This window comes from Sorex araneus, chromosome 4 (genome assembly GCF_027595985.1).
Source record: "Sorex araneus isolate mSorAra2 chromosome 4, mSorAra2.pri, whole genome shotgun sequence".
NCBI lineage: Eukaryota > Metazoa > Chordata > Mammalia > Eulipotyphla > Soricidae > Sorex > Sorex araneus.
This window is the reverse complement of record NC_073305.1, coordinates 72280297-72421104: the sequence shown is the minus strand read 5'-3', so window position 1 is coordinate 72421104 and position 140808 is coordinate 72280297. Positions and strand designations below refer to the sequence as shown.

Genomic DNA, 140808 nt, shown 5'->3' with positions numbered 1-140808 from the left:
TTCTGCTGCTGCTGGAGTCCGGTGGCAGAGCACCCTGGATTGCACTCGAGTGTGGGGTTGTACCAGGGATCAGCCCCTCAGCCTGCAGGAAGGCGCTCTGCCCTGGCCTCCCCCAGATCATTTCTTCATGCCAGGAGCCTTGTGTGCAGTTGTGAGTGGACGCAGAGTGGCCTTGCAGGAAGGGGCAGAGCAGACCTCAAGCCTCGTGGTGACCAGCTCAGCTCTGTGCCTGCCAGCCTAGGATGTGGACGGCCAAGATGCTGCTCAGAGCTCCCTCCCCACAATCAGGAAAGGTGCTGTGGGCACGTGCTGTGGAAGGATGGAGCATAGTGCCCTGGGGCTGGAGAGACTGTACCGAGGGAGGCGTTTGCCTTGCATGCAGCCAACGATGGGGGTCCCTAAACCCCATCAGCAGTGACCCCTGAGCACAGAGCCGGGAGCAAACCTGAGAATCTCTGAATGTGGTCCCCCAGCCCCTAAAGAACAAAGGGAAGTGGCTCAGAATCCTTCACAATGCAGCCAGCCATGCACTGAGACCATCCCAATGGCTGCTCCAAGTAGCCCAGAGCCAGGGGGTCCCCCTCTGAAGCAGACGCCCTCTGAAGCCTCCCACCCCTCTTTTCTGATTCTCTGATGAGTGTCTTGGTCCCTGTGGAACCTTCCTCTGCTGTGCATGGTGACCCCCCAGCCAGGCTTCACGGGCCCAGCCCCCCGGCCTGGCGCTCCTTTCCTCTCGCACTTGCCTTTCAGTTGGCTTTGTTTCTTTCTTTTTTAAAAATTTTTAATTAGAGAATCACCGTGATGTACAGTTACAAACTTATGAACTTTCATGTTTGCATTTCAGTCACACAGTGATCGTTTACATTCCTCCACCAGTGCCCATTCTCCTCCACCAATGTTCCCAGTATCCCTCCCACCACCACCCCCAACCCCCACCACCCCACCCTGACTCTGCAGGGCATTCCCTTTTATTCTCTCTCCTTTTGGGTGTTGTAGTTTGCAATAGAGGTATTGAGTGGCCTTCATGTTCGGTCTATGGTCTACTTTCAGCTCGCATCTTCCAACCCAAATGGGTCCTCCCGACATCCTCTACTTTGCTTTGTTTCTGAAATAAGCATGAGTTCCTGACTTTCTCAAAAGCCTGGGCTGTGAAGGCAAAGGATGCTTTCCTCAGTTTCTGTGTTGACTGTGCGCACCACAGAATTTCTGTGGTTCTGCAGCCATGATCCCAGGCTGGTCCCCCCAGGCACAGGCACACAAAAACAATTACATTTTTTTGAGGGGCACACCCAGTGGTGCTAGGGAGCTATCCCTGGGCTACTCCCAGATGTGCTCAGGAGACTGAGTGGTGCCGGTGACAGCCCGGGTCTCCCTCACGCAGAGTCTGCTCTTGGCCCTTTTTACTGTCTCCTGGCCCTTAGCAATGGCTACTTTAGGGGCTGGAGCCATAGTACAGGGGAGGGCATTTTCCTTGCACATGGTCGACTGGGTTTGATCCCCAGGACCCCATATGGTCCCTGACTGAGCACTGCCAGGAGTGATCCCTGAGCATCGCTAGACGTGACACCTCCTCCTCCTACCCCCCATCCCATATGGTTATTTTGGAGCGTGATGGTGCATTTACTCACACATGCACTCATTGGGGCGGGGAGGTGCAGGCAGCCTGATGTGTGTGTGGATGGGGAGGGGGTAAACCAAATGTAAAAACAAGTGCTCTTAAAAAAACCCCTAACAGGGCTGGAGTTCTTGGCTGTGGCTGGCAGCCCGGGTGGTGGAGCAGGGGCCGAGAGGGTGTGGCCACTGCCGCAGACAACAGAGCCTTGTGGCCTCCTTTCTGAGGCCAGAAACCCCACGTGGGTATCATAGGGTCATAACGGAAGGGCTGGGGCCGGGGACATAGCACAGTAGGGAGGGCACACATGGTCCCGAGGCTCTACCTGGAGTGACCTCTGAGCACCGAGCCAAGAGTAAGCCCAGAGCATGTTGTGTGTGATCCCAAACAACAACAACAATAACAACAGCAACAACAGCAGCAAGGAACTCTGCTTTGCCCATGACCTTAAACCCCCAACACTCCCAACTCTTCCTGTATGAGTTTCTAACCCCAATGCGCGAGTAAGATTCAGCGCTGGGGTGAAACATGAGTTTATCATCTCAGGCTGATCTGATTCCTCCCCCCCCGCCCCACCCCAACACATTCTTTAATTTTTTTCCTCCCGTCAATATTGTCTCAAGTAATTTGCCTTCAAGTGGCCTTACTTGGGTGCTGGTAAGAGAACCAGCAGGCCTGGAGCAGTAACACAGCAGGTAATGTGTTCGTCTTGCGTGCAGCCAACCCAGGTTTGACTCCTGAATTCCCATACGGTCCCCTGAGCCCCACCAGGAGTGAACCCTGAGTGCAGAGCCAAGAGTAAGTCTTGAGCATCGCTAGGAGTGGCCTAAAAATATAAAATATATATATAAAAATATAACAAGAGAGCGAATTGGCGAGCCAGCCTGGCACCTATGTGGCTTGGCCTTATTCCTGGTCCCCAGGGATGAGTGGCCACCTAAAACAACCCACTGGGACTGGGGTGTGTCGGGAGCTGAGCTGGCCAGTTGTCCTGCTGAGTGCCGGACACTTGGAGGGAGCTGTCCCTGAGAGCAGGAGCACCCTGGACCCTCAATTGCTGAGACCCTGTTTCACTTCAGGGCATCAGCGGCCCTCGCCTCAGAGACCAAAGCATGCACAGCCATCCTGCCTTCACTGTCGGGGACTCTGGGTTCATTTGAGGCATGATTGACAGGACCCTCCTGAACGTGACCTGTCTCCTCCTGAGAGGGTTTGCATTTGTAGGAACATCATTGCACACATCAGATGTGTTTCAGATTTGTTTTCGGTTCAGCCTGTCCTGGGTTTGGAACTTGGTTTCATTGTCTTTGGAATTTGGTTTTATTCTTTGTTTTAGATTTGCTTTTGCCCTGTATTCCGTTTCACGATGAGGAATTCATTTTTATTTTTATTTATTTATTTATTTTTTATTTTATTTTATTTATTTATTTTTTTTTGCTTTTTGGGTCACACCTGGCGATGCACAGGGGTTATTCCTGGCTCTGCACTCAGGAATTACCCCTGGCCGTGCTCAGGGGACCATATGGGATGCTGGGATTTGAACCCAGGTCGGCTGCGTGCAAGGCAAACGCCCTACCTGCTGTGCTATCTCTCCAGCCCCTATTTATTTTTTAAAACATGGTTTTTATTTTTTATTTTTTTTCTTTTTGGGTCACACCCGGCAATGCACAGGGGTTACTCCTGGCTCTTTCAGGAATTACTCCTGGCGGTGCTCAGGGGACCATATGGGATGCTGGGAATTGAACCCGGGTCGACCGCGTGCAAGGCAAACGCCTTACCCTCTGTGCTATTGCTCCAGCCCCAGGAATTCATTTTTAATACCTTCTGGAAGCCCCCTGGGCTCTGGCCTGGCAGGCTAGACCACCTTGAGTAAAAGCAAAATGGGCCCTTAGTGAAGAAAAAATAATTTTCTACTGTAACACAGCTTGGCCTGCTTATGTTAGGAATAAGGCGAGAGGGTCCCTAAGTGGGTCTCTAAATGACTGCACTATCCTACGGTGAGAATCATTTTGTCAAAGAGCTGGTAAATGGAAAGACATCCCATGTGTCCAGGCTCTTGTGTCATTGCACATAACAGGAATTCCTCTCAGGAGGGATCCTGCTTAACGGTGCAGAGAGGAGGAGAAAACATTAATCTCTCCGATAGCAAAATCTGGAAAGAAAGAAATGAAAAGGACAGAGATTTTCAGGAGAATTGGAATCACCCTCCTGTCCTTGGCCCTATGCCCTGGTCAACCATGGCGCCACCTCCGCACTGCATCTGCTGACCCTCCCTCTAGCACCCGCGTTCCCACCCATGGAGGCACGCTGACTCCTCAGCCCCAGAGAGTGGGCAAAGGTGAGGGGCAAAGGTGAGGGGCCACTATCCCATGCCAACTACAGTTTTAACGTTAGGAAATTCAGGTTTAAGAGATAAAAAGGAGTTTTAGGGGCCGGAGCGATAGCACAGCGGGTAGGGCGTTTGCCTTGCACGTGGCCGACCCGGGTTCGATCCCCGGCATCCCCAAGCACCGCCAGGAGTAATTCCTGAGTGCAAAGCCAGGAGTAACCCCTGAGCATCGCTGGGTGTGACCCAAAAAAAGAAAAAAAAGAGATCAAAAGGAGTTTTAAGTGCTCTATAAAATTGAAGTTAATACAACTCATCAAGAAGATCATACACCATGACCAAGTGGGATTCATCCCGGGGATGCAGGGATGGTTTAACATCTGGAAATCAATCAACATAATCCATCATATCAACAAAAGTAAAGATAAAAACCATATGATCATATCAATAGATGCAGAGAAAGCATTTGATAAGATTCAACATCCGTTCATGATGAAAACTCTCACCAAAATGGGTTTTGGAGGAACTGTCCTCAAGATAGTCGAAGCCATCTACCACAAGCCTACGGCAAGCATTATCCACAATGGAGAAAAACTAAGGGCCTTTCCTCTAAGATCAGGCACAAGACAAGGATGCCCACTCTCACCACTTCTCTTCAATATAGTACTGGAAATACTTGCGATAGCTGTTAGACAAGAAAAAGAGATTAAGGGCATCCAGATAGGGAAGGAAGAAATAAAACTCTCACTATTTGCAGATGATATGATACTATATCTAGAGAAGCCCAAAGCCTCTACTAAGAAACTCTTAGAAACAATAGACTTATACAGTAAAGTTGCAGGCTACAAAATCAATACCCAAAAATCCATGGCTTTCCTATATACAAACAATGAGGCAGAGGAAAGGGACATGAAAAAAGCAATCCCATTCACAATCATGCCCCAGAAAATCAAGTACCTCGGAATCAGCCTAACCAAGGATATAAAAGACCTCTACAAAGAAAACTATAAAACGCTACTCCATGAAATAAAAGAGGACATGAGAAAATGGAAACATATACCTTGCTCATGGATAGGGAGAATCAATATTGTCAAAATGGCAATACTCCCCAAAGCATTATACAGATTCAACGCAATCCCTATAAGGATACCCATGGCATTCTTCAAAGAAACGGATCAAGCAATCCTAAAATTCATATGGAACAACAAACGTCCAAGGATAGCTAAAACAATTCTTGGGAAAAAGACGATGGGAGGCATCACCCTCCCCAACCTCAAACTTTACTACAAAGCAGTAACAATTAAAACAGCATGGTACTGGAACAAAGGCAGATCCATAGACCAATGGAACAGGGTGGAATATCCCTATACACAACCCTAAATGTATGATCATCTAATCTTTGATAAGGGAGCAAGAGATGTGAAGTGGAGCAAGGAAAGTCTCTTTAACAAATGGTGCTGGCACAACTGGACAACCACATGCAAAAAAATGGGCTTAGACCTTGACCTGACACCATGCACAAAAGTCAGATCAAAATGGATTAAAGACCTCAACATTAGACCACAAACCATAAGGTACATTGAAGACAAGGTTGGCAAAACCCTCCACGATATTGAAGATAAAGGTATCTTCAAAGGTGACACAGAACTAAGCAATCTAGTAAAAACAGAGATCAACAAATGGGACTACATTAAACTAAAAAGCTTCTGCACCGCAAAAGATACAGTGACCAGAATACAAAGACCTATCCACAGAATGGGAAAGGATATTTACACAATACCCATCAGATAAGGGGTTGATATCAATGGTATATAAAGCACTGGTTGAACTCTACAAGAAGAAAACATCCAACCCCATCAAAAAATGGGGCGAAGAAATGAACAGAAATTTTACCAAGGAAGAAATACGAATGGCCAAAAGGCACATGAAAAAGTGCTCTACATCACTAATCATCAGAGAGATGCAGATCAAAACAACCACGAGATACCACCTCACACCACAGAGACTAGCACACATCCAAAAGAACAAAAGCAACCGCTGTTGGAGAGAATGTGGGGAGAAAGGGACCCTTCTACACTGCTGGTGGGAATGCCGACTGGTTCAGCCCTTCTGGAAAACAATATGGACGCTTCTCAGAAAATTAGATATTGAGCTCCCATTTGACCCAGCAATACCACTGCTGGGAATATATCCTAGAGAGGCAAAAAAGTATAATCGAAACAACATCTGCACATGTATGTTCATCGCAGCACTGTTTACAATAGCCAGAATCTGGAAAAAACCCGAATGCCCTAGAACGGATGACTGGTTGAGGAAACTTTGGTACATCTATACAATGGAATACTATGCAGCTGTCAGAAAAAAGGAGGTCATGAATTTTGTATTTAAGTGGATCGGCATGAAAAGTTTCATGCTGAGTGAAATGAGTCAGAAAGAGAGAGACAGACATAGAAAGATTGCACTCATCTATGGTATATAGAATAACAGAGTGGGAGACTAACACCCAAGAATTGTAGAAATAAGCACCAGGAGGTTGACTCCGTGGCTTGGAGGCTGGCCTAACATTCTGGGGAAAGGGCAACTCAGAGAAGGGATCACCAACTATAATGTAGTTGAAGGCCATGTGGGGGAAGGGAGTTGCGGGCTGAATGAGGGCTAGAGACTGAGCACAGTGGCCACTCAACACCTTTATTGCAAACCACAACAGCTAATTAGAGAGAGAGAACAGAAGGGAATGCCCTGCCACAGTGGCAGGGTGGGGTGGGAGGAGATGGGATTGGGGAGGGTGGGAGGGATGCTGGGTTTACTGGTGGTGGAGAATGGGCACTGGTGAAGGGATGGGTTTCCGAACTTTGTATGAGGGAAGCATAAGCACAAAAGTGTATAAATCTGTAACTGTACCCTCACGGTGATTCACTAATTAAAAATAAAAATTAAAAAATTTAAAAAAGAGAGAAAGAAAAAAAAATTTAAAAAATTTTATTAGTGAAAAAAAATGAAAACTCACAATATAAACGCACATTAAGAGAGAACCTACACAATAATTTCTATAAAATAAATAATTTCTATAAGATAAAACTAAAAAAAATTGAAGTTAATAGATAAAGAACCGTAACTGCATATTAGGAGAATAACATACATATTTATAGTGAGAAGGGATGTGTAAAGGAAAATACTTTCTTAGAAGAATTCTGTCTCAAAGTAAAATCAGTTATTTCTAAAATGGGAGAAAAAAAACATAGACTGTTGAGAAAACAATCAAAGGAATGTTTACCCTTTAAACTAAAGAAAACAATCTAAGATGCAGCCTCTTTCCTCTAAACTCTCTTATATTTTTAATATTTTTGGGGGGTTTGGGTCATACCCAGCGATGCTTAGGGGTTACTCCTGACCCTACATTTAGGGTGGTGCTCTGGGGACCACATGATATCAAACCCTGGTCAGCCACATGCAATGCAAGTCCCACTGTACTATTGCTGCAGCCTCTGAACTCCCTTTTGAAAGATTATTTGTAGGGGGCTGGATGGATAGTACAACGGGTAGGGCATTTGCCTTGCGTGCGGCTGACCCAGGTTTGATTCCCAGCATCCCATATGGTCCCCTGAGCACCGCCAGGAGTAATTCCTGAATGCAAAGCCAGGAGTAACCCTTGTGCATCGCCGGGTGACCCCCCCAAAAAAAAGAGATTATTTGTAATCTTTTAAAGTATATGTAAGATTTTGTTTAGAGGCTAAGGCCTAAAGGTAGAGTGCTTGCTTGGCTTGCATGCCGCAGACCCAGGGTTTGACCCCCCAGTATCCCACATGTTTCCCCATGCCTGAGCACAGAGGCAGAAATAAGCCCTGAGCACCTCCAGGTGGACCAATACCTACCAAAAAAAAAAAAGACTTCTTTAGGCTATCTAAGCTCTATATTCTGTCTGAAAATTGTAAACAAAAAATTTTTTTAATAAAAATGTTATTTTATTGAATCACCATGTGGAAAATTACAATGCTTTCAGGCTTAAGTCTCAGTTATACAATGCTGAAACAACCATCCCTTCACCAGTGAGTGCCCATATTCCACCACCAAAAAAAAAAAAAACAAACCCAGTACACCTCCCATCCCGCCCCCCTCTCCCCTCCCTCCCCGTAACTGATAAATTTCACTTTACTTTCTCTCAGGAGGGGAAAGGTATTTCTCTCTCGAGAGCGCCTCTTCCTTGCCGGGGCTGAAGGGCGTGGCGACCACCATAGTATGACGACCACAGATGAGAGTTACAAGCTTGCAATGATCCAATATCTGGAAGAAATCTCCCTGGACTTAGTTGCTAAAGTACAGAAATCCAAAACCGCGTGGCCTCATATCTCTTCACAACAGGTCTGACTCGAGTGGGGAACTCCTAACAATAATAGTGAGGTTTTTGTTGAAATATTGAATGTAACCAAAACAAAAAAAATTTTAACTTTAAAAATGAGTGAGATAGTATTGGAGAAATAATACAGGGGTTAAAGTACTTACCTTGCCTGCAGCTAGTTCCCGGTTAAATCCCAAGCACCACATATAGTTTCCCGAGCATTGAGAGGAGTCACTCCTGAGCAGAGGGACAGGAATATCCCTCAAACACTCCTGGGTGTGACCCAAGCCCCCTTCATCCACAACCAAATGTGACTGGAATAAATGAAAGAAGTCGTAGGTAAATAGAGGAGTTGACTGATTGAAAGGTCAGGAACTCATGCTTACCACTTAGGAGCTCCGGGTTCAATCCCTGACACTGGAAAAAGTGGCCCCCAAAGCAAACACAGGGCTGAAGGCATAGTCCAGGGGCTGAGGGACTTGTTTTGTGTGGAGCAGATTCTAGTTCCATCCTTGGCACTGAATATGGTCTCCAAGCCCCTACCAGGAGTGCCCAAAACAGACAGCTGTGAGTAGCCAAGAAACAACCAGCCAAGCAAAGAGCAAAGGTCTGAAAGCACATTTCTCCAAAAATGATAGGTAAATAAATGATCAGTAAGTGCATAAAGAAGTGTTCAGCACGTCGTTCATTAGAGCAATATAAATCAAAACCATAATACACCTACTACAATGGCTACAACAAGAACAGGAAGAAAATGCTGGTGCCGATCTGGTGACGCTGGAACCCTCGTCCACTTTGCCTTTCACAGTTGCTGGTTGGACTGTGAAATGGTTCGGCAATATAAGCTAGCTGGTCAGTCCAAAACTGAATCAGAATTATCAATTGGACCAGTTATGCTTTCCTACCTAGAGAATTGGAAGCAGTTGATCCATGCCCGCTTTGGCCACACAGAGTAATATTGGAACAATCCATAGAAGATTAGTGTGGCCCCATGCAAGCATGACATGAAAATTCCTGAAATGTTCCAATGATTAAAAAAAATAGAGGGGGCCAGAGATATAGCCGGCAGCAAGATGGGGCTTGCCTTGCAGGAGCCGACCTGTGGTCAGTTCTGCGCCCGCCTGCCTCTGGGGCACTTCCCCTTGGCCACTGTCCTAGTATCCCCCAACTTACAGCACCCGCCCCAGTGTCAAGCTGCTGCAGTCTCCTGCTTGGTTCTGTTGCCTTGGGTGTTTGTGATTCTCTTACTAAGGGTCTAAAATGCTCCTTTTGTGGGGGATGGGGTCACACCCAGTGATGCCCAGGGGTTACTCCTGGTTCTTCACTCAGAATCACTCCTGAAGGGCCTCAGGGACCACATGGGGTGCTGGGGACTGAACTCAGGTCAGCAAGTACCCTCTCTGCTGCGCTGTGGCTCTGGGCCTGAGATGTTCTGACACAGACTGACCCAGGCCGAGGGCTGTGGACTGCAGCAGCTGACCCCTCGAACTCTTGCTCCCTGGCTGGCACTTTGTTGAGCTGTTCAGACAACAGTATACAAGGACCAGATGCCTGACCTCGTCCTATGGGTCTCTCTGGTTCCTTTCCTGGCTTTGGGGGTGCAGGAAGACCTGCCCTGTTCTCTTCCCCAGGAAGGGAGACTGATGCTAATAGACTCTGGCCTCTTGACACCCCCACAGCCCTGCCCCAGACCCACCTGCCGGCTCCTTGGTGCCAAACCTCAGTGCAGCCAAGAATTCCCCGTGTAGCTGCTGCTGGAGGGAGGCGTCCTCCACGAGCTGCCTGGGACAGGTGAGGAAACTGAGTCAGGGTCTCATCTGGCCAAGTACCCGGGGGACCGTGGCTGGGGGCCCGTGACCCTCCCACTTCCCCACCCGGCTCTCTGCTCTTAATGGCAGGGAAGGTGCAAAGGCCTCTGGTGCTTCGCACTGCACCTCCCGGAGGCTGGCAGGTGGCCGGCAGAGCTGATCTGGGGAACAGCTTAAATCAGTGGGAAGCTGCAGGAGGGGCCCTAAGTATGCTGGGAGGACCGTCTGTCCCTCTCCTCCGCTCTAGGTGGTCTCTGTCCTCTCTATCAACCTGAGACCATCAGACTTGCTGTCCCTGACCTCTTGGGGTGCTTGTTCCTCCCTCCTCCCTCTCTAGCCCTCCACCCTCCCCTATACCCCTCTCTCCTGGGTATTTGAGGGTAGCTCCTGGCAGTGCAGGCATGGAACCCAGGCTTCTGCTGGCAAAGCATGTGCCATAGTGGGTTTGTTTTTTGCCTTGCACACAGAGGCCCGAATTTGATCCCCAATATCCCAAGGCCGCCATGAGTGAGCGCTGAACACAGAGCCAGGAGTAAGCCCGAATTCTGTTTTTATGAAACATCCAGAACTGTTGAATCTACAGGAATAGGAGGCAGCCTGGCGGTTGCCATGAATTAGGAGGAGGGGAAGTTGCAAGTGACAGTAAGTGAGTCAGGGGTTCCTGGGTGGGGGCATGGGTGTCATATGGTGCAGCTGAACTGCGTGCCACTGAAAATGTAGTAAATGCCACTGGATTGTTCACTTAAAACTGATCACAACAGTGCAGCTAGTATGTATTTTACCACAATCAAAGCTACCACATTAAATCAGATTGTGTGGATTAAAGCCCCCCTCTAGCGCGGGGGAGAGAACTCACGGAGACCCCAGATCCATTCCCGATACAGTGTGACATCCCTGAGCAACAATGGGGTGGCCTGGCGGCCCCAGCACTACTGGGCCCAAGAAACAGGCCTGAGAATCTCTGGGAACAGAGACACCACAAATAAAAACAAATAAAACCCTTTCCGGGCTCCCCAGATGTCTCAAAGTAACCCAGATTCCCGAGTGGGACCGTGGACTGCCACTGGCGGGCTGTTGTCACCCTCTCTTGTCCTCTGTGAACCCCCAGGCTTTGCACGGCCAGGCCCCTTCTTCGTCCTTGAGGCCACTCCCTCTCTCCTTGGCACGGGGGACCCTCAGCTGCCCCCGCCCCAGCACAGGCTCTCGTCCAATCTGGAAGTGAATGTGTTTATTTACAACCAAGAGGCCAATTCTCTTTCTCTGGAGAGAAGGCCAGGAAGGGGTTTACCTGCGTCTCTGCTGCTGGACACAGCGGGACTCTCTGCCCACCTGCAGTGCCCACTCCTTTCCTCTCGGGCAGTACCGCTGCCCCACTGCGTACGGGCACTCGGCCCCCAGCCTTACCTGACTGCCTTCCCGCCGACAGCAGTTTTCTGTTCTTATATATGAAAGACAAAAAGTCTTCTATTAGTATAATTGTGCCCCTATTGCAGTATCTGAAAAGTTGGGTGGAGAGATATTACAGGGGTAGAGCATACCTTGCATGCAGCAGACCCCAGCTTGTCCGGCATCCCATGGGTGCTCTAAGCATTGCCAGGAATGATCCCTAAGCAGAGTAAGGAGTAAGCCCTGAGTGCAGCCAGATGTGGCCCCAAAACAAGAAAAATAAAGGCAGTTCTTTAAATCAGCTCAGTGGTTACTCCTAGCTTTGCACTCAGGAATTACTCCTGGTGGTGCTTGGGGGATCATCAGGATGCCAGGGATTGAAGCTGGGTTGGCCACATGCAAGGCAAATACCCGATTCGCTGTACTATTGCTTCAGCCCCCTATTTCTCCATGAAGCATGCATACACACACATATACATGCACACATACACATACATATATACACACATAGATACATACACACAGACACACACATAGACACATACGTACACACATAGACACACAGAGACATACAGACATACACAAACACACACATTGTTGCTGTTGCTGTTGCTTGTTAGATTGAGGTCCAAGTAAGTCCGTGTTGTAAATGGTTGAGTCTGCACTGTCGGGGTCCAGCAGTTGATGCTGCAGGGTAGCCCAGCCTGAACCTTGGTGCTTGCCTTTCGTTGCTCCTCTGTCACTAGTACTTCCCAGAGGGGTGCTTAGGCCCAGTGCTTGCCTTGGAGCCAGGCTCTACTGATTTTTAAAAAAATTATTTATCTATTTTTAAGTGTGGGGCCACACCAGGTGTTGTCAGAGCTTTTTCGTGGGTCTGTGCTCAGGGGTCACGCGGGGGACCCTATGGGCTGTTGGGGGTTGAGCCCAGGTCAGCAGAGTGTGAGGTATGTGCCCTCCCCACTGTACTGTCACTCACCCTGGCTCTACTGATTTTTTTTAATTTAAATTTTATTGAATCACCATGTGGAGGGTTACAAAGTTCTCAGGATTATGTCAGTTATACAGTACTCAAACACCCTTCCCTTCACCCGTGCCCATATTCCATCACCAACCACCCCATTATACCTCCCGCCCCCCCAGTCCCCGCCCTTGTAAGTGATAAGTTTCACTTCGTTTATGCTTTACCTTGGTTACAGTCCATGTTTCAACACATAACTCACTATTGTTGCTAGGGTTTCCCCCCAAAAAAGAGAAGACAGTCCCACTGTCAAGGAAGCATTTGAGGGCTCTCCATTGCTGAGAATGTAGAGATATTAAGTCCCGCTGTTTGTTACATAACTTTTCTATTTTTTTCCCCCCTCGTCCCGAGCCACCGAGATCACGCCTGTTTAGTAATCACCACGCTGCCTGACAAAGGGAAAACAAACCAAAAGAGATGGTTATTTCTCGTCATCAGCCGGCGTGGGGCTCTGGCTTAGTTGATAGTCTGGTAGAATGTCTGCAAGCAGTTTCTGGAACCAAAAGTAATACGCTGGTATCGGCCCCGGCTCAGGATTCCACCAGCGTCCCGCTGTTCCAAGTACATAATAATTTATTCCCTTGTATCCCATTCCCACGCCACCAGGTCCGTGTCAGCTTAATGGACATCATACTATGGTTAACGCCACGCCACGTTTCTTCCCGAGAAAGAAGGATATTTCTTCTCAGCCGGCGTGGGGATATGGCTTAGTTCAGTCTATAGAGATGGCTACCACTTTGGTGGCCTTCAATATTTCAGCAAAAGACTTACTATTCTTGTTAGGATTTCCCACCAAAGTCCGACCCGTTAAAAGGGAACCATTTCATATTGGTGATGATTAAATGACAATAGGTTGCGCGGCCATGGCAGCGGCCTCGCGGCTTTGAATTTCTGTATAAAGGGAAAGTACAGCCAGAAATTACATGTCGCTACAAACTTTAACCCTATTATGGTCCCCCCAAAGTCCAACCCATTACAAAGGAACCATTTCATATTGCTGATGATTAGATGACATTAGGCTGCCGCTGCCGCGGCCGCGCGGTTTTGGGTTTCTATATAAAGTCCAGGGAAAATTCTGCCTAAAATTCTATCGCTACAATCTTTTACCCTTCAACAAAAAGCTTAGTACTATTGTTTGGAGTTTCCCCCCACGGTAAGCCCTGCCAAAAAGGAACATTTACACGTTGCTGACAATCAAGAGATATTAGGTCGCGCGGCTGCAATAGCAGCCGTGTGGTTTTGGATTTCTATATGAAGTCCAAGGAAAATTCTTTTGGTAATTGCATCACTCGCTGGCAGCGCCTGGGCCAGAAGCTCCGAGCACACAGTTTGGAGGCATTTTGGGGGCGCTGCTCGTGTCCAAAGTGGTTCAGTTGCCTCCGGGGTCGATCTCGCACGGGGCCGCAAAGGAGCGTCCCCACATGGCTCTGTGCTTAAATGTCAGCCGGCACAGGGCGGATCTGGAAGTCCCGCCCATCGGCTATCCCGGGCTTCCTGTAGAGTCTAAAAACTGGCTATAGCCTCACTGCGTTCAAAAAGAAAGAGTTGAGAGAGAAAAGAGCATACCCCGCCGGCAGCGCCTGGGCCAGAAGCTCCCAGCACACAGTTTGGAGGCATTTTGGGGGCGCCGCTCGTGTCCAAAGTGGTTCAGTTGCCTCCGGGGTCGATCTCGCGCGGGGCCGCAAAGGCTCTACTGATTTTTTAAAATGTTGTTTGAGGCACAGCCATTCTCAGTGCTGACAGTGATAGGCTCTGTGCATAAATAGTCCGTCCAGCACCATGCCCGCTCTCAGATAGTCTGTTGATTTTGAGACTTGGTGGCAGGGTTCTCCCATCAGGAGTGCTGGGTGCCCAGTTGGGCAGCCTCTGGTGCCCAACTGCCCACTTTGGGCCCTGGTGAGTCCTACCAAACAAACAGGATGATTGTTATAAATTGGAAGTGGAATAAGGGATGTCTGAGTAATTGCTTAAAAAAATTGAAAGATGTGCGTATTTTTGGTTTATTTGGGAGTCACACCTGGAGGTGCTCCTGGCTCTGTTCTCACTCAAGTGTTGACTGGAAGGTGGATCGCAGGGTGCTGGTGATTGAATCTGGGCTGCAACATGCAAAGCATTCACTTGACCCACTGAGCTGTCTCCCAGCCCCACAGGAGTTATTTTCACAGACAAGATGACTGGAGGTAGAGGGCTGCTTTGGCCTTTCAACAGTGGTGTCAGGGCTCAGGCATGACCTCCTCGGTTATTGCTTCTGTCAGTCCTGAATGGCTGCTGGGACACAGCTCTTTCATCTGTGTTACAGGCAAGAAGGAAGGAGCACGAAGGCCTGACTCCTCACTGAGTTGGCCCTGCATCTAGATGGTCTGTATTAGTCTCTGTCAGCCTTCCAGCTTCCTCCTCAGCCACAAAGGAGCCTGGGAAGTGAAGTTTTCAGCTGAGAGCCGGCAGGGGAAGAGGCCTTCCCCAGACTGGTGGTTTCCCTCGGGTGGTGTGTTTCACGACACTGTCCCTTCGACCCGCTGATGGGAGTCACCAATGCTCTGAGAGCCATCTAACTGAGGCCTGTTTGGCAAGGGATGCAGACTCAGAGAACCACATCACAGGCCAGGGTTCAAAACCAGGTGTCCTAGGCTGGAGCAATAGCACAGCGGGTAGGGTGTTTGCCTTGCACATGGCCGGCCCAGATTTGATTCCCAGCATCCCATATGGTCCCCTGAGCACCACCAGGTGTAATTCCTGAGTGCAGAGACAGGACTAACCCCTGAGCATCGCTGGGTGTGACCCAGGAAGCAAAACCAAACCAAAACAAAACAAAACCAGGTGTTCTGGGCTTGCGGCCATTATCCTTCTGGTGCTGGCCTGGGCGGACCCCTGTGCACCTCTGGGCGAAATCATGGGAGGCCAGTGGCCACAATCACTCAGAGTGCTGAGTGGCCCAGGGTTGACAGTACAGGTGCTGGGGCAGAGTTGGCCTGGGTCGGAGCTCTCACTCCACATTTGACATGATGGGGCTGCCAAGACATCATTCTCACAAGGTTCCACACCCTCTTCTACTAAATGGGCCTCATAAGCCTGACACTCAGGCATTGAGGACACTTTGGTGGGGGCTACACTTAGTGATGCTTGGGGGTTTCTCCTGGCTCTGCACTCAGGAATCACTCCTGATGGGCTTGGGAGATGGAACCCTGGTCAGGCTGCATGCAAGGCAAGTGCCCTCCCCACTGTACTATCACTCCACCCACGAGCGCTTATTTTGTTTTTTTTTTTTGTTTTTTTTTGCTTTTTGGGTCACACCCGGCGATGCACAGGGGTCACTCCTGGCTCATGCACTCAGGAATCACCCCTGGCGGTGCTCAGGGGACCATATGGGATGCTGGGATTCGAACCCGGGTTGGCCGCGTGCAAGGCAAACGCCCTACCCGCTGTGCTATCACTCCAGCCCCCTGTGCTATCACTCCAGCCCCGAGCGCTTATTTTGTGCAGGCCCTATTCTGAGTACTCGCCATGCGCCTCAGCCCAGTTTTCCCAGCAAGTCTGTGAGACAGGGACTGCTACCACAAGCTCATTTTGCAGATGGGGAAACAGAGGCATTTAAGTACAGTTCAAGAGTGACCAGGCTGCGGACGAAACCTGATCTGACCACATTCTGGACACTCTCACACATCTCTCCGAGAGCCGCAGTGTGACTACCTGCTTCCTGGACTGGCCTGTGGGGTGCTCTGTTCCCAGCACATGGCAGGCACTCACCACGTGTGGGCTGCAATAACCCTGATCCCATGGCCTAGCTCCTGCCTCGGTTTCCCACATTTGTCTAATGGCCTAGGAGCACATCCTCCTCCCTCTGGCTATTCTCAATCCCCTTTGCTTGGAATTCTGTGCTCTCGAATGCGCCTTGTGGTTTCTGTGGCCCCTGGGGAACTGGAGCCCTGGGAGAGGGTTGCTTCTCGATGGGGCAAGTGTGGTTTGTTTCGTGTACTGCAGAGCCAAGAGAGTGACTCAGTCTCTCTGGCCACCTCCTTCTGGAGTCCAGCTGCTCCAGGGCCATCTGGACGGGTGAAGCAGCCTCCAGGAAGCCCTGGAGGAAGTGTGGGGGGCCGCCTATCCTCTCCGGCCATTTCCCCTCAGAGCCTGAGGGGGACGCAGGGCACAGGACCAACCAGGCCTGGCTGCCTCGGTCAGGAGAAAGGGGTTTGCTGGCAGCAACTTCAGATGCCACCAGTCTAGCTCTCTTTTGCGGCCGCACCTGCAGTACGTGGGGGCTCCTCCTGGTATGTGGGAGCCAGGCAGTGTGGGGAGTCAGGGCTGAAAGGCTCTCCGGCCCCCTCAGTCATCCCTGGCCCTGACGACACATTTCTGCTTACCTGTTCCCTAACTAAATGCTCCTTTGCTGCACTGTTCTGAGCTAGTCCTGGCTATTTCTAAATCCCTAGCATCTCCCGCTGAGCCTGTGACCCAGATCTGGCCGTGAAGGCTGGCTGGGGGATCTCTGTGTTGGAGAGGGCCAGCCAAGGCCACTGACTTCTCACCTGGGGTTTGTCTTGAGCCAGAGCTGATGATCATATCTCTGTTAGCCCTCCTGTAATTATGAGGCCAGAGTTTGGAGGGAAAAGGCCAATTTCCTTAGGAATGATGCTCAGAGGCCCTGATGCCTAGAATCACCCATTTCTAGCTGTTGGTGGCATTTTGGGGGAGGAGGGTGTTGGACAGAGCCAGCAATGCTGGAGCTGCTTCCAGCCCTGGTGCTGATGGCACCATGCAATGTTGGAGATCAAACCCGGGGCTGCTGCATGCAGACAGGTTGCTTCGACCCTCGTCATCATCTCTCAACACCCCCTTTATATGTGGGTCCCAACATCAAGCCCAAGACCAAGTTACACTAAGTGAAAAGAATCTATTTACTTGAGCACCAGTGGTTGAATTTTGTTTGTTGTGGGTAAATATATTCTTTTTTTCCAGGGAGGTGGGTAGTGAGCTGGGGGGTTTGGGCTACCCGGCTTGCTCAGAGAAGCGTGCAGATTGGGGTATTGTACTGCAGGCTTCTGGCATGCAGAGTGAAGCTCCATCCCTTTGAGCCATCTCCCCAGCCAGTGAAGAGACTCTGACCTGACTCAGACATGACAGCATGGCTGAGCTGGGCAGGTCAGGGGCATCGCATGGTCAGAAACACTCATACACGGTTCCTGGGGACTCTGGGGCCTGCAGGTGGTGAGTCAGGCCCAGCCCTTTCCTAGAGGTGGCCATCCGCGAGCTCCAAATAAAATGATACAAACGGCAGCCTGGGTTCGATCCCCAACATCCCAATGGTCTCCTGAGCTCCACCACAAGTGATCTCTGAGCACAGCTCGAGGAGTAAGCCCTGAGCACTGCCAGGTGTGGCTCCAAAAAACAAACAAAATACAGATTGCTCCCCTAGGTATGGGTTGTTGCTCCACCCTCAGGACACAAGAGATCATTTCACCTTTATTTATTTATTTTTTGTATTACAAAATATTTTTATTATTTTTAATTTTTTATTAAAGCACCTTAGGGCTGGAGCGATAGCACAGCGGTAGGGCGTTCGCCTTTCATGCGGCTGACCTGGGTTTGATTCCTCTGCCCCTCTCGGAGTCACCTTTATTTTTTTTGCTTTTTTTTTTTTTTTTTGCTTTTTTTTGGGTCATGCCTGGTGATGCACAGGGGTTACTCCTGGCTCTGCACTCAGGAATTACCCCTGGCCGTGCTCATCCCATATGGGATGCTGGGATTTGAACCCGGGTCGGCCGCGTGCAAGGCAAACGCCCTATCCGCTGTGCTATCTCTCCAGCCCTCACCTTTATTTTTTAAATTCAATTTTTAATTTCATTTTTGTGTGTATGTGGGTGCTGGGGATTGAATTCAAACACATACAAGGCTTGCATTTCTGCTACATCTTTGGCTCCAAATCCCTTTAGTCTGAAGAACCCTATTAGGGACCGGGGAGAGCTGGAGAGGTGAGCGCCGAAGGCCTGGGTTTCGTCCCAGCATGCATGGGCCCCTAAGCAGGGCCAGGACCAATTTTTCAGCACCGCTGGGTGTGGCCCCAACCAAAACAAACAAATAAAAATTGAATAAAGAGCCAGCAAGATGACTCAAAGGATTGGACTGCTGGAGGCTGGGCTTGATCCCTGACACTGCCTGTCCCTAGGAGCTTTGAGCAGCCCCTGAGCACTGCTTGAGGACACCTAAGCCAAAACAAAGCAAAAGCCAAGGTCTCTGGAGCCTGAGAGATAGTCCAGCCACCCCAGTTAGGTCTCCAGCACTATATGTGGTCCCTAAGTACTGGCAGGATGACCCTCCAGCATAGAACAAGGAGTAGCCCTTGCGCCTGGCCAGGTATGACCCAGCCACTCCCACCACCAATAAAATAAAACAAGCTGCTATAACTAATAACCCCTGAGGTCTTCTGTAACAACACAGTGAAGATTTCTCCTTCTCGTCATACTTGAACTGCATTTACCCCTGTACACAGCAAGGTCCCAATTGAAGGTAGCACATGCAATTCTCACTTTTGTGTGTGTGTGGTGGGAGGGGGGACACCCCTAGCTGTGTTCAGGACTTTCTCCTGGCTCTGATCTCTCCTAGGAAGTGGGAAGACATGTACTGGGGAGTTGGGACTGGGAGCAGAGAGTAGCTTCACCAAGTAGCTCAAGGATCTGTGCTTCTTCCTTCCTGTAGGTCGTCTTCCTCTGGGCCTTCAGGATCACTCTTCAGCGTGAAAAGGAGGAAAGACAGGGAAGGGAGCATGTGGGAAAGCCATCGGGGGCCAGTCCTGGAAGCAGTGACAACTCTTCGTTTCATTGGCTGGAAATCAGTCACGTGGCCACATCTTACTGCAAGGGAGGTTGGGAGATGGAGTCTTCTCGGGTGCCAAGAGGTAACACGATGTCCACACATCATTTGGCCCTCAAGATGGTGGCAGCAGCTCCCTTCCTGTCTCGGCAGGTTTGGTCTGCTCCAATCCATCACTGCTCCTTCTCACAGTTTAAGGGCAGAAAATGCTCTCAGAAGCAGAAGCAATAGTGCAGCGATAGAGGCACAATAGGCAGCTTTCCTTGCCCGCTGCCTACCTGGTTCAATCCCAGAAACCATATGTACCTCTGAGCACCACCCCAGAGAACCAGGAGTGACCCCTGAGCACAGAACCAGGAATGAGCCCTGAGCACAGCTGATGTTACCCCCAAATACAAGAAAATGCTCTCAAAGCACCCGAATCTTCCTGTAATAAAAACCCGAGCATGGGGCCACATCAATAATAGTACAGTGGGTAGGCCTTGCATGAAGTCGACCTGGGTTCGACCCCTGGCATCGTTCTCTGAGCTTGCCAGGGATGATTCCTGAGTGCAGAGTTAGGAGTAACCCCCCAAACATCACTAGGTATGGCCCCCAAACCCAAAATAAGTAAGTGAACACTTAAGCAGGAGGTGGCTGGTGAGATGGCCAAGACAAAGACCCAGAGACATGAGACATCACAGTGTCAGCAGCAGGGGGGCTGATATGACCGGACGTGGGAAGCACTGGGACAGCCTCCTCCAGGAGTCCCCCTTCAGGCTGAGTTTGGCTCCCCCCCCCCACACACAGGCTCACTGTACTGCTACAATGACTTGTTTCCTGCTCAAGGCCCTGTCCTTTGTCCCATGATTTCCCAGTACCTTGAGCAGAGTAGGTGCCAGAAAGTTGAATAAATAAATGAGCCCATCAAGAAATTAATGAGCCAGGGGAGTGGTCAGTAGAGAGAGTCCATGCCCAGCTCTGGCAAGGCCCCCCAAGAAAGGCCTGGCGTGCCCTAGCAATACCCCTATAAAAAAATCAACAAGGCAAAGAACTGAGCCAACACCCAGCGGTGCTCCGGGGTTACTCTTGGCTCTGTACTCAGAAATTGGTCCTGGCCATGGAGCTGGAGCGATAGCACAGCAGGCAGGGCATTTGCCTTGCACATAGCCAACCCAGGCTCAATTTCGGGCATCCTATATTGTCCCCTGAGCACTGCCAGAGGTGATTCCTGAGTGCAGAACCAGGGCTAACCCCTGAGCGCCGGGTGGGTGTGGCCCTAAAATAAAAAAAATTTAAAAGAAAAGAAAAGAAATTACTTGGTTGAACCCAGGTCAGCCACAAACAAAGCAAACACCCTAGGGGCTGGAGCGATAGCACAGTGGATAGGGTGTTTACCTTCCACATGGCTGACCTGGGTTCCATTCCCAGCATCCCATATGGTCCACTGAGCATTGCCAGGGGTAATTCCTGAGTGCAGAGCCAGGAGTGACCCCTGTGCACCTCTGGGTGTGACTCAAAAAGAAAACAAAAACAAACAAAAAACAAAGCAAACGCCCTAACCACTGTACTATCTCTAGGGTCCCAAGAGTTCACCTTTTTCACCTTAGTAAGAAAGCCAGGGGCTTGAGTGAAAGCACAGCGGGTAGGGCATTTGCCTTGCACATGGCCAACCTGGGTTCGATTCCCAGCATCCCATATGGTCCCCTGAGCACCACAAGGGGTTATTCTTGAGTGCAGAGCCAGGAGTGACCCTTGTGCATGCATCCCGGGTGTGACCCAAAAAGAAAAAAAAAAAAAAAAAGAAAGCCAACCTGATCGGTGATTAGGCTTTGCTGTCACAGTAGCTTCTCCCTTATGACAGAACGTCCTCAGTAGAGCTCATTCTTTGAAGGATAGGAGCCATGTCCTTAACTGGCATATCTTGTGTACTAGCAAATGTTAACACTAGGGCCTTTCATCAGTCTCAGTCTGTTTTGTCCTAGAAATTTCTGCCAGGCATACATTTTCTGATGAGACAATCAATAGAGGATCAATTAACTATAGACCTTAGTGCATCTCTTTAAGTTGTTTCAGAGTCTAGTAAAGAGGGCAGGGCATACAGCATACAGCAGCCTTGCATACTGCTGACCTGGATTTGATCCCCGCTCCCCTTATGGTCAGACAAGTCCCACCAAGAGTGATATCTGAGCACAGTCTAGAGTATAATTTGAGCACAGCCAGGTGTGACCCCCAAAACAAAATCAAATGTTGCAGAGACTTAGAATGATTTACTTTTGGTGGTGGGGGGTGCACTATACCTGCCAATGCTCAGGAGTTATTGCTGGTTCTGCACTCAAGAATTACTCCTGGCGATGCTTGGCAGATTATTTGGAGTGCCAGGGATCGAACCTGGGTTGGCCACATGCAAAGCAAATGCCCTTCCCGGTGTATTATCAGATCACTACTAAAAGTAAATCACTCTAGGACCAGCTCTCTGGGGCACCCAAACCATGCTCTTTGCCCCTAGACTGATTTGCTTTTAGTAGTAATCATATTGCAGCTAGTTTTATGATTTTAATGAGAAATATAGCTTCATATCAAAACCTAAAATACTCCTTACAACAGATCTCTAATATCTGAGAAAATAAGGAAAGAAAAGGAGGGAGGTAGGTAGAGAGGGAGTAGGGGAGGCAGGCAGGCAGGCAGGCAGGCTCCTCAGGGAAGGACAGCATTGGGGTCTGGACAGCAGGAAGCCCTGTGAGGGCAGGAGACATGTCCTGACAGTGCAGGAGGGCGTGATGAGGTGGCGTAAGCAGAACTATGTCAGAAAAGGGTGAATTTGAGGGAAGAGAGAGGGAGGAGCTGGAGTGCAGAAGGTCAGACTCGGGAAGGGGGTTACCTAAAAGAGAGGAGCCAGCAGTGGAAGGAGCTTGAGTCTGAAAGAGATTTCCAGTGAGAAATGAAAAATTCAGAGTCTTTCTGCAGTTGCTGGAAGCAAAACCTTGTGATTTTCTTTCTAAGCCAGGGGAAGCTATTTTTGCATACAGGGAACCAGCTTTAATGGTTTGAAAGCAGACCTTTTATGGAAAAAAATGTCTTTTTTGATCACACCTGGGGTTGCTTGGGACTCCTGGCTCTGTTCTGATGGCTCTAGGGGGTGGGGAGGGCGGTGAGGGGAAGGGGAGCATATGTGGTACCAGGAATTAAACAGGGTCAGCTGCATGAAAGGTTAGCTCCTTAACCCCTGTACTATCTGTCTCTCTTTAAGAAATACTTTTATTTAGGAAATATTTTATTTAGGGGATGTATTCAGTGATAGACTGCTTTGATGTGTGAGGTCCTGGGTTTGATCCCTGCCTCAGTGTGGTCCTCTGAACACCCTGGGATGTTCCCTGAGCACCAAAGTAAGGTTAGCCCCTTAGCATAGCCAGATGTGGAATGTAGGAAGGAAGAGAAAGGGAAAGGGGAGAGGGGGTGGGGAGAGAGAGAGAGAGAGCCAGAGCGAGGGAGAGAGAGATAGAAAGAGAAGGAAAGAGACAGAAAAAAGGAAAGGAAGGAAGGAAGGAAGGAAGGAAGGAAGAAAGAAAGAAAGAAAGAAAGAAAGAAAGAAAGAAAGAAAGAAAGAAAGAAAGAAAGAAAGAAAGAAAGAAAGAAAGGAAGGAAGGAAGGAAGCCCTAAAAGGCACATAAACTATTAAGAATCAGTAAAGGAAGGCTGGAGAGATAGTACAGGGGTTAAGGCATTTACTCGCATGCAACTAGCCTGGTGTGATCCCTAGCACAGCATTAGGTCTCCTGAGCACTGCCAGGAGTAATTCTGGAGCACAGAGTCAGGAATAAGCCCTGGGCCTGCTAAATGTGGCCTCAACCTCTCTATTCTCCCCAAATAAGCAAAAGATTCATTACATTTTTCAGGGAGGTCATACTTGGTGATGCTTAGGGTTTACTCTTGGCTCTGGGTTCAGAGATCACTCCTTAGGAGTCTCAGGGGACATACAGGTTGCCAGGGATCGAGCTCAGGTCAGCGCTGTGCAAGGCCCAAGCACTCTATCACTCTAGCCCAGGATTCAGTGTTTTTTAATTTTACATGTAAGTTGAAGACTCCAATGAGGTAGGGAGGGTGTAGTAAACTAGTTATGCATCCTCTGAAATTTGACAGGATCTGTAGGCGAATCTTACATGTCTTACAATTTCAGAGTTGTAAAATACCAGGTATACGAGAAGATAGAAGGCCAGGACTATGTATGGGAGTCAGGTGCTTGCCTCACATGCAGCCACGTCCAGTTTGACCCCCAGCACAGACATGGTCCCCCAGCACCACCAGGAATGACCCTTGAGAACACAGCCAGGAATAAGCCCTAGCACTACTGGGTGTGGCTCCCAAAACAACAACAACAATAGGGGCCAGAGAGTCCAGTGGGGAGGGCATTTGCCTTGCATGCGCCAACCTGGGTTCAATAATCCTAGCACCCATTACAGTCCCTTGAGACTCGCCAGGAGCACAGCTGAAGTCCTGAGCACCACTGTGTATGGCCTAAAGACAGGATAGGGGGGCGAAATCTGAACAGTTATGGGAATATGGCTCAGTAATAGAATACTTGCCCTGCATGAGGCTCTGGGTTCAACTCTCCACCCCCAAATGAGAGAGAGGGAGACAGACAGACAGAGAGACAGACAGAGAGACATAGACTATGTCTATGTCATTAATCCACAGAGAGAGAGAGAGAGAGAGAGAGAGAGAGAGAGAGGCAGAGAGACAGGGAGACAGAGAGACAGAGAATCAGAGAGAGAAAGAGAGAGAACGCTGAACAGATTCTCATGCAGGTGCTTCTGCGCTGGGTGCTGAGGCTGAGACCTGGTGAGGGGTGCAGAGCTGCTGGGCCCTGACTCAGAGTCCCCTTTGGGTTATCCCTGGGCTCATCCTAAATTCAGTTTGCAGTCTGCTGCTGGGGTGCTGGCTCACTGTGGGGCTCTTATGCTTTCCACGTCAGGGGGTACCTGACTTCTCTCCCCCTTGGGTGTCAGCATTGACAAGGACATATCCTCCAAGTGGCAGGGGCTCTGGCCAGGGGCGGACAGACAGCCCACCCACCCTGGCAGGGTCTGTGAGGGGCTCCTGAACCTCAGGCAGCTCATTAATCCACAACCACACAGCAGCAGCGATGCCAGGATATCAGCGGGAAAAAGGGAGCAGACAGGATCCCCCCCACCTGCCCTCGGGTCAAAACTCCAGCTCCAGGACGGGCAGCTCCTACTGATGGGGCTCCTCGGGAGTTGGGGAGGGCTTCAGCCAAGCCCATCCGGGTGCAGGACACATCAGCGACATGACAGACAAGGAACGACCCTGCTCGCCGCAGTCCAGGGCAGCCAGGGACTTCCAAGGTGGGCCCTGTTAGCGCTGCTCGATCTTCAAGGATAAACCCGCTGCTGGGCATCACCGCATGGGGCCCGGGAGCTTTCGGAAGTGCTCAGGACTCGAGTGTCTGCCACTTACTTCAGAAAGTAGTGCATCAGAAGAACCACCTACAAGCAGATCAAGCAGATGCTGAGAATAATAATAGGTAAGTCTGGGTGAAGGGCATGTGACTTTTTGCCGTATAATTCTTGCAATATTTTTGTGGCTTGGAAAATTTTGGTTTGTTTTTTGCCTATACCTGGTGCTGCTCAGGGGTTTCTCCTGGCTTTGCACTGCGGAATCACTCCTGGTGCTGCTCAAGGACAAGAGGTTGGACCAGGGTCAGCTGCGTGCAAGGCAAGTGCCCTACCCACTGGACCATCTCTCCAGCCCTGGAAAAATGTTTAACAACCTCAGATTTCCCTCCTCTCTCCTCCTTGCCTTTGCTGTGGTGGTGGAAGTGACACAGTCACACATCTGGCTGTGTTGTGTTTCGAGTCGGGTTGCTCACACAGCTGGCCGCAGTGCTCATCAGGGCTTGCACTCAGGTGTGGCTCACCAGACATGGCCTCGACACTCCCCTGGAGTCGTTGTGGTGCTCCATGTATGCCCACCAGTGGCTGTGCTCACAGGCGTGTTGCTCACACATCCTTGTTGTGATGCTTTCTGGGCCCTGTCTCCTTCTTCTGATGCTCATGTACATGCCTGACTAAGACTGAACCAGAAAGTGCTCGCAGCACTGGGGTGGCAGACAGTAGAGCTGTTGGGAATGAACTTGGTGCACGTGGGAGACCGGGGATTTGAACTCATGACCATCCATTTCCTAGACAGGTTCTCTAGGTCACTTGACTCTTTCTCTGAGCTCTAGAGGTATATTAAAAAAAAAAAGGGTTGTTTTGTTTTGTTTTCTTTATTTCTTTATAGCAAGAGGGGTAGTACAGGGGTTAAGGAGTTTGCTGTACATATAACTGACCCTGGTTGGATTCCCGACACATGGTCCCCTGCAACTCCTATGGACAGAGCTGGGAGTAGCCTCCCAGAACAGACAGGTGTGGTCCTAACCCCATTTATTTATTTATTTATTTATTTATTTATTTATTTATGCTTTTTGCGTCACACCTGGCAATGCACAGGGATTACTCCTGGCTCTTCACTCAGGAATTACTCCTGGCAGCGCTCAGGGTAAGCATATGGGATGCTGGGAATCGAACCCAGGTCTAACGCTTGCAAGGCAAACGCCGTATCTGCTGTGCTATTGCTCCAGCCTCGCCCCCTCCCCTTATATTTTTGGTTCATGTGCCTCACCCAGTGATGCTAAGGGTTTACTATGGTTCTGTGCTTAGGGATCATTTCTGACGGGGATCAAGGGACTATATGAGGTGCTGGGAATTGAACCCGGCTTGGCTGCGTGCAAGAAATGCCTGCCCCTGGGGCTCTGCACTCAGGGATCCCTCCTGGCGGGGCTCAGGGGTCGATTCCAGGTCAGCAGGAGTCAAGGCAAGTGCCCTACCTGCCATATCTCTCCGGACCAGAAAGCGATACTCTGTTTTTTCATTTGCTTGTTTGGGGGCCAGACCCAATAATGCTACTCTTGCTTTTTTTTGGGGGGGGGTCACACCCAGCGATGCTCAGGGGTTACTCCTGGCTTTGCACTCAGGAATTACTCCTGGCGGTGCTTGGGGGACCATATGGGATACCGGGGATCGAACCCGGGTCGGCCACGTGCAAGGCAAACGCCCTACCCGCTGTGCTATCGCTCCGGCCCCCAATAATGCTACTCTTGGCTCTGCACTCAGGAATCACTCCTGGCAGGGCTTGGAGGACCGTAAGAGATGCGGGGGATTAGACCCAAGTCAGCTTCAAGCAAGGCAAGCACCCTACCCACTCTACCATCACCTTATTACAACGTGTGTGCAGGAAAGCCAATTGTGGAGGCGTCTGTAGCCCTGTGATGGTTGTTCTGGCTCAGTTCTCTCTGGCCCCTCCAGTGTGCTGACAGCAATAGCAGGTCCCACTGGGTCCTAAAGACCCACTTTTGCATCAAAGAAGCTTCTCTAAAACCAGACCTTCTCTGCACTTGTTGGAGTGTGGCAGTCACTCATGGTGCTGATGGCTGCCCTCTATTGGAATAAGGAAGCTTTGGTTACTTCTGGTTTGCTAAGAGATTTTATTTGTTTTCAATAACAAATTAATGTTTTTTGTTTTTTTTTTTTGCTTTTTGGGTCACACCCAGCGATGCTCAGGGGTTACTCCTGGCTTTGCACTCAGGAATTACTCCTGGCGGTGCTTGGGGGACCATATGGGATGCCGGGGATCGAACCCAGGTCGGCCGCATGCAAGGCAAACGCCCTACCCGCTGTGCTATCGCTCTGGCCCACAAATTAATGTTTTATATAGAATAATCTATGTTTGACAAGCTGTTTTATTTATGTACATACCTAGGTATTTTTGTTACAATACTTATTAATGCATATACTGAAGCAGTATCTATAATGGTTTTTGTTTTGTTTTGGTGCTACACCTGAGGGTGCTCAGGATTTACTCTGGCTCTGCACTTGGGGATCATTCCTGGTGGAGCTTGGGATCCCTTAGGGGCGAAGGGGGTCAAACCTGAGTCAGCCATGTGCGAGGCAAGCACACTATCTGCTATACTATCTCTTTCCCCCCAATGTAATATTTTCTTTACTTTTTTCTTTCTTCTTTTTGCTTTTTGGGTCACACTCAGCAATACTCAGGAGTTACTCCTGGTTCTGCACTCAGGAGTTACTTCTGGCAGTGCTTGGGGGACCATATGGGATGCTGGGGATTGAACCCGGGTCAGCCGCATGCAAGGCCCTACTCGCTGTGCTATCATTCTGGCCCCTGACTTACAATTTTGTGAAATTTCAGATTACTTCTATTCATTTGCATGTGCGTAGGCTTAACAACCTCCACAATAAATTTTTAAAAATCTCTCATAGATAAAAAAGAAACATAGAAAGGGGATAACAGTCAAAGTGTCAGCACTGGAGATTTTGTCTCCAGACCTGGGGGGACTCGGCTCTCTGGTGACGGGTGTGGTGTTGGAATGGTGTACACCTGGAAGGTGATCGACAATATCGTGAATTCCAGTACCTCAATAAAAATGGTGGGGCAAGAAATGTTCCATTTCTGCTCCGGTCCTGTTTGCAGCTGGTGCCGGCTGCTCTGAGGACCAGCGGTGCAGTGCCAGGCAAGTGGCCACTGCTCAGTGCTGCACCCCCCTCCTCTTCCCCACTCTCTCTGCTCTGTGCTCAGGGAGCACCCTGTGGGGGCGGGGTGGAGTGGGGGACCATGTAGGGTGCGAGGGATGTAATCTGGGTCAGCTGCGTGCAAGGCAAACGCCCTACCCGCTGTGCTATCGCTCCAGCCCCTTCTCTTCTACTCTTTGACCTGAAACATGGGACACCCTGTGACTCCCAGAGTCTGGCCATCTGCCCTCCCCAGGCCACTATTTCCTGTTTATAGCTGCTCCCTTGCTAGGCTCAGCCACTTTTCTGGTGCAGGGGGGACAGTGGACATGGCAGTACCTACAGGATTTTATCTCTGGGCTTTAGAACAAATGTAGTCTAATTTCCAAAGCTGAGGACTTTTTTTCTATTTTTTTTTTATCCTCTTGTTTTCTAGCTTAATCCCACAGTGTTGAGGAGAATAAATGATGTGCTTTTCGTCCTTTGAAATCTGCTGAGACTTGCTTTCTGCCCAGCTGCGGTGGGTGTGGGCGGGGCTCGTGTCACCTTGAGAGGCAGGCTAGCAGGGCTTCTGGCTGCCAGGGAGTCTGCCGGGATCAATGAGCTGCAGGGACTCGGCGTGTTGTTCTCATCCTGAGTGCCCAGTCTCTCCTGCTGCCTCTCTCCTTTGCCAAGATAAATATTTTAAGCCCTGAAGATGTTTTCATTGTTGCAAGCATCAAATATGCACCTCCATGCACACTTTCTCAGCCTCGGCCTCCCTTCCTGTTTACAAGGGGAAGCTGCCATCGAGAGCGAACTCTTAGCTTGTCTGAAAATATCTTTATGTGATCTCTGTTTCTGAAGGATAATTTTCTGCACTCACACTTCATTGTGGCCTTCATTCATTCTCTCTCTTATATTTGGGGGCTGGGGTGGAGAAGAGGCCCACACCTGATGATGCTCAGGGCTTATTTCTGGCTCTGTGCTCAAGATTGACCCCTAGTGATACTCAGAAAACCAGATCAGGCATTTGGGGATGTAACGGGGGCCCTTAATGAGCAAGGCAAGAGGCTTATCCCTTCCTGTTGCACTCTAGCCCCCATGCATTCTTTTGTTCATCAACTCTGATGTGTGCTTGGGGGATGTGCTTGGGTGGGGTAGAGAGGTACGGGAAATGTGTGATGTACACAGCAGGCAATGTCCTTGCTCTCCAGGAGAGAGAACGGGAACCACAGTTCCTGTGGCTGGCTATAGTGCAGCAAGGAACTGGCCCTACTGGGGCCTGAGCACCATGGTGATGAATCATGCCTTGCCTGTTTCCTTATAGACGCACCGAGGCTTATCAGAGAAGAGGGACCTTCCATGCAGTGGAAGCTTTCCCCAGGGTGGAAGGGTGGCTGTGATGGAGAGAAGCAGAGAAGAGAGCAGAACCTCGAAGTGCTTGTGTCACTGGCGTCTCGATACAGTGAGTAGGAAGGAGCACATCCGCCTCTGCTCCCCCATCTGGGCACTCACACTTTGGGAGATGCCTGGCGTGGGCCAGGGCCAGGTGAGTCGGCCACGAGCGTTTCCCACCAGCCACAGGAGGCAGAACCTGGAGTCCACGTGATGTACATGGTGTGGGAGCTGATCCGGCCACCCTCTTTCCTGGGGAGCCGTGGACACGGGCCGGAGTGAGGGGTTGCTGGTTGCAGGAAAGGAGTCATTCCTAACCCAGTACAGGCATTCTGGGTCTGCCACTGCCTTTCCCACAGAAGAGAATTTCAGGAGGAGGCAAACTACTGAAGCAAGACAGGCTTTATTGAACAAAACTTATGGCGATGAGAAAGGAGAGCCAGAGAGGAAACCTGTGTTCAGGGAGAACACAGGCTTGAAAGAGCAAGCATGTAAGCAAGCAGAGATACACAGAGACACGCAACTAAAGCTCGTGCTCAGAGGCCGGAGAGGACAGCAGGGTGGGCGCTCGCCAAGCCGGATTCCATCTCCAGACCCCAGTCTCTGCCAGGAGGGATCCCTGAGCACACAGTCAGGAATAAGCCCCCCGGGAGTACCACCTGGTGTGGCTAAAAAGAAAGGAAGAAAAAAAGAAAGAAGGAAAGAAATAAAGAGAAGAGAGAAAGAAAGAAAGAAAGAAAGAAAGAAAGAAAGAAAGAAAGAAAGAAAGAAAGAAAGAAAGAAAGAAAGAAAGAAAGAAAGAAAGAAAGAAAGAAAGAAAGAAGGAGGGGAGGGGAGGAAGGGGAGGGAGGGGAGGGGAGGGGAGGGGAGGGAAGGGGAGGGAAGAGGAGGGGAGGGAAGGGGAGGGAAGGGAAGGGAAGGGGAGGGAAGGGAAGAAGGCCCCAAGGACAGAACTGTGAGTAGTTCCTGAACACCAAAGGGAATGACTCAAAAGCCCTTTCACGTGTACCCCCAACCCAATAAAATACTGAGCTTTGGATCTGTAGCGCCGGTAAGATCTCAGACATCTAAGTTGTCCTGGTAAAGATTTTTCTTCCACAGAGAGTCAGAGAGGGTAAATCATTAGCCCCGGGGCACACAGCCAGGAAGTGGTGAAGCCACGATTGCAGGTCTCTGGGCTGTTTTGACTTACCATGCTGCTCTGATCCTTCTGGAATCTTACCTGTTACTGGTCACTGAGGCCCAGGGAAGTGACTTGCCCAAGGTCTCCTGGGAAGGGTTGCTGGAACTCTTCATCCTCTCCCTAATGGCTGCTTTGTGCCTGACTCCACCCAGTCACTATGGAGAGTTGTTCTGAGCAGACAGACACCCCTTGACCTTTGAACTGCACATTCAATGCTGCAGGAGACTGGCTCAGAGAATAGAACTAAGTGAACTCATCTTTGTTTGTGGGTCACACCTGGCAATGTTCAAGGGTTACTCCTGGGTCTGTGCTCAGGAATTACACCTACCGTGCTCAGGGGACCATATGGGATGGGGGGATTGAATCTGGGCAGGCATTGTGAGGCAAATGCCCTCCCCACTGTACTAACATTCTGGCCCCTGAACTCAATCTTTTTTTTTTTTTTATTAGTGAATCACCGTGAGGTACAGTTACAAACTCATGAACTTTCGTGTTTGCATTTCAGTCATACAATGATCGTTTACCCATCCCTCCACCAGTGCCCATTCTCCTCCACCAATGTTCCCAGTATCTCTCCTGCCACCCCCATCCCGCCTCAGCGGCAGGGCATTCCCTTTTGTTCTCTCTCCTTTTGGTGTTGTGGTTTGCAATAGAGGTATTGAGTAGCCATCATGTTCGGTCTATAGTCTACTTTCAGCCCATATCTTTCAACCTGAATGGGTCCTTCCAACATCCTTTACTTAGTACTCCCTATATACTTTCTATCTCAGCTGCCTTTTCCCCCAGCATGTGAGGCTTCCAAGCCGTGGAGCAGACTGCTTGGTCCTTATCTCTACTACTCTTGGGTGTTAGTCTCCTATTCTGTTACTTTATATTCCACAGATGAGCACAATCTTTCTATACCTGTCCCTCTCTTTCTGACTCATTTAACTTAACATGATACTTTCCATATTGGTCCACTTATATGCAAATTTCATGACTTAATTTTTTTCTAACGGCTGCATAATATTCCCATAATATTCCGTTGTGTAGTTGTGTAGATATACCAGTTTCTTTTTTTTTTTTTAAATTTATTTATTTTTAATTAGAGAATCACCGTGAGGGTACAGTTACAGATTTATACACTTTTGTGCTTATACTTCCCTCATACAAAGTTTGGAACCCATCCCTTCACCAGTGCCCATTCTCCACCACCCGTAAACCCAGTGTCCCTCCCACCCTCCCCAATCCCATCTCCCCCCCACCCCACCCTGCCACTGTGGCAAGGCATTCCCTTCTGTTTTCTCTCTCTAATTAGCTGTTGTGATATACCAGTTTCTTTAACCAGTCATCTGTTCTTGGGCATGCGGGTTTTTTTTTTCCCAGATTTTGGCTATTGTAAATAGTGCTGCAATGAACATACAAGTGCAGATGTCACTTCGACTATACTTTTTTGCCTCTCCGGGATATATTCCCAGGAGTGGTATTGCTAGGTCAAATGGGAGTTCAATTTCTAAATTTTTGAGAATCGCCCATACTGTATTCCAAAAGGGCTAAACCAGTCGGCATTCCCACCAGCAGTGAAGGACAGTCCCTTTCTCCTCACATCCTCGCCAACACCGGTTTTGTTCTTTTGGATGTGTGTCAGTCTCTGTGGTATGAGATGATATCTCATTGCTGTTTTGATCTGCATCTCCTTGTTGATTGGTGATGTAGAGCATTTTCTCATGCGCCTCTTGGTCATTTGGATTTCTTACTTGAGAAAGTTTCTGTTCACTTCATCACCCCATTTTCTGATGTGGTTGGATGTTTTCTTCACGTAGAGTTCAACCAGTGCCTTGTATATCCTTTATATCAACCCTTATCAGATGGGTTTTGGGTGAATATCCTTTCCCATTCTGTAGACTATCTTTGTATTCTGGTCACTGTATCTTTTGAGGTACAGAAGCTTCTCAGTTTAAGATAGTCCCATTTGTTTATCTCTGTTTCCACTTGCTTGGCCAGTGGCATGTCATCTTTGAAGATATCTTTAGCTTCAATGTCATGGAGGGTTTTGCCAACCTTGTCTTCAATGTACTTGATGGATTATGGTCTGATGTTAAGGTCTTTAATCCATTTTAATCTAACTTTGTACATGGTGTTAGGTAGAGATCTGAGCCCAGTTTTTTGCATGTAGCTGTCCAGTTTTGCCAGCATCATTTGTTGAAGAGGTTTCCTTGCTCCACTTCACATTTATTGCTCCCTTATCAAAGATTAGATGATCATATATTTAAGGGCGTGTGTCAGGATATTTAACCCTGTTTGGTCTGCGGCTATGCCTTTGTTCCAGTACCATGCTGTTTTAATTATTACTGCTTTGTAGTAGAATTTGAGGTTGGGGAAGGTGATGCCTCCTATCTTTTTTTCCCAAGAATTGCTTTAGCTACTGTGGGGGTTTATTTGAACTCAATCTTTAAACTGTGTTAGCCAGTAGTAAAGCCAGAGGACAGAGGATTGAGAGGTGGAGGGGATGTTCATCAATGCCTCCTGCACAGTAGGCATTGGTGCCAGAGGTGAAGGGGGCAAGGGAGGGGCTGTGAGGCCCCCAGGGGAACACAGTGCAGGCAGGGCACAGCCTGTGGCGGGGGAGGGGGAGGCAGAGGCGAGGCTGTGTCCAGGTGTCCCCACAGCAGCAGGCCAGCAAGGTGTTGGTGTCTGTGGAATGGACACTGGCTGGCTTACCGGTGAGCCTAGCAGTCCCCCCTCAGCAACAGGAGGCCACTCAGAAGCAGGTTCCCCTAAACCAGGGCAAAAGAGTATCTTCTCTGTGACCCCAGCTCCCCTGGCCTCTGCTGGAACCCGCAGAGCTAAGTGGGGTGATGGGTCTGAGCCGAGGAGGGGCCTCTGGGCATGATGACCCTCTCCTTAACCCCTGCAGACCCTACTCAGCCTTGCCTGCTAAAGAGCACAGGGGTTCTTCATGATCTCATGTCCCCCACCCTGACCTCTCCGGGGACATGGGCTCATCCAGAGCCCAGCACCAGATTCAGATCCAGGATGTGATTTTAGCAGCTGCATCTCAGGTGTAAAGAAAGGAGAGACAAACGTTTACTGAGAACCCCACTTGGTAGGTACTTTTGGTGGTTTTGGGTCACACCTGGTGGTGTTCAGGGGCTATTCCTGGCTCTGTGCTCAGGAGTCACTGCTGACAATGCTTGGGGGGCCATATGGGGTGGTAGACTTTGAACTGGGGTCGTCCATATTGCTTTTAAACAGGGTTGTCCTACCTGCTGTACTGTTACTCTGGCCCCATTATTTTACTTTATTTATTAGCGGAAAATAGATGGTTTAGGGCAAGGCTTAGGCTTTGCCCCATGCTACACTATAAGCAAATGTCAATTCTTGTTTTGGGGCCACACCTGGCATTGAGCTCAGGGATCACTCCTGATGGGGCTCAGGGAACCCTGTGGGGTGCTGGGGACAGAACCCAGGTCAACTCTGCATGCCAGGCCAGCCCCTTAATCCCACCCTGCTAGCTCTCTAACCCTAAGCAAAGGTTAATTCTTCTGGGGGGGGGGCGGGTATTGTGAGGAGTAAGGGAGGAGGAAGGCTGGAAGAGATAAAGGAAAAGCTTTTACTTGGCTTTGGGCCTCCTTAGAGAAGTGCAAACTCAGGGCAAGCAAGGTCAGCTGCAGCTTCTGCCCTGGAGCCCCTCTGTCAGGAGTGCCATCCCGGGGAGATAACCCTGTAGCCGGAGGGGGGGAGAAAGGAGCTGGGTTTGTTAAAGGGCGACTTGGGGAGGGACTTTGAACCAACACCCAGTCCTTGGCGAATGAGTGCTGAACCTCCTGTCCTTAGAGGCTGCTAAGCAGAATTAACTTTTCCCTTCGCTGGGAAATCCTAAATAAGGAATATCCCAGTGAGAGGTTGCAGGGTGACTTCCCTGCAAGCACTCAGACACAGACTGGTGCCTCCAGGAGGTCTGATCCTGAGCAGTAGCTGGGGCCCCTGCTGAGGTTGCAGTCAGGCTCTCTAGCTGGGTGCTCGCGTCTCTCAGGGGAGATGGGTAGCAAGTGGGGCAGAAGGTGTGGACAGCAGTGGATTCCTCTAGTTGCAACAGCTATGATGTACCCTCTGACCTTTACCTTGTTTCCAGATAAACCCAAGTACACAAAAACCTTATTTTCCTGGCTGGAAAAAAGAAAAGAAAAGAAAAGGGAAAGGAGAGGGGAGGAGAGGAGAGGGGAGGGGAGGAGAAGAGAGGAGAGGGGAAGGGAGGGGAGGGGAGGGGAGGAAAGACAGATGACCAAAGCAGTTCAGGAGAGCTGGGGCTTGGTAAAGAAAGGGGGAGGGAATGCTAGCCTCCACTTCCCCTGCCAGGTTCCCCAGGACTGACTGAGTCTGCCAGGCTCTGCCTAGACTCTCTGAACAGGGGAATCTCCTTTGAGGCTGGAGGCTAGTTCGCAGCCAGCACCTTCAGCGAGCACCTGGTTGTATACCTAGGCCTGCAGCGGCCAGCGGCCATTAGACAAGCAGTTTCTCTAGGTCAGGGCCTGTAAGAGTTTCATCAACACCAACACACCATTTCCTTTTCCTTTTGTTTGTTTTGTTTTGGAGCCACACCTGGCGATGCTCAGGGTTACTCCTGGCTCTGTACTCAGGATTACTTGGCCAGCGATCAGGGGACCATATGGGATGCTGGGGACCTAACCTGGGTCGGCCACATGCAAAGCAAATGCCCTCCGCACTGTCCTACTGCCAGGCCCTTTCCTTTTCCTCTGAGGAGACAGAGTTAGTGCATCTTCCCAAGCCCTGTCCTTTCTGCCTGCTCAGACCCTGCAACTGTCAACTCCAGGGCAGACACACAGTGGCAGTTCCAGCTTAGGAGGTGCTTAAAGATGCAGGGACAGAAGTGGGCAGCCAGGACGAGGAGGCAGTAGGCCTTGCAGTACCAGCTTCAATCTCAGAAGTTCTGTCTCTTCCCTTTGTGCATGTAACACCTGCCACAAAAGGGGCTCTCCCAGAGTAAGAGGGAAACTGTCCACCATAGAGGCAGGGGGAGGGGCAGGGCGAAGGGGGGAGGGACACTGAGCACACTGATGGCAGAAAATGTACAATGGCGGAGGGACTCAAACATGAAAGCTTTGTCATTGTAGCTCATGGTGGTTCAATAAAAAAAAAAAAAGAAAAGAAGAAAGAAAGAAAAAAGGGGGGCTCTCTTGGACCCAACTGTCTGAAATCCTGTGTAGTCTCCTAAACTCCTTACCTCCCACTCTCCCCACTCTGCAGAGCTCTGGCAGAAATTTCCTCCACCTGAAGTACTCCAGCCTAGGTCTGCTTGCCATTGCACTTGACCTTTCTCTTTATAGGCTGCTTGCCCCCTCCCTCCCCTGCCACCGGTTGTACGTACATGTCAGGCACCTTCTTTACAGTCTGTGTATTCTAACACAGCATCTTCTGTGATCTGACCTGGCCCTGGTTGTCATAGCTGTTTTTTTTTATTTTTTTTTAGGTGTCATAGTTTACAATAGTACGAAAGTCATTGTTTTTTTGTTTGGGGGCCACACCCAGCAATGCCCAGGGGTAACTCCTGGCTCTGCATTCAGGGATGACTTCTGGGGTGCTCAGGCTCCATATGGGTGTCCAGGATTGCCCTGGGTTGGCTGAGTGCAAGGCAATCGCGCTACCCTCTATCCAGCCACTGAAGTCATCGTTTATGGTGCGTGTGGGATTGCACCGTCCTCCACCAGGGCTTCCAGACCCCTCTACCATCATCCCTTCCCTAGTCTGTTGCCAATGGCTCCGTGAGGGAGATAGCTCTATTTTCTTGAGTCTTCCACTTCTCTGCTAGACCCTCCTTGGCCACAGCATTGGGAGATGCCTGCCTTGGATCAGGACTGGTCAAGTCCGCTCCGAGCACCTATCAGCACAGATGCTTGTGTACCCCCAACCCCGTGAAGCAGCTGCTCAAGTGAGCTTGTTCTGCAGATGCACGGGATGACCCCTGGCAGTTGATTTCCCGGGGGGGTAGTGGACTCGAGCTGGAAGAGGGAACTGCTCTCTGCAGGAAAGTCAGTCCTAACCCCAGCACAGCTGTTCTGAGCCCATCACCTTCCCGCACAGGAAAGAATTTTAGGGGGAGGCAAAATCGTGAAGCAAGAGATTTTCTCAAACAAAATTTACTTAGATGTGAGGAAGAGAGGAATCTGTTCAGGGAAGAACAGGGGCTGGGGGGGTGGGGGTGGGTAAGCCCAAAATGGCTTTGGGAAGAGCTTTTATACAATTTTTCCAATTTTTTTCCCTGGAGCTTTGCATATATGAAAGTTAATCTGGGTGTTGTCTTCTCAAAATCTCATCCTTTGCGCTGTTGATGTTTTCATAATCTCGTAGATTCTTCTGTGACTTCTCCTTTTCTGAATTGTCCGCCCTTCTCTGGATGGGAACTTCCTTGGATTTTTGCTTTAGGGTGGTGACTCTGTTTCTCCCCCGAAGAACATAGAATTTTCCTCCCTTTTTTGAGTCACCTTGAATTACAAAATTATTTATGATTTTCAGATTTACAATGTTCCAACACTAATCCCTTCACCAGAGTCCCCTTCCACCACCGTTCCCAGTTTCCTACCAGCACCACGCACACCCCACAAACCCTACCTTGGGAAGGGAGACAGCTTCTCCCCCCCCACTCCGATAAGCACTGTGGCTTACAATGCAGTTGCTGATAGGGTATCCTGCATATCACTTTCCCTTCTTTCAGCACTCCTACTCCTACGCTGTGACCATTTCCCTCCACCTGTCATGTCAAAGGGATGTGGTCTTCAGGCCTCTGGGCTGCTTCAGGACCCAGAAATCTCTTCTGAAGTTTTCTTGTTTCCCGAAAATCTCAGGGCCCTCCGGCCTCCCTGCCTGCAGCGCTCCCCTCTCTTAACCTCCCAGTGCTCCCTCAGTTCTATCGATTATGTCTCCACGTAGTTTGCTCTAGGGATTGCCTAATCCCTTGTGCTGTTTCCATAGCTCCCCTCCCCCCACAGAAGGGTGATCGTTATTGGATATTTATCTTTTACCGACACATCAGAATTGCATGACCCCTGCAATTCCATCCCCCTTGCAGCAAACTGCAAAATTTCATCTTTTCTCATAGCTCAATGGTATTTCATATACACACATATATGTTTACATATATATTATATTTCGACTTCTCATTTGTTGGGGTTGTTTGCAGATCTTTTCTCCCAATACTTTCCCTCACGGTACATATCACAATTCTTCGCTTTGTCACGTGCTCGCTGAAGAAGACTGAGACTGAAGAAGTGCTGCTCCTGGTCACTAATGGAATGAATGAACGCACAGTCCGAGGCTGTGTCGGGGCTGGAGCCGAGGTGAAGCTCCCGGAGGCGGTGGGCGGGAGAGGACAGGCGTGCACCGCCTCTGGGTCAAAGCAAATCTTTGAAGTGGGCGGGGAGGGGTGTCCCTCGCCGGGGCCAAAGTCTAAACCCGCGGGGGGCTGCACGCAGGACTACTTATAGCTACGACCCGCAGCCCCGGGCCTTTAGCCTGCCCGCCGCCAGCGCCTCCAGAAGCCAGGTCGGTGGAGGGCGCGGGGCGCGGGGCGCGGGGCGCGGGGCGCGGGGCGCGGGGCGCGGGGCGCGGGGCGCGGGGCGCGGGGCGCGGGGCGCGGGGCGCGGGGCGCGGGGCGCGGGGCGCGGGCAGGGTCCGGCCTTGCCCGGCGGCGGCGCGGGCGGGGCGGCGCGGGAACTACACTTCCCAGAGGCCCGGGACGCCGGCCGGAACGCGCCCGGGGGGCCTGCGCGCTCGGGCCAGAAGCGGCCGCGGGCCGAGGCTCCGGGCCGGGGGGCCATGAACGGCCCGTTGGCGAGGCCCGACTGCTGCGCAGGCCTCGGCAACATCGACTTCGGGCAGGTACGCGCCGCGCCGGGCCGCACCGAGCGCTCGGCCGCCGAGCCGCCGCTTCCGACTCCGGCCAGGCGGGGCCGCGCGTCACCAGGCAACGGGGCGGGGCGGGGCGCCCGGGCTCCGGGCTCCAGGGGCTCTCCCGCCTCCCGGGCCGGAGTGCCCGCCTGGGCAGGCTGACCACGGGTCTCCGAGGCTCTGGGTGCATGTGCGTGCTTGCATGTCGGGGTTTACGGGGCCTCTCCCGCCACCCACCCAGGCAAGGCAAGGGTTGGACCCAAAGCCAAGTACTGGTGGCGGCTTCCTTGTTTCGGTCACACTCTGCATTCAGGAATCACTCCTGGCTGTCCTTGGGGGACCGTATGCTGGGATCGAACTCGGGTGGGCCACGTGCAAGGCCAGCGCCCTACCCACTGTACTATCGCTCTTGCACCATGCCTTCTGCCTTAGGCTTGTCTGATTTTTTTTGATCTCATGCAAAGTATAAAATTTACTACTGAACTTCACCCCTAGTCTCCTAGTTAAGGGTTTTTTTTAATTCATTTATTTAGTTTTGGTACCACACCTAGCGGTGCTCAGGGCTCTGGGTTTGGAATCACTCCTGGTGGCACATGCTGGTGGGACCATATGGGATGCCTGGGATCGAATCCACGTCAGCCGTGGGCAAGGCAAAATAAATTCTCTACCCATTGTACTATGGCTCATCCCCTCTTTTTTTTTTCTTTTTTGGGTCACACCTGGCGATGCACAGAGGTTACTCCTGGCTTTGCACTCAGGAATTACTCCTGGCGGTGCTCAGGGGACCACATGGGATGCTGGGAATCGAACCTGGGTCGGCCGCGTGCAAGGCAAACGCCCTACCTGCTATGCTGTCACTCCAGCCCCTCGTTTTTGTTTTTAAATAGGGGTCACAGTAGTGTTCCAGGAGCCATGCCAAGTCGGGGCTGAATTTTTGGGCCTTGTACCCACCTGCTCTTGTACCACACCTGCACATTACCCCCACTCCCACCAGTTAGCTACTTTTTTTTTTTTTCTGTTTTGTTTTTCTGAGCCACAGCCAGCTGTATTCAGGGGTCATTCCTGGTAGTACTCAGGGGACCGACCATAGGTGGTGCTAGAGATTGAACCTGGGTTGCCATATGCATGGTAGAGGAAGTGCCGTACCTGCTGTAGTATCTCTCCACCTTGAAGTTAGCTGCTCTTTTTTCTTTTTTGTGCCAACCCAGCTATGCTCAGGGTTTACTCTTACCTCTGCTCAGGGTTCACTCCTGTCAGGGCTCAGGGGACCATGTGGGGTGCTGGTAATCAAACCTAAGTCAGCCGTGTTCAAGGCCAGTGTACTGTCGCTCCAGCCCTGCAAATTGACTGTTCATGGAGCACCTGAGATCTATTTCTGGCCAAGCACTCCTCAGTCTCACCCAGGGCTTCATTAGCAGATCTTAGCTGATGCCCTGGTTTTGGGGGAACAGTTAAGGGTGTGCTCTGACAGAGGGAGGGGATAGGCTTGGGATGACACTCACTGAAAGAGCTTACTTGGCCCAGAGAGAATCGGGTGGGGTGGAGGGGTTGATACTCAGAAGTAATTGGTTTTCTGAGAGAAGTTGAGGTTGAATGATAAACCCTGGTACTCTGGAGCCTGGAGAGGAAGAACAGGCCAGGGCATGAGGAGGGAGTATTTCTCCTAGGACACAGAAGGACTACAGAAGTGGAATGGGAAGTAGGAGAGAAGAGGGCTTATTTATTTTGTTTTATTTTATTTTATTATTTTATTTATTTTGTCATACCCGACAGTGCTCAGGGATCACTCCTGGCAGGGCTCAGGGGACTGAATGGTGTCAGGGATTGGATCCAGGCTAGATGTGAACAAGGCGAGTGCCCTTGACTTGCCAACGCAAATATTATAGCTTGGCCCATTGGCCCAACTTTCTGGTTTTTAAATTTCTATTATTTTGGTTTTTGGGCCACAGCCGGCAGGGCCAGGGTTACTCCTGGCTTTGCACCCAGGAATCACTCCTGGTGGGGCTGGAGGAACCACACGTGGTCCCAGGGATTGAACCTGAGTGGGCTGTGGGCAAGGCAAGTGCCCTACCCACTTTATTATCACTCAGCGCCCTCTCCCCTCCCAATCCTGTTTGTGTCATTGCACTTTTAACGGAAGTGTCATACACTAGAGATCCTCCTAAGGGGTACAATGCCTGCTTTGAACCAAATGAACTGCATTTAGGTCCAGGGAGCTTGTCCCTCAGTGTTGTGGAAGTGGTAATCCTTAGAATCTTACGCGGAATGGCCGGGCTACACCATGGCTGTCTTCCCTGCTTTCTGCTGCATCAGATCACAGATGCCAAGTGTGTGGCCTGACTCGGGAGGGCACTGCTCCTTAGGAGATTCTGTGTGGCTGCGTCACCACTCGAGGTGCAGAAGCCTCTAGCCAGGGGCAGATTTCAAGGGCACCAGAGGGTGAGGGTTCTATTCTCAGGCATCTGAAGCAAGTTCTGCTTTCTACAGAGCAGCGGCCATGGGATGTGTGGGACAAACAAGGGCTTCCCGCTTCTGCTTTTTTGGATCCAGAGCCTGATGGTGCTATATCGTTAGAGAGATGGGGGTCATGGTAACCCTACTTGACTCATCATTCACTTTTTTCATGACTGCAGTCTTGGCTTATTATTATTGTTTGGTTTTGGTTTGTGGGCCACTCCCAGTCAGGGTTTACTCCTGATTCTGCACTCAATCACTCTTGTGAGGCTCAGGTAACCGTATGTGGTGCTGGGCTTGGCTGTGCCCAAGGCAAGTGCCCAGCCCACTGTACTATAGCTCCAACCCCATGTCTTTTCTTACTTTGGTTGCTGTGTTCTTGAATATTGGTTTAGATTGTGGTGTTTTTGGTTTTGCTATTAGGATTATGCTGGTCTTTGTGTGTGTGTGTGATCCCTGGGATTGGACCCACAAGTGCTTTACTATGCAGCTACATCAATTCTTTTAGTACTGGTCTCCTAATGTGAATTTGGAAGCAGGTAGAATTTATCCAGTGAAGGAACTGGGGTGATAGTGTAGAGAGTTTAGGCATCCCATGATGCTGGTTTAAACCCTGGCTCCACATGGTCCCTGAGCACTGCTGGGATTTTTGTAAGGGTCTTCTTTAATAGGTAGTTTTCTATTGATTTCTAGTTTAGTTTTGTTACTGTTCAAGAACATTGTTTTTATGCTTTCTTGTTTCTGAGGGAGGAGCTCACTCCAGCTCAGGGGCCACACTTGAAAGTGCTTGGGACCACATGTGGTCCAGGGTGAACCGTCATAATGGCCAGCAGAGCTCAGGGTCACTCCTGGCATTGCTTCCATATTGGTGCCGGGCATGGGAGCAGGGTTGGCTGTGAGCAAGTACCTTAACCACTGTAATGTTTCTTAGTTACGTATCTTAAATTTACACTAATATTATGACACATCTTATGGCAAGTGGTGGATGTGGGATTGGAGTTATCCCGTGACTGATTTTATGCCTACCTGCTCTGTTAGTTACCAGGGGTTTGTTGAGGTGTCCAACTCTAATTGTGACCATGTCTGTTTCACCTTTTGGTGCTGATGGTGCTTTGCTTGATGCGTATATGAGCCTCTATTTTTCATGTGTGAAATGGCTCCCAGAGTTGATTATGTGGCCTCAGTCACATCTGTCAAACTTCACTCGGTGCCTGGCACTGGTCTAAATGCTTTTCCCTTGCATTATCTTGCCTTCCTCTATTCCCTGACCCTGGGAAGCAGGTGGCATTATCAAAAAGCAGATGACGTGGTCAAGCCCTGCCAGTCTGGGTGGGCCTGTTTCAGGACCACTCTCTGCCCTGCCTTATTAACGCCTTTTGCCATCACTGGGCAGCTGCTTCCAGCAAAACAGTAAGGGTTGACTGGCTGGTTGCTGTTGTCCTCAGCGCTGCGTGAATGACTGACTTATATGTATAAAATATATAGTGTGCAATGTTTTTATTGTACTATTTTTTTTTCTGCCACACCTGGCAGTGCTCAGGGCTTAACTCTTGGCTCTGCGCCAAGGAATTCCTCCTGGTGGTGCTCAGGGGACCATATGGGATGCTGTCGAACCAGATCGGCTGTGTGGAAGACAAGCGCCCTCCTCACTGCGTTCTCCATCCCTACAAGATAGTTTTTTCTTTTGCTTTCTGGGTCACACCCAGCGATGCTTGGGTTACTCCTGGCTCTACACTTAGGAATCACTCCTGGCAGTGCTGGGGAGGCAATATGGGATGCTGGAGATTGAACCCAGGTCGGCCGCGTGCAAGGCAAACACCCTACCCTCTATACTATCGCTCCGGCCCCACAAGATAGTTTTTATTGAAAGAAATCACTTAGATGTGAGAGGAGAATGTGTGTTTGAGAGAACAAGGTCTATTCCCGCAGGGAAAAGCACGAACTGTGTGACTTAGACAGCTGCTCTCAGACCAGCCCCTTGTAGGACTCCTTCGGGTAGAGTGTAGGAGCCCGAGGCTCCCAGGGGTGCAGAGATGATCGAGAGAGGGACCCACTGGGCATGGGGAGGGTCTTTCCCAGGAGGGGTTGCACATGGATGGACCTTGAGTGGGGCTCCCAGGCCTCAGCCTTGCGCATGGTCTTGAATACTCTTGGGGGATAAAGGATGGGTTTGCAAGTATCTTGCTTGTTTCTGAAAGGTCATGAAATAGGGGACTTGGCGCCCTGCTCCCCCACACTTTTTTTCCTTTCTTTGTGCTCAGGCCTTACTCTTAACTCTGAGCTCAGGGATCACTCCTGGCAGTGCTGGTGAGAGGGAGTATGTTCATACGGAGTGCTGGGAATCGAGCCTGGGTTGTCCCCATGGGGGGACCCTCTACCTACTGTGCTATCTTTCCGTGCTGGCCCTTTTTGCTGTAGAGTTTCGGTGCTTGAATGTTGTAATCGGAATTGTCTGCCTGTGATCTCCGTGGCCTTGGGTCCCAGCGGGCTGCGCGGCTGGGGTGTGTCGCCCAGCTGTCAGTGCTGCATGTCAGAGACCCCAGCGCTCCCCCACCACAATCTGGAACAAGAAACGGAAGCGATAGCACAGTGGCTGGAACACTTGCCTTGCTCTCGGTTGACCCAGGTTTGATCCTGGCACCCCAGGAGTAAGCCCTAAGCACTACCAGATGTCGCCTCCAAACCAGTCCTCTTCCCAACAATAACAACAAAATAAGTAAAATAGAAGGTAAAATGGAAAGATGGTTTCCAGACGCTGCTTGTGCTCAGGCCCAGCGGTTCTCAGAGCAGTGTCCGCCTGGCTTTGCTTGGTGCCCCCCAGAAAGCGAAAGCTGTGAGAATGTGGCTGGGACAGTGAGCCCTGAGCCCCGCCATACCTGCCTCCCTCCGGAACCCCAGGACCTCTTGCACAGCCCCTCCCCTTGGGGCTCACAGACCTTCCGAGTTGGGTACCCCCCTGCAGAGAAGCGAAACATCTCCCATCTCCTAGTGGGTGCGCTCCGAGGGAAGCTGCAGCATTGGAGTTTGAGCATATTGGGGCCCAGGGCTCTAGGGAGGTGCCATGAAGGTCCCTGAGTCCACAGGGAGTGCAGGGGGCCCCAGGACAAGGCTAGGCCGGTGATTCCAAAGGTGAGTTGTGGTGCTGGGGGTCGGCCCTGCCCTTTGCACTGAATCACCTTAGGGTCATCTGACTCTCTGGCCCTCCTGTTTGTTTGGATGTCACAACAGGACCCCGAGGCTATTGACCTGCAGCAGATGTTCCTGAGGGGCCACAGATCCCCCCCTGGGGAGGGTGGAGGGGAACTGCTGTGTGTTGTGTCCCCATCCCAGCCTGCTGGCCTGGCCTCTCTGCCCCCCCCATAGAGTCCCTCCTGCAGGGGGTCGTGGCTGCAGTTGTGGGGCATCACGGAGATACCGAGGTGCATGCGGGGCCTCCGGCTGCAGGACGCCAGGACTTGTGCCCGTCCAGGAGGGTAGGGGTACAGGTGGGCCCTAGGACCTCCTCCCCCGCCCCCTCTCCTTGACTCTCATTTGAGGTTTTCTTTGCTGCTGGGCCTGGGGTCTGAGGGAGGTTTGCCCTTGAGCTGCTTGTAGAACTTTTGATCCCAATCAGGACCTTCCGCCTGGAGCTGTGTGGGGCAGGGCCCTCGGAATGCCCTGGAGCCATTACTCACTCTTCCTGCCCTTCTCCAGGGAACACATCCCTGTACAAATCCCTGTAACTCACTCCAAGGTGACCCAGGTGACTGGATACTTCACCCACCAGGACAGATTGACCTAAGTGTATCATGACCTGGAACCTCTGACCTTCTTTCCAGTATGGACTTATTAATTCATTATTTTATAGTTTGGAGCTCAGGGTTTACTTGGGGATCACTCCTGTCCCGTGCTTGGGGGACTGTGTATGTGGTGCCTGGGAGCGAACCCAGGTCAGCTGTGTTCATGGCAAGTACCTTCACCCCTGACCTGCCTCTCTGACCTTGGTTTTATGGTTTTGTTTTTATTTTTTTGCTTTTTGGGTCACACCCAGGGATGCACAGGGGTTGCTCCTGGCTCTGCACTCAGGAATTACTCCTGGCGGTGCTCGGGGGATCATATGGGATGCCGGGGAATTGAACCTGGGTTGGCTGCGTGCAAGGCAAATGCCCTACCCACTGTGCTATTGCTCCAACCCCTCGTTTTGTGTTTTTTGGTGTGGACGCAGGACTCCCCGGCGTGCAAAGCACCAGCAGTCCTGAGGGCCTAGTTTGACCAGCTGAACTCTTAACTTTGAGACCCAGGAGGGACATTTGATGCCCCCAGTCTTGGTTAATCGTCCCATGGCGGTTTCCCCTTTCTGTGTTAGCCTCCTGCAGGGGGGAGAGAAGCATGCTCCTTCACTGTCCTGTCTCCTGGGGCGTGGCTGCCCTCCCAGCTACGCAGGGTGTGGGCCATTGCTGAGGCTCTGTCAGCCAGTGGTGGGCGTCTCATCCTGGAGAGTGGAGGGGCGTGCGGGTCTCAGTGCCTCGGGGTGTCCGCCCTCCAGCCCAGTCAGCCCCACCACACTCCTGGGGGGTCCTGGCACGGGTTCTCTCGAGTGGCTCCCTGTCCTCTCCCAGCCCTCCTGTAGGGAGGTGGAGGAATAGGGGTGACTTTCGCAGGATACCTTGCCAAGGCCCTTTCCCAGAGGTGCAATTTACACTCCATGAATGGGCGCAGACTTGAATGCACAGTTGGGAAAGGCAAGTGGCCAGCGCTCCCAGCTGGCTGGGCCTCAGCTGAGGGGAGTCACCCCTCACCCAGGGCCTCCCGGAGCCCCTCCTGGTCAGCACCTCCCTGTCCGCTCTGGGCGGTTGCCTCTGTTGGCCCTTCCTGAGTCCTGTTGGAGGTTCATTCTTCTGGACTTGGTGGCCCGAAGGTCTAGCTGCTGGGGGCAGGCCTCGCGTGCTGGACCCTGCTGGCTCGGCCCAGGTAGCCTGTGGCGGGGCACAGGGCTGAATGCCACCTGGATGGTGTAGGGCTCGTTTCCCCCTCCACAAGGCGTATACCCCTGCCACCACGGAAAGATGACAAGCGTGAGAGTCCTTAGAGCAGAGGTCCTCAAACTTAGTTGACTCTTTCAGAATCACTCTGGGGCCGCCTGAGGCCAGCACGGCCTCATCTCAGGCCAGCAGAAGGCCTCCGAGCAAAAGCTACAACAAAAAGTACCACTTAGCACCTCTTTTTTAAAACATCTATTTCGTTTGCTTTTTGGGTCACACCCAGCGAAGCTCAGAGGCTGCTGCTGGCAGTGCTTGGGGGACCATGTGGGAGGCTGGGCATCAACCTGGATTAGCGTGTGCAAGGCGAACGCCCTATCCTCTATACTAATCGCCCCGCCCCACCATTCAGCACCTCTTGGAAATCTGCGTTCTTTAAGGGAACAAACTGAAAGTACCTCAGTTGTGCCTGACACTACTCCTGCCTCTCCCCCCATGCTTGCAGCATCTGTGTGGGGGTCGTCTTCCCTTTTGGGAAGGGCTTCCTCAGAGGGTGCCCTGCCTGCTGTGGGAGTGCGGGGCGGGGCTTTGGGGCCCCCAGGCTATGTCCCCTTGCTCATTCATACAAGGATGATGCTGACATGTTCCCAGCGCTGGGGTGGGGTGGGGGGCCATCATCAGAGGGGACCTTTTCCTTACGCAGAGGACGGGAACCCCATCACCTGCAGGTCCTGACGGGTGGCATCCCTTCTCTGTGGTACCCCGCCTGCCGCCTGGTCTCGCTGCCCTGAAGGATGGACCAGGAACAGACTTGACAGTGCTCCTGGTACTGCAGACTGAGCAGGCCCTGATTGCAGAATCGGCAGATAGCCCCCTCAGAGCTGCCTGCTGTGAGATTAGCGAACGGTGAAAAGGACCTGCATATTGGGGTGACCCAGTCTCCTCGCTGAGTCAGAGAAGGTCAGGGCTGACCAGACCTTCTGTGGGTGGTTGAGGGGGCAGCGGGAAGGGGCGGGCACGGGCACAGGAAGGGGGTATTTGGTGTCGTTAGTGAATGGGGAGAGTGGAACCTGGTGGGTGATAGAATTTGGCGAGGAGCACCTGTGCCCCTCCCTACACACCCCTTCTACCCAGCTGCATGCCCAGGGCACCGGGCCTCTATTAGCTTCTACCCAGGGTCCTGCTGTACTCTTAGCATGGCTTAATTTTCACCCTAAGCTGGCCAGACTGTCCAGAAGCCACCACATCTTGACGCTGTTGCTGTTGACTGCCCATCTCTAGGACCCCTGCTCTGGTCACAGACAGTCTCCCGCCTCCAGCTGGGAGCGGGTTCGAGTTCCCGAGCACAGGCAGCTGAGCTGTGGGGCCCTCCGAGACATGCTGTTAGCCCCTGCCGTGACAGTGCCACTGTTTGCCCAGCACATAGAGAGAAGGGCCCCAGTCTGCAGGGACTCTGACCGCCTCACGGGAGAGACAGCTGACTGGCCTGAAGGGGTAGCCACAGTGGGCGGGTAGGAGAGAGGTGCCGTCGGCAAGCGCTGAGGAGAGGCTGTTTTCTCCAGCCGGGTCTGGGGGCTGGGTAGGAGTCTGGGGCTGCCCGCCGAGGGCATTCCAGACATGTCAGGCATTCTGGGGGCTGGAGAGATAGTGCAGCAGCTAAGGCATGTGTCTTGCGTGAGGCTGCTGCGGCTCTGACCCTGGCTCAGATCCCTGCACCACATGGTCCCCTGAGCACTGCTCGGTGGGGCCATCTAGAGGAGGCCTGTGGGAGGAAGGCGTGATGTTTGGTGTGGGGGATGATGGTGCGGGGCGGCGAGAGTGGCCTGCTAGGAAGGGGAGGCCTCAGCTTCTTGCCAAGGGGCAGAGTCCATCTGCTGGCACTGTGTCGGGGAGTGGTATGGGGTGTGCGGGTGTCTGTGTGCGGGCCCCGGAAGTGGCAGGAGGCAGCAGGGGTCTGAGTGGTCCATCCCGAAGGCTGTGGGGCCTCTTGAAGGAGTTTTGGAACTATAGGGCCACTAACTTGATGAGGCACAAGCTTTGGCTGTGGGTGGCGGAGATTCAGGGCAGGCAGAGGCAGGTAGTTTTCTGTGAGGGGCTTGTGTTGCCCATAAGGCAGGCAGGGTACTTAGGTGCAGGACCCCAGATCATCCATGGGGTTCTCTTCCTCCCCCTCCCTGAGCCTCACCTCTGTCACACTTCTGGTGACAGCACCTTGGAGTCAGAGTGATGTAGGTGGACCCCATGGGTGGCTTACATGAGTCAGGAGGAGAACGAGGGTCACTTTCTCCCCATCTGCCTCTGCCACCTGGGACCCAGGGTTACTGGGTTCTTGTCTCGCTCGCGGAAAAGAATTTCAGGAGTAGACAAGCAGTGAAGTAAAACAGTTTTTATTTGGAAAGTTTTTGAAGGCGTGGAAGGAGGAAAAGAAAGTGGGAGTGTGAAGGGTAAGAGAGAACGGGGGCTTCTCCAAGGGCGGAGAGAGCCCCCACACACATCCCAGCATTAGATAAGAAAACATGAAAGTCCACATCTCGAGAGCGGAGATGCAGGTGACACATGTGCGCAGCTACCGCATGTACTCGGCCACCCGGGCGTAGCAGCACACAGGCCCAGGCAGCAAATGTGCACTCTTCCTTTGTTCAAGGTGGCTTTTATAGCCTCCGCGGGTTGTCTTGATCTGGAAGTTCTGGAGTCTTCTCGGGGCTGAATCACTAAAGTTAGCACTGTAGCACTGTCGTCCCGTTGTTCATCGATTTTCTCGAGTGGGCATCAGTAATGTCTCCATTGTGAGACTTGTTATTGTTTTTGGCATCGAATACGCCACTGGTAGCTTGCCAGGCTCTGCAATTCGGGCGGAATACTCTCGGTAGCTTGTTGGGCTCTCTGAGAGGGACAAAGGAATCAACCCGGGTTGGCCCCGTGCAAGGCAAATGCCCTACCTGCTGTGCTATCATTTCAATCCATGAACCACTAAAGGAGAGGTCTGGAGGGTTTCCGAGGAGAGGAACTCCATGGGGAGGGTCCAATGTCCTCATTGTCTGCTGAAGGTCTTATCAGGTCTTTGTTTCTGTACCCACAGAGTGGATCAGTCTTAAAATTTTCCTTCCCAGAAGTTTTGTTGACCTCAGTTTCATTGCCGAGGGCCTTTCCCCGGCTACCCGCCCACATCAAGAGGAACCTACATGTCTCTGGGGATGGGGATGTGGCTCCGAGGTGGAACACTTGCCTTCCTGTGGCTCCTGAAGCACATGGTCCTCCAAGCATTGCCGGGAGCGGCCCCAGATCCCTAGCCCGGTGAGCAAGCAAACCAACAGCACTGCTTCTGATCAGCAGAAGAGGAGCTGCCAGCTGGTTCAGCCTCAGGTTCCAGAAGCTTGGGGCCTGCATTGGGGGTTCTCTCCTGGTCCTGGGACATGGGCCAGGCTCCTGACATGTGATCCTGGACTCTTTCCCAAGTCCCCCTTAGCAGAGCCCCTGGATGGCAGGCCGAGGTGCCTCCCGGCACGCAGTACTGTGAGGCTGGCCAGTACTCGTTTTCCATGCAAGGCTGGGTGACAGGAGAGGGGAGGATAAGTCAGGAACACTGTCTCTCCGAGACCCCTGAGTGGGAGGCATTTTACAGCTTACATTCTTCTTTGAATCTGACTTGAGAGACCCTCTGTCTCAGCCCTTTGGGCCTCTGAGATTCTTTTGGAAAAGTAATCAGCAGCAAGATTTGCCACTCTTTTCCTTTTGTTTTTGTTTTGGGGCCACACCCAGGAGTGCTCAGGGCTTGCTCCAGGCACTGTGCTCAGGAACCATTTCTGGCTAGGCACAGAGAATCTTGTGGGGGTGGCTGTGAGTGAACCTGGGTTGGCCTTTCATGCCTTTCCTCCCGCCGCCTCACTGTTGATCACCCCGTCAGCTACATCAGCTACATTTTGGTGTGTCCAACTGCTTTCTCCTCTTCTGGGACGCAGGGAGGCCAGCCTCAGCCACTGGTGCCCCTGGGGACATTTGGCACCATTGGGAGACACTTTTTTTGGGGGGGGAACATCCCACTGTGCTCGGGGCTCAGGGCATACTCCTGATTGTTGCAAATGGAGAGAGCAGCTGGGGTAGACCGAGTCAGGACTGGGCACTGGTGAACGCAGTGCAGACCACCCTGCCAGGAACCATCGCCCTGTTTGCATGGTGCCAAGGAGGTGAGCTTGCTTGATGGAGCAGGTCAAGAATGTTTAGCACTGGGGGAGGGGTGTTGGTGTGGCCTGGTGGTAGAGCATCCCCTTTGCATGTGTGAGGCCCTGGGTGCCACCCCCAGCCCTGCAAAAACCCAAAACCAAAACAAACAAATAGAATATTTAGTTCTGTCCAGGTGTGTCATTTTCTGCATGTATATCTGTATGCCTGTGTACACACTGGACACAGACTTGAATTTTACAGCTGACATGCCATTTGACATGCTTTTTGTTTTTTAGCCCCATTTGGTGATACTCAGGGGCTTCTCCTGGCTCTGTGCTCAGGGGACCATGTGGTGCTCTGGACAGAATGTAGGCATCCTGCAGACGAAGCTTGAGCACTCATCCTCGGAGCCTTCCCCCAGCCCCCAGTGGGCATGTTTCTCAGATACTAAGTGTTGACACATACAGATCCTAGTGTATCTAATGTCTAATGTAGCTCCCCTGGGAATGAATCAGTGTGTTTCTGTTCTTGGCTTGGCTTGCTAAGGTGGGGAGTGGGGGAGGTCTCTGAGGAAGGAGTGCTTCCCCGTCTCTGCGCCACCCACCCTGCCACCAGCATGCAGCCTGCCCGGGTCAGGTCTGGCGGAGTCCACATGGCACAGTCACTTATCTGCTCCCAGAGTCCTTGCTCTGCACGTGCCGAGAATGTCCCTGCGGCCTAATTTCCGGGAGCCATGAGCAGTGCTCTACGGGAAAGTCAGCCAGTCCTAACCTCAGCGAAGACACCTGGGTCTGTCACCTTCCCTTGCAGAAAAGAACTCCAGGAGGAGGCAAAGTAGTGAAGCAAGATAGGTTTTTTTTTTTATTTTAAAATTTATTTTATTAAATTTATTTTCATAAAGTTCATAATAGTTGATTATATTCAATATTTTGGCACCAATCCCACCACCATTACACCTTCCCACCACCATTATTTCAAAGTTTCCCACCACAGGCAGATGCTAAATAATTTATTCTGTATAAGCAAGATAGTTTTTGTTGACTGGAGCGATAGCACAGCGCGTAGGGCGTTTGCTTTGCATGGGGTCAACTCAGGTTCGATTCCTCTGCCCCTCTCGGAGAGCCTGGCAAGCTACTGAGAGTATCGCGCCCACACGGCAGAGCCTGGCAAGCTACCCGTGGTGTATTCGATATACCAAAAATGGTAACAAGTCTCACAATGGAGATGCTTACTGGTGCCCATTTGAGCAAATCGATGAGCAATGGGGATAACAGTGACAGTGACAGTTTTTGTTGAACGAAACTTATGTAGATGTGAAAGGAGAGAAAGGAGGAAGGAGAACACGCTTCTCCAGAGAGGAAGAATCAAGCAAAGAGGCAGAGACAAGCAAGTGAGACCCGTGTTTTGGGAGAACATGGCTTGAGCGCAATCCGAAATCTCTGGGGTGGTACTTTATACAGTTCTTTTTTTCTTTGTTTTTGGGCCACACCCTTCGGTGCTCAGGCCTTTCCCTGACTGCTTTCTGGCAGTGCACGGGGACCATATGGGATGCTGGGGATAGAACCTGGTTAGGCCATGTACAGGCAAGCACCTGGTCCACTGTACTATCGCCCCTGCCCCTTGATACAATTCTAAATAGTTTTTTAAGTTGTGTGCATCTGTTAAGTTAATCTGGGGGTTGTCACAGAAAAGTCTGCAGTGTTAATGGTCTTCTGGTAATCTCATGCTTGTACTGTTGATGGTCTCTTAATCTTATGGTTCTTCCGTACCTTCTTCTTTTCTGAGGGGTCCACCTTCTCTGGGCGGGTCTTGGATTTCTGATTCTGGCTACCCCCTCAGTTTCTTCTCTAATGAGCTTGGGACTTTACAAAGGCATGTGGACTTTATGCCTTTGGGCTACTTGAGGGCTAGGTAATCTCTTCTTAAGTTTTATTATTTCCCAAAAAGTGCATTACTAGCACCCATACCTCCCTGCCTGGAACACTGTCCTGCGTGGACGGACACCTGCGTTTCTTCTGCTGACCACTGTAAGCTGTGCGCCTCCAGCTGTGTGTGTCTGGGCAGGGGCCCGGGAGGGGGACCTCCGGCTTGTGGGAGCAGCCATGGTGGTGCCATCACATGGACGGTCTCCTGCATGGATCACTGACCTCTGACTTCACAAGGGTCGTGGCCCTTGGTGGGATTCTGGTTGGGGTCCCACTCCATCCAAGGTGCCGAGTCCGAAGTCCTTGCCGCCTCCCTGCACCCTGCTTCTGCCGTGGGCTGGCCACCTCCGCACAGGGGCCGCCACGGCTGAGTAGGTTTGGCTTTTATTTTGGGTTCAGAGACTGCTCGGCAGTAATCTTGGCTGGACGTTGGAGAGCCCAAGTCGTGTACCCAGAGGGTAACTTTGTGTCTGAGTTCTGGGGGTTTGTCCTCCAGGCCCCGAGGGGGCTGTGTGGACCTCCTGACGATGCTGGCTCTGTCCCTGCAGGCAGACCTCTGCATTATGAGCCGGTTGCTGGCCTACGTGGACCCCTTTGATCCCAGCTTTGTGGCTGCCGTCCTTGCCATCGCTTTCAATCCTCTCTACTGGAATGTGGTGAGTGCCCGGCGCCCTCGGGGGCTGCGCAGGCCGGTGGGCAGGTGGGGGCTACCTGCTGCTATCCCTTTTACTTGAGGAAGGTGATTGGCTCTGTCTGGGGGGTTTCCCACAGCTCTGCCATGCTCCACCATCAAAGCCTTGTGAGTCCCCATGCCCCAGATGTGCTGCTTAAACTTGATGGTGGTTCCCATATGGAACCATCCTTGTCCAGTGAGCTGGGGTCTGTGCGGCAGTGTGAGGAGATGACCAGCTCTGGGCGTGGGAGCCTGGGGGCTGGGGCTCTGGGGGCTGGGTGGGGAACGCTGCACTCCTGTCCCTGCGGCCTGCCTCTGGGATGCCCTTCCCTGCCAAGCTTGCTGGGGGCTGCTCTTGGGACCGCTGGACAGGGAGGGTGAGCACGAGGTGTCTGAGGTCGCCCCCTGGGTTCAGCCTGGGGGCCCGCACTGGTCATCCAGGCCAGCTTGTGCTCGGGTTTGCTGATGCGGAGCCGGGAACACGGGCCCAGGCTGGAGCTGTCTGGGATGGCGGCCACCCCATGGCAGCGACAGCCTGTTCCAGACTACGGTCTTGGTGCAGACTGTGTGCTCAAGTGGCCTGCAGCTCACTGCTTTCCTCCCTCTGGCGGTGGGTGGGAGAGGCAGGGCAGGGCCACCCGCCATGCCCTGAGGGGCCAGTGGGTGTGGGGTGGAGAGGGGCTGAGGAACAGATGCTCAGTGAGAAGACACCAGGTCCAGTAGGAGCTTGTTTGGCCCAGGATCATTCTTTGGCTGCCTGAGTCCCCTGTCCCAAGCCTTTGGCTGAGTCTTGCCAGCTGGAGCTGCATGACCTGGGGTGCCGGTGCCCAAGCTGCCCCCCTCACTCCCCTCTGCCTCCTCACCCCCTAGGCACTTATGGGTGCCTGAGCATCCTCGGCACCTCTTTACATGGAGATGTGGGTGTCAGGGGGCTGAGCAGTTGGAAATAGGCCCCCAAAGATGGCCGTGTCCTAGTGCTGGTGGGTGGGTTCTGGGTGCGGCTAATAAAGCTGCTGGTGGGCCTAAGCACAGACACAAGGGTCCTCAAAAGAGGGCTCAGGGGCCGGAGGAACAGGGAGGGCACAGTCACAGACATTGGGGGTCAGGCGCAGTGGCCTGTGACCCCCATACTCCCAGGCCTGGGGACTGGTTTTGGGTCTCCTCCATGGCTTTAAGCCAATCTGCTCACCTGTGCCACGGGGAACTGGCACCGTGTTAGAAAGGGAGCGAGGCCGTGGGGAGTGGATGGCGTTCTGCCCGCCGCAAGCTTCTCCCCCTGGGCCCGGGGCTCTGGGTTGGCTGGCCTGGCCTTGGCCCCCACTCCTGGGGACCTCTGCTCTCCCGGCTGGAGGAGTGGGCTGGCCAGACCCAGTGTATCCTGGGCACATTCCTGGCCAGCTGGGCCGGCCAGCTGCAGGCCATCCCGGGCACACCCACACACACCCACACACAAGCCCCTCAGCCTTCCAGGATCTGACAGTGGTTTGTGTCTTTGTTGAAGTGTGTGTGGTGCAGCCTGGAGGTTACGTGACGGTGACGAGGGAGATGCTTGCGTCTGTGCCCCGTCAGAAGGCTTTCTTCTTTTACCACAAGTTTCTGATTTGCCTCGTATTTGAAACTCATTCAGTGAAACAGTTTGTGGTCAGGAGCAGGAGAGGGTGAGCTCTTTGAAGACTTTTCAGAATGGGAAAAGTTGCACAAACATAGTATGGTTTGGTGGTCTTGCCAGAAGAGCAGCCGGGAGGGGGCGGGCTGGGGCGCGGCCCGGCTCTGGGGCACCATGGACGACCCAGACCCACCCGGGCAGGCATTTAATGAGCAGCAGTGCTGCACGAGTAACCCGCCGGCAGGGCTGGCTCTCTGCTCGCTCCACATTGACCACATTTCCTGCAGTTTCTGTTCCCAGTCGCGCCAAAGCCGTTACGAGCCCTTTGGAAGTGGGGCTCAAAGAGTTCCTCGTTTCCTCAGTTATTTATGAGGGCCAGCTGTGTGCCAGGCGCCTGGGGGTTTTGGTGCTGGTCTCTAAGGTGCTGACTTCCTAGGAAGTGGCAGTCGGTGCACAGGCTCAATCCCTGCAGTGAGGCAGGGTGGGGCTCTGCGGGCAGCAGAGCCAGGGTGACCTTGGACAAACCTGCCCCTGGCAGTCCGTGGAAAGGAAATCTGCAGAAGTGCAGAACTGACCAAAGTTCTGGGTCAGATTCTAGACGTGTTCCGAAGTCGGGCGGATCTAAAGGCAAGATCTAGCCTTCTGGGGGAATGTTGAAAAGGCAGGCTGGCCCTGAGTGGCCTTGGGGCATGTGGCCATCGGCAGAGAAGGGGCAGTGGGGGAGGGCTCATTGAGATGGGGACAGTGGTCGAGGCTGCGGGGAGGTCATCCAGGGCGGGCCGGGCCTTTGCCTACCCAGGCCTGCTGGCTGCTTGCCATGGTGTGGGCAGTCCCGGTAGAGATTGCGGTGCTTGGCCCAGTGCCGCCTTCAGACGTGTGGGCACATCCCACTAGCCCCTGACCCCTAACCTCCCTTCCCAGGGCCCTTGGCTCAGACTGTTTTCTGCCCTGCTGTCCTTGGGCCTCTGGGGAGAGGGTAGCTCTGGGGCATCCCCCACACCCCAGCTTTCACACTGGTTTTTCTGCCTGTCTGCTCCTCATGAACCCTTTTGCCTTGGCCCCTCCTCCCTTCACACTCAGGGTGCTCCTGGACCTCGCTGCGTGCCAGGGGTCCTGTCCTCGGAGATCACTCAGAGGTGGGGGTGGTGTTGTGAAAGAGTGGGGCCCTGCAGAGGGGCCAGTTGGGTTTTCCGCTTTATTCTCCATCCGTGTCTCCATCTCTGAGCTCTCTGGAGCATGCCTGTGTGTGCCACAGCTCCCCGGTAGTGTGGCCCCCTACCTAGTGTGGGGACACAAGACTGCCCTATGGATGTCCCTTCCCATCTCCAGGAAGGAGCCAGCCCAGTTCCTTGCTGGCACCTGCCCCCAGGCCCCTCGCCAGGCCCCTGCTTTGCTCTTGGCACCCTACTGGATGTGCACAGCTTCACACCCTGAGCACATGCCGGGAACTGACACCCACCTGTACCCCCTTAGTTGCTCAGAGGTGCCCCTTCTTTCTAGGGGAAAGAAGACCTCTATCTGTCACCCCTGGCATTTGCATACCCTGATTTTGTGTGAGGGAGAGGGAATGGCAGGAAAGGGAACTGCCCCCAGCCCAGCTATTCATGGCATCTTGGAAGAGATAAGATAGGCCCTAGCTTTGCGCAGTTCCCTGCCCAGGGCTGCCTCTCCCAGCCATGCTTGAGCTTGAGCCTGTGTCACAGTCTTAAGCTAACCTTGAGCTCTCTTGTTTACAAAAGAAAATTCCTGGGTAAATATTCCAGAGGACTGAGTTTGTGATCCTAGGCATCAAAACTGAACGAGACACATCAGCTTGTTCCGCACTCCCTGGCTCATCAGGATGATTGTGGGAGCTACTGGTGTCTTTGTGTTGGCACTGGGCCCCGGGGAGGGCCTGGGGGTGACGGGGGCATCCGTTGGTGGCGGGCAGAGCTGGTGAGAGGCTCTGGGCTTCAGCCTGCACTCACTCTCACTCGAGCCCCTACAGGCCTAAGGCCCGTCCTTCTAGGTCTATGCTGCCCATACATTCCCTGGACATCCCCTCAGGACGGCCTCCCCCGGTGTGCACCCCCCACGCCACCCCCAGCCTTGGACTCCCTTTTTCTCTTTGTGGGGGAGGGGGCACCTTGAGCTACACCTGGGGGTGCTCAGGGTGACTCCTGGCTCAGGCATCACTCCTGGCGGAGCTCGGGGGGGATCGAACCTGGGTGGACCATGTGCAAAGCAAGCGCCCTGCCTATCTCTGGTCTCTCACCTCCTGTTTTGTCAGGTGGGGGCTGCATCTGTTTCTGGACAGCCCCTTCCGTGTCAGACGGTGCTCCTGGCATGCACCCTGCCCTCATAGCCAGAAGCTTGAGCAGGGTCAGATCACCCTGGGCCCTGCAGAGGGTGTGCTCCAGAACAGGAATCCTGTTTGCCCATTGGCCTGTTTGTCTTTGGTTTCTGGGCCACACCTGTGGTGCCTTGGAGTTGCTCGCAGCTGTGCCTTTGGGGACAGGAGGTGCCAGCGTCTGAACCTGGGGTTCCTGCATGCAGAGCTTGTGCTCAGCTGTGGAGCTGTCCCTCCGGCCCCTGCCCTGGGTTCAGGTGATGGCTCTGCTTTCTCCTGCATGCCCCTCGTCCACAGGGAGATGTGGTCCCCCCGGGAGAATCTGGGAGAAAGGAGTGGGAGGAAGTGGGTTTGTTTGCTGTGTGTTGGGGGCTTCCACAGAGGAGTCTGCTGAGTGCTCCTGCCCCTGGGCTTGGGAGTGAGGTAGCGTGGCCAGACAGTAGGTGGCGCTGTGGGGCCGGCCAGGTGCTCCTCAGCCTCCTGGACAGGGAGGTGGCAGCAAGAGTTGGCAGGTGAGGATGATCTTCAGCCTGCCCTGTGCTGCTCCCCCTGCATCTGCCTGGACACCCTGTGCGTCCGCTCTGCAGCCTCAGGTTTTGCTCTTAGGTCTGCTGTGGGTCAGTGGTGCAGAGGCAAGAGGCCCAGCCCAGTGGCCAGGGGCTCAAGGTTCCTTCCTGGAGGATCTTTTCCTCTGTGTGGGGGAGGATGCCTCGCTGGGACCCATCAAGACCTGAGCCGCTTCGACTGACTCCACCCCCAGAACCCCTCTAGGGCTCTGGGTTGGCCTCGGGGGTGAGGTGCACTTGACCAGACTGGGTTTGCTCTCCGGCACCCCATATGTGCCCTGAGCCCACTGGGAGTGACCCCTGAGCACAGAGCCAGGAGTAAGCCCTGAGCGCAGCCAGGTGTGGCACACAAGACAAAGGTGCAAGGAACAGGGTGTGCACATGTGCGGTGCTCTGAAGGCTGGCCTGAATCCCCACTGCCTGCCGTGTGTGGCCACAGGCTGCATACGTGTGAAAGTGAACACACTCATGTGTACACGCATGTCTCACACAGGCTGGGGTCCTGGCCCCCAGAGCGTGGCCACACACCCACTGGGCCCCGAGCCCTGCTTCTGGGCAGGAAGCGGCCTTCCCAGGCACGCCTTGGCATTTGCAGGCATGCTGAACTCAGCATGCTGGTGTGGCCTGTGGCACAAAAGCTGGATTTTTTTTTTTTCCATTTTGAGTCAGACCCAGCAATTACTCCTGGTCAGGGATTACTCCTGGCTTTGCACTCAGGAATTACTCCTGGTGGTGCTCAGGGGATCATATGGGATGCTGGGAATAGAACCTGGGTCTGGCGTGTGCAAGGCAAATGCCCTACCCGCTGTACTATCACTCCAGCCCCAAAGACGGGTTTTTTTTTTTTTTGAGCAGAACCTACCGGGCATGTTGAAACCTTGACTCTTGCAACCACAGGCTCCTTGGCAGCCAGACACTTGTCCCTTCCGACAGATGTCATAAGATCTAGAAGCTTCTTTAAAAAAAATTTTTTTTTGATTGTGGGGAGGGACAGGGCACACCTGCCTTGGGGGTCACTCCCAGGTCAGTGTTGGGAGTTACTCCTGGTGGTGCTTGGGGACATAGTGTTGGGGATTGAACAGGGTCTCTGGCAGAGGCGTGAACTTCAGCCTTCCTAGCTCTCCTCCCAGCTGTCAGGACTGAATGTGGGGGCTGGGGAAAACTTGGCAACTATGAAAGGTTTCTGAAAGCCGGCGGCCAGAAATGAGCTCAGAACCATTCCTCTTATGAGTCTCAGCGGTCTCTGGCAGTGCTCAGTCATGCTGTGATCGGAGGGTGGCCAGTTGATGCTGAGAAGAGCATGGACACCTTAATATGCTGGCTGAGCTAAGCAGGGGCTCCCTTGGCTTCTGGGCTGGGGCAGTCAGCGCTTTCCCATGGGGATCTGCACTCCGAGGCCTCCCGGTGGTCCCAGAGGCAAGCTGTTCCACGGTGGATTTGTGTGTTTGTGTGTGTGGGGGGGGGGGGCGGTGATGAGGGGGGCAGGTTTGGGTCATACCCAGCTCAAAGTTGACTATTTCGCTCTGTGCTCCGGAATCACTCCTGGCAGGGGTCAGGGGATCGATCCTGGGCCAGCGGCATGCCAGGCGAGCGCCTTCCCAGCCCGCAGTCTTGTCTCTGGACGTTCCTTCTGAGCTAGGGGGCAGATGTGTTCTGTCAGTGGGGAGCAGCCCGTGCACAGCCCACAGCCCTGAATAGAAAGCCAGCCCTGGGCAGCGTGATGGCCCCACTGGGCAGTGGCCTGGCGGGGGACTGTCGCCCCCTCGACAGGACTAGCTTTAGACTCTCTTGTGTCCAGGAGCTGTGGCGAGAGTCTGTGGTTTGTCAAATTGGGTCAGCACGGTCTTCGCCAGGATGGCCTCTTGCCCAGCGGGGAGCCAGAGTGGGCGAGGGGGACAGAAGCCAGGCCTGTCCCCACAGGAGAGCCTGCCAGAAACCCGCCTCGCCCACCCTGTGGAGGCTCCAGACATCTCTCAACCACTCCTCCTCCTTCAGTTCTTCACGGCTCAGAAATGTGATTAGAATTTTCTTAGAAAGCTTGTGCAGTCCCAGATGTTTGCCTGCAACAGTTAATTTTATGTATTTATTTAATTTTTCTGTTTTGGGTCTGTATCTAGCAGTGTTCAGGGGTTACTTGTGGCTCTGCACTCAGAAATTACTCCTGACAGTGCTTAGGGGACTGCATGGGATGCCGGGGATTGAACCCCGATGGGCCAGGGGCTGAGCCTGGGAGGCAAACGCCCTCCCCACGGTGCTATCGTTCCAGCCCGGCAGTATATTTTGGCTGTGGCCTGGGGAAGAGCCCCCTCCGCACACTTGGCGTTGATGTTGGCGGGGCTAGCGGCCCCCAGGCCTCAGCATCCTTCTCACACCCAGGCTGGTCAGGCGGGTGCAGCGTTGCCTCACCTTGTACTTGGGTATTCTCTAAGGTCAGTTTTTCCTTCCTATTGGAGCTCTCTTTTTTCTTCCTTTGGTAGTGGAGAGGAGGGGAGCATTGAGCCACACCCGGCAGTGCTCAGGGCCGACTCCTGGCTCTGTGCTCAGGGATCTCTCCTGGTCGTGCTCAGGGGACCAGATGGGGTGCTGGGGATTGAACCTGGGTCTGCGGGTGTTATATCTCTTCCCCACTGTAGTATTTCTTTGGTCCCATTTGTCTAATTTTAGTGCTGATTTCTGACATGTCCCTCCGCTGCCCGGACCCCAGTTGCCACATCGAGTCTGCCTTTGTCTCCCTTTGCTCATGGCCTGGCACTCGGCTTTTGGGGAGGGAATGAGTGTGAAGGGTCTGGGAAACTGTGAGGAGCGCTGGCGGGAGTCTGGCACGGCCACACGAGCACTTACATCACTGCAAACAGCCGGGGTCTTTCCCCTGCCCGCTGTCCAGCTGAGTCCCACAGCTTCATGCTCAGAAAATTTCCATGGCCCAGGGACACAGCTTTGAGAGTCTGGTCGCTGGTGACCCCTCGCTGTCTCCAGGAACTGGGAATCAGCTGGGGAGAGACCCAGGCGCTGATGCGTGTTGTGAACGTCCTTGAATGCTGTGGCAGTGCCATGTGGAGGGGTGAGTGGGCCGCCCAGTGCTGCTGCTCCCTCTGCATGGGCCTCCCCGTTCCTGCCTCTCTGCTCTGTTTTATTTGGGGGTCAAGCCTGATGGTGCTTAAGTCTTACTCCTGCTACTGCTTAGGGGACCATGTGCAGTGCAGACATCGAACTCGGGTCTGCTGCATGCGAGGCAAGTGCCCTGCCTGCTGTACTCTCCTCCAGCCCCTGACCCCCCACCTCCTCGTGCTCCTGCTTTGCTTTCTTGGCACACCGAGACTCAGAAGTTTGAGGTGGGAGTGGCCCCTCACCCACCTGACCAGCATGGTGCAACCAGGAGCGTTCGTTCGTGCTGAGGGTTCTGGAGGCCCCGGGGACCTCTGTTGGTATTTCTGGGGAGGTTCTGTCTTGCGTTGCCCCTGGATGTGAGATAACAATTGCAGTCTCTTTTTCAGAGAGGCAGCTCTGGTGCGGGCTTGGGGTGGGCTCCCAGGGTGGGGTCAGGGTGCCAGTGTTGCTGGTGGGGCTTCTGAGGTGCATGCTGAAAAGGGGACTAACACTGATGTGCCTCAGAAGTGCTGAGCAGAAAAGGAAGGCGCGCCGTGGCTCCGGTTGGAAAGGGGGATGCCGAGGGCCCCAGGCCTTGGAGCCCGGGATGCAGTCCCCAGAATCCCGCCTGGGCTCTCTGGCTGCTCTGTGCCAGCCCTGAGGCCACACCCTGTGAGCGGGTCCCGTCAGGGGTCTGCTGGGCACACATGCCTTGTTCCTCCCCATGCAGCATCTGGACTGGCCTGGTTGTTGGGCTGTTGCATGGCACGTGCCTTAGGCTGTGCTCCAGGGGTCCGAGGGCTGGGGCTGGCCTCAAGGTGGTTCTCTCCTCCAGGTTTTCCTGGAGCTCAGATAAGGGCTGTGTGGAACTGAATGATAGGCTGGGGATCACAGCACGGCTTCTTTCTCTGCCCTCTCTGCTCCTACCCTGAGTTGGTGTTGCCACCAGGGAAGGATGGGCCTGAAGAATGGGGTCTGTGACCCAGAGAGTTCAGCCCGTGAGGCGGGGACAGGCTTCATGGGATGCTGGGATTCGTCGCAGTGAAAATACACTTGATCCTGGTTCCTGACCCTGGTTCCAAAACCCTTGGCGGTTCTGAGTGGTGAGAGCTAGGACCAGCCTTTTGTTATGTTAATGAATGACTTTGGGAAAACTGGCTGGCACCAGAGGCTGGGGGTGTGGTTGCCAGGGAAACCAATCACATGACCGGGGACTGGCACCTTGTGCCTTGCCCTCTGGTCTCTGGGTTGAGAGGGGCTGGCGGTGGAATTGGCTGTCAGTAGCCAGTGAACTCCTCAGTCTCTGTGAGAACGGGGCTTCCAGCTGGAGAGACGGCCGGGCTCAGGCACTCGCTCCTGTGCAGCTGACCTGAGCTCTACCCCTGGCACCGTACCTGGTCCCTAGCCCCGCTTCTGAGGCGTGAATGCACCTGTGAAGCTCTGGGAGTGGACCGTGTCAGAGCTTGGAAGTTCGGGCTCCTGGCCCCCACCCGGTGCTCTGGAGCTTTGTCCTCTCACACTCCTGTGATCTGGAGAGCACAGTCCTCTGCATCCCGGGAGCTGCGCCAGCAGCTCAGTGAGCCCCAGGAGACGGTGTCAGAGTGGGGGTGTTGGGAGGGCATGCAGGGCGGCGACCCTGGCCACTTTCGGGCCCCGCACTCGCCTTCCTTGCTGCGTAGGGGAAGCCAGGCACTGGCCTGGTCAGGCCGGGCTGACTCTTAGCCAGGACCTGCTGGCCTGAGGCAGCTCCCCGTCTGCACACTCTCCTGAGGGGGCCCTGGGCCTGGGGGCCACCCGGCGGCTCCTGGGAGTCCTCAGAGGCTCGTGCCTGCTGTGGGAGGGCAGCCTGTAGGCCCTCCTGGGCAGGTGTGGAATTGCTCCCTCTGGGGCTGTCCTGTAGCCTTGGGGAGCCCTCCGTGGGGGGACCTGGCGCCCACACCCTGGGCAGCGAGGTGACCCCTCAGTGAGCTTGTAGCTCCTGCCCACAGTGCTCTTGCGGCTGGACGACACCCAGACGCTCTTCCAAGGGTTCAGGTGCACCCTGGGCCTTCTGAGCAGCCGAGGCCCTGCCCTGCCGACACGTCCGGTGTGTGTGGCCTTGAGGCCCCAGGTGAGGGGCCGGCGGGCTGTGGTCCATGTGCCCGTGTTGGCTCTGTCTCCCTCTGGTTGAGGGTGGGGGCCCGGGGCTGGGAGTGCGTGCAGTGGGGACACAGGGCTGCTGCCCACTGCCCGTGGCTGGCCCGTGTTTTCCATGCCCCTGGCCAGCAGGGTCAGCAGGCCCTGGTTGAGAGCACCCTAGCAGCTGAGCCCCAGGGAGCTTGCTTGGACCCTGGGCTCAGACTGGACCTGGCACCTGGGGCTCCTGCTGCTGACTGCCGCCTGGGCCTGTCTGATGCAAGCACAGCCCTGGGGGCCGCACAGGTTGGCCCAGAGTGGGGGACCCAGCGGACCCCAGGGAGGTTCATCTTCCCGGCCCTCCTCCCTGGCCTGCGGTGCAGGCTGAGCCCATAACTGACTTTACTTGGCCACAGCCTGGCTTCCTAGCTGCCGTGGCCCCTGCCTGTGTCACTGTGACGCCTTTTGTGGACTTCCTGTGGGCAGGGCCACACTCGAGTGGCCAGAGCAGCTGCCACATGGCAGGACCCCCTCGGGGAGGTGCTGCAGCGTCCCTGAGCCCGGCGCACTGTGTCCTCCGATCCCTGTGTCCCCTGCCCTGTGCCCTCCCAGCCCTCTCACCAGGCGGGGGAAGGGGCATGGGCTTCTGCATACCGGTCTGCCCTGCCACCACTCTCTCCCTGTTCTGGGCCTCAGTTTTACCACCTGTTAAATAGACCTCGCCATGGCTGTGAGGCAAGAGCAATGGTCAGTCGGCATATGCCTTCCCCCACCCCGCCCCTGCAGCTCTCTGCACTAGCGGCCGTAGGCCTGTGTCCACCACAGATTTAATGGCACTGGGTGGGCTCAGGCAGGCCAGAAGGTTCCTCAGCAGCTTTGTCACCAAACTTAGTGACAGCCCCTGCTGCCCTGATTGCGAGAGCATGTCTCTGAAAGTGAGTGACACCAGCCTCCAGGCACTTCCCAGCACCTGTGCTGCTAAGGGATTTCCCTTCCTCCCCCTTTGTTTCTTTGGGCCACACCCAGCAATGTGGGGTTCATCTGTGCTGCTTAGGGTTCACTCCTGGTGGGCTCGGGGACCACACGGGATGCCGGGGATCCAACCCTGGCTGGCCCGTACTCTGGCTTGCTGCACTATGGCTCTGGCCTGTTTCCGCTTTGATGTGTCTGTGAGCAGGTGCAATGAGGCACTGTGGGCTCCTGAGGTGGTGGGAGCCCTGGGGGCTCCGGGGAGTGTTGGATGCTGCTGTGTGGCCAGGGACTGGACTGACCCACCTGCATATTTGTCCTGTGGACCTGGAGTGCCCCGGGCTGTAGCTGTGCAGCAGAGTTGGGGTGGGGGGCAGAGCCTGGCCTGACACACGAGCACATGGCTCCGGGCTGAGGCCGTGGGGCTGGCAGCCCAGATCTACGTGTCGGGGCAGCCACTGCACCTGGTGGAAGAGGAGGCCGCTGGGGGCCCTGTGCTTTGGGGGCAGGCAGGCCAGGAGAGGGGGCAGCACAAGGGCGGGGGGCACACCCAGCCTGGTCCTCTACACTGCCAGGGACAGTTGCAGCTTTTTGTCAGGGGACAGCTGGGTCATGGTCCCCGCCATTGACCTCTGCCCTGGCCTTTGTTCTGTTGGGTGTTGAGTGGGCCCTGGCCCGTGGGCAGGGAGCGGTGAGGCTGGGCCTCACCCCTGCACATTCCTGTGTCCACCTTCCCCAGGCGGGGTCATGTTGCCTGTCACCGGGTTCATGCGCTCACTGTGTGGTCTGGGGGAGCCGCCCGCAGCCCCATCCCTCACCCAGCCAGGTCAGGCCAGTCCTGGCAGTGACTGGCTCAGAGGCCCTAAGATTGTAGTGGGTGGAGCTCCAACACCTCTTACCTGCCAGCCCCGGGTCAGGTGTGGGTCAGCTCCCAGGACCAGGAGGTTCCAGCCCATTTGCCCTGCAGACAGTGGAGGAGGTGGACCACACTGCAGCCTTAGCTGCCTCTGTCCTTCCGCTGAGCCTCAGTTTCCTCTTCTGTGAAATAGGTCAGCCTCCCCACACCCCCTCCCCTGGGCAAACCTGGAGGGGCGGGGCTGGTTTGGAGCTCTGGACCCTGATCCACAGCCTCTTCCCAGCCACCATCCCAGGACCACCTCCAAGCACAGCCCCCAGAGAAAAGCGTGGGTCTTCTGCAGGCCTGCCCTCTGTGTCCCCCTGTATCCCCTTGTGCCCCCTGTGTCCCCCTGTGTCCCCCTGAGGCCCCCTGAAGCCCCCTGAGGCTCTCTCCTGGCCTCCCCACCTGCTGACTGTTCCTGGAAGAGCCTCAGACAGAACAGCCTACTGGGGGGGGGGAGGTTGGGGGGAGAGGGCGAAGAGGAGGAGAGGAAGTGGTGGGAACACAGCTGGACCTACCCAGAAACCAGGGGATGGGCACAGGGGTTCCCTGGCGGCATGTCTGAGCTTTGCTTCCAGGGAAGGTGGATCGGAGCCCCAGGTTCTGAGGGTGGGGAGGGGACCTCACGGTTTATTTTGTGGTGGGGAGGGGGTGCCTATACCTCAGGGTTTTCTCCTGGCTCTGCACTGTGGGATCATTCCTGGCAGTGCTTGGGGGACCGTATGGGATGCCGGGGAGTGAGCCTAGGGGGTCCTATCTAAGGCAGGGCCGTCTGGACTCTCCAGCCATCCTCACAGCCTTGCCTAGATGAGCCCACCTGGACAAAACCCCAAACTTCTTTCTCTGAACACTGGGTTGAGATTGGGGTGGGTGAGTGGGGAGCGGGGAACCCCAGCCCCTCAGCTGAGTGACCTTCATGGCGATGTCCCCAGGCCATAGAGGTGCAGGTGATTGTCCAGCCCATGGAAGTCCAGAGCAGCGTGTTCAGAAGACGCTGTTCCCGAATGAGGATTTGTCACCTCCCCCGGTCAGCCCAGGAGCCGGGAGAGCCAGGTGTGAGAGTATGTGGCCTAATTTTAGACCTTGGGTCTCCATGTCAAAACACTGGCAGGATAATTGGACAAAACAGAAAATAACAGTGACAGCTGGGTGGTGGCCACTTGGTTATCACACAGCAAGCACATTTTCCAGTGCTCGCGCCACTGAGACTGCACCCCAGGACCCTGGCTTGCTGTTTGCCACTGAGCTTCATCACATAGGGTCGGCCACAACCACGATGGGGAATCGACGGTAACAGTTAGAGAACCATTTCCCCAGCTTCTTCTGGGAGTTTTCCAGTTTTCAGTGAAACTCTCAGTACCCTCCCTCACTTGTTTTTCCATCACAAATATGCATTCTCTCTAGGACACACACACTGTCTCCAGTGGCAGAAATGGGGCTTTGGAGCCCTGTGGTGAGGGTGGGGCTGCTGCCGCCCCCTCCCCAGCCGCTGTCCATGGAGACTTCCAGACACTGCCCTTTAAAGGACTCGGCTGGTCCAGGGGCTATGACCCTCCTCAGCTTCCTCACCTTGCTGCCCAGTGTGCCTGCCCACCCACAGGACCTGCCACACTGTGGGCCCTGTTGACCTGTACGTCGACCTGTGTCCACACTCTCCCCTTGACTGAAACTGAAGAGCTTCGTGGCCTTCACTGGGGTTGGCCATAAAGATCTGAGGCCAGGTACCTTCCCTGCTTAGCCACCTGCCCCCTTTTTTTTTGCCACATCCAGCAGTACTCAGGGGTTATTTCTGACTCTTTACTTAGGAATCACTCCCAGCAGTGCGTGGAGGACCATATAGGGTGCTGGGGATTGAACCTGGGTTGGCCGTGTGCCAGGCAAATGCTTTACCTGCTGTGCTGTCTGTCCAGCCCCACCACCTGCCTTTAGCCCCAGTAACTCGCTAGTTTGTTGTTTTTCTCTCTGAGGCAACCATGTTTAGAATCAGTGGTAGAGGCACATATTGGAGATACTGGGGTTCAGGGCCAGAGCGCTGCAATGAAGTAAGCAGCAGAAAAGCTATTAATATACAGCTTTTGGTTTTTCTAATGCATCTAAAAGTCACATTTATGGGGGTGTGCACAGAGAGCTCAGTGCACTGAGAGGAAGTATGGCCGGGTTTGATCTTGGGGGCACTTCCTGGTCCCCTGGCAGCGCCAGCAGCAACTAGCAATTTCTGAGTACCATAATGTGTGTCTGAAAACAAACAAAGGAATTAAAAGATTTCTCTCTAGCACTCACTGCAGCCCCTGAACTGCCTTTATTTTGGCCTTCATCATTGCAGGAGGTGCTGACCTGGGAACGGTGATGGGAGCTAATTCATCCTTGGTTTGCTCCGTCACAGCCTAACGATTAGTTGCCATCATTGTTCCAGGACAGCACCTTCTGCTTAAATGAGGCCTAGGGGCAGCGCTCAGGATTTTGGAGCTCACTTGCTGCCTCCACCTGAGATCTCAGTTATTTTGTCTTTACTTTTTATTGAATCACAGTGAGATAGTACTTACAAAGTTGTTCATGATTGGGTTTCAGTTACATAATACTCTAACATCTGTCCCTTCAGTATACATTTCCCACCAGTTCTTTTCTTTCTTTCTCTTTCTTTCTTCCTTTCTTTCTTTCTTTCTTTCTTTCTTTCTTTCTTTCTTTCTTTCTTTCTTTCTTTCTTTCTTTCTTTCTTTCTTTCTTTCTTTCTTTCTTTCTTTCTCTTCCCTCCCTCCCTCCCTCCCTCCCTCCCTTCCTTCCTTCCTTCCTTCCTTCCTTCCTTCCTTCCTTCCTTCCTTCCTTCCTTCCTTCCTTCCTTCCTTCCTTCCTTCCTTTTCCTGCGGAATGCACACCCGGGGGGGTGGGGGCGGGCCTCAGTCCTTCTGACTCTGTGCTCAGGGGTCATTCCTGGCAGTGCTCCGGGGACCATATGTGAGGCCAGGGATCAAGCCCAGGTAGCAGCATGTAACGCAAATGCCAGACTCTGGCCCTGGGATCGCCGTTCTTGTAGGCTGCTGCAGAGTCCGTCGGATGCCCTGTAACGTGTCCACCCAAAGCCGCTTGGCTCATGTCCCTCTCACGTCCATAGACGGTGCTGAAGAAGCACCCGCCCGTGTGTGCTTGCTCTCATGGGCGTGCGGGGTCTGCCTGGCCCTGGAGCACCCACCCGTGTGTGCTTGCTCTCATGGGTGTGCGGGGCCTGCCTGGCCCTGGAGCCAGGTGTTCACGTGGAGTGGGTAGAAGGGATCATGTCCTATGTGTGTGTGCCCAGGGTCCCTGAGTGCCACCGTCTGGCCTCTGCTCTGTGTCTGCACAGCCAGAGGGCTCCTTCCCAGTGATTTCGTGGTGCCAGGGCCATGCCCGAGACCTGATGCTTGGGCGGCAAGTGCTTTAGTGCAGAGCCGCGTGCCCAGCCCAGGCAGGAGCCCCTGTTTCATGTCAGTTTGATGGCCGGAGAGACAGGACAGAGCGGTAAGGCACTTGCCTCGCCAGTAGTCACCCCCTGGCACTGCTGCCTAACCGCCTGAGCCTGCCTGGCATGACCCAAAAACCAAAGAAAAATTGGAAAAAGCACTTTCAAGCCAGCCTGATTGGCGGCACCTGGTTGCCCCCAGGAGACCGCCCCACTGCGGGCAGAGACTGTGCTGTTCTTGTCCCTCCTTGCGGTGACAGCCACCAGCAACCCCTCCCTGGGGCGTCATGGGGAGTGTTCCGGCAGGGAATGATTAGCACAGAACATGGTATTTCGAACCCAGGCTGTTCTGAGTGCTGCTCGGCCAGTGCTGTCCCCTGGGCGGTCAGAGCGTTCAGGGACAGTCGCACACCCCTGTGAAGGGGATCGGGTTTCTCCCGGTGCTGCCCATGCCTCTTCCTCCAGGGCTGCTGCGTGCAGACCCGTGTGCGGGGCCCTGTGCCCAGGTCAGCCTCCTGGACCGTGGTCCTGAGCCCCTCTCCCAGCATCGGGGGGTTGGTGCTGGTGTGTGGCTGTTGTCAGTGTTCCCAGAGTGGGAGATGCTGTCTCTCCCATCTCTGGGGGGACCATCCAGGGAACTGTAGGAGCCTCTGGGGGCTCTTCCTGGGTAGATTTCCAGAGGGCACTGAGTGCTTTTCCCCCTTGTGGGGGTGGGATGACACAGCGACAGTGCTTTGAGTGACTGCCAGCTCAGGACTGATTGAGCCTCTCTGGGCTGTTTTTTTTCCCCTCTGAAAAGGTGGCCGCAGCCTGGTAAGTTTGGGTGTGTCTCGGTGAGACGCACGATGAGCGCTTCAGCTCTCTGGGGTTCAGTGCCCCCGTTCTCCTCCCATCCCGTCTCCCCTTCCCCACAGAGCTCAGTCATGGAGTGTGGCTTTGGTTCTCCTTGTCCCTGTTCAGAGCCGTCAGTTGTGGGACACCTTATCTTGCCAAACACCAAGTCTCAGCTCCCCATATGGTCCCAGGACACCCAGAGCCAGGAGAAAGCACTGCCAGTATGCCTCCCTGCCCTGCTGCCCAAGGGAAAAAACCCCAAAACCAAATGAAAAAACAAAGTTCTTTCCAAACCTGGACCCTGGGATTGCAGGGGTGCGGGTGGGGGCCCAGGTGCATTTGCTGCCTGGGAGACCTTCAGGTAGACCAACTGGGCATGGATACCTGGGAGCCTGAGCAGGACAGGCCCTGGGCACTGTCCCATGCCCCTTCTCTTGCCCGCAGGATCCTGTCTGTGTTCTGGGTAGCCCCTGCCTTTTGTTTGTTTGGGGAACACACCTGGTTGTGCTCAGGGGAACATGTGGTGTAGTGGGGATCGAACCTGGACCTCCCACATGCAAAGCCTGTGCCCTTGGAGCCATCTCCCCTGCCTTTGACGCCAGGACTGGCATGGAGATCACTTCACAGAGCGGACGCTTGCCTACCCCCTGCCCTGGTTATTCTCTCCCAGCACCCATTCCTTGCTGATTACGGTCTGGCAAGTCTGCTCCCGGGAGGCCCTGGACAGGCCTGTGCAGAGGCTGCTGGTAAATATTTCTCTCTGCCTCAGCAGGTGTGAAATAGCATCGTGGGGCTCCTTGGCTCTGAGTGGTTTCCTGTTGCATTCATTATCCCGAGCCTGCCTGCATTAACAGCTGCTAATTGGGAACATTAGGTGCCTGAGGAGGAGGAGGAGCTGGCTTTGCTGGGAGCTGGGGAGGGGTCTGGCCCCAGCCCGTGTCCCAGCTCCAACTCCCAGCCAGGCCACTTCTTGTCCCTTCTTTCAGCAGAGAAGGGTGAAAGCCTGTGTCCAGTGTGCAGAGGTCTGGGCCCGCATGTGGCAAATGAAATAATCCCAGCTGTGTGGCTGGCAGCTGTGAGGATAATGAGGAGGCTTCCTTGGCACAGGGCCTCGCCAATTATGGGAAGCTAACTGGGATTTTTGAGACCTGTCCCCAGACTGGGAGTTCAGTCAGGCCACCAAGGGGTCAACTCACAGGCCAGATCAGCCCCTACCTCCTGGTATGGAAGCCCCTCCGTTGTTTGTTTTCTGTGTCCAGAGCAGATTCAGCAAATGATGGAAACACTCTCAGTTGCTCCAGTCTGTATTCCTGCTCCTCCTGGCCTGGCCATGTTGTGAAGGTCGCCTCTGTTTGAAGCTGGCACCTGCAGTTATCTTGGGGAGAGCCTGGCTGCCCCCAGGACTTGGCCCAGTTGGGCGCTAGGACCAGAGGGAGAGAGGGGCTGCCCAGCCGCGGGGCGCTGCCCATGTTCTTGCCCATGTCCGGACCGTGACCTTCCTGATGCTCTCATGTCCTTCTGTCCTTTACCAGTGATCTCTGGGCAGGCCACCTGTGATGCCATGGGCACGAGCCCTATCCAACGCGGGACCCCTGGGGCCTGAGCTGAGGAAGGAGGTGGGGTGTGCTTCCTATTCCTGGCCTGTGAATGAGCCAGGCTCCATGTTGGGGTGCTCCGGGGCCCACACGTTCTGGAGTAGGGAAGGAGACATAAGAGCAGAGAGGTCTGGGTGGGAATGCAAAGAGAATTTTGTTTCTTTTTGGCCCATCCCAAGCATCCAGGGAAGTGGGGAGCAGGAGTCCCCCACACTCCCACACCTGGGATCCAGAGCATGCTGCTATGCCTGCTGGAGTCACAGACACCCTGGCCTGCTCCCTTTCACCCGTCACCGAAGCATCTGTTGACCTGAGGAGACTTCATCATCACTGGAGGGAACGTTCTGAGCCCACGTCTCTGGCAGATAGTAGGGCTTGTACTGGGCGGGAAGGCCTGGGAGAGTCATTGGCTGTCCCCCCTGGAAAGGCATCTGTGTCTGTTGGGGGAAGGGGTACAAATCAGGGCCCAAACACACAGGAGACGTGGCCACAGGTGTATGCTGAGGAGTCGCTGCCCTGGGGTTCCTAGGCAGTGCTGGCCTCAAGTGTGATGCCCAGGTGGCCGGGGAATGTGCTGGGGACCCCAGGGTGCATGGTCTGGCAGGCCTGGAGTGAGTCTGGGGTGCCTCAGAATGTTCTAGCAAGGACAGCAGGTGCTTGGAGGCTATGCTGTGACTCTCAGGCTCCGTTACGTCCCCGGGGTCCCTGGTCACTGTGCTCAACAGGCCCGGGTGCTCAGGCTTTTAGGGGTATGACTGCCAGGGGATGGGCACACATGGGCTGGAGAGCCAGCTGTGCCCTCCCTGTAGGAAGCTGGTGCCCTTTGGGGATGGGAAATGCTCCGTGGGTTGAAGAGGCCTGGAGGGTCATCACAGGGGTGACCACCTTCTCCCCTTTTTCCATCTTCCCAAAGTGCATTTGTTTTCTTGGGGACTGGCACTGCTTTGGGATTACTCTTGGGTGGTACTCACCGGGTCATATATAGTGCTGGGGATTGAACTGGGTCAACTGCAGGTACTATATAATGCAAGGCAAGCACCTGAACCATTCTTCTTCTTTTTTTTCTTCCTCCGCTTTTTGGGTCACACCTGGCGATGCACAGAGGTTACTTCTGGCTTTGTACTCAGGAATTACTCCTGGTGGTGCTCAGGGAACCATATGGGATGCTGGAATTGAACCCAGGTCGTCTGCGTACAAGGCAAACGCCCTACCCGCTGTGCTATCGCTTCAGCCTCCTGAACCATTATTCTTAAAATTATTTTACTGGGAAAAAAGTTTCTTTGCTTTTTGGGGGGCCACACCCAGAAATGTTCAGGGATTACACCTGGCTCTGCACTCAGGAATTATCCTGATGGTGCTTAGATGACCATAGGGGGTGCTGGGGATTGAACCTCATTGGCAGCATGTAAGGCAAGTGCCTTTCCACTATACTATTGCTCTAGCCCTTTACTGAGTTTTTTTCCCCCACTATTTTAATTGAGGTACCAGGATTTACAATACTGTTAATTCTGCTTTAAATGCATATTCATTCCAATACTACATCCCTTATCTAAGAGCCTGGTGCCAAGGGCCCTCCCAGACACTCCCTCTCTAATTTAAGATTTTGTTCTATAGACAAAATCTCTAATTCTGATGACTTTGGCCATTTGTTTCTATGTTTATATCCCACATATGAGAGAGACCTTTTTAAAAAATATATAATTGTGGAGGAGGTGACACCTACACACAGATGAATAAAACTAGACTGAAATCCCACAAAATTGTAAATCAATGCTAATTCTTTTCAAAATCTATCTTTTCTCTTTAGGACTGTAAAGTTAAAAAATTTTGTTTTTGTTTTTGGGTCACACCCGGCGATGCACAGGGGTTACTCCTGGCTCATGCACTCAGGAATTACTCCTGGCAGTGCTTGGGGGACCATATGGGATGCTGGGATTCAAACCCGGGTTGGCTGCGTGCAAGGCAAATGCCCTACCCACTGTGCTATCGCTCCAGCCCCTAAAGTTAAAAAATTTGGAGTTGAGAGATAGTTCACTGTTAAGGACCTTGCCTTGCACGCAGCTGACCTGGGCTTGATCCCCAGCATCCCATATGGTCCCCCTGAGTACCACTGGGAGTGAGTGCAGAGCCAGGAATAAATTCTAAGCATCTTGGGGCCGGGGAGACAGTACAGCAGGTAGGGCGTTTATTTGCCTTGCATGCGGCCAACCTGGGTTCCATCCCCAGCATCCCATATGGTCCCCTGAGCAATGCCAGGAGTAAATCCTGAGTGTAGAGAGAGGAGTAACCCCTGAGCATCACCCATTGTGATCCAAAAAAGCCAATAAAAACAAAAAGTTCTAAGGCTCTCTTGTGGACCAAATACAAACAAAATAAATACATATAAAAATATGCTAATAATTTAAAAAAATGCGGGCCACACCTTGCACAAGGTTTATCTTGACTTTGTGCTCAGGAGTAAGCTCAGCCGTCAGACGGCCGGGGTGGGTGGCGCCCACTGTCCCAGAGTTGCCCAGGCCTGAGAGCTCCTCTCAGGGAGAAGCTCAGTGGAAAGCTGCAACTGCTCAGTGCTGTAGGCCTGGAGGGGGCGGGGCCCAGGGCCCACCCATCCTGCGTTCCCAGAGGCCACTGCGCGAGGAAAGTGGAGGAGGGGGCTGGAGTGGCGCTGTGCCTGCAGAGCCTCGCGGCTGGCGGTGCTGAGGACAGTGTTCCGCCCACGCAGGCCGATGCCGAGCGGGTGTGGGCCGAGCGGGGCAAGGGGTCTGTTAGAAAGCTGGGGCTCCCCCAGCGTGCCTGGCCATCCGGACATGGCTAAAACTCAGGCTGTGATTCAGTGCCTCTAGGCGAGGGCCTGAACGTCTGTCTCTGCATCAGCGACCCCCTCGCCCCCCAAAACCATGTCCCTGCAGCTGGACAGGGACTCCTGGGTTTGGGAACTGGTTTAGAGGCTGGAGGCAGCTGGGAGCAGAGCTGTGTCCCCAGGTCCCTGCCCAGTGTTGGAGTGCCTGGGAAGCCAGCACCTGGGCTTTCAAGGGGGGGCTCCGGTCACCCCAAGAGGTGAGCCCACAGCTTGCCGCAGTCCCCTCGGAGGGTCGGGGTGCAGGGGCATTGGCTTAGCCAGCCTGAGAGATGGAGGTTGTGGTGGCCTAAAGGTTCAGTGAAAGACAATCCCTCCGGCACAGAGCTGTGTGTCCTTGCTGGGCACAGCGTGCTCTTGAAGGACAGTGGTCGCCCAGGAGACAGGCTGGCCCGGCCCCGGCACGGAGAGTTCAGTGGCGTCAGCCTGGTGGGTCACTGGAGGTGGGGCCAGGGTGGGGTGCAGAGAGGTGAGTCGGGTCACTCCCAGTCCCCTGAACTGATTCTGACTGTCCCCAGCCTGGTCCTGGTGGCTGTGTCATGCCAGTCCACAGACTGCCCCCTTTTCTGGATTAACTGTGTGGAGTGCAATTAGGCAAACCACTTTCCCCAGCACCCCTCAGCACCCCGCAAAGAACAACAAGATTAACGGTGGCCTTCCGGCTCAGGTGCTGGGATTCTAATATTCACTAATGGCCTTTCTGGCCCCAGAAGACCTTCCTGGGCAGGGGAGGGCCACACTGCTGGCCTTGGAGCCAGGGTTGACGGCCCAGGCAGACAGCCACAGTCCGAGGTATCCTCCCTGCTCTGAACCTCGTGTCCTTCACCTGGAAACATAACCCCCCGCCCCGGCTCTGTCCCTTGCCGCAACCCGCATCTGATTTCCCACAGTCAATCCCCTTCCCTTCCTGCTTTCTGCCGTGGTTACCCTGATGGTCCCGGTACACCCAGGCCTGATGCTTGGTTGCGCCATGCTCTGCAGTGCTGTCCCCATGACTCGCTGGGGGTCCCATATTTTACTTTTGATGCTTGCACACATCTGACATATCCACCTCTAGCCATGCTGGGGCATCTCAGGCAGAGAGCTGCCATAAGTTCTTTGGGCATGTTGGGCATGTTGGGCATGAGTGGGCATGAGTGGGCATGCTGGGCTCTGACTGACTTGGGCTCGTGTGCAACGCAGGCACTTTTGTCACTGAGGTGCCCCCAGGCTCACATGGGGCTGTTTGTTTTTGAACCCAGTGAGTGACTGACTCTGGCAGCCTGCTGATTTGGAACAGCAGCCCTGCGAACCCATGCCCCCACATCCCCACGGCTGCTGAGACAGCCTAGCAGTGGAGGGGCCTTCTGGAGATGGGTGACAGGCCCTGGTCGGTGCTGAGTGCTGGGAGTAGGAGGAGGCCTGGTACCCTTCCCCCGGAAGACCGTTCTTGTGCTGTAGTGCTAGCAGGCACTGTTTCCGCCTTTAGTGTTGCTTGCTGGCTTTTTGGTGCCACATGCAGATGGTGGGTGTGGCCCTTGGACCAGGCGGCGGGGGCGGGGGGGGAGGTTGCAGAGTGCAGGATTCCAAAAGGAGGGTGTAGGAAACAGGTTAGAGGTGTCAGAGCTAGGCTGCCTCCAGAGGGATGGAAAGGTCCTGTGTGGAGGGGCTAGAGATAGCACAGTGGGTAGGGCGCTTGCCCCGCATGCGGCCGACCTGGGTTCGATTCCCGGCACGCCTATGGTCCCCCAAGCACTGCCAGGAGTGACTCCTGAGTGTAGAGCCAGGAATAATACCTGAGTATCATCATGTATGGCGCAAAAACCAGGAAAAAAAGGTCGAGTGTGGATTTGTGACTCCACTGGCCCAATTCACAGAAATACTTTAAAAGGGGAGCATTTCTGTTCTATGTATTTTATCTTTATGACTTTAAATCTGATCTGAAAAATAATTTGCAAAATCTCCCCTCTGAAATAATCTAATCCTTTGGCAGGGGGTGTGACTCAACATTAGACCTGTGCCTGGTCTGATCCCTGTGAGCCGGGGGCCCCTCACAGCACTGTGAAAGCAGCCACACTCATGAAAAAGAAAAGGCATCGCCTGCCCTCACAATGGGCACCGCTGCACCCGGCTCAGGCTTGCCAACATCCTCCCAGAGGCGGCTGATGTCCACGGCAGGGCTGGCTGGCCTGGCACTGCCTCGGTGACTGCAGAGCTGCGTCCTGGGCCTGACCTCATCTCAGGTCCCTGCTCACTGCTCTGGGAACCGCAGTCCCAGCACTTCTGCCTCCTGCCACAGAAAGCCCCGTTTTGGTCTCAAAATCTTTTGTTAATTTAGCTTTTGTTTTTCTTTTTTGGTTTTGAGACCACACCCAGGGGTGCTTCTGGCTCTGCACTCACAGCTCACTCCTGACGAGGCTTGAAGGACCATGTGGGGTGCGGGGGCTGATCTCGAGTTGGACACGTGCAAGGCAAGCACCTTCCCTGTGGCATTCACTCTCCAGCCCTCAGAGAATCTTTTATACTAAATTTGAAATCTGGATCAGGAGGAGGAGAGCCCAGGGACTCTGGGGGTGTGCAGTGACCCTCTTATTAGAAGTCACAGAATCCCTTGTGAGTGTGGACCGGGTGCAGAGAGCACTGGCCTTGTCCTGTTGAGCCCCACATCTGTGCGAGCAGGTCACAGCCCCCTTTCAGTAGGCTCCATGGCCTCTGCTTGGACCAGCGCAGCAGCTTGGGGCCCAGGTGGACACCTGCAGAGTCAGAGCATGTGGCCTTGTCCCTGAAGGCTGGTGGCATGGGGGCTCCTGACAGAGGTGCTGACCCTCTGCTTCCTTGGTCCCCGAGGCCAGGGTTTAGTGCTGCTGGGAGTGACTTCCTGCCAGTGGGGGCTCTAGGCCTTTTGCTGCCCAGTTCTGAGCAGGTAGAACCTGGTGGCTGAGCGGGCCCTTCCCGAACACTTGGGAGGGGCCTTGCTGGTTTCTGCCAGCCCCTAGCCCCCAGGAGGGTCGCACCCATATGCTCCAGGGCCAGAGGAGGGAGCTTCAGGGGAGGTTACCTGTGAAAGACCAATGGTTAGGTGACACCAGCGCCCCTTGTAGGGATGTCTGGGTGAAGAGAGGTCGAAAGGTGCTGCAGGACCCAAGAGAGGACTCCGAGGTTAAGGCTTGCCTGCACACTGCCCTCTCAGCTCTGATCCCTGAGCTCCACTCGTGTGGCCCCAAACCAAAATGAAAAAATGGTGAAGAAGTGGCAGGAACCTCCATGACAGGGGCCAGGGTGTCGCTGGTTGATGTGTCCGTGTGGGACAGACCCAGACCCCGGTCCATCCTGCACATGAGCTCCTTGTCCTCCTCCTGTGCGTTCCTGGTGAGTCCCACTGTGACATGGGCACTCAGCCGTGTCCCTGGGGTGGGGGGATCCCATGAGGGGAGAGATTTCCCTGCACAGAGTCCCAGGAACCACTGCCAGCACTGTCTTATGTCCACAGAAACCAGGGAGGGAGTGACTGGGATGGGAAGCAGGCCCCAGGGTCAGTCCGTCCATTTCACTCTTGTGAATCAGCTTTTCCTGTTGGACCCAGGAAGTCATAGCTCAAGGTCATAAAGATTTTGTCATGTGCCCTCCTCTGCTAAGGGTTTTATAGCTCTAGGTTTTATGTTTTGATTTATAATTTACTGTTCATTTTTGCATAAAATATACAGATTGAAGTTCGCATTTCTTGTATATGATAGTCAGTGACATTTGTTGAGAAACTGTCATCTCTATGAAATTACCTTTGTGCTTTGTTACGAATCAGTGACAGTCTCTGGGTTAATTTCTGGCCTGTTCTGTTCCAAGGACTCTCGCTTTATAATACAGCTGGAATCTGTTAACTTGACTTTGATCTTCCTTTGCAGAGGTTTTTTTTTTTTTGCTTTTTTTTTGGGGGGGGGTCACACCCGGTGATGCACAGGGGTCACTCCTGGCTTTGCACTCAGGAATTACCCCTGGCGGTGCTCAGGGGACCATATGGGATGCTGGGAATCAAACCCGAGTTGGCTGCGTGCAAGGCAAACACCCTACCAGCTGTGCTATCGCTCCAGCCCCCTTCTTTGCAGAGTTGTTTTGTTTTGTTTGGGGGCCATAGTTAGCTGTATCAGGGCTTACTCCTGGCTCTGTGCTCAGGGATCACTTCTGGCAGTGCCCAAGGGACCATGTGGCGTGCTGGGGATCAAACCCAGGTTGGCCTTATGCGAACAAGTGTCTTAACCTCTATACTATTGCTCTGTCCTCTTAACCAATTTAAGTCCTTTGCATTTTCATAGGAACTATAGAATCAGGCTGTCCATTTTCAACAAAAAGCCAGTTGGGGTTTTGATGGCATTGTCTTGGCTAGTGGACCCACAGGGGAGAGCTGGTATCGTAAAGCATGGGGTCCCCAGGCATCACATAGCTCTGAATCTTGGGGCTCTTGAAATCTCTGCTTGGTTTCACAGTTGTCAGCGCACACTTCTTGTGTGTATTCCAATAGGCTCTCTGAATTCACGGTTGTGTTGTCTCATTAAATGAGGGTGCTTCACTTCCTCTTAGGAGTGAGTCCTGAGCATGGCTGGGTGTGGCCCAGAAACAAAAGCAATATGGCCTTCTCATATTCCGTCCATTTTCGTTTCTGAGAGCAGATTATATGTTGGTAATGGTAATTGGTAATTGGTAATGCTCCTTCATTAAGTCCTTAGTGTTTTCTTCGTGTGATGTTTTTTTCAAATTTAGGTATTTGACTTATTTTTATTTTTTTATTGAATCACCGTGAGAAACAGTTATAAAACTCTCATGTTTGAGTTTCAGTCATATAATGACCGAACACCCATCCCCCCACCAGTACACATTTTCTACCATTAGTGTCCCCAGTACCTCCCCCTCCCCCCAATCCAAGCCCTCCCCCTACCTCTATGGCAGTCAATTTCCCCCATACTCTCTCTACTTTTGGGCATCATGGTTTGCTCGAATTTTCCCACCACCATTCAAGCCTGCCTGCCAGGGCCAGGTGCTAGATAGTTTATTTTCTAGTGCTTATTATGAGTATCATGAGAGGTCACTTGTGGAATTCTAAAATTGTAAATGGTGGGGTCCAGAGATATCTCTGTGGGGAGAGAATCCATTTTGAGATTCAATTGGGAGTCTCTGGATCAAGGCCGTTGGTGCACTGAGAAGGCGCCTGGAGGCAGATCGTGAGCGTGACAGCCAGGACCCCAAGTGGGTGGGGAGATGGGGAGGGATGCCTGCCACCGCTGCTGCCATGAGGCCTGGAGTCTTAGTCCTGGAACCCGCATACCTGGGTTTTGCTGACCTTTTTAGGCCACATCCAGTGGTGCTCGAGGCTTACCCCTGGTGGGGCCTTGAGACTATGTGGTACCAGAGATTGAACATGGGTCAGCTGCGTGTGGGGCAAGAGCCCTACCCACTGTACTATCTCTCTGGCCCCTATGATGATGTTTTGTTTTTGTTTCTGTGCCCCATCAGTCCCAAGAACCCTCACGGTGCTCAGGGGCTACTCCTGGCTCCGTGCTCAGGGATCATTCCTGGTAGGCCCAGGGAACCATATGAGGTACTGGAATCAGACCTGGGTTGGCTGTGTGTGAAACAAGTGTCCTACTCACTTTATTATCTCTCCAGCCCCAGCATGATTTTTTTTTTTATTTTGCTTTTTGGGTCACACCTGGCAATGCACAGGAATTACTGTACTCCTGGCTCTGCACTCAGGAATTCCTCCTGGCGGTGCTCAGGGGACCATATGGGATGCTGGGAATCGAATCCGGGTTGGCCGTGTGCAAGGCAAACGCTCTACCCGCTGTGCTATCGCTCCAGCCCCATGATTTTTTTAAAACTGCACATTAAGTAGTTTGATGGCTTAAGATGTGGGTCAGCAGTTGTGCACTTAGCTTGCATGAGTGAGACCCTGGGTTTGACCCCATGCAACATCTGCCCTAATACAGAATTCTTATTCTTAAAAAGGTTGTTAATTTTTTCTTGAGTGAACTTTGGTAATTTTGTCTCAGAGAATAAATGTATTTTCTACTACATCAAATGGCAAAATGTTATTCATAATATTCTCACTTCAGACTATGGTAATATATCTTTACTATCTTTTTCATGATTTCTTCTTTCCTTTCTTTTTTTCTTTTCCTTTTTTTTTTTTAATCTTTTGTTTTTGGCCACACTTGAAGATACTCAGGTCATACCCCTGGCTCTGCACTCAGAATCACTCCTGGTGGTGCTCGGAGGACTATATGGGGTGCCAGGATCCTAACTGAGTAGGTTATGTGCAAGGCAAGTATCCTACCTACGGTTCGTCTGGCCCCACATTATTTCATTTTTTAATTGTTATTGAGCCATCAATACACCAAAAGTATTAAAGTCCGTCCTTCCTTCTTTCCTCCCTCCCACCCTCCTTCCCTCTCCCAGGATGATTCAGGACTTACTTTTGGCTCTGTGCTCAGGAGTCACTCCTGGCTTGGGTGACCAGAGGGCTGCTGGGGATCGGTCAAGCGTCAGTCCTGTGCTAGCAAGCCCCTTGCCGCTGTCTCTCTAGCCCATGTTTCTTCCATTCTTGATGAGGGGAATTTGTGCCTTTCCCCCACCTCTTGACCTGCCTCCACGATAATTTTATCAATAGAATTTTCACTAGTCTTCTGCTTTCTATTCATTTGATATTGTGCCAGTCATTTTTCTCCTTACATGAATTTCGTTTTCCTCTTAGTTTCTTCTGGTGTGGTGGGAGCAAGCCTGGCAGGGGATGCTTTCAGTTCAGTGCTCAGGAGTCACCTCCTGCTGTCCTAGGGGACCATGTGGCATCGAGGGATGGAACCCGTGGCTCCTGCGTGTGTGGTGTGTGCCGCAGTCTTTGAGCCATCTCCCTGGTTCTTCATCATGATTCTCTTGGTGAGGTTGAGGCCTTTCTCCTCTTTCTAGTCCAGCTGTCCAGTGTAAGTTTCTCCTATGTACAGCTTTAGAGCAGTGTCTCAGATTTTGATATATTGTATTTTCATTTGATTAAAAATCCTGAGCTAGAGTATAGAATAGCAATTACGGTGCTTGCCTCACACACGGCTGATCCTGTTTCGAAACCTGGTATCTCCTGAACAGCACCAGGAATGTTCCTTAGGCAAGGAGCCAGGAGTAAGCCCTGAGCACTGCTGGGTGTGGGTGGCCCCCAACACACACACACACACACACACACACACACACATAGATCCGAGGGGCTAGAGACATAGTACAGTGGGTAAGCTGCTTGCCTTACATGCAGCCAGCCTGGGTCAATTCCTGGCACCAAGTATAGTCCCCTGAACCGTGCCCTGGGCACAGCTGATGCAACCCAAAAGAACAGAAGCAAAACCCCAGAAATATTTTTCTAAAAAACCCTTTAATTTCTCTTACCTTATGAATTGGCATTTTGGAAATGTGTTAGATTCTCAATATTGGAGTTTATCTTCAGAACTCTCTTTGTGATTAAATTCCAGTCAATTCCTTTGTTTAGAGAACACTCTGGATAAGTTGGATTCTTTCCAATTTTTGGTGATTTCCAGAATGTATTTCATCCTCATAAATCTATGTACACTAGAAATGATGTATTTTCTCTCATCCTTGGGTAAAGTATTTTATAAATGGCAATGTGCTAAGTTGGTTTATAGTATTCGGGTCTCTAGTTTTCCTCAGTGATTAGAGGGGAGTATTGAAAATATATGACAATACGCAAAGGTTTGTATTTTCTTAAGTTGTGTCAACTTTTACTTTTCTGTATTATATCGTTCTAATTGGATGCATGGAAGTTTAGGATATGTCCTCGTGGTTATTATGAAAAAAATTCTTATTTACCCCCATAATAATATTTGCTCTGAAATCTATTGGTTTGCTATTATTATCACCACCAGTGTTCTGTTTGATCAGTGTTAATAAGATGTCTCTTGTGCCATCTAGCATTTAACCTATTTGTATTTTAAGTGAATTCTATCAATATCTATACAGGAAAAGAGACATAGTTGTCATGTATTTTTTCCTTTCTTACAACCTGTCTTTTAATTGGGAGATTTAGGCCATTAGTATTGGTTGTGATTATTGATACAGTTGGGTTTAGATCGGTGTCATTTGTTCCTCTGTGTCTAGTGACTGTCTGGAAAGCCATTATATATTTGCTTGATATTTGGTTGTTTCAATCCATCCACCTTGACTGGAACTCTAAAGGGCAGTCATGGAGGGCAGGTACTGTTTTGTATTCAGTCCATCCATACTCAACTCCTGATTGTTGCAAGAGCATCATTTTATAGTTGATGTGTTTGACTCCAGATCCCAGTAAGGTCTGTGCATTGTTCTTGCAACTTGATCCTCTCTTTCTTTCTCCATGCTGTTGACAGTCATCCGTCCAATAGAATTTTCTGGGGTTTGGTGGGGGGTGTGTGTGTGTGTGTGTGTGTGTGTGTGTGTGTGTGTGTGTGTGTGTGTGTGTGTGTGTGTGTGTGTGTACTGGGTGAGGAATTGGGTAATGCCCAGCAGTGTTGAGGAATCAGTCCTGTCTCTGCTCAGGGATCACTCCTGATGGTACTCAGGGAACTGTATATGGCTTCAGGAATTGAACCAGGGTTAGTTGCATGGAAGGCAGCTATCTTAGTCTCTGTTATCTCTCTGACCCACTAAAGCTTTTCTTTTTTGAGGGGAGATTGTGTGTGTGTGTGTGTGTGTGTGTGTGTGTGTGTGTGTGTGTGTGTGTGCGCGCGCAAGTGCTCAGGGCTCACTCTTGTCTCTTTGCTCAGGGATTACTCTTGAAGGTGAAGGTGCTTGGGGGACTGTATGTAGTGCCAGGGATTGAACCCTGGTCATCCATGTGTAAGGCAGGTTCCTTAGCTCCTGTACTGTCTCTCCAGCCCTCTGTGATGTTCTTGAATACGTTCCTGTTTCCCTAAATTTCCAGTAAATTCAGATAGAAAAAGCCACCCGTAATGGGCTGAAAGAAATTAAATTGCCAGTGCGTGATTGCTTCACGGCAACAGCAGGGCCCTGCCGTGCTTCTCTGTCCTCTCCTCCTGGCAGCAGGTCAGGAAGCTCTTCTCCAGCTGTCCTGGGATTGGCCAGTGGATTTGGGGAGGTCAGAGTGACAATTGTTGTCCAGTGTTCCCTGCTGGATTCCTCATTTCATTAAAAGTTGCAAAATGGTGGTTTCTATTCTGTCACTGCTCCTCTGTTATTCTTGTGTAAAGAACGTTTCCTCATCCGTGCTTTGGGATAGCTCATTTAGCCAATGGCAGGATGAATGCTTAATTTTTCTACTTTTAGAAACAGATCTTCAGAACAATATGTTCATGTCCCAGGGAGCTCAAAAGAAATTGATTTGAATTTGCATGTGCCTGGTAATATAGGTGACACACTGAATACAATGTAAAAATAGCATACAATGGAGTATTTGTATGCCATTTGACATAATATGAAGTTTTTGACACATTTCAGTTGCTTCTGTTGGTCTGATTGCCCCTCTGGAGCCAGCTGGGCACCCTTGAAGTTTTCACTGTCCTCTGATATTATTCCCACAGATATTTCCGTAGCTTCCATTACCAATCTTGGCCACCCTGGGTTTCCTATTTTAGACCTGGAATTGGTCTTCTACCCAAGGACCTTGGTGACTTTTGAGTTTATGTGCAGAAGTGCCCACTCTGGGAGTGGCCTTCCCGGTGCAGCCAGGAAAAAGGAAATTTTAAAATGTTGGGGCCAGAGCAATAGTACAGTGAGTAGGGCACTTGTTTTTCACGCTGTTGATGTGGGTTCTATCCTTGGCACCCCATGTGGTCCCCTGAACACTGCCAGGAGTGATCCCTGAGCACAGGTGTGGCCCCTACTTCCCCCCACGTGTTCTCCTTTTGTTCCTGTGCTGCAGTGGCCGGGCGCCACCCTAGGTTGTGTGCTTTGCAGAGGCTGCATGCACTTGAGGCTGATGTTGACACCCCTCTTGTGGCTCCCTGGAGCCCACACTCTCTGTGGAGCTGCAGGAATAGAACTTGTGGTGCTAGGGATGGAATGTCTCCTCCACTGAGCTGTCATTTGCTCCAGAAAAATGAATTTTAAAAGAAAGCTCATAAACAAAGAAATGATACTTCCACTCCAAGTGTTTCTGCTTCATTAAAAATGTTTAATTTTAGGGCCAGTGAGCTGGCCTTGCACATGGCCAGCCCAGAACCCCACCTGGTCCCTGAGCCCTTCCCATTCCTTTTTTAAAAAAATTTTTATTGAATCACTGTGAGATAGTTACAAACTTTCATGTTTGGGTTACAGTCACACAGTGATCAAACACTCATCCCTCCACCAGTGTACATTCCCCAGGACTCATTCCTGAGCACAGAGCCATGAGTAAGCCCCAAACGCAGCCGAGCATGGCTAAAATAAAACAAAATAAGAACATACCAAAATTAATTTTTGTATTTCTTTTCTCTTGTGGGAGCTTGACTCCTAAATGCTCGAGTATAATCCATTTTTCTATATGTTCAAAATAACAACATCTTATTATTTGTATTGTTACTAACTGCAGGTTTACTGTACAGTTTAGAATTTCTTCCTTCTTAGAAGCCTAACCTAAGGATTCTTAGGCTGTGCTAGTGCTCGAGGAAGATGAGTCTGAATGCTTTCAGAATCACTCAGACTTCTTCCCTCTCAGAGAGCTTGGCCTTTGGTTTCTGCAGGCCACTGCCCACTGTGTGAAACCAGGGCATGTTTTGGTTTCTTTGGACCATCCTGACTGTGCTCAGGGCTTCCTGCTGCTCTGTTTTCAGGGGTCACTCCCGGCGGTTTGGACAACTATATGGGGTGCTGGGGGCTCAAACCTAGGTTGGCCGCATTCAAGGCAAGAAGGGCCCTGTCCACTGTGCTATCGCTCTGTCCTAAACCAGGATATTTTAAGATGTCTGGATGCTGTTCCCGCCTCATCCCGGGGCTAGCTGGAGTCAGGTCCATGACTTCTTTCTGAAAACACGAGCAAACGTTGAAGTCCATTTTTGCACAATAGTTTGGGGGCTCCTTCCTGCCCTGTCTTCCATCTTCTCCTTGTTTCTCCCTGAAAGTTGCACTGAGGTGCCTCCAGGAGTCACTTTCCTCTTCCTTTCCCCCAAGAAGAGGGAAGAGGCCTGCAGGGGGCAGGTGGGCTGGGGAAGGGTGGGAGTGTCCTTCCTGTTACTGGTGCCTGGTGGTTGCAGTGAGAGTGTGTCCGGGAACCGACTAGACCCTCTGCTGGGACTTGCTCCCTGAGGCGCTCTCTCCTGTCCTCCTGCTGGGGACACTGGGAGCTTGTGCTCCTGAGCTCCCCTCCCCACCCTGTGGCCTTTGTAGTTGGGGGATAAAGCAGAGTGAAGGGACAGGGATGCTGAGTGTGGGTGGACACCCTTCATCCTTGGCACTGTCCTGGGAGGGACCTTGCAGGGGTCAGTCTGAGGCATTGTACCATTGGCCTGTGACCTGACTGTCTAGGGCAGTTCAATCTAGGTGAGGATTTACCGTGAGGGGAGGGTTGTTGATAGACTGTCGGAGGTAGGTGTTCTGAGGGTAGCCGTGACTGCATGATGCCAGGGCTGCTGGTAGCGGGACTGTTGGAAGCCTCTGAATGACCCCCCGCCAGTTGGCAGTGTGAGGTGTGCTGGGCCAGGCTGTGGAGACTCAAGGGCCACATAGAGGAGCAGAGGGGCTGTGTGGAAGGATGGGAGTGAGGAGTGAGTGGGCCTGCATCAGACACTCCACACACCGACCAGGTGCCCTGGGAACTTTCATCTAAGCAGGGAGAACCTGCATCAGAGCAGGGAGAACCCCCCAGGGCCCGGGAACTGCATCAGAGCAGGGAGAATCCCCAGGGCCCAGGAACCTGCGTCAGAGGAAGGAGACCCCTCAGGTTGGCAGTAGTGGACAGATGGTCCAAGGGATGAGTGCCCAGTCATGTTGGGTGGGTTTTCTTCTGTCCAGTTCTGCAGCCCGGTTGTTGGCAGGACTCCTTCAAGAGACTCGACCTCCCCTAGTTGTGGACAGAGTTGGTGTCGGCAGGGTCTCAGGGGTGCATATTCCAGGTTCCAGGGGAAGGTTCCAGGGCAGCTGTCGGGTGGGAAGGGGCCAGGCAGGAGCACTTGGATGTGTGCACGTCTGCGAGCTCGTGTGCGAGTGCAGGCATGTGTGTGTGCATGTGAGTGTGCATGCATGTGCACGTGTTCGAGTGTCTGGCAGGACAGTGAGTGGAGGACAGTGGGCCTGGTTCCCACTGTGAGCGGGGCCCATGTGCTCTCCCTGGAGGCTGCTTCACAGCACGCTTTCCTCATCTGCCCCGTGGCAGCCTGCCTGCCAGCAGCCCAGCCTTCGTGCTGCTCAGCTCCCACCCTCTTGTCTACAGCCAATAAAAACAAACACCGCCACACGGCGGGGAGTCTGCTGAGCTCACACAGCCTCTGTGGGTCTGCTTCGGGCAGCTCACCGAGTCCTCACAGCTCTGAGACTGTGTAGATCTCCCCCTATGTTGGGGTCACATGGATCAACACTGGAAGTTGACATGGGGCATTTATATAGATGAACTTCATCTTACAGATCAGGAAACGGAGGCTGAATAAGGGTCTATATTCACTAAAGCAACAGTGTCGGCCTTTTATTGAGCGTTTGTTTAGCTGCCCCTAGGCTGAGCTCATCGTGTGCTCTTTGTGAAAATCTCACAGTGACTCTGACACTGTCATTTCATGGGGAGTAAACTGCTCAGGGCCAAATGATTCCCCCCTAGTCATATGCTGTACTTGTGCTGGTGGTCCCAGCAGACCGGGGGTGAGTAGTGGGGGTGTGTTGGTTGTGATTCTGGTGGCTTCTGTCCTGGGACTTGCCTTGAGGACCAGGGCTTGAATTGTCTTTGTGGGTGATGAGACATCTGGGGGACACATGTGCTGGGTGTACGTGCTTGAGCACTGAAGTGACGTCACTGCTGCCTGCCGAGGCTACCGAGCAGCTGTGCCCTGCGGCCAGCAACCTGCACAGCTCTCAGTGGGCACAGGGTGGCGGGGGGGCGGGGCGCTCCCTCAGGATCTGTCAGCTCACACACTCTGACCAGAGTGGCCCCCGTATCTGAAGGTCGTCCTGCAGGGTCGCAGTCCCACCATCAGACTGGCTGCCTGGGCAAGTTCCCGACCATGTGCCAACTCCCAGTATTCAATTGTTGGATTCTCTCCTCCCAGCGCCCCGCCCCCATCTTAGTTTTGCAATATAGGGATTCACATGTGCGAGACATGTGCTCTACCACTAAGCTATATGTTCTGGCTCTGGAGTAAGTATTTTTAAATGCTGGGGCCAGAGCTCAGTGGACGGAACACATGCTTAGTATGGGGAAGGCCTGGGTTCAATCCTTGGCATGAGATGGTCCCCCGGAGCACAGAACCAGGGTATCCCCTGCGTACTTGGATGTGACCCACAAATAAAGTATATTAAATAAAAACTAAAATAAATCAAAGGAAAATTAAATGATATGGACTTAATAAAAACAAATCAATCTTGGGCTACCAACTTTGACCTCTGAACCCAAGGATGAGTCCCCGGGGATGGATGTCAAGAACAGAACTCTGGAGACGTGTGTGTGTGTGTGTGTGCGTGCGCGTGTGCATGTTTCCTGTTCTTAAGGCTGTGTTCCCCACACGGGCCTTCATCATCAGAAGAGGTGTAAGTGTCAGTCTAGTATTGCCCAGCTCCATGGAAGGAGCATGCAGGAGTTAAATTATTTCGTTTATTTCCCTCTGGTGTTACTTGTTGGGCCAGAGAGAAAGCTCAGTGGACTAGAGTACTTTTGTCACATTCAGGAGGCCCAGGTCTGAGCCCTGACACCACCTGGTCCCCGAGCACTGCTGGGAATGCTCCCCGAGCTCTGAGCGGGGGGTGGGAGGGGGGGCAGAGTGTCACCAGGTGTGTCTGCTTCAAAAAAAAAAAAAGAGTTCCTGTTATTTGTTGTTGATCTGAAATTGAGCTTTACTTGAGGGGTCTGTTAAGTCCACATCATTTAATCCAGCAGCCCAGGGAGAGGCTGTTTGGGCCTGGGGCCGGGGTGGGTCCATTTTGGGGTTCTAGAAATTCTGACTCCGTGACTTGGGCCCTCCCTCTTTGTGTGCACAGTCCACGGGGAAAGGGTGTGAGTTGTCCCACGCCCATACCCTGGTGCTATGCTCACTGTCCACTAACTGCATCTAGCCCTTTGTCGGGTAGGTGTGTAGCTGGGCCCCCAAGCTTGGAAGGGGGGCTGCTGGGCGGGGGGAGACGGATCTCCCGTCTGACAAGGTCCCTCGCCTGGGACCTCGCAGCTGTGGGTGGCCAGCACAGTGTGGACGGCCCGGTGACTGCAGAAAGGAGGGCCAGCGTTCCTCTCCCGCCCAGAGCCTGCTTCCAGGTGCCTTGGTCAGCAGGTCCCTGGAAACACATCCACCCCCACCCCCTGTCTGGAGGTGCAGCTGGGGGGCCCTCAGGGAGAGCCACTCCCTGTTCCACACTGCAGGCTCCTTCCCAGTGTCCAGAGGCCTGATGTTCCCCTGTCTTTTTTTTTTTCGGGGTGGAGGGCACATACTGGGGGGTGCTCAGGGGTTACTCTGGTCTCTGAGCTCAGGAGTCACTCCTGCAGGCTCAGGGGCCCAGGTGTGGTGCCAGGCCTTGGTGTCGGCCGCAATGACGGGTGCGCTAGTGGCTGTATAGCTCTGCCACTCTCTCCTGCCCTTTTTGAGTCCCTGGTTTTTTCTGCTGGAGAAGGGGGCTGTGCGCCTGTCAGGCAGGGCTGTGCCAGCAGGAGGGAGCGGCTGTGAATGCAATAGACATTCCTCAGGGGCACGGACGCAGGCCGGCGTGTGATGGGAGGGTTTGCGCATCTCAGTTCAGCACCCACAGCGAGGCGCCTCTGAGCCAGTGTCCCTGGGGTGGTGGGTCCCGGCAGAGCGGCCCCTGGCGTGGGCCTGTCCCACTGCTCGGCCAGCAGCCGGAGCAGGGTTTCCCCAGCACATCCTCAGTGGCTCACGTCCCCGTCATGGTCTCCCTTGTCCCGCCTGGCACTGCTGCTCTGCTCCCTCGTGCCTCTCGGAAGGGGCGCCTGCCGTGGGCACTGACACGCGGGTCACTGCGTCCACACCTCTGTCCAGCATGTGGATGTTTCTAGCTCCCATCTTGGGGTCCAGGCCTCGGCCTGTTCTCCCTACCCTGTGGCTTCCAGGCCTGGGGTCAAACAGGGCACACCTGGGTCTGGTTCCTGACTTCTGGTCTTGCGAGCCCCTGCCCAGTGCTGGCCCCTCAGTAGAGGTATGCGATGTCTCTCTGTAATGTCCAACAGGCTGCAGTGTCCTTGGCGACCATTACCCCGTCAAAAGAAAACAAACCACACTTGGATGGCTTCCAAACCCAGGCACCAGGAAGAAAGTGTGCCCGAGGCAGCTGGTTTAGAAGTAGGGAAGGGCTGGAAAGTCCTCCCGGGAGAGAAGAGACGCGAGTCAGAGCCGGCTCAGCCTGCCCTCCTGCCTGTGCCTTCAGAGGTCCAGGCTCCCCGCGCAGATCACCTGGGGGTATGCTGCACCCGCACCCTGGGGTGGCTATGAGGGCTGAGTGAACTTTCGGAGCCCATGGCATGTGGCTCTGTGGTGGTTTGGGATTTCACTGTCTCCTGGGTCCGTGTGGCAGTCCGGACCCCGGTCCTCCCTCGGCTGTGTTGGACTCCTGGCTGGACCCCTAGGAACACCCATACCCACTCTGGTCTGTGCTGGTGGACAGTGGTCTGGAAAGTGTCTCTAGGTTTTTCTTTTCTTGGCTTTTTGGGTCACACCTGATGATTGATACTCAGGAATTACTCCTGGAGGTGCTCGGGGGCCATATGGGATGCCGGGGACCAAACCCTGGTTGGCCGTGTCCAAGGCAAATGCCCTCCCCACTGTACCATTGCTCTGGGCCCTGGAAGGGGTCTCTTGTTACCTTCTACAACTGCTTTGAGGTGACTGTTTCCGGGCAGTTTCTGAGGAAAGCCTTGTATGCTGACTCTTATACTGACACGCCCCTGCCCCGCCCCTGGGGCTGAAGACCCCTCCTCCCCCCTCCTCCCCCTCCTCCCCCCTCCTCCCCTCTTCTCCCTCCCCCCTCCTCTCCCCTCCTCCTGCCTTCCCCTCTTCCCCCCCCCCCCCCCCCCGACTCAGCACAAGGGGCTGGCCAGGGCCCCTACCCCTGCAGGAAGGCGGGTTGGCTGGGTAGAACCTGCAGATCATAGTGAGGTGGCTCGTCAACCTCAGAAGCTTTTTGGTGCCTCTCAGGTTATGGAGCAGAAAGACAGTGCACAGGGTGGGGAACATATCTGTAAGTCAAATTAGTATCCAGCATATATAAAGAACTCATATGGTGCACCAACAAAAAGTTAAATGCCCCCCAAATGTGCAAGGCCTTAGAGATGTCTGTCCTAAGAAGATTGCATAATCTCTGAAAATTATGAAAACATCCCTGCTATCAATACGTTTTAAATACAAAACTGACTACCACATTGTTACTTATGTGTAACGAGAAGTCCGTTTTCAAAATAGATAAAATTCAGCCCTTAGGTACCATGATATGTATGACATGATATGTGATGTGTGTGACATGATATGTATGACATGATACATGATATGTATGACAATTAAAAAATTTTTTTAAGTCATTTGGGATTCTTTGCAAAACCTTGGGCTGGGGCTGGGGGCCCACAAAAGAACCAGGGTTGTCTGTGGCACCCTGAAGCCAAAGCTGGGATGTGTCTGGGAGACAGTATTCGGACAGAGGTGCCCATCTTCAGCCCACTGCCCACTCTACAGATCACTGGGAGCCCTCGGGAAAGCTGCCTTTCATCAAACAAACAGAAAGTGCCTCCCAATTACACGGTGAGGTGAGGCTGCTCATGCCCAAATTTAATTCCCATCACTGCATGATCCCTTGAGCCCCTGAGCACTGTGTTGGTAGAAGTTCCAAACACCATGGACTTGGCTGAAAAAGAAACAAAGACACAAAAAACCCACAGAACATGGGGCCTGGGGACAGTACAGTGGGGAAAGTGTTTTTCTTGTACATGACTAACCCGGGTTTGACCCCCCGGAACCCCCATATGGTCTTCTGAGCCCACATGGGGTGATTCCTGAGCATAGAGCCAGGAGTAACCTCTGAGCATAACTGAGTGCAGCCCCAAACAACAAAACTGAAACAAAATCAAGCAGGGAGGGAGGCTGGTCCCAGGGCAGGGCCCCTTCCTAGCATGTACAAATCCCTGGCTCCAGTCCCCAGCACTGGACTCGCCCCCCTCCCCCTCCATCTAGCATCACCTGCTGTAGCCCCACTGACCCCATGCACCGTAAGGAGTGAGGAACAGTGATGTGAAGTGGGCCTGCCTCCTCCCTGGGCCTCTGGGTGGGCCTTGGAGCCTGTGGGATATGTTGTGTCACCCCCCACTTCGTGTTTTCTTTCTGAGCTGGGACCAGGCTTCCCAAGGGGTCACAGAGGCTGTTTGCATAGTGCTGGGCAAAGGGCGTGTTTTCCTTCGGAGAGAACCAGACAGTGGTTCCAGACAGGGCTGTGACTGAGGGCAAGGCCAGCAGCAAGCTACTTGGCTTTTTCCTGTGAACTTCAGCCTGTCCCTGTTGTCCTCACCGCTGAGGAGACCTAGGGTCCTGCAGGAAGCCACAGGCAGGTGGTGGCCTGGGGTCAGATAGATCCAGGGTTGCTGAACCCGCTGCCCACGGATTGATTGTTAGGCAGGGCAGAACATGTGGCAAACTATGCTTTGCTGCAGCCGTCAGACAGATCGTGGCCTCACCAGCACCCAGACCTTAAAAGGTACCTTAAAAGGTAGCACCCGGAACCCAGCATGCCAGGCCGAAACAGCCCTTCTAGGGTGCTGTGGGCTTGTGGATTTGCCTCGAGACATCTGCCCGGGTGTGTGCGCCAGACGCCCTGACCCACTCGACCGCTGGGTCCAACCCCTGCAGCCCCTCCCACTCAGTTCCTGGCCACAAGCGGGGGCTGCAGGGGGCATTTGGAACAGGTGTTTCACTGTGCCCGGCTATTAGGAGCTGATGGTTGATTCTAGATGGAACTAATTTGAAAAATACACCAAGATGCTGTGGCTAAGATAAGCTTCATAGTTGTTGCCCGCTGTGGCCCTCTCAGGGCACCTTTCCTGTGGGCACAGAGTGTTCCCCGCCTGCCTCCCTTTGCGGCTGTGGGTGTTTGGAGCCTGAGGCGCAGACCAGGCTGGAAGGAGAAGGTGCTCACTTCCCTTCCCGGAAGTGCATTTGGGGCTCTGGTTGGAACCGTGCTGTTTGACAGGAGTAAAGCTGGGCTGACCCAGCAACCCCGCTCCCCCCAGTCTCCTTCCTCGAAATTGGGGGTCCAAGAGGGAATCCTCCCCGCCCTCCCCCTTCACCCCTAGATCCTCCTCCACAAACCCATGATGTTTCCTTCTCTCCTCCCTGTGCTTTAGGTTGCAAGATGGGAACAGAGAACGCGCAAGCTGAGCAGAGCCTTTGGGTCTGCCCACCTGGCCTGCTACGCCCTGGGCAGCACCATTCTGCTGCTGAACGTGCTGCGCTCGCACTGGTAGGTGTGCTCGGTGGGCCTGCTGAGCGCAGCCCTGTGGGTGGGGCGCGCCACGGCGAGTGCGGCCTCCGCTTCCCTCTTGGGGCCTTCCCCTCCGGCAGAAGAGGCGGCAGCGGTTGGCTGGGGATGGGGTCTGCAGCCCACCGCAACCTCGGGGCTTAAAGTTGCTCCAGGAGGCTGCTGTCTTTCCCGTGGTATCTTGGGGGGACCCCTCGGACTCTAGTGGGGTGGGGTCAGGGTGGCCAGGAGAGAGGAGAGGGACCGAGTGTGGCCACTCCAGCCTGCCCTGGACCTCGTTCAGCCTCATGGGTTCTGGAGCCCTTCAGGGCAGCAGGCTGGGTCCAGGCCGAATGTGGCCCTTTGGGTGCTTCGAGGAGCAGGAACCACCACGTGGACTCCTGGTTGGGGCAGTGGGGAGGGCCTTTGCCTTGTATGCAGCTGACCCCGATTGGATTCCCACACCCCACGTGGCTCCCTGAGCACCGCCAAGAGTGAGCCCTGAGTGCATGGCCAGGAGTAAGTCCTGAGCATCGCTGGGTGTGGCCCCCAGACAGACAACCAGAAACAAACAAGAAGCCCCAGTGCTCCCCCACTGCCTCCCCTTCCCCCCCAGCCACCATTGCTGGGGACTGAGTGGCCCGGCCCATCATTCATGTCCCTGGCCTTGTCCAGGCTCTGCATTGTCTTGGCGTGGGCCCCGGGCCTCTGTCGAGAGGCCTGGCCAGCCTCCCCTCCCTGCAGCCAGGCCCTTTGCTCTCCATCCTGCTGGCTCCTGTGGGGCAGTGCCCTGCTGAGGCTGGCCTGCACTGGCCTTGAGGTTCCCCCCCATCACAGGGCCTTTGGGCTGCCCCCACTGCGTGGTGGGAGGCAACCTGCTTCTCCACCAGCCCTCTGGGGCCTCCCTGGTCCAGCATGCTCCCAGGGCCGGGATGGGCTGGCACGTCACAATCAGCTGCTCACTGGGACAGGAGTCCCCAGGAAGTGGAGAGGGTGGGTTCACCTCCCACTGAGCCAGGGCCGGGCACAACCCAAGCACTGCCTTGGGCCTAGTGCCACTGCCCACTTGTCCCGGGAAGGTCCCTCACAGCCAAGTGGTAGCCGGCTGTAGCAGCCGCTCTGGGCTCTGATGGGGGCAGGTGTGTGAGCCATGGGGCCCTGAGCGGCAGATCCCTGTCTGGTCCCGCTGTTTCTGCCCCGGGCGCCTGGCCCACGCTGCGTTGCGGTCCATCCCCCGTCCCTGTCCCCGTCCCCGTCCACCCCCCCCTACATAGACCTTCCTGCTCGCTTGCCTGCTGGTCTTGAGTGGGGCCTGGCTCCTTCCCACCTCCTCCCTCCCCCTCTGCACCCCTCATTGCTCTGCCCCCTGAGACTGCATTAAGGTTTCTCAGCTATCCCTCCTCACAGGAGTGGCCACCCCACCCCTCTGCTGGCCTCTTCCCGTCCTTCTCCAGGCTTGCCTCATGCCCCCCAGCAGCCCCCACTGTAGCCTCTACTCTGAGACCTTGCAGTGAGGGGCCAGCCTAGCACTCAGAATCCACTGGCCCAGAAAAGCGGGGAGGGGCATAAGGGCTTCAGAGCTGGGAGTGAAAGAAGGAGTCAAACTGGCATTTGTGTCTTCCTGTGCCAGCCTTGCATCGTCTCCCAGACCCACTTCCAAGGAGGAGTCTTTGGCTGGGGGTGCCCAATGCAGGGGAAGTGACAGTGCATGGCCCTGGGGACCGGAACCCTTCTCCCTCCCAAAGCAGGGCGAGGGCAGACTTTCTGGACCTTTGTGTCTGTTCACAGTTATGAAACCCCTCGCTGGTGTTGGTCTCTGGGCACGGTTTGGGCGTCTGTGCAAACTAGCCGTCCTCCCTGTGTGGCACTGTTGCCTCGTGGTTGTAAACAGCTGTCTGGGGTCTGGACCAGCTCCTGCTTGAGTTCCCTGTTTCCTCCCCGGGGAGTCTGCCCACAGCTCTGCAGACACTGGGCCCCTTCACAGTGAGGGACTGAGGGAGTGAGGGAATGAGTGAATGAGTGATCAAGGGAGAGAATGACGTAGGTGGGAAGCAAATGAATGAGTAAGGGGATGGGTGAATGAGTAAGAGAATGGATGAATGAGAATGAATGAGGGAGGGAGGGAATGAGTGAGGGAACAAATTGATGGAGGGGAGTGTATGAGGGAGGAGAGAATGAGTGAGAAAAGGAGTAAATGAGTAGGCTGGTGGATAAGAGAAAATGAGTGAGTGAGGGGGCGAATGAATGAATGAGGGAGACAGTGAGGGAGGGAATCAGTAAGAGAATGGGTGAATAAAGGAATAATGAATGGGGGGGGGGGAGTGAATGAATGAATGAGTGAGGGGAATGAGGAATGAGTGGATGAATGGGCCTTACCTCCACGGCCCCTTTTTCTTGACCACTGCAGAAATTTTTTTTTCTTTTTTGGGATCACACCTAGCGATGCATAGAGGTTACTCCTGACTCATACACTTAGAGGTGCTTGGGGGACCATATGGGATGCTGGGAATCAAACCCGGGTCGGCCGTGTGCAAGGCAAATGCCCTACCCGCTGTGCTATTGCTCCAGCCCCTGCAGGAACTTTTTTTTTTTTGCTTTTTGGGTCACTCCTGGCACTGCACAGAGGTCATTCCTGGCTCTGAACTCAGGAATTACTCCTGACTGTGCTCAGGGGACCATATGGGATGCTGGAAATCGAACCCAGGTCGGCTGTGTGCAAGGCAAACGCCCTACCCGCTGTGCTATCGCTCCAGCTCCATGAACTTTTTATGTTTGTTTTTGGGTCACACCTGGCCATGCTGAGGGCTTGCTTCTGGCTCTGCTCAGGGATCACTTTTGGCGCTGCTTGAGGGGGTACTACGCTGTGTACAAGGCAAGTGCCCTATCTGCTATATTACTTCTCTGCCCAAGAAATCAGATTTTTACAGGATGGAAAATTTGGTGCTTTCCAGGAGGGGAGTCCGAGAAGGGGTCTGGCTCCCATTTGTAAAAGAATTTTTTTTGTTTCTTTTTCAGTCACACCTGGCGATGCACATGGGTTACTCCTGGCTTTGCACTCAGAAATTACTCCTGGCGGTGCTCAGGGGACCATATGGAATGCTGGGAATCTAACCTGGGCCAGCCACGTGTAAGGCAAATGCCCTACCCGCTGTGCTATCGCTCTAGCCCCTATAAAAGAATTTTTGTTTTTTGTTTTTTTATTTCATTGGGCTTTGGGTCACACCTGGCGATGCTCAGGGGTTACTCCTGGCTCTGCACTCAGGAATTACTCCTGGTGGTGCTGGAGGAAAATGTGGGATGCTGGGGTAGAACCCAGGTTGGCTTTGTGCAAGGTAGACATCCTCCCCACTGTACTATTTGCTCTGGCCCCCCAAAAGAGTAAGTTCTTGAGGGTAGGATATAGCGTGGTGATCACAGGGGACAGGCTGTGTTCTTGAAACATTAAGGGTGTCTGGGAGAGTGATCGTATTCATTCTCATTACACACACAAGTGGCAAAAACTAAAAGGCACTTGGAACAAATTTCAGAAAAGAAATTTACTTCTTTAGTTGTGTTTGTTGGCAGTGCTCGGGGCCCGTATGGGGCGGCCACATGCAAGGCCAGCACTGTACCTGCTGCAGCCACGCTGGACCTGGCTTGGCTTCTGAGACTGACACTCCATCATGAAGATGCCATCCTTTGGTGATCCATGCTTCCCTCCACAGACTTTGCAGTTCTTGCCTTTTGGCTATTACAAATAATACTGCTATCATCGTAGCTGCACATTTGAGCACCTACTTTTAAAAGAAATCTTTAAAAAAATATGTTGTACTAGAAGTAACAGGGTTATCATAGTTCAAATGTTTGCAGTGTAAAAGTTCCTGCACGGCCCCTCACCCCCTCCCCAAACTGCCAGACTTCCCCCACATAGCTTGGCAGACGCAGTTCTGCGGTTCAAGTCCAAGGGTTTGTTTTCCTTGGATGCTGCCCATTTCCTACAGACCACACAGAGAGAAATTGTCGGTGTTTGCCCTTCTCCCTCACACTCACCTAGTGTACCCCCTCTCATAGAACTCCATCTACACAGGCAGGAAAGGCGGGATTCTTTCCTTCCCTCTGTCTCTCTCTCCCCCACTGTCTCTCCCTCTGTCTCTCCCCCTCTCTCATCCCTCTCTTTCTCCCCCCCTCCCTCTCCCTGTCTACCCTGTCTCTCTCCCTCTCCCCCCTCCCCTGTTCTCATCCCTCTCTCTCCCTCTTCCTGCTCCTCTGCCCCCTCCTCCCCTCCCCTGTACCTGGCCATGCTCAGAGCCTGGCTCTGTGTGCCAGAGTGCCCCCGGGTAGTGCTCCGGACCCCATATGTGGTGCCATATTCACGCCAAGATGAGTGGTTTTTTGGTGGGATGTGGCCACTGCGGTCACATGCAAGGCAAGTGCTTTAACCCCCTGTCCCACTGTGCCATCTCCCCAACCCCTATTATATTAAAACTTCAGGTTTTTTTGGTTTGTCCTTGGCCTCACTTGGCTGTGCTCAGGGTTTGCCCCTGGCAGGCTTGGGCCCGTGTGTGGGAGCGAACTAGGGTGGGCCAAGTGCAAGCAAGCACCTTGCCTCACGGTGCGGTCTCTTCGGCCTGATGGGGCAGCTCTCGCCCTGCGCCCCGGGCCTGGGCTTATCTGTGTGGGGGCAGCTGCCCCTCCTCTGTGGACAGGCTCCCTGTGCTCTCGGCCAGGTAGGGTCAGTGGCTGTGGGCGGGGCCAGCCGTGTGAGGGTGGGGCTGTGCTGGGAGCACAGGTCTCAGTGGTGGGGGACTGGGGGTACCTGTGACTGGATTTGGCCGAGCTCCGACGCCAGGTGCCAGCGGGAGGCGAGGGCTGCGGAGCTGGTGTGCGGGCACCATGTGCTTCTGGCCCGGAGGTCTGTGGGGGTTCTGCCACGCTCACTTTTTTTTTTTTAATTTAATTAATTTTTTTTTTTTTTGTATCACTGTGGGATAGAGCATTACAAAGCTGCTTGTGATTGGGTTCAGTCAGACAGTGTTTCAACACCCATCCGTTCGCCAGTGACATTTCCCAGCACGTGTCCCCAGTTTCCCTCCCACCCCTCTAAATCCTCCCCACACCAGCCTGCCTCTATGGCGGGCACCTCTCCCTCTCGCTCTCTCTGTTTCTGTGTCTGTCTGTCTGTCTGTCTGTCTGTCTGTCTCTCTCTCTCTCTCTCTCTCTCTCTCTCTCTCTCTCTCTCTCATCTTAGGCCTTATGGTTTGTAGGACAGATGTTGAAAGGTTACCATGTATCTCCTTTTACCTGCTTTCAGCACTCAGTTCTTGTCCAGAGTGAGGGTGAGTCAGAAGGAGTGAGACAGATATAGAAGGACTGCATTCATTTGTGGGATTTAAAAAAAGGTATGAGACTGTCATCCAAGGCCATGGAAAATGGGCCCGGAGGACTGGTCAGTGGTTGGGAATTACTGCATGTGGAGGGGGGGGTGGTTTAGAGGAGCGTCCAGTATGACAAGAGTAATTGGACGTGACCGCGCTGGACAGGCTCACTTCTCACCAGTGGCCCCGGCTCCGCCTTGATGGCTGTCTGGGTGCCTGGCCCGTGCAGAAGCTCAAGGGGCACACAGGTCGCATGCTGGTGGGTAGAAGCACGGGTGCCTCCCCTGCCCTCCCTCTGTCCCCCGCCCCCTCACCTCTGAGCCAAGAGCCAAGAGTGCCCCCCAGGCTGCTCCTTCCCAGGGGCGATTCCTCCTCATGCCACAGACTTAGCGCCCTGTCCCTGAGTGAGTGTGTGACCCCATGGTGGCTGGGACGGGCCAGTGTTGTGGCAGCCCCTTGGGTTTCAGAACATTCTCACCCCCAACAAAAAGTGCGAGGTAGTTGCCTCAGCCCCACAGCCGCTTCCACCCTCCCTGGAGACTGAGTCTGTTTCTGTCTGCCAGGGCGGGCTCTGGTGTCTGCAGCTCAGTGGTGATGTGGCGGGGAGCGAGGGCTGAGCCGTGGGCCCCGGGCGGGAGGCGCAGGTATAGCTGACCCTCCGGCCCACAGCCCCCACGGCCGACCCAGCTGTGGTGCAGTGGTCTGGGCCCTGGGTGTACGTATGCCTCCGACCATCAGCTCTGGTGGCAGTGGGGGCCCCAGACCGTCACCTAGTGATGGGCTGCCAGGCCAGCATACTTATGTGGACACCCGCCGCCACCCTTTACCTCTGCTTCCCCACGTGGCTGCCCTCAGCGTCAGCAGGGTCTGTGGAGGGAATAGGGCGCCGGGGCTGGTGGCAGCACCCAGCTGCAGCATGAGGGGGGACCCCTTCACCTGTGAGGCCCTGCGTCCTCACCGAGACCGCACACGTGTGGCTCCTGTGACTCTGCCAGTCATTGCCCCCACCCTGTACCCAACTGGAACTGCCCCTGGTGGGGGTGAGGACTGGCCTGGGGTGTGAAGGGGTGGCCCTGCCAGCTCACCCTGGTCACTGTGAACAGAATCCCGGTCTCACCCACACAGTGGCCGGCTGGGGTTTTGCTGTGATGGAGGAGTCAGACACGGCACCCCCGCGGTGTTCCTTGGAGCAGGAAGAGCAGCAGTGGGGGGGAGCGGAGCCCATGCCCCTGTGTGCCCCAGGATGGCCTAGCAATGCTGAGGCTGGGTCAGCTGCACCTGGAGTCGAGCTGGCCTGGGGGGCGCCACCTCTCCCCCAGGCTCTGGGATGTCAGGGGAGGAGAGTGTGTTGACGAGAAGTCACATTGGTGACCGAAAGCCCAATCTTCCATTTCAAAAATAGCAGCTGACATAAATGAATGAGTCTTCGCCTCAGCCCTGGCAGACGCTTTCCAGAGGAAATTGCCTCCTCATCTGGCTGCCTCCCCCAGCCTGTCGCTTCTTCCCCCGGAATGGACTGTGCTTTCCTGGTCTAATGGAGGTGCTGGGGCCACACAGTCCCCTCTGGGCCATTCCTGGAACCTGAAGAAAGCAGGTGCCGGCATGTTCCTCCCCTGTCCAGGGTCCACAGCCAGGGAGGGACGCAGCCACGGAGGCAGGGGTGAGGCAGCCCCCGCCCAGGGCCAGCTGTGCCCCACCAGAACTGCTAGGCTGGCCCTCCACTCCCTGTGCCTGCACTTCTGTCCCTCAAGGATGCTGATGAGCCCCCGGCATGCAGAGACCCTGTCCTCTGCCCCCCAGAGCCTGAAGCCAGGACCCAAAGTAGACCCCCGCCCCTGGCTCTCCAGAGCCCCACGTCTGACTCACACCGATGTTCTGGTCTCCTGGTGGTGAACACCCCCACCCACATGCAGCCCCCTGTTCTCACCTCTTCCCCACTGTGCTTCTGTCCTGGCTCAGGTGGGCCCTGCCACTCCCCTTTATGGACTATTCTGTCTCCCCTGATGCCTTCTGGCAGGTCTCACCTTAAGCCCTCTGGACGCCCCACCCCACCCCCCGCCGCCTCACTGCCTGGACCTCGGCCCTCGTCTTCCCTGGAGACACTTCTCGGTCCTTCCTGTGGTTCACAGCTCCCCAAGCCAGCATGTCCCTGTAGTGGACAGCTCCCAGCTGTGCTCACTGCCCAGGTTGCCTAGTCACAGCCAATGCAGCAGCTCTGGGGGCGACCAGGAGGGTCACTTACCATCCAGAGGTGGACACGAGGCCCAGGGCACCTGGGTCTGTGGGAGCCCCATGCTGCTCTAAGCCCCCTGCTCTTTCCTTGGGAGGGTTGTCGGGGACCCTCAGAGAAGCTGAGGCTTATAGAGCTTCTGGGTTGGGGGTGGGGCGCCCGGCAGGCCTCGTCACTCCAGCTGTGGGGCCCAAGGGTCAGTCTAGCCGAGCCCCCGCGCACGTAGAGGCCTGATACTGCGCTGTGGTTCTGGGTGCCCATCCCTCGCCCAGAAGCAGGGCTTCCGGGCCCGCAGGGCGACGCCCTGGCTGGGTGTCTGGTGAGAGCAGGAAGCCCCAGCCTTGCTGCCTGGCCCCAGGGAGGGGGGGTGCACTGAGGACGCTGCTGAGTGAAGCCCTCCCACCAGGCTGGTGTGCAGGAGGAGCTTTGGGAGAGGAGAGTCCCAGGAGGGGGTCACCCAGCAGGTGTCAGCAGCCCAGCACCCCGGGGTGAGGGGGAACAGGATGGATTTGCAAGGAAGGATGGCAAATAGGTACCTCCAGTTGCCGATGGGCAGGCCTGCAGGTGGAGGAAGAACTGTGGAGGTAGGGAGCTGCCTGCTGGGGTGCCAGGAAGAGTAGGCAGCCACCCCTGGGGCCAGAGAGCAGCTGTCAGGGGCTGATGTTCCATCATGGCTCTCTGGGCTACCTGCCCCCGGGCCCCCACACATCCCACCTGTCAGCAGGAAACAGGTGTTACCCCAGGCTTTGCCCCCTCCCCTGCACGGCCCTCAGCATACCCCCGGGCAGCCCCCTGGTATTAGTGCCCCTTATGCTCAACCCAGTGCCTTTGTCCAGGCCCTCAGTGGGTCGGCTGCAGAGGAAGGGTGGGGAGGGGGCTCTGGGCAGCCCTGGGAAATGCTCGCCCTGGCGGTGGGGGGGGGGAGCATGGAGCATGTGCCAGGCTTTGGGGTACTGAGCCACTGGTGGCAGGGGTGTGGAGGCCACAGTGTGAGGCCTGTGTATCTGCCGAGTCCCCTGTTTTCTTTGTAGTCCTGGTGGCACACAGTGTGCAGATGCTCAGCCTTGGAGCTGGATCCTGCCTCACAAGCAGTTTCTTTTTGATTGTTTCTCAAGTTTTTTTTTGGGGGGGAGGGGTGTAGGGCGGGGTGGGGGAGGGCTTACTCCTGGCTCTGTGCTCAGAGGTCACTCCTCACAGTGCTCAGGGGACCATGTATGGTGCAAGGGATGGAACTGGGGCTGCTGTGTGCAGGGCAAGTGTCCTTCACGCTGTACTGTTGCTCCATTCCTCACACAAGTTTTAAGTGCTCTTTGTGGAAGTCATTTTTTTCCCCAGTTTTTTAAAAAAAAATTTATTTTCATAATATTGTTTACAATAATTGATTACATTCAGTATTTCAACACCAATCCCACCACAATTACACCTCCCCACCATTATTATTACTTTGAATTGCTTGTTATGAATAGTATGAGATGTATATAAGGGTCTATCTCACAGTGATACAACTGTCACTGTCACTGTCACTGTCATCCTGTTGATTTGCTCGAGCGGGCACCAGTTAGATCTCCATTGTGAGATTTGTTGTTACTGTTTTTGGCATATTGAATACACCACGGTTAGCTTGCCAGGCTTTGCCTTGTGGGCGGGATACTCTCGGTAGCTTGCTGGGCTCTCCGAGAGGGGCGGAGGAACCGAACCCAGGTTGGCTGCATGCAAGGCAAATGCTCTACCCGCTGTACTGTTGCTCCAGCCCAGTGATACAACAAAAAAGTAAAAAACAAACCAAAATAAAACAAAAACAGTATGCTTTTGAGGTCACACGCTCCTGGAATTCTAAAATTTTAAATAATTGGGGTCCGGAGACATCTTTGCAGCAAAGTGCTCCGAGATTCATTTGTGAAGTCTCTGGATCATGGCCGTTAATGGCACCCGGAGACAGTCCAGGGTGACCACTGGGACCCCAGTGGGGCTGGGAGCCCCTTCTTGGCTCCTTGAGGCCTGGCGTTTTCCATCACTGGTCCCACGTCCCGGAATGAGCCTGTGAAGATGGGCTGTGAGGGTGGCGGAGATGGGGCTCTGGAGGTTTGTGGCCAGCGGGGTTCATTTGGAGCAGGTGGAGGGACAATGCCTGGTCTGTTTTGAGGCGCCTGGTGTAATCAGGGAAGGCCACTTCTAAATCTTCACTTATATGTCAGACTGTCTGGGAAATTGAGAATAGCCACTGACCCTGGCCACCCTTCTTCGATCCCTTTTCTCGGGGTCAGGCGACAGGATGTGCTCCCCAGTGCTCCTCCCCTACATCACCTCCTGGGCTGGCTCTGTTGAGGGCGTCACCCTGCCCAGTGACATGTCCATCTGTCTGTCTGCCCACAGCTTTACCCAGGTCATGCTGAGCCAGCCCCGGCTGGAGAGCCTGGACGGCCCCGTCACCTACCTGCTGGGCCTTGTGCTCCTGGGAGTGGGCAGCGTGTTTGTGCTGTCCAGCTTCTGGGCCCTGGGCTTCACCGGGACCTTCCTAGGTAAGACCCTGGGGCTGCACCCCTACTGGGCTGTCGTGGCAGGTGGGACCCTCCAGCCCTTCACTCCTTCACAACACAGGATAGGTTGGGGCGAGGTGGGGTGTGAGACACTCCTCAGCATTTCCCCATCTCCCACCTGTGGTTCTAGAACTTTCCAGCTGGGAGCCTGAGCTGGCCTGGCTGGGCGTCCTCATGCCATGGATCCTGTCTAGCAGCTCAGAAGCCTCAGAAGGAAGCTGGGGGCTGAGAGGGGCACAGGGACCAGGTGGCCTCGGACAGGAGAGAAAGAGCAGCCATTGCCTGCAGAGGAAGCCCCGCCCTCTCTCCTTGTGTACCCGGAGACAACCCAGGGGTCATGCCCACAGCAGAGGGGTGGGGGCTCCTGGGGACCTAGGAAGAGACGCATCAGGAGCCCCTGGGGAGTGGGCAGTGGGTGTGAAGGGTTGGGCCCCATGCAGGAAGGGGGCTGGGGAGGGGTGGGCCTGGGGCAGGGGTGCACAACCCGCTACGTGGTGGGTGGGGTGCAGCGCAGGGGCAGGAGGGTCTGTTCCTGTGATGGGGTGGCACCCAAGAACCCAACCACCATGGTCCTCCCCTGAGCCAAGAAAGGCCAAGGCCATCCCACGCTGCCCATTTCTGGATTGCGAGGCATGGAGCTGCTTCCCTACCGTGACCCAGCCCCTAGGCTTCTGGGCCGGTGCCCGCCTCCTGGGAGCCGGCCTTACTGGCGAGCCTCCCTCCCACAGCTCTGGGCGGGGCCCTCTCCCTGCACACCTGTGGGCTCCTTAGAGAGTGCTCACTGCGGTCTGAGGAAAACACGGGCTGGAGTCCTCCAAGGCGGGGGCAGCGTGCAGAGGGGAGGGAGGAGCAGCAGGTGGTGGCTCGTCGAGCACTGACCTCGCAAGCCTCGAGTTTGATCCCTGGCACTATGAAAAAATTAAAAAGCAGGCGTGCGTGGGGTGTGTGCCCACCCCTGGAAGCCCAGGGTGTCCCTGTTAGCACACGGTGGAACTGCCCTACCCTGCAGGCCTCCGAGGGGACAGCCCCAGTGGAGGTAGTGTGGCCCAGTGGCCCCCATCCGCTCCCCATCCCTGCCAACTACAGGTGATTACTTCGGGATCCTCAAGGATGCACGAGTGACCTCATTCCCGTTCAACGTCCTGGACAACCCCATGTACTGGGGCAGCACTGCCAACTACCTGGGCTGGGCCCTCATGTGAGTAGCCTGTGCCCGGAGTCCCCCCACCGCCCCTGCTGCTGGTGGGTGACCCGCCAGCCCCGCGTCGAAAGGACGCTCCCCCTTGGGCATTTCCTCTGGAAAAGGACTCCAGGTAGGTATTCTGGAACGAGCAGGATTTCCTCTGGGTCTGAGAGTGAGGCTGCGGGGTGCAGGGTCGGTGAGGTGCGGGGTCAGGGGTTGCCTGCCCAGTTGCCCGTGGTGGGAGCGTGGGCATGGTTCCCTCCACTGGAGGCTACAGAATGTGGGGTTCACGTCACTAAATTCTTGAGTTTTGGGGTCCATTTTTAAAAAACGGCCCTGGCTTTTGTCTTGGCCTGTGGAAAATGCTGGCCTGGCACACAGAGGGCCGGGCCTGGGCGGTGCTTTGCAGCCTGGGGCCCTTAGGGAGGGGCCCTGCCCCAGCAGCAGGCTGGGACAGGTGGGCTCTGGCTGCTCTTTGCCACCCTGGATGGGGCAGAGCAGCTGTGTGGGCGCCAGGGGTCACCACAGCCCTCCAGAGCCTGCCCCTTGGGTCCTGCGGAGCTTTTCCTGTGGAAGTCCAAAGACTTCAGAGCCACATGCTTAGGATCTGACACATGCTCCAAAGACCAGGAAGGTTCTAGAAGCTAAGGTGGGCTGTCAGCTCACTGCCATCTCCAGCCTCTCCCGAGAGCCAGCGGGAAGCCCCGTCCCCAGCGCACGTCCACAAGGCTGAACTGCCCTCCAGCCTGGCTCCTGGGACAGATGCATGCCCCCAGGCTGTCCATTGCACAGAGCTGCCCCCAGCCCCCAGCTCCCCAGCATGCTGTCCCCGAGGGCCCCCTCCAGGAGCACCCCGCCCAGCAGCATCTGGCTGCCCCGACCCGGGGTTGTCAGGCAGGGCGTCCGAGTGATGCGCTCTGGGCTTTCCCGAGCTGTAAGCTCCCTGCCTGGTGCTCACATCCAGGCCCTGGCACCTCCTGCAGCACTCAGCCTGGTGCTTCTGGGCCCTGTTTCTGCATTTGGAATGGGTGTTCACAGAGCTATGAGAGGTCACGCAGAGCTATGAGGGGTTACTTGGGGTTATGAGAGGTCACGCAGTGCTGTGAGGTGTCGCGTAGGTGGCTGTCAGAGCTCCTTCCTGGAGCCGATGCTGGGGCCTAGTTGTCCTGGCTTCCCAGGTAAGGGTCATTGGCTTAGGGGGGTACACTGTGACCCAGAGGCTGGCCTGGTTCCCCCGTGCAGGGCTCTTGCCTGCTGAGGCGCTGGCTTGTGGCGGGGCCTCTTCCTGAGGAGCTGTCTGGCCCTGATGTGCTCATCAGCCTGGCAGCTCAGAGGCTAGAGGGGCGTCACCTTTTTCTGGAGCTCCCCCACATAATCGGGGGTGGCAGCGGAGGGTCCGTGTGCCCTGATCCCCTTTGCCCAGTGGTCTCATGTGCCAGTCCCCTCTCCTTTCTTTTTCTGGCTGATGTGGACAGAGAAGCCCTGTGTCTGCCCCCTCAGAGCCCCGGGGTCCGGGGGGCTCTCGAAGAGGTGGAGGCAGGTCCGGGCTGGGGCTGGGGCAGTGCACGGGCCTGACTGCGACGCCCTGGGTTCTCGGCCACATTGCCCAAATAAAGGAGGGGTGGGAGGGAGAGGGGATGGAAGGAAAAGAAGGAAGGGGAGGGAAGAGGGAAGGGGGAGAGAAAGGAGGGAAGGGAAGAGGGAGGGAGGCAGGAGGCAATGCTGGGGCAGATGTGCCAGCAGGCCCTGCGGGCTTCCCTGGGTATTCAGCATGTAGAAGAGATCAGGTCAGCGGCGGGCCAGGCTGTACTTCCTGCCTCCAATCACCCTCCTGTGTGGAGCAGGACCCAGTTGGCCTCGGCTGAGTGACTCTGAGCCTCCAGTCGTGTCCCTCCCCTAACCCCCTCCCTGGGCACCACCTGCTGGGGCTGGTGACACGCAGCTGGGGAGGGACCGAGTCAGCCTGGACAAGCCGGTTTTGGGGGGTCACAGCACTTACTGCTGATCGTGTCTCCTCCCCAGGAACGCCAGCCCGTCCGGCCTGTTGCTGACCGTGGTCGTGGCCCTCATCTATGTGGTAGCCATCCTGTACGAGGAGTGAGTAGGGGGCCTCACTGACGGAGGCAGGCCCATGCCCACTGCTGTGACCCCACACCGGCCGGGTCTCCCCTTGCGGCCTGCTTGTTGACCAGGTGGCGAGGGCTAGGCTCGTGACTGGGCTGTGCCAGGTCGGGGGAAGCTGAGAACCGCCCCGTGGGAAGGGGGCCCACCCTGCCTCCTGGCCCCTCACCCGTGCCAGCTGACTCAGCCCGTCCTCAACCCCACAGACCCTTCACTGCCGAGATCTACCGGCAGAAAGCTGCCCAGTCGCACAAGCGGAGCTGACGCCGCGGTTTTGTCCGTCGGAGAGAAAACGGTGCCGGGCTTGCTCGGCGAGGCCCGGCCAGGGCTGCTCCAGTGCCTTGCTTCCCGCTGCCCCGGGGTCCCTGGACATGCGGCTCTGTGGCCGCCGAGCATCCCTGCATACCACACCCTGCTGCACAATAAAGGAACCCTGAATCCAGCACCCCTCTCCGTCTGGCCAGGGTGGGGCAGGGGACATGTGGGCGCCTGGCCCGACCCTGAGGTCAGCACCCCATCCATGCACAGGGACTGCCCACCTCAGCCCTGGCTCAGGCCAGGACCAGGACATGCCCTTGTGTCGCTCGGGACGGCCTAGGAAGTAGAGAGTAGACACACGGCTTGGGGGGCAGCACGGCAGGGGTGAGGCCTGGTGCCCATGCAGGCTCGGCTGGGCCACAGCATGGGAGGGCACCAGCCACGTGCCTCTCGGGCTCAACCTGGCACTAATACTCGCAGAAAACTGGGCTGGGACACTTGGTTGCTCCAAACCCCGTGTTTGGAGACAGGTGACTGGTGGGTGATCTGAGGGCGTTAGGAGGGTCCCCATGGCTGTGTCCTGCTGCCTGAGGTGGAAGTCGGCCTGCGCTGAAGGTGAGGGGGCGGGAGGGGAAAGGCAGCCTTGTGGGACATCTGTGCGACAGCCACAGCCCCGGGTCAGGGCCAGTGATGGTAGAAGCCGCTGGCTGCGAAGCGGGAGGCGTGTCTGGGCGGCACAGGAGTGAGGGGTGTATTAGTTAGAAGCTCTGAGGTGAGGGGCTGGGGCTGGCAGGTGGACCCGGTGGACTAGTGGGAAGGCTCTGCACAGAAGCCCGTCACTGGGACACTTTGCTCCCCTAGCCTGGCTTTCAAGAACTTTCCGTGTGGGACACCCAGACGTGCTCGGGGCTCACACCTAGCTCTGCCCAGAGGTCACTCCTGGAGGGTCCTGGGGGCCGTATGCATTGAAACCAGTTGCTTGTGTGCCAGGCCAGTGCCTTAACCCCTCAACTCCCTGGCCTGCTCTTTGCCACCAGTCCACAGCCAGGCTCTGGTGGACACTTGCCTCGGGGCCTGGCTCTCCGACTCCCAGGCCACCCCCACCAGCTGCTTACCTATTTGTTGTTGCTTTTTTTCCTTTTTGGGTCACACCTGGCGATGCACAGGGGTTACTCCTGGCTTGTGCATTCAGCAATCACTCCTGGCAGTGCTTGGGGGACCATATGGAATGCTGGGAATTGAACCCAGGTTGGCCATGTGCAAGGCAAACGCCCTATCCCCTGTGCTATTGCTCCAGCCCCTCCTGTTGCTTTTGAAGATCAAACTGGGGGCTCCCATATGCAGAGCAGGACATCCACTTTTCTGGTGGAGCATGATGGCTCTCTGTGCGGTCCCAGGAACGTGGCTGTTCTGTGCCCACACCCAGTACGATATAGTGGACACGGTTGATTTGGGACGCCTGGCAGCTGTGGGCTGGGGTCACGTGGCTACACAGGAACCCAGCTGTGTTCAGAATTGCCACCATCACCAGCCTACGTCAGGCCGAGGCGGGAGCTCTGATTGGAGGCTGGGTTCTGGCCACCCGGACTCCCCAGGAGAGCCCAGCTTAGGTTCTTGACCGCTCTCAGGCCTGCAGGTCTCTCCTCAGATGCCCACACATGGTGTCAGGTGACAGTACTGGGCATCAGCAAGGCCTCCCAAGCTCCTGCTTCAGAGCCTAACTGGCCATGGGTGAGTCCCCCATCGGGGCCACACAGCTGTGCCCAGTCCTGCACCCTCCTCAGCTGCTCCCTTCTGCAGGGACCCTTTGTGGGCATCAGCCTAGCCTGGGGGTGCGGCCAGGACGCGGCAAGGACAGCAGGCCTGCGAGCCCTCCCTTAGGGCAAGAGCAAGAGCCAGGCAGTGACCATGGGTGCAACTGTCAGAGCTCACATTGCTGTGGCCCGGAGCAGCCAGTCTGCGACAGGCTGAGAGGCAGGGCCCCGGGAGTGGGGAGGTCCCCGTCTGGGGGTGGGGGAGTGGGGGGTGAGGAGAGCCACCCAGGGATGGGGAGGACCAGGCCTTCAGTCCTGGCACTGCACCCTTGTTTCCCATCTGTGAAATGCAGAGTGATAGTCTGGACCTTGAGGCAGGCCTCAGAGCAGGCTTCTGACAGCAGGGGCTGATGGAGTGATCTGGAGAGCCAGCATCTGGGAGCGGGCACAGGCTGGCACCCAGGGCACTGTCCGGAGTCCCTCGCTCAGGTCTGAGGGCAGCACTGTAGGCAAGCAAGCTCAACCTGGACGGTCTGCCAGCCTCAGCAGCCTCTGCCCACTCGGGGTTACTGCTCAGCCAGCTCCCTACCACGGCAGTCACACTCAGACACAGGGACATGCGCGCGCACACCAGGCTGCCACTGCCCGCACCCGCGGCCCTCCCCGGCGCCTGAACCACCCGCCACGCCAGCGGCAATAGCTGGCCAGGGGAAACGCTGTCCTCGCCAGCCCCGGCTGACCAGCGTCTCAGAATGGGAGAGAGGCGCTGCCGCCTGCAGCAGAGTGCGGGGCAGCGCGGGGCGGGGGCCGCCAGATCCCTCCGCTGGCTGACCCCAACCTGGCTGCTCCGCCCCACGCAGCCCTGCATGCGGGCGCTCTGCTGCCCTCTGGCGGCCCGGGCCGGCGCCCGCATTAGTGTCCACCGGCCGGCGAGCAGCAGGGCCCGGAGCTGGGGGTCCCCGAAAGGTCGACGGTCTCAAAGCTTGGTAAGCTTGGTGAATAGCGCCCGGTAAGCACCTGCTGTCGTGCAGCCACAGGCTGTTCTCGGGAAACTGAAGCCCAGAGCTAGGGGCTCCTGGTGCCCGCGGGTTCTTTGAGCGGGGATTCCTCGCGCAAAGCCTGGGGGCATGGGGGCGAGAGCGGGGCCCGCGCGTCCTGCCAGCGGGGGAGGCGCGGGGCGCGGGGGGCGCGGCGCAGGCCGGGCGCGGGACGCGGGGGACGGGGCGGGGCGGGGCGGGGGGCGGGCGCGGGGCGGGGCGGGCCGCCGGCCGCGTATAAGAGCGCGGCGCGGGCAGCGGGTCGCCGCCACTGTCCCCGAGCCGAGCCCGCTGCTGTCCGCGCTCCCGCCGGCCCCGCGCCGCCCCGCCGCCGCCGCCCGATGAAACTGGCCGCGATGATCAAGAAGATGTGCCCGAGCGACGCGGAGCTGAGCGTCCCGGCCAAGAACTGCTACCGGATGGTCATTCTCGGCTCCTCCAAGGTGGGCAAGACGGCCATCGTGTCGCGCTTCCTCACCGGCCGCTTCGAGGACACCTACACGCCCACCATCGAGGACTTCCACCGCAAGTTCTACTCCATCCGCGGCGAGGTTTACCAGCTGGACATCCTGGACACGTCCGGCAACCACCCCTTCCCCGCCATGCGGCGCCTGTCCATCCTCACGGGTGAGCGCTGGGGGCGCGGCGGGCGCGGGCGGGCGCGGGCCGGGCCGGGCGGACTCCCCCCAGGTCCGTCTCCGGCCGCCACCTCACCCCTGCCCCTCTCCTCCCCCAGGGGACGTCTTCATCCTGGTGTTCAGCCTCGACAACCGCGACTCTTTCGAGGAGGTGCAGAGGCTCAAACAGCAGATCCTCGACACCAAGTCCTGCCTCAAGAACAAAACCAAGGAGAACGTGGACGTGCCCCTGGTCATCTGCGGCAACAAGGGCGACCGCGACTTCGACCGCGAGGTGGAGCCGCGCGAGATCGAGCGGCTGGTGGGCGCCGACCCGCAGCGCTGCGCCTACTTCGAGATCTCGGCCAAGAGGAACAGCAGCCTGGACCAGATGTTCCGCGCGCTCTTCGCCATGGCCAAGCTGCCGCGCGAGATGAGCCCCGACCTGCACCGCAAGGTGTCGGTGCAGCCCTGCGACGTGCTGCCCAGGAAGGCGCTGCGCACCAAGAAGCCGGCCGACGCCGTGGGCGTCGTGGCGCCCTTCGCGCGCAGGCCCAGCGTGCACAGCGACCTCCTGTACATCCGTGAGAAGGCCAGCGGCGGCGGCCAGGCCAAGGACAAGGAGCGCTGCGTTATCAGCTAGGGCCGCCCCGTGCGCCCCCCGGACAGACGTGGCGGCCCCGCCCCACCCCCAACGACGCGGACAGGTCCCAGTAGAGGGTGGGCATCTAGAATGGGGCGGGGTGGGAGCCGACCAGGTTCGAGATCCCCAAGACGGCCAGCAGCAGGGACAGGGCGAACTGGGCATTAACTAGTCTGCGACTTGGGTTGCCCTGACGACTGGCGACAGCTGACGCCCTGAGAACTAATGGGGTGTGGGTCCACTCATATTCAAGTGATTTGTTTACATGTGTATGTGAAGTTGCACAAGGGAAAACTAAACAGCAAACTTGCACTTTAATGGTAGTTCTGGTGTCATCACAGACATGAACAAAATCTTATCCAGGTGTTTCTATTATGTGTGTGTGTCAGTCTGTTATTGTTACTTTTTTATATATATAATAAAATAATTAAAAAAAAAAACGGGTTTCTTTTGCTTTTAGATGTGACCAGGGAGATGGGAGAGAAGGTAGTGACTTTCTGCTGCTCTGGGGTTGAATCACCTTCCCGGTTACTGGAAAACCACCTTGCCGCTGGAAACTGCTTCAGCTCTGAAGGAAAGGCTCCAGTTGACTGGGCTGAAGCTCTTTTATTTAGGAAAGGAATCCTAACTGCCAACATAACAATCAAGGAGTTTAGGGTGTTCCCTAGAGAAGCTTCTAGCCATTTACCCCTTGGCTCTTTGATCATTTTTGTCACAGGACAGTGCAGTGTCACAGTATCGTGCTTTTGTCATTATACTCAGGGTAGGCCCTGGGGAAATCAAACCTGGAACTCTCTATGGGGTTGAGGGTCACTGAAACCCTGATTTCAGAGAAGGACTCGGAGCCTTGGGAAATAGACCTGGGGCAAGCTGATGCAAGAGCCTAACATGCCAGGACTCCCAGCAGTTGGGGGTCACTCATCTTAACTCAGGCTCCAGCTCTAGACAAGCGACTGCAGCCAAGGTGTCACTCAAATTTTTCCCCTTGGAAGCCCGTGGGGAAAATACAGAGTGTCTCCTCTGCAGTGAATGCTGAGGGGATTAAGTGCCTAGCACCCAGTAATCCAGATACCTTGGTGGCTTCAAGGTCCCCAGCAATGAGATGTCCAACCTGGTGGGGGTGGGTGGGGGGAGCTGCCCCCTGCCTGGACCCGCGCACTGCCACAATGATGGCTGGTTCCTGCTTCCAGGGAGTCTTTTCATAGGGTTCAGCTGTGTATGCGGAGGGGAGAGATGAGAACCATGGTCCTCACCATTGATTCTGTCTCCTCTAACTGAACGATTTATTCTCAATTGTCCCCAAGAGACAGCCTGCTGAGTTTCTCAGTACAAAGACGAAGGTGTCTTGGTGCGGAACAGTTTATTCTCTGAAGATACCTGCCTGCCCCAGAGTGCAGGAAAGTCGTCGTCCCGCCTCCCTTCTTCCCCCCCCCCCTTCTCCTCTCCAAGAGTCCTGGTCAGTTCCAGCCTTGCAGCCAGGCCCCAGGCTGTGTGTTGGTTTGCTTCATGTTCCTTAGCCTTAAAACTGGCCCCTATGCTACTCTAAAACTTCAAGGAAATAACTGATTCAGTTAAGTAACAGTCCAGCCCCAGGGAGGAACTGGTCTAATATATGACTACCTACTTACCTGCAGAACCTGCTTTCCTGTCTCAAGTCACTGAAACCTAATCTACATCTTCTCCCTGACTTGGGTTCCCAGTAAACCGGCCATCTAGACAGGTGGCCGCAAGCTGCCACGAACGGAACCCCCGCTAAAAACATTTTACGCCAATATAGCTGCCAAAGAGGTCAGCTGGCGGGCATCTGTTAAACCCCTGAACTGGTCAGCAGAGGCTGTGTACCCATTTCTACATCCAAACAATATTCAGTTACTTTGCACCTAATCCATAGAGGCACGGGCAAGAACTGCTCTGACTTCAGTATGTTGGTCAATAAGAGCACACCAATAAAACACCCTTCTGTAAGAAACGGTGGGGTGTTTTTAAGTATGAACACAAGCTGGCTGTGTAACTTCAGGCCCCTCGCCCGCTCCCCCAGGAAGGATTCAGAACCAAGCTAGCACATCTGGCCTTGACTGTACCCAGCTCTGAGCAAGCAGATCCAGAGCCCTCCTGGCATTCCCAGTCAAGGTCCATCGGGGTCTCTGGCGGGAAGGAGAGCACGGGAACCCGGGGGAAGGAGGGTCTCCTGGTTTTTCATTTTGTTTGGGGAGTCACACCCAGCAGTGCTCAGGGCTTACTCCGGCCTCTGTGTTCAAGGAATCTGCTTTAATCTGAGACTTCGGGAACCTGATCCATATCGGCTCACCGGAAACACATCAGAAGCCCCTATTTCAGGGGAAGTGCTGTGGGTCTCAGCCATCCCCGGGTTTTGCCATGGCTGGTCAATGGCTAAGCAAGGCCACTGACAGTAAAGCTAAATGCAGAGTAAGAACATGTAGGTGACAGAGAACTTCAAGAGAGGGGCTTTCTGGCAGCAGACGCCCCCATGGACAGTTATATTCACTGGCTCAAACATGAAAGGAAGCAAACTGTTTTTGGGGCGTGGGGGGCAGGCCACCCCATAGTCTTTCAAAACCCATGTTCCATTCGCTCACCGCCTTCTGTTACCATTTTAAGTCCATGCTGAAAGCAGGCCGAATCTCTTGGGTGTATTCTATGCAAATGTTCAGACATGGCTGTTAACAGGAACAATATGTACCTGGTACATACTGATCATATCTAGGGGGCGGGGAAGGAGGGCAGGAAGCAAAGGGGAGACGCCTGAGCATAGGGCAGGTGGCACACTCCCCAGAGGCAGGCTAGAGCCCACCCTGCCCTCCCCAGCCCCGGGGAACACTCTTCCTCCACCAGCAGGCACCAAGCATTATGCATCTAGACATACTGCTCTGTACAAAGGAGCCCCAAAGAAGCCAAGTTTGAGTGCTGGCTCCTTGCACAGTCACTGACAAGCTGAATTAAGGAGATAGTACAACAGCCCCCACTCTGCTCAGCCACAAAAACTCCAAAGGGGACAGAAGAACCAGCCTCCTGTGGCCCGCACGGAGGGGCAGGCGGAAAGGCCACTTGCTCCCTAGGGGTTTCGCTGGAAGAGGGCCCAGGGCCGCCTCTACTCCTTGGGGATCTCGAACATGCAGAGGCTCTTATACTTCTGCAGAAGCTCATTCTTGGTCCTGACTTGCTCTCGCAGACTGTGCAGCTGCTGCTGCTGCTGCTCAGGGCTCAGGTGGATGCCGGGCATGGTGCTGATGATCTTGCGCAGCTCCTGGAACTTGGTCTTGAGGGCATTCAGGTCCTGGTGGATGTCCGGGCCGTCCTTGTCCATGCTGTGGGGGCAGAGGGCACTCATCAGCATTGGCAGTTTGCACCCTGGCTTCTCTCCCCTGCACCCTACAGGACCTGCTGGTCTTCTACACTGTTCCATTTAATTTTATTTTTTGATTGTGGCTCACACCTGGCTCAGGATTCAGGAATCACTCCGGCGGTGTGTGGGGAACCTGTGGGATGCTGGAGATTAAACCCAGGTTGGCTGCATTCAAGGCACATACTCTATCTGCTACACTATCTCTCTAGTCCCTAAAAAAACCTTTTTTAGAACACCTTGTTTTCTACTAAGTCGCTAAATTTCTTAAGCGCTTTCTCAGAAACTAGGTGCTTAGGAGCTAGAGAGATAGTACAGTGGGGAGGGCATTTGCCTTGGGCTCCCATATGGTCACCTGAGCACTGCCAGGAGTGATTCCCAAGTGCAGAGTCAGGAGTAAGCCCTGAGCATCGGTCGGTATAACACAAAACCAAGAAAAATAAAATTAGGTGCTTCAAGGCTATAAGCTAAGAGGGCAAGGAACTGTGTCTTTTATTCAGAGATACATCCCCAGTTCCCAGTTCAGCCCCTGTGACACTCAAGAGACATTTGTTAGAATGACTGCTTTACAAACTGTCATCCCATTGTTCATCGATTTTTTTCGAGCAGGCACCAGTAACGTCTCTCATTGTGAGACTTACTGCTACTGTTTTTGGCATATCCAATACACCACGGGTAGCTTGCCAGGCTCTCCGAGAGGGGCGGAGGAATCGAACTCGGGTCAGCCGTGTCGGCCGCGTGAAAGGCGAACACCCTACTGCTGTGCTATAGCTCCAAGCCTGCTTTACAAACAAGGTGAAAAAAATGTCTGTTGGATAAACAAACCATTACTAGTATGAGGTTGCAAACGCCAAGCAAAACTTTCTGAAATCCACTTCTCATTGAAGCCACTGCCAGGCTGATTGGCCTGGAGAGCTTATCGCTAACAAGAGCTAATTTTAGTCAAAGTTTTAATGCTCAAATCTATTAACATAAAGACAAATTTCCACAGCACTATTCATGCCTTTGATGAAAGTCACAAGCCTTCGGGAATCTTTTAGCAGGCAGAAGGCTCCCCCTCAACCAGTCACACAGACCCCTGAGCCCTGCCTTTGGGCCAGGCCCACTGCAGAGATCACTCACTTCATTTCACAGCTCTTAGCCTGCCAGAGACCCAGGTTTCCCAGAACCATTAAATAATAACAAAAAAAGAATTTAAAAAAATGGTTTAGTTTTGAAAACAACATGAGACTCAGACTTAAAGCCAAATGAGTACGTTATTCTAAAAGTCCATCTCTAAGGCATAAAAAAGAAATATCAAAGATTCCTTGATGGGAAATTTCAACCCAGACAGTGCCACCTCATGTTTATTATTCATCATTTTTCTGCTTATGCTGAAAGAACATCAATTTTCCCTGAGAGCTCAGACCTGCAAATGAGGTATCCCCCAGGTTCTGCTCACTCTTTCTCACAGTCCTGACCTGAGAGAGGCAGAGGAGGGTGATTTATTCTAGGGAATAAACAGCTAGCCAAAATTTCTTGTTGTCATTTGATGTTACTGATTTAGATATAGAATGAATGGTTTGCTTTACCCAGCTCTTAGGGAGTAGCAATAAGTATTCATGAGAACTGCAAATCATGTGAAGCAGGCAAACAGGGAACATCTTTAAATTTTTTTGTTTTAGGTCTCGGGTGAGATCCACAACTCTGGACAGAAACCATCTGGACTTCTGAAATCAGTGTACTTGATGGCATATGTGTTAACACATTGTTATGAATTTAAGTCCCAGAGCAGTTTCGAAACTAAAATACAGTTTTAGGAAAACGGATTCACATCACACAAGTCAAGAAAGTACACAGTAAAAATAAAATTACATAAAATTAAAATCTTGGAGGGAGTTATGTAAAAAGTGGGTGGTGCTGAGATGTTCATTTTTTTTTTTAAACTTCTTATTGCCAAGGTATTTCCAGAGGGATAGCTCACGTGGTAGGGCACACGCCAGGAGTATGGTGAAGCCCGAGTTGGATCCTTGGCACTGCCTGGTACGGCCTTGCTGGCATGGAACCCCTCAGGCCTGTATCACCAGACCAAACACCACCTAGAACAGTCCTGGTTGTCCTGAGCATGGCTGTGTGCAATCCCTGTGAAAACCATGGAGGGTGCCAGGGGCAGAAGCAGCACTCAGGCTGCATCCCTGGAGACAGCCTTCCACACAACGATGGCACACCAGGAAAGGCTCAGGGAGGGAGCTCGGCTGAAAGGGGCCACAGAGCCAGAGGCCCAGGCCACAAGTGTCTCAGCCTGCCCTAATTTGTGGCGGTGAAAAAGCAGAGCTCCCGGGGAGAGGAAAACATTGTATTCAGGGCCTGGCTAGAGCTAAGGGGATCTGGGAGGCCAGAAAGAGTGAAGCACTGAAGCCTGAATACCGAGAAAACAAAAGCAGAACAGAAGAGCACACCAAAGGGGTGTGGTGCCTTTGTGTGCAATGTTAGTCATCGCCCAACTTTAGGAGAGAAGAAACGAGAGTAGGTCAGGCCCAGAAGCACAGAAACCATACAGACAAGCTCAAGGCTGGGGGCTTTCATCCATCCCATGGCAGTAATTTATTTTTTGGTTTATAAACCACACCTGGATCTGTGCTCTGGGGTCACTCCTGGAAGGGTCAGGGAACTGTATGTGGTGCCGGGGACAAGTGCTCTCTCTGAGGGCAGTTTTTAAAAGGTGGACAAAACCACTACAGCTATGACCTGACTGACAGGCCACTTCCTGACCAGGTTCTGCCTGAGACTCGGCAGCCCTCCAGCTGTGACAGACTCTTCTGTGTTATCCAGACTTCACATCACAATAGTCCCGAAGCACCAGACCACAACCCTCCCCTCCAATCCGATTCTAAATCCCAGAGCAGTGAGTGTAAGAAGGGCACGTTGGGCAGCAGCCTTGCTCCCCACCTCCCTCTTCAGAGACCTCCGGCCCCCAGCGCAGACCTCCAGTCGAGCTGCAGAGTTCGGCTGGAGGCACCTCAGACAGTGTGCAACCACCAGTCTGTAAGACTCGAGAACAGGCTGGGCACTGGATGTGGATGAGAGATGGCCTGGTTCCTGTTCAAAAGCAGATTCTTCAGGGGTACCCACCATAACCATGAGCCACCTACTGGGAATGGATGGTGTGAATAAAGAAAAGCAAAGGCATGATCTCCCTGCCCCTGGAACCAAGAATTCTTGAAAGTGGACCAAGGACTACTTTTTTTCAAGCTATCTGGCTGCAAACTACTGTGACATCAAAGGCTTGCTTGATGTTTACGGGCAAGACTGCTGTCAATGTAATCAAAAGGAAAACACCTGAGAGATTTCCAAGTCCTTCAATATTAAAAACAACTTGAGCACAGCAGCAGCTGCCCAGGAGAGAGAAGCAGCGATGTGAGAAGTGAAACGCCGTGTTGGAGGCTGGGACACAGCACACACGGAAGGAGTGTTCCCAGCTTGATTTGTACTGCTGTTTCACACAGTGAACATTTAACAAGCAGGAGACAAAAGCGGCGCCAGGTCACCTGTCTTAGCAGCACAGTGACCGCACGGCACGTGCAGCCCGAGTACAGATGCCAGACCCATGCTTAGCTTCTCTTCTAGTATGATCAAGTTTCTTTTGCCTTTGTTCGATATGGAACAAAACCATGGATTCTCTATAGAAAGTGGCTGGTTTGGGGAATGCAGTGATAGCACAGTGGGTAGGTGTCTGCCTTGTATGTAGGCCACCTTGGTATGATCCCAGGGATCCTTGATGGTCTCCTGAGCCCTGCTGAGCCCAACAACAACAAAAGAAAGTTACAGGTTTTACTTGTGGCTCTGCACTCAGGAATTGAGTCCTCATGGTGCTTGGGGACTGAAACCCCACGGATCAGCTGAGTGCAAGACAAGTGGCCTACCTGTGGTACTCTCACTCCTGCCCGATGCAGCACCTGGAGATGCAAACTGGCAACCACCAGCAAACATGTAATTGAGGAACACAAGTTTCTAATCACTAATGCCCTGGGTCTCTGAAGCCAACCTCCTCCCAAACTTGTGGGCCATTCCACTTTGACCTCTCAGCAGCACCTGACTCAGTTTCCCTCTTCCTTCATCCCTGCAGCCCTACCTGACTCACCTGGGCCCCGTCCTGCAGCCCACTCGCCCGCCCTCCCTTCAGCTGTCTCCCTAAGATAGGTTTCTTGCTGTTTACTCTGACAGTAATAGGGGCTTGAAGGAAAAAAATGTGAAGACAATGAAACACAAGTTGTAGGAAAGTCCCTCGTATCTACAACCCAGAGATAATCTGTGTTAATAAGTGCTGTTATGATGCTTCAGATTGTTTCAAAATACAATATATAATAACATGAATACATACTGTGTTGACAAAAAATGAGATCAATACTACATAGCAGGTTCTGACTCTTCCTTTTATCACTCAACAATGACCCTAGAATGTCTTTCTATTTAAGCACAGCTATTCAGCTAAATTGTTGGGGTGTTTGTATGTCTATAATTTATCCAAATGCAACCAAAATGGCCTTGGCACTTTATAACTGGACCTACATGTGCTTGTGCAAGCACTCTGGGAGGCTATCTTCCCAGAAGTGTGATTTCCGGCCTGAAGGTCACATATTCGAGGATTCCAATAGGTGACCAAATGCCTCTGCAGAGCTGCTGCTGCCCCGTTCTCAGATGCAGGTCGCCAAGGTGCCACAGGACCAGAAGCACGATGCGTGTCCCTTCAACAACTGACAACACCAGCTATTACTTGTCTAGGGACCATCTCTACTTATCTAGCTTTTTGTTTGGAGCAATAGCACATCGGGGAGGGCATTTGCCTTGCACGCAGCCGACCCGAGTTCGATTCCTCTGTCCCTCTCGGAGAGACTGGCAAGCTACAGAGAGTATCTCGCCCACACAGCAAAGCCTGGCAAACTACCCGTGGCGTATTCGATATGCCAAAACCTGGAACAAGTCTCACAATGGAGACGTTACTGGTGCCCGCTCAAGCAAATTGATGAACATCAGGACGACAGTGCTACAGTGCTTTTTGTTTACTTGCTCGTGGGCGACACTTTGAGGTGCTCAGAGATTATTCCTAGCAGGGTCAGGGGACCATGTGAGGTGCCAGGAATCAAATCCTGGTGGGTTATGTGCGAGGCAAGTGCCTTACCCTTCTCTCTGGCCCCTTATCTGAAAGTATCCTACAGGCCTTTGGGAGGACTTGGAATGGAACATTCTTGTTTTTATCTGCCCATGGGGTTACAGATAGAAAAATCTTCCTTTTTGGGAGGAATAACAAAAAACAATCTCTACTAAGGCACCAGAATGTTCTTATACATCTCCTCAGAGAGAACTCTCTCACTCAGAGAGAGAGCTCAAGGAGTGGGAGGAAAACTGCAGGCAGGAGACCTGGGTTCGATTCCCAGCATTGCACACAAAGACACAGACACAGAGACACACAGACATACACCAGCCTTGTGCAGCCCTCCTTCCGTTTCCAGGTCCCTGTAATCACCACGAGTCTGGGATGCCCTGCAAATGCAAATGCTCTGGGAGAGCCACTCCCAGCAGCTCCAGAGTATTCATTCATGTGGCAGTGTTCAGCTCCAGAGCTCCCGCACAGGCGCCCTGTGTCCCAGCCTCACCCAGCGGCCGGTCCCGCCACCTCACCTCCAGCCTCCTCCTCCCACTGTCACCTACTTCCTGCAGACCTGGGTGTCTCCTACCACACCAGCCAGGACCCCACCTTCCCTAAAAAACCCAAGTCTGAGCTCAGAAGCGTCGCCGGCCTGTAAGTTCCCATGGGAGGGGGTTCCCTAGAAGCAGCCTTGACCTTTCCAGGCTCCGGAGCCCGAGGGATGCCTGCCTTGCCTCGCTTCTGTCCTGCCACCTTGGTGGGGCCTGTCTTACCGTGGCTGCCCAGACTTCTCTGTCCTCCTGCACAAGACAGGGGCTCAGCTGGCGGGGCAAGCCAGCCAGATTGAAGTCTATAACCTGCGTGGGAAGCAGCGGGGCAGTGACAGCCTGCTCCCAGGAGAAAGGTCTTGCTGACCTGCCTCTGCACAAAGGGATGTGGCTGAGGCAATATGGGCCTGTCTCGGAGGTAAAGAGCAATGTCGTGTGCGCATATCACTTCAATAACTCCATCTGCAGCATCTGCTCTGCTCTCTCCCCGGCAACTCAAATGAATTTAAAGAACACGTTTAATTGAAAAAATGGTCGAGTACCCAGGCTGACAGAACACTCTGACCATGGTGAGCCAAAACCATCAGGCTGGGCAGTGATGGGTGCAATTTAGAATGTCTAGCCTGGAGACACTCAGTTCCTGACTCAGATTAGATTTAGCCAAGATTGAAAGAAAAAAAAATATATATATATAGGTTTTTCTGTACCTGCAGGCCTAACTTTACCACTCCTGTATCATATATGTTCTTGTATAATGTGGCTTCTTTATATACCAAGAAAGGTCACAAAGAAACCTTATGAATACATATTCAATATGTATAACCTTCTTTCTATCCTTCCTTCCTTTGGGTTTATTCCTTACTGTGCTCAGGGATCACCCCTGGTAGGGCTCAGAAAACCCTGAGGGGGGTGCAGGGGATTCAGCCCAGGTTGGCTGCATGCAAGGCAGATGCCTTCCCACTGTGGTATCGCTCCAGCCTTATAGTCTGTCTAGGAGCATAAAAAACGAGGCCTTTCTTTGCTTGTTCCCATCTCGAAAAGGACACGGATGTACTTCCTGGCTCTCTTGCCATAGGAAAGGCACTGGGAGGGAAGAATGAATGCACAATGGGCTGGAGAGTCTCCTTCCAACACCACGCCAGGAAGAGCACAGCAAGCAGGAGCAACGCAGGAGGGCAAGCAGCACTGCCGCTGAGGTCTATAAGCTGCAGCACTTCCCTGGGTAAGAGAGGGCCAGGTGGCTCTCCGCAGACGGGTGAGAGGGCATGGGGTAGAGGACTGCACACACCCCAAGGCACGCCCACGCCAACAACCTGCTCCGTGTTGGGGTCTATCTGGTTTGTACATCTAGGCAGGCACTTGAAGATGGAGTGCAGAGATCTCTGAATGAAGGGCTAAAAGTCTGGGCTGAACAGAGACTCCCTTAGAATTTGAGCAGAGAAAAATAATTGACAGGGGCTGGAGAGATAGCACAGTGGGTAGGGCACTTGCCTTACACATGGCCAACCCAGGTTCAACCCCCAGTACCTCCCCATATGGTTCCCAAATGCAGAGCCAGGAGTAAGCCCTGAGCACTGTTCAGGCTGTGGTCCCTTCTCCCCCCACCCAAGAAAAAATAAACATGCAAGGATGAATTAAAGAAAGGAAGGGGCCGGAAAGAGACCACAGTGTATAGGGGACCTGCCTTGCAAGCAATCGACAGGGCTCCATTCCCAGACACAGATGGTCTCCCAGTCTCTGCCAGGAGTGACCCCTGAGCACAGACAGGTGTGGGCCCCAAACAGCAACCACAAGAGCCAACTAAGTAGTGATTCTAAGAGCCAATAAACGACATCCGAAGATCCAAATGGTGAGAAAGCAACCAGTTTGGAAGAAGCAGATTAACAACTAAATATTACACAAATTAAAAGCAGCATGCATTTCAGCCGCGCCATAAAGAATCAGACTGGGAAAGATAAAGATGTTGAGGATAAATTCTCCCAATAAAGAAAAAGGCATATAGACTAACCTTGAAAAATAATTAAATGTGATATGTAAACGGCTTGGTACCAGAGAGCAGAAAGTCCAAAGACAGAGCTAATTGGAGCCTGTGTTCTGTCTGTCCCTTTATCAAAATAAGTTCAAAAGAGCATCAAAGAATTAAGGGTAAAAACCCGGAATCCTGACATTCAGGGAAAAGAAATCAGGTGGCTCCATGGCAGAGCACATCCTGCAGCAGGGATGACACCCCCCGCCTTCTCCTCCCGCCCCCCCCCCCCCCGCCAAAGGAAGGGGGAAGCAACTAGTCATCACTTGTTAGTATGGGAAGGCCTTTCGAATTAGAAACAGAACTCAGAAGCCATCAAAGATGAGGCTTAAGAAGACTGTCCAGCTAAAACAATGGTAGACAAAGGCATACTTTCCTTACTAGACAAAGAGCTCAGAAAGAAAAGCCCAAATGGAAAAGGGGCAGGTTATAGACACAAAAATACAAATGACAGACACTTTCCCTAATAAAAGACATGGAAACAATATCTGATCACATCAGATAAGATTCAGATTTTAAAGTTTATCGGTTATCACAGGAGTGTGGGGAAAAGACACAAATACATTGTTGAGGAAAGCATGTACCCGGGCATCCTTTCTGAATCTGTGATGTAGTGACCAGGCTTGGAAATTCACATATCCCACAGCTCAATACCCACCCTACAAAAACCCTCCTGGGTTTACAAAATGGCATCCGGAGAGGCTCACAGCAGTGCTGACTGCAAAAGTCAAAAGCCAGAAACAATGAAAGTGCCCTTGATCAGAATAGTTTAAGAAGAGCCTTGTCATCAAAAGGAGTCTCACGTGCTTGGAAAGAGGAGAGCAGGAAGAGGCTCTTTCATTTCACATATACCATGCTCTCTGAATACATCAACCTTTCCTCTTTAATGCCTTCTGGGTGACAGACTTATGGGACACTATAGATTAACTGCATTCTGGAGAAGGAGCCAGCTCTAAAGACAGGGTACTTTAAGCTTTCAGAATTACATAAAATTTACAATGGGCACACCCCTTCAAAAGCAATTCCAGCACTGACCTCATCATACAGTTACTCAAACACAAGGATGCTTACTCCAACACAATTGAACATAGAAAACAATGAAACACCATAAACAGATAACTACATGTGATTTATGATGAAACCACTCCCATGAGGAAGACTTCTAATGTGGGAGTGGGGAAAGGAGCCCAGAAAAAAAAGATTAAAGACAAAAAAAAAGTGAAGTAATTCAATTTGTATAAAAAATTTTTTTTTCCAAATTTAGAGAAGAGCAGAGAGATAGTACAGCAAACAGGGTGCTTGCCCTCGGCTCCCCAGTGCCAGGAGGGTCTGCGCTTTAATTTGACAGACTACAAACAATGGGGAAAGGGTTGGAGGCCTCCGTACTACGTAGGATTCATTCTCAGTGTGAACTCTTGAAAACACATGCACACATGTCTAATTCCTGGAAAAAACTTAAAAGCATGAACAGTGGTTATCTTTGGGGGTAGGTTGATTTTTTCTCAATTGACGTATTTCTGTACTTCTGACCTTGCAACTGTTTTCTTTTTCTTTCCCTCCTTGGAGCTGGAGATGTAACTCACAGCCGCTCACTGGCACTGGACACTCTTGAAGTCACAAAGTCATCTTCACTGGCCTCTGCTGGAGATGCGTGGCACCCGGGGGGAGCAGGCACCATGCTGGGAACTCTAGGCCCCTGAGCCAGCTTCCCAGGCTCTCTTGCTTTTTCAATTAAAAAAAATAACAGGGGCTGGAGTGATAGCACAGCGGGTAGGGCGTTTGCCTTGCACGTGGCCGACCCGGGTTCAAATCCCAGCATCCCATATGGTCCCCTGAGCACCACCAGGGGTAATTCCTGAGTGCATGAGCCAGGAATGACCCCTGTGCATTGCCGGGTGTGACCCAAAAAGCAAAAAAAACAAAAACAAAAAAATAACAAAAACCAAAGATTACAGTATTCTGAATTTTTTATGAAAACCAGTAAGGTTCAACTCACTTCAGTACTTTCTTCTTTACTGATCCTGTGGGCAAGGAAAAAACAAACAATTCAAGTCTCTGGGGAAGCCACAGGAAAGGAAGGGCTTGTGGCCTGGGCCACTGGAGTAGTCCTGAGCACAGTCTCTTCAGCTGCTGGCATCCATCTCCAGCACGAAATTTGACTGTGGATCCCTTGTCCCAAACCTTTGCTAGTTACCCTGTCCTAAGAAGAAAAAAATGTGATTTTCTAAGGAGGTGGGGGAACCTGCCTACAGAATCTCTCCCGCTCTCCCTTCCTACCCACTTAAACTTTTGCTCCAAGCCACCCAGAGAGTTGACCCCAAGTGACAACCAATAGTAAATGCTTTTTTGGGGGGAAATCACATCTTTATCCTGCTCTTCCTACCTCCTCTCTTCATAGATAAGACTCAGGGCACGCATTGCCCCAACTATTACAGTCTAAGAAGCAGATCCCTGCAGTCTGCTCCCACCATTCCAAATGGACTGCTTTCTCCCTTCCATCCTGACTAGTAACAAACTCCTCTGCCCCCAGATTTCTTCTTAGCAAATAATTCCCAATAGAAACTGGAGATGGGGGCACCAGGCACATGCAGGGGCTGGAAGAGGGGATCCATGGCAACAAGAGAAAATTCACAAACTGAATGCTGAGAGTCCCACTCTAGCCACAGTCCCATCTGGCTTCTAGACCAGGAGCTGGAAAGGAGGAGGCACCTTCTCAGGTGCCTGACCACAGAGGGTAAGATAGCAGGGAGCGTCTCAAGAATGAGACTGGCAGTTCATTCTAAGAGTAAAAAAAGCAGCAGCACTCCTACTCAGAGCTTCCACTATGCTGCCGGTGTTTTTTCATTAAGTACATTACAACAACCAAGCTGATAAGCATGTCAAGGAGTGGAAAAGGACAAAACAAGAGCAGAGCAAACCATGGAGTAAAAGTAGTATGTTCTTACCAAAATGGCAATACTGCTCAAAGACCTATGCAAATTTAATGTGGTCCCTATCAGGATACCCATGACATTTTTCAAAGAAATAGACAAAACACTCCTGAAATTCATATAAAACAATAACCCCCCACGAATAGCTAAAGCAATCCTTGGAAAAAAGATGGGTGGCGTCACCTTCCCCAACTTCAAACTCTACGACAAAGCAGTAGTAATTAAAACAGCATGGTATTGGGATAAAAACAGACCTGCAGACCAATGGAACAGAGTTGAATATCCTGTCACAGACCCCCAACTATATGGCCACTTAATCTTTGACAAAGGAGCAAGAAATGCAAAGTGGAACAAGGAAAGCCTCTTCAACAAGTGGTGCTGGGAAAACTGGACAGCTATTTGCAAAAAAATGAACTCTGACCTCTGTCTAATACCAGGCACAAAATCATATCAGGGGCTGGAGCAATAATTGCACAGCGGGTAGGGCTTTGCCTTGCACGTGGCCGACCCAGGTTCGATTCCCAGCATCCCATATGGTCCCCTGAGCACCGCCAGGGGTAATTCCTGAGTGCAGAGCCAGGAGTAACCCCCATGCATTGCCGGGTGTGACCCAAAAACAAAAAAACAAAAAATCAGATCAACACGAAAAGCATTTTTAAGGAGGAAACAGCACTGACCATGCAAGTGGAAGCAAACATAAACAAATGGGACTACATCAAACTAAGAAGCTTCTGCACTTCAAAACAAACAGTGATCAAAATACAGAAAGAGCCCACAGAATAGGAAAGAATATTTACCCAATACCCATCTGATAAGGAATTAATATCTAGGATATACAAGGCACTAGTAGAATTGTACAAGAAAAAACCTCCAACCCCATCAAAAAATGGGGAGAAGAAATGAACAGAAATTTCCTCAAAAAAGAAATACAAATGGCCAAAAGGCACATGAAAAAAATGCTCCCCATTGCTAGTCATCAGGGAGATACAAATCAAAATAACGATGAGATATCATCTCACACCACAGAGACTGGCACATATTTCAAAGAACAAAAGCAACCATTGCTGGTGTGGATGTGGGGAAAAAGGGACACTCTTTCACTGTTGGTGGGAATGCCGACTGGTCCAGCCTTTCTGGAAAACAATATGGACAGTCCTTCAAAAACTAGAAATTGGGCTTCCATATGACCCCACAATACCATTTCTGGGAATATATCCTGAGGATGCAAAAAAGCACAATAGAAATGACATCTGTATCTATATATGCATTGCAGCACCGTTCACAATAGCCAAAATCTGGAAACAACCTGAGTACCCTAAAACAGATGACTGGTTAAAGAAACTTTGGTACATATATATAATGGAATACTATGCAACTGTTAGGAGAGATGAAGTCATGAAACTTGCTTATAAATGGATAGACATGGAGAGTATCATGCTAAGTGAAATGAGTCAGAAAGAGAGGGACAGACATAGAAGGGCTGCACTCATTTGTGGAGTATAGAATAATATCACATGAGGCTGACACAGTAGATACAAGGGCTAGGAGGATTGCCCCATAGCTGGAAGACTGCTTCATGAGTGGAGGAGAGAAGGCAGATGGAATAGAGAAGCGATCACTAAGAAAATGATGGCTGGAGGAACCAGTCGGGATGGGAGATGCATGCCGAAAGTAGATAATGGACCAAACATGACGACCTCTCAGTGTCTGTGTTGCAAGCCATAATGCCCAAAAGTAGAGAGAGAGTATGGGGAATACTGTCTGCCATGTAGGCAGGGGAAGGGTGGGAAAGAGGGGGTATACCGGGGATATCGGTGGTGGGGAATGTGCACTGGTGGAGAGATGGGTATTTGATCACTGTGAGACTGTAACCCAAAAATGAAAGCTTGTAACTATCGCATGGTGATTCAATAAAATAAAATAAAATAAAATAAAATAAAAAGTAGTATGTTCAGAGAATGTATGTGCAATCATGAGAAAGGGCTAACTCTAATCTTTACATATGTGTATTTTGTGTTGGCTTTATAGGTCAATGGGAGAGACAGATTGAACACTGCCAGGGTATGGGTCATTAAAGAAAAAAGGGGAAGAGATAAATGCCATAAAATGGATGGCCAAGGACTAATTCAAATAATGAACCCCAAGAAGTATCAGCCTTTCACATGACCTCCATTCAAATCTCAGGAATTGACAGTGCCAGGCACCTATTTCCTCCTTTTCTTTTTTTTCTGGGGGAGGGGGACACACTTGGCAGTGCTCAAGGCTTACTCCTAGCTCTGTCTCAAGCTGATTCTTGGTGGGGCTCAGGGAACCATATGGGGTGCCTCCTAGCTCTGTCTCAGGCTGATTCTTGGTGGGGCTCAGGGAACCATATGGGGTGCCAGGGATTAAACCAGGATTGGCTGCAAGACAAATGCCCTATCCACTATCTCCCCCCCATTTTCTGGACCCCAAATACACACACATATAGACCCATGATCAAACCATTACCTTTCCAAATCAGCAGCTCTTGAGTATACCTCACAACAATCTTATGATTGAGGTATTACTATTCCTATCTCATAGAAGAAACTCAGAGAAACTAAGTTATTTGAAGAAGGCCATTCAGCCAGTGCATTATAGAGCTATAATTTGAACCTGTCATTTGAGGTCCAATATTGCTTTTTACATAACTAGAGGTAAGTAAATTAAGGCCTAGAAAGGTTTTTACCATTAAGATAAAAAGGGGTGGGTAGCACCAGCCCCTCCTGCCACCGAGATGTGATCCCGGGGGCCGCACATGTGTGCAGCCTCTTCGCCGCTGTACGAGCGTGAATCCAGACCCAGCTAAACTACTTTCGGCATGGGCAGCTCCTCGAAGAATGTCTCCAGCCTGAGAACTAAGCCACGGCCCCGTGCCCGCCCAGGAGGGGAAAGTATTTCTCTCTCTCGCCTCTTCCTTTCCAGGGATGAAGGGCGCGGTGACTGCCATATTATGATGACCACAGATGGGCTTTACAAGCTTGCAATGATCCAATATCTGGAAGAAATCTCCCTGGACTTAGTTGTTAAAGTACAGAAATCCAAAACCTCATATCTCTTCACAACAGATCTGACTCTAGTGGGGTACTCCTAACAATAATAGTGAGGTTTGTGTTGAAATATTGAATGTAACCAAAGTAAACAGAAAGTAAAGTGAAACTTATCAGTTACAAGGGGAGGGCGGGATGGGAGGTGTACTGTGTGGGGTTTTTTTTTTTTTTTTGGTGGTGGGATATGGGCACTGGTGAAGGGATGGTTGTTTCGGCACTGTATAACTGAGACTTAAGCCTGAAAGCATTGTAATTTTCCACATGGTGATTCAATAAAATAAAATTCTTATTAAAAAAAAAAAGATAAAAAGGCAGGTATTTGAACCTCTACCAAGAAACTCTTAGAAACAATGGACTTGTACAGTAAAGTCACAGGCTATAAAATCAATACCCAAAAGTCCATGGCCTTCCTATACACAAACAATGAGACAGAGGAAAGGGACACGAAAAAAGCAATCCTGTTCACAAGCGTGCCCCAGAAAATCAAGTACCTCAGAATCAGCTTAACTAAGGAAGTAAAGGACCTCTAAAAGAAAACTATAAAACGCTACTTCATGAAATAAAAGAGGACATGAGGAAATGGAAACATATCCCCTGCTCATGGATAGGGAGAATCAACATTGTCAAAATGGCAGTACTCCCAAAAGCATTATACAGATTTAACGCGATCCCTATAGAGATACCCATGAAATTCTACAAAGAAATGGATCAAGCCATCTTGAAATTCATATGGAACAACAAACACCCATGAATAGCTAAAACAATTCTTGGGAAAAAGACAATGGGAGGCATCACCCTCCACAACCTTTAACTTTACTACAAAGCAGTAACAATTAAAACAGCATGGTACTGGAACAAAGGCAGAGCCGCAGACCAGTGGAACAGGGTAGAATATCCCTACATACAACCCCAAATGTATGATCATCTAATCTTTGATAAGGGAGTAAGAAATATGAAGTGGAGCAAAGAAAGCCTCTTTAACAAATGTTGCTGGCATAACTGGACAACCACATGCAAAAGAATGGGCTTAGACCTCAACCTGATACCATGCACAAAAGTCAGATCAAAATGGATTAAAGACCTCAACATCAGACCACAATCCATAAGGTACATTGAAGAAAAGGTCAGCAAAACCCTCCACGATACTGAAGCTAAAGGTATCTTCAAAGATGACACGCAACTGATCAACCAAATGGAAATAGAGATAAACAAATAGGACTATATTAAACTAAGAAGCTTCTGCACTGCAAAAGATACAGTGACCAGAATACAAAGACAGTATAAAGAATGGGAAAGGATATTCACCCAATACCCATCTGATAAGGGGTTGATATCAAGGGTATATAAGGCACTGATTAAACTCTACAAGAAGAAAAAATCCAACCCCATCAGAAAATGGGGCGAGGAAATGAACAGAAACTTTCCCAAGGAAGAGATACGAATGGCCAAAAGGCACATGAAAAAGTGCTCTACATCACTAATCATCAGGGAGATGCAGATCAAAACAAGTATGAGATACCACCTCACACCTCAGAGACTGGCACACATCCAAAAGAACAAAAGCAACCGCTGTTGGAGAGGATGTGGGGAGAAAGGGACCCTTCTACACTGCTGGTGGGAATGCCAACTTGTTCAGCCTTTTTGGAAAACAATATGACGCTTCCCAAAAAGTTAGAAATTGAGCTCCCATTTGACCCAGCAATACCACTTCTGGGAATATATTCCAGAGAAGCAAAAAAGTACAGTTGAAATGACAACTGCACTTATATGTTCATCGCAGCACTATTTACAATAGCCAGAATCTGGAGAAAACCCAAGTGCCCAAGAACAGATGACTAGTTAAAGAAACTTTGGTACATTTATACAATGGAATACTATGCAGCTATTAGCAAAGATGAAGTCATGACATTTGCATATAAGTGGATCAACATGGAAAGTATCATGCTACGTGAAATGAGTCAGAAAGAGAGACAGACATAGAAAGATTGCGCTCATGTGTGGAATATAAAATAACAGAAGACTAATACCCAAGAATAGTAGAAATAAGTACCAGTAGGTTTGCTCCATGGCTTGGAAGCTGGTCTCACATGCTGGGGGAAAAAGTAGCTCAGATAAAGAAGGGAACACCAAGTAAAATGTGGTTGGAGAACCCACTCGGGAGGGGAGATGGTGCTGAAAGTAGACTATAGATTGAACTTGATGGCCACTCAATACCCCCATTGCAAACTACAACAACCAAAAGGAGAGAGAGAACAAAAGGGAATGCCCTGCCACAGAGGCGAGATGAGATTGGGAGGTGGGAGGGATACTGGGTTCATTGGTGGTGGAGAATGGGCACTGGTGGAGGGATGGGTTCTCCAACATTGTATGACGGAAACACAAGCACGAAAATATGTAAATCTGTACCCTCACAGTGATTCACTAATAAAAATAAATAAAAATAAAATCAATATATCTATTTTTTAAAAGGCAGGCATTTGAATGAAATTTCAATCTAAGACTGACTATGGGAATTCAAAGCCCATGTTCTATTGTACCTACCTTGGCCCAGTATTACTTTTTCTATTTTATTTTTGATTTGGGGATTACATTCAGCAGTGCTCGGGCTTATTTCTGGCTCTGTGCTCAGGGATCACTCTGTGTAGATCCAGGGGACCATATGCAATGCCTATGATCATACTGAGGCCAGCTATGTGCAAGGCAATGCTTCTCTATTATGTCTCTAGCCCCAATACCATGCATTTAAGACCAGTCTGTCCCCACTGCTCTACCAAGATTATAAGAATACAGGTACTGGGACTGAAGCGATAGCACAGTGGGTAGGGCATTTGCCTTATACGCAGCCGACCCAGGTTTGAATCCCAGCATCCCGTATGGTCCCCTGAGCACCCCAAGGATAATTCCTGAGTGCAGAGCCAGGAGTAACCACTGTGCATTGCTGGGTGTGACCCAAAAAGCAAAAGCAAAAAAAAAAAGCAAACACAAAACCCAAAGAATACAGGTACTGGGGCTGGAGAAATAGCACAGCGGGTAGGACGTTTGCCTTGCACGCGGCCGACCGGGGTTCAATTCCCAGCATCCCATATGGTCCCCTGAGCACTGCCAGGGGGTAGTTCCTGAGTGCAGAGCCAGGAGTAACCCCTGTGCATGGCTGGGTGTGACCCAAAAAGCAAAAAAAAAAAAAAAAAAAAAAAAAGAATACAGTACTTTGGGGGGAGGGATCCTGAAAGTGGTCTTATGAATGTGTCCGTGTTTTCATACTTTTGTTAAAACCAGTATGAGCATAACTGCGTTTATCTGGATTAACCCTTTGCCAGCTCTGCCCTGGAACCGCAGGGACTTGTCTTTTCTAGATTAATGCTGACCACTGCTGCTTCCGCCTTACCTTATAAACAGTTTGCACACACCAAGTGAAGTCAGGACTAATGTGGGAACAAAGGCTTGGCCGTTTGAAAAGTGGCAGAAATATCAAGTTATCGCATATCCAGTGACTCTTGGTCTGCTTAAACTCAAGAAGGGCCGGGCCATGAACGCGATTTCATGTGGTGAGCAGTAATTCCACTGCACGAGAGACATCTAGGAGCACATTCGCGTTCACCGGAACGTTACTGGATTGGTCATTTTGCGTTTTACACTTGGGGCGGGGCGGGAGGCTCCCCGGAGGTGCTTCGAGAACTCAGGGCTCTGGGGAAACATCTGGGTGGGCAAGGCGGACGGTGAGGTGCTGCAGGGCAGATGTGCAGTGCTGTCGGTTGGGGGGCAACTTCCGTTCACGTCTCTCCCCCTCTCCTTCGTGAGTAATGTGGGGGGAAAAGCTGGCCCCTTCACTCCGGACGCCAGCGTGCGGGGCGGGGGCCCCGAGGGACACTCCTGTCCGAGCGCGGCCCTGGCCCCGGCCTTACCATTTGATGATGCTGTGCACCAGGGGCAGGAAGGAGTAGCTCTCGTCCTCCTTCAGGCCGGCCGGCGAAGGGGGCCCGGGCGCGGGCGGCTGCGGGCCCTGCGCGGCGGCGGCCGGCGCGGGAGGCTGCGGCGGCGGCAGCGGCTTGGCCTCGGCCAGCGGCGGCTCGGCGGGGGGCGCCAACGTCTCTTCGGTCTGTCGACCCGCGGCCACCCCGGCAGAAGCCATGGCGCCCCCGGGTCCGGGAAGCGTAGGCCCGCGCTCGGCTGGCGAGAGTGTCGCGGAGTGCAAACGTCACAACCGCGCGTCCAGGCGGGGGGCGGGGCGGAGCGTGTGCGCGCGGGGGGCGGGGCGGGGCCATGTTGCTAGGCAACGGCAGGCTAGATGATTACATAGCCAGAAATAGGAGATTCACGTCAGAGAAAGCATCAAAATTCTATTTACGTGGGAGAAAAGGGACCAAGGCAACTAAAACAAGGTGACGGGCTCAGCATGGTGCAGCCCTGGGGGAAGGCGCCAGAAGAATTCTTTTGAACTATTGTTAGAGCAGAGAGCACTGGTCAGGTGTAAGGCGTGGGGAATCCGGAGACAGGTCGTACTGGACGCTTCCAGGAGAGGCAGCAAACGCCGTCGCAGTCGGGGCTGGTGGCCTGAGACCTTGAGTTGCCCCTAAGGATGCAGCGACGTAGAATTAGCATCCCCCAAACTTCCATGGGGGCTGATAGGGAGGAATGTTCAAGGTGCAAGGCGCATCTTCTGGGTGGAAGTAGGGGTTGGGCAGGCTGTCCTAAGGATAAGGCAGAAGGGGACTGGTGACAGAGAATCACATTGTATAGGTAGGTATTCAATGTCAAGTACTCTCCATACCTGGGGCTGGTTCCTAATGCCCAGACCCCAGATACCTGGTGCTCAGGGAAATGTGGTGTTGGGGTTGAACTTAGCCTTTAAAAAACATCAGCAATAGAAAAGCCCATACAGCTTCCAACTTCAGATTTGTGGGTAACCTTCACAGGTCTAGTTTGATGAAACCCTACATCCCAAGTCAAAGGGGGTACTTCTGATGGGTGTGTGGTGATGGTCCTCAAAAACATGTTGGTCTCCAAACCATAAGGTACATTGAAGACAAGGTTGGCAAAACCCTGCACGACATTGAAGATAAAGGTATCTTCAAAGATGACATGCAACTGGCCAACCAAGTGGAAACAGAGATAAACAAATGGGACTACATTAAACTAAAAAGCTTCGCACCGCAAAAGATACAGTGACCAGAATACAAAGACAATCTACAGAACAGGAAAGGATATTTACACAATACCCATCAGATAAGGGGTTGATATCAATGGTGTATAAAGCACTGGTTGAACTCTACAATAAGAAAACATCCAACCCCATCAGAAAATGGGGTGAAGAAATAAACAGAAACTTTCTCAAGGAAGAGATACAAATGGCCAAAAGGCACATGAAAAAGTGCTCTACATCACTAATAATCAGGGAGATGCAGATCAAAACAAGTATGAGATACCACCTCACACCACAGAGACTAGCACACATCCAAAAGAACAAAAGCAACCACTGTTGGAGAGGATGTGGGGAGAAAGGGACCCTTCTACACTGTTGGTGGGAATGTCGACTGGTTCAGCCCTTTTGGAAAACAATATGGACGATTCTCAAAAAATTAGAAATTGAGCTCCCATTTGACCCAGCAATACCACTTCTGGGAATATATTCCAGAGAAGCAAAAAGTATAGTCGAAATGACATCTGCACTTATATGTTCATCGCAGCACTGTTTACCATAGCCAGAATCTGGAAAAAACCCGAGTGCCCTAGAACAGATGACTGGTTGAAGAAACTTTGGTACATCTATACAATGGAATAATATGCAGCTGTTAGAAAAAATGAGGTCATGAATTTTGCATATAAGTGGATCAGCATGGAAAGTATCATGCTAAGTGAAATGAGTCAGAAAGAGAGAGACAGACATAGAAAGATCGCACTCATTCTGTGGAATATAGAATAACAGAGTAGGAGACTAACACCCAAGAATAGCAGAAATAAGTACCAGGAGGTTGACTCCATGGCTTGGAGGCTGGCCTCACATTCTGGGGAGAGGACAACTCAGATAGAGAAGGGAACACCAAGTAAAATGTGGTCGGAGACCATGTGGGGGAAGGGTGATGCCTGCCGAATGTAGACTAGAGACAACACAATGGCCACTCAACACCTTTATTGCAAACCACAGCACCTAATTAGAGAGAGAGAACAAAAGTGGCAGGGTGGGGTGGGGGGAGATGGGGGGGGGGAGATGGGATTGGGGAGGATGGGAGGGATGCTGGGTTTATTTGTGGTGGAGAATGGGCACTGCTGAAAGGATGGGTTCTCGAACTTTGTATGAGGGAAACATGAGCACAAAAATGTATAAATCTGTAATTGTACCCTCACGGTGATTCACTAATTAAAAATAAATAAATTTAAAAAAAACATGTTGGTCTCTGGCAACAGGGATGCACAACCTAAACTTCGCTGGCGAGTGAAAAAGACGAGCTAGGAAAGCCTCAAAATGCCTTCATCTTCCCTAAGGTATTTCAAAGAAAGGAAACAACTCCCCACGCAGGAAGCAAAATGAAGAGCCGCTCTTCAGAGATGCAAAAAAATGGATTTAATGTTTCAGATTCCGTGAAAGGGAATGTGGAGGCAGATTCTCAAGGAGCGAGATAGAGGAGGAAAGCAACATGACAGCGTGGACTAACAAGCTCTTATGGGCCTCAGCTTGACATGCATGCTCCAGCGAGAGCTGCCCAGACACCTCAGAGGGATAAAATGAGGAGGAAGAGGTTTCCTTCCCTCTAGCTCTGGATCTCTCCAGCTCAGCAAATGTTTGAATCCTGATAGAGAGTGGACGAAAAGAGCTTAAGGATACAGCACCAGATGTACTTGAACAGACTACATATCTTTTGAATCATCACTGTATCACTGTCATCCCATTGTTCATGGATTTACTCTAGTGGGCACCAGTAACGTCTCCATTCGTCCCAGTCCTGAGATTTTAGCAGCCTCTCCTTACTCATCTTTCCCAATGATTGGAGGCTCTTTCAGGGTCAGGGGAATGAGACCTGTTATTGTTACTGTTTTTGGCATATTGAATACGCCACGGGGAGCTTGCCAGGCTCTGCTGTGCGGACAGGATACTCTCGGTAGCTTACTGGGCTCTCTGAGAGGCATATATTGGATATGCCAAAAAAGTAACAATAAGTCTCTCAATGAGAGACGTTACTGGTGCCCGCTCAAACAAATCGATGAGCAACGGGATGACAGTGACAGTGACAGTGACTATATATATATATATATATATATATATATATATATATTTACCTCTATGATTTTATGGAAAATGGGTAGGGATTGTCTTATGTGTCCAGGAATATGTCCACTCATGCATGAGGCTTGGCCCTAGCTTGTGGAAAGCGGCCTGGAGAGGCAAACATGTAAACCAAAATAGCGATTACAACGAGAAAGGGGATGGAACTAATGAATCCAAGAGCTGTTTTTCTGAAATAATAGACATTTGGCAAAACTTTTGCTAGAGTCACCAAGGCAGAAAGAAAAACTAATGAACTGGAGCAGAAATGAAATGGAAGACGTTCAAACCGATGTTGCAGAAATTCAAGTTTGTCCCTGATTACTATGAATAAATTCTATGCCATAAAATTGAAGAACCTAGAAGGAATGGATAGACTTGGGGGATCTTATAACTTCCAAGAGTGCATCAGGATGAAGCTGAACACCAGGGTAGACCAACTACTGATGTGGAAATCCAAAGTCTCCACAAAAAATATAAGGGCAGAACCAGATGGATTCACAAATTATTTCTTCCAAATCCTTAAAGATCTACTTCTGGGGCATAGCTCAGTGAGGTCCCTCAGTTAAAATCATCCTCATGATCATACTGAATCATGGAAACTATAATATAGTAATAACAAAAATAATGATGGTGATAGTAATCACCACAGCTGCTATGAAATAAAATCAGGTCTAAGGAACAGAGTCATAATTATCTCATTTTGCCCACAAAAAAGCTAAACATTAAAGGTAAAACATAAAGGTAAACATTAATGCAGCAAGTCTTTTTTGGAGGAATCACATCTACTGTGCTCAGGGATCACACCTGGTGGTGCTCAGGGAAGCATGTGGTGTTGGGGTTGAACTTAGCCTCCTGTGTCTGATTTATACACACTAGCCCTTTGAGCAGTCCTCAGACAAATATGTGTTTTCTTAATGTTGTAAATGGGCAGGAAAATACAACTTTAAGTGAAATAACATAGAATACAACCGTGTACCATAGGCCAATATACATAATCAAGAGTTATATTGTGGTTGACGTGGTCTAGCAAAAGTTCCTGAAGAAGATGCTGAGACTAAGTCCCCATGTCAAAGGCCTGGCAGGCTCAGAACCTCCTTGTTAAAATAACAGCCAGCTGTGCCCAGGAGGCTCTTGAAGTCCCACTTCTTCTCCATTCTGCCCTAGAACTGCCCTAGGCACCTCTGTATTATCAATTGGCCAGCAAAACATGCACTCTAAGCCTTTACCTCTTCAATTCTTAGAACTGGTCACATTACTCCCTTTTTGAGACAGACTCAAATTATTATCTTTATATGATTGGCTCAGAACATTTCATAGTTGATTTAAATTACTGTATTTCTTATCCTTTGTATATGATTGGCTTAGAATATTTTGTGTACAATTTAATCTTTCCCTAAAATTTAGTACTTGTCTCCTGCTACTCCCTTCCAGGACTAACTAATCCGTAGAAAGCCGAAGTTTCCCCCCTGAAGCAGCCCAGTTAAAAAGTGTCCCCTAAGAATGCTAGACAGTTCTCTCTCTTTGTTTTTTAAATTAAATTTTTATAGTTTTTCACAATGATTTATTACATTTAACACTCCAACACCAATCCAAACCACGATTACACCTTCCCATCATCATATTTTGAATCCCACCCCAAAGCCTGCCCCCAAAGCAGGACCTAAAAATTTATTTTGTATTTCTTGTCATGAGTAATCTGCTAAAAATGATCCAAACATTTTCCTTAGAGAAAACTGGAGATTATTGTATCCCATCCTGAAGCCATTAAGCCCTTGTATAAGAGATTACTAACATGTTGTTACAGGTTGAGCATTGTGTACTAATCTGTATATGTATATGCATGTATATATATATATTTTAATAAAGGATGGTTGCCTTCTACTTTACACCCCAACAAATGTGGTGTGGTACTCTTGGTACACCAGGGGCATAGAGTATGAGATGTCATGCAACCGTGAATGTGACCATGTGCTCCGGGTATTCTAAAATTTTAAAGAGGGTGATATAGCTGGAGTTAATTTTTTAGCTGGATGGTGATTTGGGGTCTGAAGGCATCTCTGCAGCTTGTTGCTCTCTTCTGAGATTTATATATGACTTTTTGGATCATGACCATTGATGAGATTTTGTGGCACCAGAGGTTGTTCGTGGGCGTGACTGCTGGGCTTTGAGAATAACAGGGAGATGGGGGCAGGTCGCCCATTCCTGACTCTGTAAAAGTCTGGAGATTTCAGTCACAAAATCACATACCTGAGTTTTTCAGCAGATTCACTCATGGATGAGGCTCATTTGAGTCTGTGGAGATTGGTCATGAGCATGGTGGCGATTGAGTTCTGGAGGTTTTTGGCTGCCAGGGCTCTGTTGGGACGGGTGGAGAGTCACCTGCCTCCCTCCGAGTCGCCCCAGTGAGACAGCCTGGTGCGGGACCTGAAGGTATCGCTCAGATCTCTCTCTCTGAGGCTCCTCTGTGTCGGTCTGACCAGTGTATATTCTTCCAATATGTGGTCTGTCTAAACTATCTCAATCCTAGTAAATTCTTTTACCACACCATGACTTGGACCTCGAAGAATCAATCACCTCCTCCAAACCTTCAGTGGTTACATTTCTAAACAAAGACCCACAAAACTTAGGTTATCCAACATCCTTCCTTCCTTCCTTCCTTCCTTCCTTCCTTCCTTCCTTCCTTCCTTCCTTCCTTCCTTCCTTCCTTCCTTCCTTCCTTCCTTCCTTCCTTCCTTCCTTCCTTCCTTCCTTCCTTCCTTTTCTTTCTTTCTTTCTTTCTTTCTTTCTTTCTTTCTTTCTTTCTTTCTTTCTTTCTTTCTTTCTTTCTTTCTTTCTTTCTTTCTCTCTCTCTTTCTTTCTCTCTCTCTTTATTTTTTCTTTCCCTTCCTTCCTTCCTTCCTTCCTTCCTTCCTTCCTTCCTTCCTTCCTTCCTTCCTTCCTTCCTTCCTTCCTTCCTTCCTTTCCTTCTTTCTTTCTTTCTTTCTTTCTTTCTTTCTTTCTTTCTTTCTTTCTTTCTTTCTTTCTTTCTTTCTTTCTTTCTTTCTTTCTTTCTTTCTTTCTTTCTTGTGACACTTGACAGTGCTCAGGGTTTACTCATAGCTCTGCATTCAGGAATCACTCCTGGTGCCCTGAGGGATATGAAGGATTGAACCTGAGTAGGCTGCATGCAAGCAAATGCCCTACCTGCTGTACTATCTCTCCAGCCCCATGTTCATTTTTCAAGGTTCCCAATTTCTGGTATGGATCCTGGATAGCCAGCTCCTGTGCCAGATGCTCAGGGTATAAGATGGTACCTAATAATGGACAATATGTCCTTCCTTCTCGGGATACTAACATACCCACACTCATACAAATGAGGACAAAGTGAGACATGCTAGTGAGCCTCAGGCGCATCTCCGGAAATGGGGGAGGAGAATAGAGCACCAGAGAAAACCTGTGGAGACATGGAAAAAAATGCAAACTCCACATAGACTGTGACTGTGTTCCAGCATCCATTTCCCCCTTCATCAACGTTACAGTGGCATGATGGTGAAATGATGAGTGGAACAATGTTTGCAAATGATCTGTTTAGAGACGAGGAACTCATCTAAACTCTGTTTAGGTTTACCTGGTTAAATACTAGCCTTAGGGTCACATAGCTCGCCCAACAGCACAGGAAACTGGGGGTGTCTGCCTTGTCTACAACTTCTTCCAATGTCAGGATGATTCTTTATTCGGAATCTGAAAAAAATCACTCAGACATCGCCATCTACCAAATATAAATTTTTGAAAAACAACCCAATGTACATCAAGAATATTTTCCTATGGATCTCATATGGTCTTCTTATTCCTTGTATGTTTTATAACTTAATTACAAGCCTCAACTTTATCACTAAAGGAATAATGCAGATGCCTCCTCTTTTAAAAAGAAAAGTAAAACACTTCAGGTATAAATAAATATGGATGAAGAAAACAAATTGAACACGAAACAAGCATACCCAAGTAGGGCACATCGACAATTTTCCCTAAAAATAAATATAATTAGTGGCAGAGCAAAACTGCGTTCATAACATTGCAAGCAGATGTCAGAAAAATACCACCTTGCTGGTTTCATTAAGGCTGAAATTGCCACAACAAACGCGTGTGTTCATAACCATTCCCTTCAAAGGCAAGATGCTCTGTTGACATGTAAGGACTATCTATTGCTAAAGATACCAGTCAGCAAGGCAATCCGCTCATTGCTTTCTTAAGCACATATACACTGCTTCTCATAGGACGTGCGCAGTCCTCTCGAGGTTGTATGGACAACTGTACCACCTCGTTCTGTACTGTCAAGCGACCTCCCTGTAAGATAGGACTAAGGGGCTAATATATCATATAAAATTTTCTGTGGGGGCTGGAGCAATAGCACAGCGGGTAGGGCATTTGCCTTGCACATGGCCGACCAGGGCTTGATTCCCAGCATCCCATATGGTCCCCTGAGCACTGCCAGGGGTAATTCCTGAGTGCAGAGTCAGGACTAACCCCTGTGCATTGCCGGGAGTGACCCAAAAAGCAAAAAAAAATTGTCTGCGTTCCAATAAAATACTATGCAGCTGTTAGGAGAGATGAAGTCATGAAATTTGCCTATAAATGGATAGACATGGAGAGTATCATGCTAAGTGAAATGAGTCAGAAAGAGAGGGACAGACATAGAAGGACTGCACTCATTTGTGGAGTATAAAATAACATAACATGAGGCTGACACACCCAAGGACAATAGATACAAGGGCCAGAAGGGTTGCCCCATAGATGGAAGACTGCTTCATGAGCGGAGGGGAGAAGGCAAATGGAATAGAGAAGCGATCACTAAGAAAATGACGACTGGAGGAATCAGTTGGGATGGGAGATGTGTGCCAAAAGCAGATAACGGACCAAACATGACGACCTCTCAGTGTCTGTATTGCAAGCCATAATGCCCAAAAGTAGAGAGAGTATGGTGAATATTGTCTGCCATGGAGGCAGGGAGAGGGTGGGAAAGGGAGGTATACCCGGGATATTGGTGGTGGGGAATGTGCACTGGTGGAGGGATGGTTGTTTGATCATTGTGTGATTGTAACCCAAAAATGAAAGCTTGTAACTATCTCACGGTGATTCAATAAAATAAAAAAATGATCTGTGTGCAGGGGCATGCCCTCAGCATGTTTATCTTGTATGTGGCCAGTCCAGGTTCAATTCTAGGCATCTGGTATGGTCCCCCAAAAGCACAGCCAGTAATAACCTCTGAGTATCACTGGGTGTAGCCTAACTCTCCCTCACTCCCAATTGTCTGTGTGCGGTAGCTTTCATTATATGATTCCCACAGAAAGCTTGCTCCTTCACCAATTAATAATGCCCAGGCAATTCAAAAGAACAAGCTAGATCAACACTCTCCAATAGAAGTACGACGCCAGCCATAAATGCAAGCCACAGAGGCCACTTTCAATTTTCTAGATCCACATCAGAAGAAGAAAAGAAACAAATTCAAACTAATTTGAATTCTATATTTGAGTTAACCCAATATATTCAAAATATTATTTCAACAATTATTAAAAATGGATCTTTAGGGGCTGGAGTGATAGCACAGTGGGTAGGGCGTTTGCCTTGCACGCAGCCAACCAGGGTTCAATTCCCAGCATCCCATATGGTCCCCCGAGCACCGCCAGGAGTATTTCATGAGTTCAGAGCCTGGAGTAACCCCTGTGCATCGCCAGGTGTGACCCAAAAAGCAAAAAAAAAGAAAAAAAAACGTAAAAAATAGATATTTACTGGTTTTCATGCTGTCTTTGAAATCTGGTAAGCATTTTACATTGTTACACACCTCAAACCAAATTGCCATATTTTCAATTATCTGTGGCCTGGTAGGTCCAGCAGCTACAGATCACATGGTGTGGCCAAGAAATAAATACATGCCAAGATGGCGTCGAGGTGATTCATAGGGCTAAGTGCAGCCTTTGCATGCAGGAGGTCCAGGTTCGACCCCTGGCACCTCACAGTCCCCGAACACTGTTGTGGGTGGCTCAAAACCAAAACCCAGCAATACATATCAACATTGACAAAACTCATAATTTAATGGGGAGAGAAAAATAATCAAGGTGTATACAGGAAATAGGATATTATATTATTATGTATATAAACGTTTAAACCATGAAGATTATGCAGTATCTTAGATAAAATATGCAATATCCATAGATAAAAGACAGGTGAAGTAGTTTATTTAAATTTTTTTCTTTACTAAATTATAGTTTAGGCAACATTGTTTCAGTAGTGTTCAAATTTATGATGTTTAAGTATAAAATTACTGGACTTCACCTTCACCGAGTTGCCCAAGAGCCTCCACCACTGTCCCTAAGTCACCTCTAATTAGATCTTCATCTACCTTCTTCTCTTCCTTTCTCTGTTAATCAAGTTTCTAGGGGCTGGAGCAATAGTACAGCGGGGAATGTGTTTGCCTTGCATGATGTTAACCCAAGTTCGATATCAGCAATCAGATGGTCCCCTGAATAATTTCTGAGAGCAGAGCCTGAGCATCAGGAGGTGTATGGACCAAAAGAAGGAAAAAAAGTTTCTAATCTAAGGTAAAGTGTTTGTCATTGCTGACTATTGTCTATCCCCTTGTTTTTTTCCTTTCTGTAGTCCACTCATAAGTGAGACCAATTGTATTGGTCCTTTTCCCTCTGACTTATTTTACTTAACATGACCCCTCCAGTTCCATCAATATTGCAGCGAACTGAAATATTTCATTCTTTCTATGGCTAATAGTACTCCATTGTGTTTGGATTTCACAACTTCTTTATCAGTTCATCTGTTGTTGGGCATTGGGAACGTTTCCCTAGCCTGACTATTGTACTAAGCACTGCAATGAACACAGGTTTTACATGAAGAAATAAAATTGCTGGGTTGTATGGGAGCTCTGTTCTAACTTTTTAAAGAAATCTCCATACTGTTTTTCCATAGAGGCTGACCCAGACAGTGAATGAGGTTCCTCTTTCACCACATACTTACCAACGTTGGTTGTTTTCAGTCCATAAAAGTAGTTTTAAAAGCAACTGAAGGGCATACCTCCTATTCATGGGACAAGGGCTGAGTCTATAACAGGCACTACAATATTTTGTTTAGTATTATTTCTGTACCTTACCTGGAGGCCTGGAGAGAGTGTCCCAGGTAAGGCACTTATCTTCTTATACCATTGACCTGGGTTTGATCTCTGGCACTACATATGGTTCCCAAGCATGGCCGTGAGTGACCTCTGAGCAGAGTCAGGAGTAAGCCCTGAGCACAACTGTGTGTGGTCCAAAACTGAGAGAGGAAGAGAAAGAGAGAGAAGCAAATAAGAAAAGTATAAACAATTGCCAAATCCTAGGCTTTGCTCGTTTCTGGCAGTGTGTCCTTAGAAAAGTTATCTAGCCTTCCTGCACTTCAGT

The 140808-nt window shown here is 52.4% G+C and overlaps 3 protein-coding genes and 1 non-coding gene across 6 annotated transcripts; 3 read left to right on the top strand and 1 right to left on the bottom strand.

Annotated features, from left to right (window-relative positions):
- The first annotated feature begins 9204 nt into the window (after positions 1–9204).
- LOC129404610 (U6 spliceosomal RNA) lies at positions 9205–9308 on the top strand. The gene has a single exon (XR_008629992.1). It is a non-coding gene; the product is annotated as a U6 spliceosomal RNA (small nuclear RNA).
- Positions 9309–37728: 28420 nt separating this feature from the next.
- On the top strand, positions 37729–106963 carry PEMT (phosphatidylethanolamine N-methyltransferase). Of its 2 annotated transcripts, none has more exons than XM_004612822.2 (7): positions 37729–37953; positions 52345–52452; positions 91219–91334; positions 101289–101434; positions 102539–102650; positions 104658–104732; positions 104963–106963. In XM_004612822.2, exons 2-7 carry the CDS (start codon positions 52360–52362, stop codon positions 105018–105020), a joined length of 600 nt encoding a protein of 199 aa, XP_004612879.1. In that variant the 5' UTR covers positions 37729–37953; positions 52345–52359; the 3' UTR covers positions 105021–106963. The 2 variants fall into 2 exon arrangements, with proteins under 2 accessions (XP_004612879.1, XP_054990842.1); XM_055134867.1 differs by lacking the exon at positions 37729–37953 and adding an exon at positions 38141–38289.
- Positions 106964–107669: 706 nt separating this feature from the next.
- Positions 107670–110448, top strand: RASD1 (ras related dexamethasone induced 1). 2 transcript variants are annotated; one of them, XM_055134866.1, is made up of 3 exons: positions 107670–107754; positions 108064–108432; positions 108542–110448. In XM_055134866.1, exons 2-3 carry the CDS (start codon positions 108147–108149, stop codon positions 109063–109065), a joined length of 810 nt encoding a protein of 269 aa, XP_054990841.1. In that variant the 5' UTR covers positions 107670–107754; positions 108064–108146; the 3' UTR covers positions 109066–110448. The 2 variants fall into 2 exon arrangements, with proteins under 2 accessions (XP_054990841.1, XP_004612878.1); XM_004612821.2 differs by having other exon boundaries at positions 107670–107777.
- A 142-nt stretch (positions 110449–110590) lies between these two features.
- MED9 (mediator complex subunit 9) lies at positions 110591–130295 on the bottom strand. Its single transcript, XM_012933683.2, has 2 exons — positions 130029–130295; positions 110591–112391 (listed from the first exon to the last, which is right to left on the bottom strand). The coding sequence occupies exons 1-2, from the start codon at positions 130253–130255 to the stop codon at positions 112175–112177; spliced, it is 444 nt and encodes a 147-aa protein (XP_012789137.2). The 5' UTR covers positions 130256–130295; the 3' UTR covers positions 110591–112174.
- Positions 130296–140808: the final 10513 nt, after the last annotated feature.

Excerpts from the sequence above, each read along its gene's own strand:
- RASD1 (XM_055134866.1), top strand. The coding sequence starts at position 108,147 with ATGAAACTGGCCGCGATGATCAAGAAGATGTGCCCGAGCGACGCGGAG. Across the intron at positions 108,433-108,541 it reads GCGCCTGTCCATCCTCACGG|GGGACGTCTTCATCCTGGTG; the intron begins GTGAGCGCTGGG and ends CTCCTCCCCCAG.
- MED9 (XM_012933683.2), bottom strand. The coding sequence starts at position 130,255 with ATGGCTTCTGCCGGGGTGGCCGCGGGTCGACAGACCGAAGAGACGTTG. Across the intron at positions 112,392-130,028 it reads GTGCACAGCATCATCAAATG|CATGGACAAGGACGGCCCGG; the intron begins GTAAGGCCGGGG and ends CTGCCCCCACAG.
- PEMT (XM_055134867.1), top strand. The coding sequence starts at position 38,227 with ATGAACGGCCCGTTGGCGAGGCCCGACTGCTGCGCAGGCCTCGGCAAC. Across the intron at positions 52,453-91,218 it reads ATCCTCTCTACTGGAATGTG|GTTGCAAGATGGGAACAGAG; the intron begins GTGAGTGCCCGG and ends CCTGTGCTTTAG. Across the intron at positions 91,335-101,288 it reads AACGTGCTGCGCTCGCACTG|CTTTACCCAGGTCATGCTGA; the intron begins GTAGGTGTGCTC and ends GTCTGCCCACAG.